The 144179-nt window shown below is 38.3% G+C and overlaps 1 protein-coding gene across 2 annotated transcripts; it reads right to left on the bottom strand.

The window, feature by feature from the left end:
• Positions 1-51969: 51969 nt before the first annotated feature.
• Positions 51970-118815, bottom strand: Amot (angiomotin). 2 transcript variants are annotated; one of them, XM_090327034.1, is made up of 14 exons: positions 118510-118815; positions 108881-108950; positions 101918-102066; positions 99093-100029; positions 92298-92757; positions 88395-88539; positions 87158-87250; positions 82559-82704; positions 68454-68603; positions 67385-67575; positions 59025-59147; positions 58078-58310; positions 55879-56583; positions 51970-55651 (listed from the first exon to the last, which is right to left on the bottom strand). In XM_090327034.1, the coding sequence occupies exons 4-14, from the start codon at positions 99965-99967 to the stop codon at positions 55554-55556; spliced, it is 3219 nt and encodes a 1072-aa protein (XP_090183160.1). In that variant the 5' UTR covers positions 99968-100029; positions 101918-102066; positions 108881-108950; positions 118510-118815; the 3' UTR covers positions 51970-55553. The 2 variants fall into 2 exon arrangements, with proteins under 2 accessions (XP_090183160.1, XP_090183159.1); XM_090327033.1 differs by lacking the exon at positions 118510-118815 and adding an exon at positions 117479-117754.
• Between the last annotated feature and the right edge of the window lie 25364 nt (positions 118816-144179).

Consider the following 144179-nt stretch of genomic DNA (forward strand, 5'->3'; position numbering starts at 1 on the left):
AGTTTGTGGCTGAAAGAAAGATCACATTTTAATGAATTTCTGATGGAGGAAACAGAGAAATCCACATACATGAAACATGGAGCACAGTGACATTTATTTCAATTATCTTCTTTCTTTTTTTCCCCTTTACATTTTTAGATTTTTTTTGCCCTTTGTTCTATTCCTATTTTTTCCTTTCTTTACACTTTCTATTTTCTGGGTTTACCAAAGGGAATAAAAACTATTCCTCCCCCCGATCATTTGCTAAAGACAAGATCAATACAGTAGCAATAGTAGCAGGAACGAGGTCTTGATGCAAGCAGATATTTATATGCATTAACATATGACCTAGCAAGAAAACGCAGGTAACAAGACCACTTGCGTGAAGCAATTAAGTTTTGCCTTGGATGTGAGCAAAACTGTGGCACAGTAAACAGCTGCAGTTTTATACTGGAAGGCAATGAGAAGTAAATTATTGGTAAATCGATGAGCTTCTTTTTCATTCGAATGCCGATATACTTGAAAAAATCAAAACAAGATGTAAGATACAAAGCATTCTATCCTGAACATCTGAAAAAGTGAAACTTCACATAGAGATTAAACTGATACCACTTGTCATTGGAGTAAAAAGTACAGCTCCAAATCAGTGCATGTCAGTGGCAATAGCCTACATTTCTCTACACATCTCCCCCCTGTTATTTTATCCTCCTTTGACACCTCTCTAGCTTCCTCCCTCCCTCCCTTCCTACCTTCTTCCCTTCCTTCTCTTGCACTCTCTCTCCCTCCTTCCTTTCTCTTCTCCCTCTTAGGTAATCCAACAAGAGTCTTTTCAGAGATTTATTACAATAAAATTGAGAGAAAGCAGAGTGGTTTTGTTCTACCCTCCAAAATCCTATGCACAGATCACAATTCAGCGCTCCCCAGAGAGTTCTCAAACTTCCCCTCTCCCTTAGGAGGGAGAGGATATAAGCAGGCCTGCCAGCTGAATGAAGGCCAAATGTAAGGGAAATGACTGAGTGCTACTCCTGGGCTGTCAAGTGGAGTTTGCCTTGAGAGCCAAACCCCCTGAAATGGGGTCTGGAAGCTATCAAAGAAGAAATCTGATGCACGTATGGTTTTACCCACAGTCGTCCATCACCAGGGATTTTTGCATTTGAGGAGTGTTGCAGAGACTCAGGCAAGCTGCTGTATATCAACTGTGATCAGTTTTTAACATGCTGGAATCATCTAAAGGGCAATCAGCCCCTGGAATGTAGCAGTATGTTTTGTTCTTTTTCTAATTTGCCTTTCATTGTGCCAAATTAAGAGGAAAACCTATAAGGAAAACAAATTGAGCAATTATTGTTTTAAGATTTAATTTACTTGTATATGTATCTAGAGCTACAGGCTGAGATGTGCATATCTAACCGAACATTTTATCAATACAATTTGTAGATGGTGACATATTCTGTGATAGTAATTTTAGAAAGTGGATTTACCTTCCATTTTGTCATCAAGCATGGTTCTGCTGCAAAGTGAGCAAGTGGCATTGAGTCATTGGACAAATAATAACTAATTTCAAATCAGTAAAATCAGCAAAAATATGTATATGTCGAGGCTAACAATGATTTTTCACATGCCACTTGAATTATTTTTGACTACTTTCTATGGTAGACAAAAACACACTCTTCCTCAAATACACTGAAAACTTTATAAGAAGGAATCGGATTTACATGAAGTCTGCTTGGCACAGGTCAAAACTTTCTTAATAAAGACCCAGAAACACAACAAATTAAAGAAAGTTTGGACAAATGGGACTGCATTAAATTGCAGACTTTCTGTATTTCAAAGGACATAGCTAGCAAGCTAAATAGAAAGTCTACAGAGTGGGAGAAGATCTTCACAAACCATACAACAGACAAAGGCCTCATATCTAAAATATATCAACAGCTCAAAAAATTGAATCACTCCAGATTGTTGTCCTTAATGTACTATGTTACCTCTCATCTCTTTTGCCATCCCTTGGTTATCTCATATTGTTACAGTATTTCACCCTGTTATCTGATATATTTTATATGTGCTTAATTGGTTATTTGAAATTGGATAGGGAAGGGGGAAATCAAGATGAGTGGGGGGAGGGTGGGAGGGAAATGGGGACCATGTCATGAGAAAGAGTATCAATATTTGTGAAGTTATGCACCTTCTATCTGGTGAATATAATGTAACCCTTCTACTAATCACAATAAAAATTAATTAATTAATTAAAAAAAATTGAATGACTCCAAAACCAAACTCCAAAGAAACAACCATCCCATTAAAAGATGGGCCATAGACTTAACATGAGACTTTTTGGAAGAAGAAATAATAATGGCCTATAGACATATGAAGAAATGCTCGGCATCTCTGTCCATAAAAGAAATGCAAATCAAAACAACTCTGAAATTCCATCTCACTCCATTATAATGGCCATGATGGGGACCAAGACATGTGAAAGGGTATCAATGTATGTGAACTAATGCACCTTCTATCTGGCAAATATCATGTAACCCTTCTTTTAATTACAATAAAAATATATGAAAAAAAAGAAATCTAATAACCACAGATGCTGCCAGGATGTGGCCAAGAGGGAGCACTACTACACTGTTGGTGGGAGTATAAACTTGTTCAACCACTATGGAAAGCAGAATGGCAGTTCCTCAAAAGACTAAACATAGAGCTCCATATGACCCAGCAATTCCACTACTTGGCATGTACCCAACCGTCCAGAAACAAGGACATACTAAATCCACTAGCACAACGATGTTCATTGCAGCACAATTTACCATAGCAAAGATATGGAACCAACCCAGATGTCCCTCAGTTAATGAGTGGATCAACAAGATATGGTATTTGTACACAATGCAATTCTATGCTGCCATCAGAAAGAACAGCATCGCCCCTTTGTAAAGAAATGGAAAGATGTGGAAAAATCATATTCAGTGAAGTAAGCCAGACCCAAAGTAACATAGGCTCAATGGTTTCCCTCATTTGTAATAATTAGTACCAACCTTGGACTCTCCTAGCAGATGATTATAATATCTCAAAACCTACATACAAAAGGCCATATAGGATGAGGCTAAATGAGAGGACCTCCAGGATATGGAAAGAAGAGCTGTATAATGTGTGATTGTTGTTGTTAATGTACTATGTTACTTCTCATCTCTTTTGTTGTCCCTTGGTTCTTATCATATTGTTAAAATATCTTACCTTGTTATCTGATATATTGTATATATGTTTATTTGTTTATTTGAAATAGGAAAGGAAAGGGGGAAAACAAGATGAGGGGATGGTGTAGGGGGAGAGAAATAGGGACAAAAACATGAAAAGGGGAATCAATATATGTGAAGTAATGAACCTTCTATCTGGTGAATATAACTCTAACCCTTCTATTAATTACAATAAAAAAGAAAAAATATGGGCCAGGAGTTGGCCTAGTGGTTAAATTGCTTGCCTAGAATGCATGAAGACCCGGGTTTGATACCTCGGTACCACATACACAGGGAAAAAAAAGCCGGAAGTGGTGCTGAGGCTCAAGTGGTAGAGCTCTAGCCTTGAGAAAGTCCAAGAACAGTGCTCAGGCCCTGAGCTCAAGCCCAGGATTGGCAAAAAAAAAGAAAAAATATATATTCTTTCTGAATGCTTTAGGCTAAAAGTTTATATGCTGAATGGGCAGGGAGTTTGGCCTAGTAATAGAGTGCTTGCCTAGCATGCACAAAGACCCGGGTTTGATTCCTCAGTACCACACACATAGAAAAAAAGCTGGAAGTTGTGCTGAGGCTGAAATGGTAGAGTTCTAGCCTTGAGAAAGTCCAAGGACAGTACTCAGGACCTGAGCTCAAGCCCAGAACTGGCAAAAAATATATGCTGAAGCCCTAATCCAAAATGGGTTGGCATTTGGAGGTGAGGAGGGCATCTTTTATAAATTTTATTTTATTTTACCAGTCCTGGGACTTGAACTCAGAGCCTGGGCACTGTCCTTGAGCTTTCTCAAGGCTACCAGTCTACCACTTGAACTACAATACCACTTCCAGCCTTCTCTACATATGTGGTACTAAGAATCGAACCCAGGGGTTCTTGCATGCTAGGCAAGCACTCTACCACTGGGCCATACTCCTGGCTCCAGGGATGACATCTTAAGGTGGGATTTTTCAGTAGCAATTAAGTTTAGATGAGGGTGAAATTCTCATGATGGCATTAGCATTCTTATATGGTGAGATACAAGGGAGATGATCTCCCCACCGTATGAAGTCATAGTGACAAGGCTCCACCCAGTTTTCCTTCAGAAATAGGGCCTTCATCAAGAACTGTTAGTCTGATACTTCTTAGTCTTCAAAACTGTTAGGAAAAGAATCTTTGTTGTGTAAGCCACTGAGTCTATGGTATTTACTATAGCAGCCTAAGCTAATTAAGACACTGAGACAAATGAGGTAAACATTTCAAAAGCATTTTAGTCTATAAAAGTAGATAGGTAGATAGATAGATAGATAGATAGATAGATAGATGATAGATAGATAGACAGACCTTCAGTTAAGGAATCCAATAAACATTATTATTAATGTTACCACAAAACAATTTTTATAAGTAGTCAGAATCACTCTATTAGAACTGAGAAAATATGCAGTCCTAAAATGTGTCAATAAACATTGAGTATATCTGATCTAAAATTCTCAAATTCAAAAGACTCCAAAATCTGAAAGTTTTTCAGTACTAACATGATTTCACAAGTAAATAAGTATGCACCTGACTTCCACAGGGATACAACAGTGAAAATGCAAGCAATGTATTTTCAGGCTACACAAATAAGACTTATGTGTAGTATAAATGAATTTAATGTTTAGAGTTGAATTGCACTCCCACTTCTCATTATATATATATATATATATGTATTCCAAAATACAAAAAGTGTCCCAAATCCATAGCACTTAAGCATTAGAGTTCTTACAGAAGTGATTCAAATGAGGGATATATAGATTATACCTTCAGTCATGTAAGGCAGAATAGTTTCACAATATTCCCAGAAGAAAAACAGTAGCTGCTATTTTGAGGTTTCTTGTTTAGACTTACTGTTCCTAAATGACACAATATATGACAAGTAGCAACCTTTCCTGGACCCTCACCTCTATTTTTCCATGAATGCTTATTGTCCAATAAATTTTTATGTTTGGTCCTCTTTTATTCTCATTAGGTGATGTCATCCTCTCATGATTTTAACTGTCATCTAAATGTTGATGCTTTACAAATCAAATTTTTCCTTGGCATCTCTCTGGAACTCGAGACTCATATTACCAAAAAAGGGGCCCATAGACATCGCTTGAACTCCCCAAGACCATGTTCAACTAAAGATATCCAAAACTTCATTCAGCATTTTCTCCCAGAATCTAATTTCCATCATATATCACAGTTGATGCAACCAAAAATCACTTATCTTTAAGACCCCAAACCTGGAAGCCCTCTTTAACTCCTTTTATTTCAACTATCATATCCAGTCAATTACCAAGTACAAAATTCGCCCACTTCTATTCTCCAACCACTCCCCTCCTCTCTCTCCCCTAACTTGCCTTACTATAGACACTCATTATCCCTAACAAAATGCTACAATGGTCTCTTACCAGGTTTCCTTGCTTCTAGCCTTGTCTCATCTCATCTCAGTCCTCATAATTCCAACACCCACATTGCCTCATCAATGTTAAATGCATCCACCTCCTACCATTCCACTACCCATTACTGTTGCTAGAGAACTTAATGCTCAGACAATACTGAAATACTTGTAGAATATCTCACATTTTATGATGCTGCTATACCTCTGTCTTTGTTTGGCAATTTCTTTTTTCCTTTTATTTTTTCCAGCCCTAGGGCTTAGACTCTGGGTCTCAGTGCTGTTCTTGAGCTTTTTCGTTCAAGGCTAGCATTCTACTGCTGGAACTACAGCTCCACTTCTGACTTTTTAGTGGTTAATTGGAGATAACAGTCTCTAATGGGATTTCTTTCCTTTGCTGGCTTTGAATCATGATTCTCAGATCTCACCCTCCTGAGTTGCTTGGATTACAGGTGTGAGCCACCAGGACCTGGCTTGTCTGGCAATTTCTGTTTCACCCTTCAATACTTAGATCTAGGAAATTATTTTGTGGATAGTCTTTCTTGATTTTCCATCCTTAGAACAATGTACTCTATATTTCTTTAGCCATGCCTCCATTTTGTGTGTGGGGGGGTGTATATATAGCATATTGTATTGTAACTGTTGATTTACCATTATTTTGAGGTCTGTAGTTTGATACATTGCGAGCTCCTTGGAGGAAACTAGCTTCTGTTGAGGCACATGCTCTTTACTGAATTGATAACTAATGAAGGAATAAAAATACTTTATTTCTGAACACTCTGAGTTAAATTATTATTTTTTAATTCATCCGTCTATTCCCACTGCCATGATGTTTGTATAGGCTTCCATTATCTTTCACTTCCACTGTGTCACTATGTATAGACCATTAGTACAGAGAATCTTTGATAATTCAAGGTGCAGAGTTCAAATTCCTTAATGTGGCATACACAAACTGGAAACACTTCAGGCCTAGCTTTTTCTAAAACTTACCTTGCTGATATGTTCAACCACCACATGCTCACCATTACATATTCTATGCCTCTCCTGTTGAACTGTTACTTAACCTTTACCTAAATGTGCCTCTCCTCCCTATTTTCATAGGCCTTGTTAAATACTTTGTACTCTGATGTCAACTGTTTTATTACTCTGTACAATCAATTCTGTTACCATATACTTCTCCTTGCCTCAGTTTTGTCACTTGTCAAACAATGACAGTTTCTACTTCAAAAGGTAGTTTATATAAATAAAGATACAAACTATGAAAGGAATATAACAATCTAGAACATAGCACTGAATAAATAGTAGCTATTATCTATTGATCTTTCATTATGTGCCAGGCATTTTGTGTGCATGAATATTTTTTATTGACTTCATAGAGTAGGTGCAACTATTGCCTCCATATTCTTATTAAGGAAATGATAACTATGAGGCTAAAGTGCCTTTCCCACACTAAGTGAGGAATTATTAGATCACATAGTTTGTTACTGGAAAATCTGCTTGAATTTCTGTGTCCCAGTAATCGAGCCATACCCTTAACCACCCTACATTTGTGTATACTTCTCTCATCCCTACAAAATGTGAGGCCCTCTAAAACATGGATTGTTTTCTGTTTGCCTCCAGAAGTTAAATTTATAGTATCTTTCTCTTGTTATTTCTAGCAAAAGATGAGGGTGCAGATTATCCAGCCCTCAACTTTACCAAGGCAGCTAGCAATTTACCTCTCCTTTCTCAATTACTTCCTGCCATCAATGACCTAGCACTAAAACAACGTGCTTTACATTTCTAAGCTTGTATTCAACTGTTGCTTTGCCCCTTCCCATTGCCTGGATGGACTTAATGTAATCCAGATCCATCTGGGAAATCTGAATGCATTTCAGATGAACAGAAAAGACTGCATAACAATTTCAGTCAATGTTCATTCATTGTTTTTAGTATAGTTTTATGATGATTGCAAACAGAACTGAAAATGTACCACACAGGTCACTATTCTGATGGATAAGCCCAGGATACAATGTGAAACATACTTATATCAAACCAAATTTTGCAAAGCCCCAGTCCATCCTAAAGTTGTTCAATGTTTGCAGTTCGTGGGGTTGGGGTAAAGTATAAAGTTGATGGTAGAAGGAACTCAAAAATTTCAGTACTGTAGTTATTTCTCAATATCTGCAGAGTATTTTGTTCCAGGATTCTCTACACATAATGAAGTGTAGAGATGCTGAAGTCACTAAAATAAAATGGCAAAGCCACACTCATTCTCCCTTCATAGACCCTTTGCTAGTTGTAGTTACAAACTTCATTTCTGTGGAAAACATATAGAACTGTTAAAGATTGAGGGATTTGTCATGAAGGTGTGTTTGTAGAGTAAGCATGCTTTTTGTAAGCTTTATTTGAGGTAATTTTATTAATTTGGCATCCCAAGCCAAATTGCAAAACCACTGAGAATGGCTCAAAGTTGATAGTGAGTCTTGGATAAAAGATAAATTATGAGCTGCTATTTCTTAGTTTCAATTATATAAATCTACTTTCCATTTGACTCTTACAAATTTGGGAAAAGATCAAAAGCCTTAGAAAGATAAGAAAATCAAGCTAGGAACAGAAGTAATGGGGGTGGGGGAAATGGAACAGAAACCAGAAGGAACTCACGCCCATCCTGGAGTCAAGGCAAGGTTTGTAGTTTCACTAGGAAACCAGAAAGCTCAAAGCAGGAAGAAAGAACTGAGGTGCAATCCAAAAAGCAATCAGCTCACTGACATTTTATTTATTTTTACCTGGGGGAAAGCGTTTTGAGAAAGGGGGTTCAGCTCCCAAGTTGACCCAGCAGCTGCTGCTGCCATAAAGGAAGTGGGTGTCTGGGGGAGGAAAAGAAGAGGCCAGGATGGAGAGGGTTCCTGGCCTGTTTCTTTTCCTCAGCAGAGACAGACATTCTGAAAGAAAGAACCTGAGACTGTGTGAAGCTCAAGAGAAATCTTTCCAAGGCCAGCAGAAAAATGAATCCACTTTCCAAGGACACAAACTCTATCCCAGATCCCACCTGAAAACCTAAAGGAGACCCCTCCGTTCACTGTCCCTATTGTCCTTCCACACATTTTTTTGTAGGTCATGGGGCTTCAACTAGGCTTGTCCCTGAGCTCTTTAGCTCAAGGCTACCACCCTACCCCTTGAGCCAAGCCCCACTTCCCTGTCCCTATTGTCTTGACCATTTTAAATGTATATAAAAACAACAGAATTACAAAATGATTGGAGGAAAAAGACATGAAAACAAACAGTGCCAAAATATTTTTAAAATAAACAGTACACATATTTTCCCTGGATACTTATGTTTGGTTTTATAACATCCAGTTTCATTTGTCCTAATGGAAGAAATAAAAGGAGAGAAGGAGGAAAGAAAGGAAGGGAGGAAAATAAAGGATGGAGGGAGGAAAAGAGGAAGGGATGGAGGGAGAGAAAAAGAAAGGAAAAGAAAGGGAAAAAAGAAAAGAGGACTTGGAAAACATAGTACATATGTTTTCAATGTAGTTCTATAAACATGCACAGGCAGCTGGGAGCTCAAGCGCTTGTCAATGACAGAGCCAACATTACCTTGTCAAACAGATATACTTGATACCTAGTGGTCCTGAAAAAAAAGTCTTTTCCATCTCAGCGGAAGCGTCTGTCTCACAGAATGGGTATATCACTGAACTGTTAACAATAATACCATTTCTGCAAGCTTTCCTGTGTTTAAGCTGTATTTTCTCATTTATCTTCCATAAAACTTGTGATTACTTGCTACTACTGTTCCAGTTTATAGATCAGACAACTAGGTTACAGACAGGTTGAATTATGAAGGTAAACAGGCAATAGAAAGACTCGAACCCAGCTCTGACTGGCTTTATATTAAGATTTTTGGTAGTATTATTGAATTAACTTCATGATTTATTTATAGTATTATTAAGTAAATGGTTTCCATAATTATCTGGAGCAAGTATTTGATTTGAATAGGGTTTGCTTGTCAGAATTCAAGAGATGAGAATTAGAGTACAAATGCTCCTTGACTTATGGCAGAGTTATATTTCAATAAACCCATTGGAAGGTAAAATTACCATTATATCAAAGATGCATCCAGAGACCAAGAGTTTGGCTTAGTGGTAGAGTGCTTGCTTAACATGCATGAAAACCCAGGTTTGATTACTCGATACTATATACATAGAAAAAGCTGGAAGTGGTGCTGTGGCTCAAGTGGTAGAGCTCTAGCCTTGAGAAAGCCCAAGGATAATGCTCAGGCCCTTAGTTCAAGCTCGAGAACTGGCAAAAAATGAAAAAAGAAGAAAAAGATTCATCTAATGTTAATTATATAGGTTTCTAGACATTCAAACAATGTGACCAAAGGTGGACATTCATAGGAGGAGATCATATAAAACATTTCTATTAATGAATTCCAAAAAATGGAAAAAAAGATTTTTTTGTTGTTATTGCTGATTTCATTATCTTGTTCTTTTGACTTCTTTGTGGGTATATTTGTCCTTGGGAAGGTAAGGAGAGCACAGAAAAGGTGTGACAAATGTTGAACAAATATACCAATGCTACTCACTAGACACTATGTGGAAAATGAACTATACAACTTGTGAGTGAGGACAGGAAGGAGAACCTGGGAGAGAGCAAGGGAAGGGATGACATGGTTTTAAAAGAAATGTGCTTATTACCTGACTTATATGACTGTAACCCCTCTGTACATAGCCTCTATAATAACTTTAATATTAAATGTATTCAATGAAACAAGGAAACTTGATGAGACTGGTTTGGGAAAGGGCAAAGAGAGAATGATAGAGGGAGTACTTGTGATCAAGATGAGATACATATATGTGCTAAAATGAAACCCGCTTGTACAAATGATGCTAATTTTTAAAATGAATTTAATATACCTAAATTTAAATCTTTAGCTTAGAAACATAACAACAGAGCTTAGCAACACAGTGTAGCAGAGTGCATTGCCTTATTTCTTCTCCTGATCTCAGGACTAACTCTGAGCTTTGACTGACTGGTATTGTATAGCACCTTATTGTATTCCTAATGGGTGCCCTAGGGAAAGAGCAGAAATTTTAATTTGAAGTGTAATCTCTAAGGAATATATATCATTTCCTTCCAATCATCAAATCCAAAAATCCCAAGTAGGAAGATTTTAAGGCAGGGACCCTCTGTACTTCTGACTGATAACAAGGAATTAATAGCTAGGGCAATTTAATTCCATGACCCATATTTTAAACTTATAGCTTATGTAAGCAACTCTTAGGGTTGTATGTTATAGCTTATATAAGCAACCTATGGCCATTTTAGAATTAATAATGTCAGATACGAGAATAGCCACCCTTCCCACATTTCTTTGATGTTTGATACTTCAAGCAACACTTCTGTGCAAAATTGACAATCAGCAATTTCAGCTTGTTTGCTTCCTGTCTTATCACTGATTTCCCAATTCCAAGTCTGCTTTCTATGAATATTTACTTGATATGCTTTAGTACTGCTTTCAAACACACTTTCTTAAAAAAGGAAAACATTAAGATGTATGAAGATCCTTCTAACTGTATAGAATGTTGAAAGTTTTAGAAAGGGTAAAATATCCTGAACACTAAAATGTCATGAGTTGATCAAGAATACTTTTGCTAGCTATCTTCACAATTGCCATCTACAAATAACCAAAGAATATGTGGTGTAAAGATTGTTATTTGTTTTTATTAAAGAATTTATTAACATTAATTTTACATCATATTTCAAATGACATGTTTAACAAACAAGTATTCAAGAAGGGAATCTCTATATACAATCACAGGCTCTTAATTTTTGAACATAATCAAAATTAGGCTAAGGGTTTGTGTATCATAGATACATATTAATCAATGTAATAAAACATTATGTCTATAGAGTCATAGATTTTTATGTCTATGTAGTTGTGTTTATATTTCCCGTACTAGGTCCATATCAGTGGATGTGCAAATATTGAGTCCTCACTCTTGTACTGTTTGAATCTAATAGCCACATATTAAGGATACCATGTGCCTTTTGTTCCTTTGGTCTTGACTTGTTTCACTCAACATGATTCGCTCTAGATTCACTCACTTCCCTGAAAATGCCATTATTTTTAAAGACAAAGGTATATAAGAAATCCAGGTACTGGTGGCTCACACCTATAATCCTAGCCACTCAGGATACTGAAATCTAGGAATTGCAAGTCGAAGCCAGTTCAGGCAGAAAAGTACTGGTGAGACACTTATCTCGAATTAACAACTCAAAAAAATCCACGGAACAGAAGTAGAGCTATGGCTCAAAGTGGTAGAGCACTAACCTTGAGAAAATGAACTCAGGAATGTCACCCAGACCCTGAGTTCACGCCCCACAACCAGCACACACACACACACACACACACACACACACACACACACACACACGTAGAAAGGAGCTATTTTCTAAAAGGAAGTTGACCAACTAGAGGTGAGAAGGGGAGAAACAAAGAGAATATGATCACAATAAATTATATGCATGTACAAAAATGTCAGACAGAAATGAGCAGTGCAAAAATATGAAAAAAAAGAAATAAGCAGTGCATATGGCCACAGTAAATTCTATGCATGTACAAAAGTGTCATAACAAAATCCATTATTTGGAACAATTAACATATACCAATAAAATGAAGAAATAAACAAATCATATTACATTAGAACATCTAATGGACATAACTCCTATTTTAAATTCATCACCCTAATGAATGTAAGAGTTTGGGGATGGGCTGAGTATATAGCCCAGTGGTAGAGTGCTTGCCTACCATGCACGAATACCCGGGTTCGATTCCTTGGTACCACATACATAGCAAAAAGCCAGAAGTGGTACTGAGGCTCAAGTGATAGAGTGCCTTGAGAAAGTCCAAGGACAGTGTTCATGAGCCCATGCCCAGGACTGGCAAAAAAAAGCCATATAATACTTGATTGTTGTCCTTAATGTACTATGTTATCTCTCATCTCTTTTGCTGTCCCTTGGCTATCTCATTTTGTTACAGTATTTCACCTTGTTATCTGATATATTGTATATATGCTTATTTGGTTATTTGGAATAGGATAGGGAAAGGGGGAAAACAAGATGAGGGGTGAGGGTGGGGGGAGAGAAATGAGGACCAAGTCATGACAAAGGGTATCAATGTTTATGCAGTAATGAACCTTCTATCTGGTGAATATAATGTAACCCTTCTATTAATTACAATAAAATATATGGAAAAAATATTGCATTTATCAGTGGCTGCAGAGAATTTACAATCAGTGGAAGTCATCCCTAGATGGAGAATGTGACCAATCAGGAAATCTCTCTGAAATAAAAATACTGCTGTTTTTTTAATAGCAATGATTGAGCAAGTAAATATGAAAATGGAGTGAAAGAAGTGAGAGACAATAGATAAAAGAAGAAAAAAAGGCAGGAGCTAGAGATGAGGAAGAAAGGAGCAAAGAAGGACAAAGACGTGAAGGAAATTTAGGTAATAATTTGGACTTTAATACATCCAGTGGATACTTAATACTAGAGGACATATGGAAAGGGCACATAGATTTTAATTTCCTTTGTGAAATAGTATACATTTTGTTCACAGCAAGATAACTTTAATCATCCTTTAGCCATCAGTGTGTAGATAAATACAGACAACAAAGGGTGTTTACCTGATATAAACTAATTATATCCAATGGTAGATATTTCCCATTTTGCAAGTTCTAGATTTCTCAAAAAAATATTGCAATTTGTAGGGGATAGGAGCAAAGAAGGAGAGGGAGATTCAGAACACCAGTGAGTTGGAGAAAAGGGCTTTCTAGTTTGTAGTGGATCACTGACTAACCAACACGCATGCAGATTTTACAGACAGAAGAATCACAAGCAAGCAACTCAGCTTGGCTGCATCTGCCCTTAAATCCCGATGCTGTCACTTTTAGATATGTGACATTGCTTCCCCTCTTTATTCCTCATTTCTCTCTCCAGAAATATAAACATAATAATACCCTCCATTCCTTAATGTCACTATATGGATTAAATCACGTGATAACAGAACTCAATAAATGTTCAACATGATATTAAAACTTTAGTACAAGAAAAAACTGGCCATGAAATGATACTTTTCAGAAATATCCTGTCATTAAAATAAATTGCTTGACACAGAATGACCTGTACCCTAGACACTTTTTCAAATGCCTCCTCCAAACACTGAAAAGATTATTCTTTTGTCAGTCTCACTCCTGCCTTAGTGCCACTTTAGCTCTCACGCTCTTTGATGCTCTCTGGCTGTCTCTTTACACCCCTCCTCCTTGAACATCACCAAAGAAGTCCCCCCCCACAATGCTCCAAATAGATAAAAAGATGTGGCAGTATACAGGCCCTGCTCCAATTTAAGCTGAGTAGGTTTATCCAATAGAAGATGACAATGTTTCTTTTGTTTCTCAGATACTAGGGTCTCCCACAAATCATTGAGTGAACATTCCAGTGCCTCTTCAGCCCACTCTTAGCTACTTTAGTCCAGCCTCTCAAGACTCCAACAGTGCCACCTTTAAGGGCTCTCTCACAATTCTAACACCTGCATCCTGTCTCCTATAGAAACTTTCCCTCTTCTCAATGTATGTGATGTTGAAAAAAACTGTAAGATGAATAGGAAAGGCATAATCATAATGTTAATAGGACGTTTAGACATGCAAATACATGCCCTGCATGGATACACCAAACAAAGTGAATGAGTGGAGCAGAAATGGATAAGTGCCCTCAGCGCCCCAGATGTGTGATGCCACAAAGAGAGGACCTAGAAATGATGAAAGGAAACACATGGGCTATTTAGAAAAAAAATGGGGCATTGATAAATTCAATGAGAGGTGTGTAAATGAAAAGACAGCATGAGAAAGTAGGCAACAGAAGTCTAAGCGCCTGCAAGGAGCATAGATAGAGAATTGTTAGACACTAGAAACCAGAAGAGAAGGAAGATTTGTGAGAAACTGCTGGGGTTTAGGAGACTAGAGGCTAGGGAATCAGGGATTTATGCTCAAAGAGCTCTGTAAGATGAAACTATAGGAGCTTTGACTGTGCCAGGTGAATTCAGAGCAGTTTTAACCTGAGACCAAAGAGCTCACCTAGGAATGCAGCCGAAAAGGTATTGCCTCCCACTGATGAATTAAGCTATACTGTGAACCTGGAGTTTTCCCATCTGTGTAGCCTTTGGACTTTGAATTTCTTTCCACTGTTATAATGTATTTCAATCAGCTAGCTCTATATTCCAGCAAAAAGGGCCAGGAGAGACTGAAAGAATACAGAAATAGTCCTGAACAGCATATAGCTGACGTTCATGCCTATGCTCTACTAGATTCATTTCCTTTCAACAATGGTTTTCAAGTGTTTCTCTCAGGAAATATTGTGTTCTGTGAAAAAGTGTTTGATCATTAAAGATGTAATGAAATTTAGTTAAGTCAGATGAAACCTCTCCCCTGAATTTTGAAGGGAAATTGTTAAGTAAAGGGGCACTAAGTGCTCCTATAAATTTTTCTAAAACCTTTGATTCCCATGTGTTTATAAGAGAATAAAAAGCTGAGAATATTATTTAGCAAAGGACTATGCTTATAGATAATTTTACTTAGTAGAATGAATACATCATGAGATTCTGCAAAGAGGTCTGTGATTTACTGTGCTATTTCATTGACATAAGTTTAGATGCTTTAAAATTAAGGGTTGGAATTACTATCATTTTATCATTTTTCTGCATGGAAATTTTCTCACTTTCATTTTTTTATTCCCTTAAAGCTCTTTTTGAACACAGAAGCACAAATGATCATTCAACTATGATAATTAGATAATATCATTTATCTGCTTTAACATCTTTAATGGCTTCCCATTAATCTTTTGTTTTGTTTGTTTTATTTTTTGCCAGTCCTGGGCTTGAGCTCAGGGCTTGAGCACTATCCTTGGACTTTCTCAAGGCTAGAGCTCTACCACTTGAGCCACAGCACCACTTCCTGCTTTTTTCTATGTATATGGTACCGAGGAATCGAACCCGGGTCTTTGTGGATGCTAGGCAAGCACTCTACCACTAGGCCAAACTACCGGCCTGGCTTCCCATTAGCCTTACACTCAATAGTGGATCACAAGTTTTGCATGAACTGACACCTGTCCATCTCTCGAACTTCATCTTGTCCCATTGTCTTCCTTGACCACAATGTCCCAGTGCCACTGGTTTCTCTGTTCTTAAAACATGCCTACTTGTAGCCCTATTGGTGCATGTGTGTATCATGCTATTCCCTCTACCTGCATAATCCTTTCTATGTATACTAGCAAGATCTTGTGACACTCTACCCCCACCCCTCAACTTCTGGTGTCACACCTGTGGTCATGCCTGCACAAATGTAATTAAAGTTACTAATAAATTGATATTCAGGTTTCCAGACATTTTTGCTGGCTGAACCTAAAAGGGGTCATGTGGAAAATGTAAAAAGGAAATGCACTTGCAAATAGATTCTTCTCCAGAGACTCGAGAAATGTATGTAATTTAGCCTGCATATTGGTTTTTGGCCCTGGTAGTCCCTAAACAATGAAGCTACCTCAGGTGCACTGGGCTTGGACTGCTGCCCCATGCAAAGTGTGAAATAATAAATCAGTATTTCTTTACACTAAGTGTTTAGTAATCTGTGATGGAAGCAATAGAAAATCAACACATTATTCATCCCTTTTCCTTTTTTCATATATTGTTATTGTAATTAATAGAAGGGTTACATTATATTCACCAGATAGAAGGTGCATTACTTCACATACATTGATACCCTTTCTCATGTCTTGGTCCTCATTTCCCTCCCCTACACCTGCCCCTCATCTTGTTTCCCCCTTCCCTATCCGATTTCAAATAACCAAATAAGCATATATCTAAAAATCAGATATCAAGGTAAAATACTGTAACAATATGAGATAACCAAGGGACAGCAAAAGAGATGAGAGATAACATAGTACATTAAGGACAACAATCACTCATATGGCTTTTGTTTCTATATCCTGGAGGACCTTTCATTTAGTGTCATACTATATGGCCTTTTCTATCTAGGTTTTGTTTTATTTTAAATCTCTGCTAGGAGAGCCCAAGGTTTCTACTGATTAGGACAAATGAGGGAAACCATTAAGCCTATGTTCCTTTGAGTCTGGCTTACTTCAATTAATATGATTTTTTCTAAGTCTTTCAATTTCCTAACAAATGGGGCGATGTGGTTCTTTCTGACAGCAGCATAGAATTCCATTGTGTATAAATACCACATCTTGTTGATCCACTCATCAACTGTGGGACATCTGGCTTGGTTCCATATGTTTGCTATGGCAAATAGTGGTGCAATGAACATCGTTGTGCTAAGTGGATTCAGTATGTCTTTGTTTCTGGACGATTGGGTAAATGCCAAGTAATAGAATTGCTGGGTCATAGGGGAGCTCATTCCTTTTCTTAATCATATCTTTTCACTCTTTTAGGTCTCAGCTTAAAAATGACCATGCTGGGCTAGAAGTTTGACCTAATGGTAGAGTGCTTGCCTAGCACACGCATTCCTCAGTACCACATACAAAGAATAAAGCCAGAAGTGGTGTTGTGGCTCAAGTGGTAGAGTTCTAGCCTTGAGAAAGCCCAAGGACAGTGCTCAGATCCTGAGCTCAAGCCAGGACTGGCAAAAAGAAAAAAATGGCCATGCTGAAGGGACTAGTATCACCTCCCACACTCCCTCTACTAGTATTAACATTCTCTCTCACACACCTACTATTCTACTTTTTAAGTCATCATTATTTGTGTTTTCCATGGCTCTTTATCAGTTTCATTTGTTTTATTTTTTTGATTTTTAAATTTCTTTTTAATCTGTCTTTGTCAGAAAAGTGACAAGAAAGAAATCAGAGGGCACCATCTGTTTTGTTTTCCATCTTAACATCTTTGCTTAAGAGAAAATTGTCGAATAAGTGGATGAGTGAATGAATAATGCCTGCTCAATAATATCCATGAAATAGCATAATGAGACATAGAAGAGTCAATAGTACAGAACAGATACTCAATAAATATTTGGTGAATTACTCAGTTTTTATTGAACACCAATTTTGTGCCCTGAACAATTTCCCAAATCTTACCTACTTTCATTCATTGAATCATCACCAACTCCAGTTTGGTACTATTATTTTTTCCATTTACCACAGTTTGCTCAACATGGATAAGCACACTGTCCAAACCCACCTAGTTCCTAAGTGGTTCAGCTAGAAGTCAGATCCAGGACTTTCCTCAAGCCCATGTCTTCTACCACTCCATTGTGCTTCCCAAGTTTTGACACAAAACAGTAAACTGTTGCTTGACAAGAACTTTGCAAAACTTAATGGTAAATGTGTACATTCACATAGAGATTTGTATTAAGTTTCAGGAAATTCACAGCACCTACCCCATAAACCTCAGGTCAGTATGAAATATACTGCCTACATTAAAGCTTCACTGATTTAGCTGAATGGATCAAAGAACTTCAGATGTCCTTTTTGTTCTGCTTATTAGATGGGCATTATTAAAGATGAAAGTGGGAGACTTCGAGATTCAGGAAGCTTTATCCAAAGTCCTTGTCCCAATTCAGTCTTGTTAAATGCTTCAGATTGGTGACAACGATTTTGTTCTGTTATTAATTTTGCTCTTACCCAGGCTAAATGTCCCCTGGTCTCACAAAATTCCTCAGCCATCAGAAATATTCAGTACCTCTGCCTAGAATACACCAGCATTGATCTCAACACAACTTGCCCATCTAGAGAAGTAGAAAAAAAAAGTATGGCAAGGAGCAGTGGCTCACACCTGCAATCCTAGCTACTCAGGAGGCTGAGATCTGAAGACAGCAGTTCAAATCCAGCCAAGGCACAAAAGGCCTTGAGATTCTTATCTCCAATTAATCACTAGAAAACAGGGTGTGGGGCTGTGGCTCCAGGGGTAGGGCAGTAGCCTTGAACTGAAGAGCTCAGGAACAGTGCCAGGCCCAGAGTTCAAGCCCCATGACCCACAAAAAAACCCAAAAAACAAACAAGTAAAAAAACACAAGTATGATTCAGGTATTATGTGCCAATGGTAAAATGACTGTGTGGGGGATACTGGAATTTCAGCCAAACAATTCTGACTACTATCCAAGGTGGTTTAAACTCATGTAAGGTTCTTGCTCACAGAACCAGCCCCAGTTGAAGCAATTTTTCCCATGTTTCTTTAGCTCTCAAATAATTTGTGAATTCACTGGAAATTTGAGAATAGTATGAAGCAAAACATCAATGAATACAAGCTCCCTACAGATATTGAACCTTAACGTAGGGCAGGCTTTGTAGGCCCAGCTCTTGTGGCTTCAGTTCTGAGAGCTGTAGCAACTCCACTTTGGCTGAAAGCCCCTCAATGGGCCTGGCTCTGGGACACTATTTCATTTAAAACAAGTATTTATGTTTCTTCCCAGTTTTGTGTAACACTTGAAATTCTTTCCAGATAAACAACATGAGTATGACCAAAAAGACAAAGAAGTTAGAGATAAGACTTTGAGCCTTAATTTATGAGGCTGCATTTCTGAAAAAGTTTATTTTTCTCAGTGTCCAGGGAACAGCTGGCCTACTTTTCTCTTTCACCTTCCTGCCACCATCCCAGGATTTTTGGAGGCTCTTCTGGTATCCCAACCTTGGAATACCATTCCTCCTTAACCTTATTTCTAGTCCCTTTCCTTCATTATACCAGGCACAGACTCAGACTAGGCTTCTTACATACAACTTAAAGTGCTCTCAGACAGATAGCAAGCAGAGCACACACATACACAATTCACATCAAGGTGTGCTTTTGCTCCACAAAGATGGACCACCCTAAAGTCTACTTTCCTTTTTGATGCTAGACACTTCCTAGTTAACTCTTTCTTTCTTTCTTTTCTTTTCTTTTCCTTCCTTCTTTCTTTCTTTCTTTCTTTCTTTCTTCTTTTTTCCTTCCTTCTTTCCTTCCTTTTTTTCTTCCTTTCTGCTTGTCCCTAAGCCTCTTTTTTTCTCAAGGTTAGCACTCTACCATTTGAGCCCCAGCATCACTTCTGGATTTTTCTGGGTGGCTTATTGGTGATGAGAGTCTCAAGGACTTTTCTGTTTTGTCTGGCTTTGAACCACAATCTTCAGATCTCACCCTGCTGAGTAGCTAGGATTACAGTTGTGAACCACCAGCACCCAACTTCCTATCCCTTTTCTAAATAGTTTCCTTGTTCCAAAAAGCCTTGCCAAGGGTTTTATCTTTCAGTTCGCAAGAGGGATAGCATAGTTGTTAAGAGACCAAGCTCTGGAGCCATACTGTCTAGTTCTGAAGTGACTCTGACACTACTTGCTAGCTAATCATATGGATTGTAGCCAGTTACCCATCTTCTCTGGCTCTCTTTTCCCATATGTTGAATGCAGAAAATAACATTAGCCCTGAACTTTTTGAGATATGAGAACTTAATAACTTAGTATCAAGTAAATTTCATAGAGCAATGCCTGGCTCATGGTTAAGATGCAATGAATATTGATTATTATTCTTTGCATACTCTGGGAGGCAGTGCATCATTTCATGTATCCAACACACAAACAGATGCTTTGCTTTTTGTTGCTTTTGAGACTAAGCAGAGTAATATATGCTGTTTCTAATTGGGGTTATGCAATGTCTCACCATGATGGTAATAATAGATATGACTTATTGAATATTTCATATGTTTTTAGGTCTTACCCAAACACTTTGCATGTGTTATTTCATTCTATTCTCTTCTCATTCTCCTCATCAAAGCACAGAGTGAATAAATAACCAGACAACATCAAGCGTAAGTGAGCTTTTGATAAAGGGCAATTTTTATAGTTTGAGACAAGGATATAAATGTGGATAAGGTAGAACTCTGATCTTGTGTCTGAATCATATATTAGAAGGCAGGATTCTAAACAGAGGAAGCCACAGAAAGAGGAGGTAAAAATGAATCTGTTGTGTGTAGAATGAAAAAAAGATGGGAATAACTGAACCAGAAGCCACATGATATAGGAAGAAACACCCATTATCTTTCCCACCTAGCAGAGTAAAAAATGATTCTTGGTACCAGAATCAGTTAACTACTCAGTTAACTGAGACTCATAAGTGATCATCTTTTGCTACTCTCAGACAGCTCAATGGCTAATGCCATATTCTATAATGCATTTCTATAAATGCTTGTAAATCTCTCAGCTACAGCAGATTATTATTGGTAATATTCTGTGGTACCATATAGAATCAGGAGAAAGTAATAAGGATAATTAGTTTTCTAAAGAAAAGATTTCTGTTACCAGAACAAATTTTTTCAGAACAGGAATACTTAATGGCAGCACAGTGTTTTATATTGCAAGCAAAGTCCAAGAAAATCGTCTTCCCTCCCCACTTTCCTTCTTTTCATGCCTTCTTTTCTGTCTTTCCTTCCCTTTATTCTTCTTCCATTCATAATTTCTTCTTTCAAAGTTGAAAGATATTGCAAACAGGAAGATGTGACTGGAAGAGCTTCCATTACCCCTGACCCACAGACCCACATTTGACACTTAGAAGCTCATTCTGTTGGTATAATATATCACATCTTGACTGGAATGAGAAGCCAGGCCAGGGTATGAGAATTCTATCTTCTCCCTCATCTCTGAAATATATGCTCAGATGTTGCCATTGTATGCAGGCTAGAATCTACGCAAGCCAGCACTGTTTCTCTAGTGACCCTCCTCCATTTCATATATTTTTATATTTTGCTTCACCTTTCCTGATGCCAAAAACACATTCAAGTTGTATCATACCATAGCTTCATAAATCCGTTGCAAGTTGAAAGTAACATAGCTTAGCAACACAGTGCTCTCTGGTGCATTTCCTGGTCATGTGACTGACAAGAATGGCAGCTCATTGCTGCTGCCTGCCACCTGACTACAGCATTGTAGCATTTCTCAGTAGCCAGGAAAGGCTTAACATTTATAATTTCAAATTTGAAGCTGATCTTCTATGCAATATGTGTTATTTTCAAACCATCATAGAGTAAAAAATGCATTAATTCAAGTGTCATAACAGTGTGATTATTTTTAAATGAGTTGGGGATGGATGAAAGACAAGTAGTAACTTCACATTACCCACTTTGGTGGTAACTGTATTCCATCAGAGAATAGTCAGGATCAAATGTAAGAAATAGAAGCACCTTTTGCATTCCTGTCCTTTATACCTTCTAAGAAGATGATTTTAGTCCCCTAAGTCTATCAGCTGAATTTCCAGATTAGAGTATCTCTTACTTCTTTACCTTTGTGAGTTAAATCCCAAATGCAAATTCAGTCCAGTTTCTTTCACCTACATGAAGGCTGTTTGTATCTCTTAGGCTACAGATATTCTGTTTTTCAGTACCTGCGGCTTCTCCAACTCATCATAGATTACTGTTCCATCTTAGCTACATTTATTTTTATTGTTTTAAATGTACTTTGCTTTGAAATTTTAATTAGGTTTCTATTGATCTTGAAGACAAAGGGATATGAAGAGGAAAACAAAATGAGGCATAATTTTTCCATTCTTAACTCTGTTGAATTTTTTAAATATAATAGTAATAAATCAAGAATGAGACAAACATGTCCACTCGCTCTACTTCTCTTTTATATAATATTAGAATTTCTATCTAGAGCAATAACGCAAAAAGCAAACATAAAGGGGATCCAAATAAAGAAAGGAGAAATAAAACTTTCCATCTTTGCAGATGATATGTATTTTTTTGTTTTTTTATATTTTTATTGTAATTAATAAAAGGGTTACATCATGTTTGCCACATAGAAGGTGCATTAATTCACATATATTGATACCCTTTCACATGTCTTGGTCCCCATTACCCTCCCCTCCACGACCCGTCTTGGTTTCCCCCCTTCCCTATCCAATTTCAAATAACCAAATACAAATAAATCCAATATATCAGATAACAAAGTGAGATACTGAAACAATATGAGATAACCAAGGGACAGCAAAAGAGATGAGAGATAGCATAGTACATTAAGGACAACAATCATTCATTATATGGCTTTTGTTTCAATATCTTGGAGGTCTTTTCAATTAGCTTCATACTATATGGCCTTATGTATCAAGGTTTTGCTCTATTGCAGATCTCTGCCAGTAGAGCCCAAGGTTTCTACTGATTATGACAAATGAGGGAAACCATTGAGCCTAAGTTCCTTTGAGTCTGGCTTACTTCACTTAATATGATTTTTTCGGCCGGGAGTTTGGCCTAGTGGTTAAAGTGCTTGCCTAGCATGCATGAAGACCCGGGTTCGATTCCTCGGTACCACATACATAGAAAAAAGCCTGAAGTGGTGCTGAGGCTCAAGTGGTAAAGCTCTAGCCTTGAGAAAAGTCAAAGGACAGTGCTCAGGCCCTGAGCTCAAGCCCAGGACTGGCAAAAAAAAAATATGATTTTTTCTAAGACTTTCCATTTCCTAACAAATGGGGCGATGTCGTTTTTTCTGACAGCAGCATAGAATTCCATTGTATACAAATACCACAACTTGTTGATCCACTCATCAACTGAGGGACATCTAGGTTGGTTCCATATATTTTTGCTATGGTGAATAATGCTGCAATGAATATTGTTGTGCTAGTGGATTTAGTATGCCTTAGTTTCTGGATGGTTGGGTAAATGCCAAGTAATGGAATTGCTGGGTCATAGGTGAACTCTATGTTTAGTCTTTTGAGACACTGCCATACTGCTTTCCATAGTGGTTGTACGAGTTTGCACTCCCACCAACAATGTAGTAGTGATCTCTCCTGGCCACATCCCCTCCAGCATCTGTTGTTATTCGTTTTCCTGATCCTGGCCATTCTAACTGGAGTGAGGTGGAATCTTAGCGTTGTTTTGATTTGCATTTCTTTTATGACCAGAGATGTTGAGCATTTCTTCATGTGTCTATAGGCCATTTTTGTTTCTTCTTCAGAGAAGACTCACTTTAAGTCTTTGGCCATTTTTTTAATGGGATGGTTGTTACTTTGCAGATTAGCTTTGGATTGATTCAATTTTTTGAGCTGTTGATATATTTTAGATATGAGGCCTTTGTCCATTGTTTGGTTGGTGAAAATCTTCTCCCACTCTGTAGGCTTCCTAATTAACTTACTAGCTATGTCCTTTGCCATACAGAAGCTCTGCAGTTTAATGCAGTCCCACTTATCCAGCCTTTCTCTTATTTGCTGTGATTCTTGGTCCTTACTAAGAAAGTTTCGACCTGTGCCAAGGAGGCCTAGTGTATCTCCTATTCCTTCTTGTAAAGTTTTCAATGTGTCAGCTTTTACCTCCAGGTCTTTGATCCATTTGGAGTTAATTCTAGTGCAGGGTGACAAAGAAGGATCCAACTTTAGTTTTCTGCTGGTGCTTAACCAGTTCTGCCAGCACAACTTGTTGAAGAGGTTGTCTTTCTTCCATTCTATTTTTTTGAACCAGACAAGGATGCCCACTCTCTCCACTCCTCTTTAACATAGTATTAGAATTCCTAGCCAGTGCAATAAGGCAAGAAGCAACCATAAAGGGGATCCAAGTAGGGAAAGAGGAAGTAAAACCATCCCTCTTTGCAGATGACATGATTCTGTATTTAAAGAATCCTATAGACTCTACTCCCAAGCTCCTTGAGCTGATTCAAAACTTTGGAAGGGTATCAGGCTATAAAATTAACCCTCAAAAATCAAATGCCTTCCTCTACGCCAACAGCGAGGGGAACGAGGCAATAATCAGGAAAGCAACTCCTTTTGCAATAGCCTCAAAGAAAATAAAGTACCTAGGACCTTTTTGATGAAAACTTTAAAACCCTAAAAAAGGAAATTAAAGCAGAACTAAGGAAATGGAAAAACTTCCCATGCTCCTGGATTGGAAGAATCAACATTGTGAAAGTGACAATCTTGCCAAGGGCTATCTACAAGTTCAACGCAATACCCATCAATATCCCAATGGCATTCTTTAAAGAAATAGAAGAGGCAATCCAAAATTTCATATGGAATAATAAAAGACCCCATATAGCAAAAACACTTCTTAGCAGAAAGAACAGCGCTGGAGGAATTGCAATTCCAAACTTTAGACTCTATTACAGAGCTATAATTATCAAAACAGCCTGGTACTGGCACAAGAACAGGCCTGAAGACCAATGGCATAGAACTGAGGACCCAGATATGTATTTAAAGAACACTGTACACTCCACTCCCAAGTTACACGAGTTGATTCAAAATTTTTGAAAATTAGCAGAGTACAAAACTAACCATCAAATCAATGGCTTTCCTGTATGCCAACAATGAGAAGAGGAAGGATGAAATCAGGAAAGTAACTCTTTTTGTAGTAGGTTCCAAAAATGAAATATTTAGGAATTAACCAAGGAACTAAAGGACCTCTATGATGAAAACTTTAAAATCCTGAAAAAGGAAATTAAAGCAGAACTAAGGAAGTGGGAAAATCTCCCATGTTCCTGGATTGGGAAGATTAACATCAAGAAAATAGTGATACTGACAAAGGCTATCTACAAATTCAATGTAATGCCCATCAATATCCCAACCATATTCTTTAATAAAATAGAGGAGGCAACCCAAAATTCATATGAAATAATAAAAGACCCAGTATAGCAAAAGCAATCCTTAGGAGAAAGAACAGCACTGGAGGAATATCAATACCAAACTTCAGATTCTGTTACAGAGCTATAGTAGTAAAAAATAGCTGGGTACTGGCACAAGAACAGGCCTGAGGACCAATGGAATAGAACTGACGACCCGGAAATCAACACACAGACCTATGGCTACCTAATATTTGATAAGGGAAACAAAATATAGGATGAAAGAAAGACGGCCTCTTCAACAAATGCTGCTGGCAAAATTGGTTAAGTAAGTGTGGAAAAATGAAGTTGGATCCTTATATGTCACCCTGCACCAGAACTAATTCCAAATGGATCAAAGGCCTTGAAGTAAAAGGAGATACCCATAAAACTTTAGAAGGAATAGGAAATATGGTAGGTGTCCTTGACACAGGTCAAAACTTTCTTAATAGATGTCCAGAAACACTACAAGTTAAAGTAAGTTTGTACAAATGGGACTTCATTAAAATGCAGAGCTTCTGTATGGCAAAGGATATAGCTAGCAAGTTAAATAGAAAGCCTACAGAGTAGAAGGTCTTATTTCTTTTTTTCTTTTTTGCCAGTTCTGGGGCATAAACTCAGGGCCTGAGCACTGTCCTTGGGCATTCTCAAGGATAGAGCTCTACCACACAAGCCACAGAACCTCTTTTGGCTTTTTCTGTGTATGTGGTACCAAGGAATCGAGCCTAGGTCTTCGTGTATGCTAGGCAAGCACTCTTACAACTAGGCCAAATTCCCGGCTCTGGGAGATCTTCCCTAGCCATACAACAGACAAGGGTCTCATAGCTAAAATATACCTACAGCTCAAAAAATTGAATCTCTCAAAAACAAATCCTCAAAGAAACAACCATCACGTGAAAAGGTGGGCTAACGACTTAGAGTCTTCTCTGAAGATGAAATAAGAATGGTCAATAGTCACATGTAGAAATGCTCCATATCTCTGGCCATGAAAGAAATGCAAGCCAAAACAACTTTGAGATCCCACCTCACTCCAGTTAGAATGGCCATGATCAAGAAATCTAATAACAGATGCTGGCAAGGATGTGGCCAGGAAGGATCACTACTACACTGTGGTGGGAGTGTCAACTCATTCAATAACTCTGGAAAGCAATTCCTCAAAAGACCAAACATTGAGCTCCCCTATGACCCAGCAATCCCACTCCAGGGAACTTACCCAAATGTCCAGAAACAAGGACATACTAAAGCTACTACCACAATCATGTTCATTGTAGCACTATTTACTCTAGTCAATATATGGAACCAACCCAGATGCCCCTCAGTAAATGAATGGATCAAGATGATGTGTTATTTATACACAATGCTGTCATCAGAAAGAATGACATTGCCCCATTTGTAAGGAAATGGAAGTACTTGGAAAACATCACGTTAAGTGAAATAAGCCAGACTCAAAGAAACATAGGCTCCATGATTTCCCTCATTTGTAATAATTCATATATGTCTAGAATTCCCTAGCAGAGGATCACAACATCTCAAAAGCTATGTACATATTGTGACTGTTGTTTTTAATGTAATATATGAAGTTATTTCTTTTCTCCTTTTTCCCATTATGGTTCATCTCATGTTGTTACTGTGTCTGACTTTGGTACCTGGTATATTGTATATATGTTCCTTTGTTTCTTTGAAATAGGGAATGAGGAAAACAAGGTAACTAGGAGAGGGAGGGGAAGAGAAGTAGGAGAAAAACATGGGAATGGGTATCAATGTTCAAGAAGCAATGTACCCACTACCTGACAAATGTAACTATAACCCCTCTATACAACATCCTGACAATAAAATAAAATTTAAAAAAAGTAATACAAGTTGTGGGGATTTGGGAAATGTTGGTGAAAGGGTGCACAAATTCAATTAGACTGGTGCAATACATTCAACAGATCCATCATGCAAAAGTGTGAGTATAATTAATAACACTATAGATTTGAAATTGGTAAGAGTATATCACAAATATTCTTATTACAAAAGACTGAGTTAATACATATTGATTCTCTCAATGTAGCCATTCAAAATGGATACATATTTGAAAATATCATTGTATATCATAAAATATTCTTTGTCAATTTGAAATACTCACTGAAAAAAATTGACTGTGTATGTCAAATTAGAAAATCAAACTACAGAAAAGTATGAAATAAACATCAAAATCCTCTCTGCTGTATTAAGGTGTCTCACACCTGTAATGCTAGCTACTGGGGAGGCTGAGGGCTGAGCCAGGGCAGCTCCAAATCCAGTCAGGGCAGGTAAATTCCACAAGACTCTAATCTCCAATTAAACACCAAAAAGAAAGAAGAAAATCCAGAAGTGGAGCTGTGGCTGAAGTGGTAGAGCACTAGTCTTGATCAAAAAAGCTCAGGGACAGCACTGAAGCCCTGAGTTTAATCCCCATGACAAGCACACACAAACAAGGCTATTTCTAGTATATCTGAACTGTTTTCGAGGAATCCGTATAAAATATTTCATGTGTAGTATGTAGATTAAAAAACACAGATCCACATGCACATACAAAATCTCTTCAAAATCCCTTGTACAAAAAACAAGGCTCACAGGCAAAATCCCTTCGTTCTAAACCTTAGAAGCCAGAAGTATGTTGGAATTCAGCATTTTTGGAATTTTAACATGGTGATATAGTGCCTGTGACTTTTAGAATGCTACTCCTCCACTGACATTTGGGAACAACAAAGACATAAATTATACGCACAGGCAGTATTAATCAAGCACATTAAAACTTATAGAGCAAAGTGTTTTATTACTCATACTATGAGATAAAGCTTGCAAATAGCTGCATGTCAGTTTAATGCAACCTTTCTCCTAAATTAGGAAAAATTCCATTTCACCTGCCTTTAAGATTAAGGAAATGTAGAGATGCAGGTATTACTTTATTTTTCTGTTCTCTCTCTTTGCCATGTCTTAGATATTCACATGCATAAAAGCACATATATATATATATATATAAAAAGAAGGCACTATACACATTGCCTTTATTTGCTTCTCTTTCACACAAATAATATATAAGAGACATTTCATATCACTTCATATACATCTTTTCAATAGGACTTCAAATATCCCAGTATATGAATCTACCAATATGGACTTTACAAAACCATTGCTTGTCATTTTAGTAATTTCTGGATTTTCTTACATTTTTATTTTCTGTCCGTATGTGTGTGTGTGCATGCGTGTTCCATTTTCCCCCTCTTCCTTTCCTTCCTTTCCTTTCATTCTTTTATGTTTCCTGTAATAAAATTGCAGTAAATGTATCCTTCACATCTCTTGGTGAGAATCTATCTATCTATCTATCTATCTATCTATCTATCTATCTATCTATCTATAGGTATTATATATAGGTATATGTGCAGATATATAGGTATATATATAGGTATTTATATATGTATATATAGATATCTTTGGACAAAACTTTCGCCAATAGAATTTGTTAAATTTTGTGTATTTGGATTTTACCTTTTTGAATTGATTGCAAGCACCACAGAAAAGACTGTACCTGTAAATTCTTTATATTCACTTTAAAGCTTTGATATGTGGTAGGTATTAGTATACGGTTGCTAAGTTGAGTAAATACAATTAAGATAATGAAGTAGTAAACTTAGTTGGGCACGCAGAGGTTCACTCCTGTAATCCTAGCTACTCAGGACTTCTGAGGATCACAGTTCAAAGCCAGCCTGGGCACAAAAGGACCTGAGACTCTTATCGCCAATTAACCTCTAGAAAATGGGAAGTGGGGCTTGGCTCCAGGGTAGGGCAGTAGCCTTGAGCTGAAGAGCTCAGGGACAACACCCAGGCCTAGGGATATGGCGGTAGCCTGGGGCTGAAGAGTTCGGGAACAGTGCCCAGGCTGAGTTCAAGCCCCATGACCTACAAAAAAGAAAAAGAAAAGAAATAGTAAAGGTAATTTCACAAATAAAAATAATGAAATCCTTCATGAAGACCTTCATTGAGATCTCAATAAGGAGACAAAAATACTAAGCAAGAGATTTAAGATATACCACTGTGTACTTCTACTTCTAGCTATATTTTCAAAAGAAATCAGTTGAAATATAGAGGAGAAACAATAAAAATATCAGTTGAAACAATCTATAATGTCAAATTTTCTAATATACTGAAATGTTCAAACTTCTGAAGTTGAGGTGTGGCATGCAGCAATGAGAGATGATTGATAGATAGATAGATAGATAGATAGATAGATAGATAGATAGATAGATAGATATTATGTGTTTATAACTTGCAAAACACATTTGCAAAAACTTCAGTAGAGAGAGAAATCTAGAAAATTTAGGACAAGTAGAAAATAAATTAAAAATCATATATGCAATTTTCAACTACACAGAGGTATTTTAAGGACACAGGAATAATAGCATCTGTAACATTAACATCAGTTGCCTTTGGAAAAATAATAAATATTTTTATCTTTTCTAGGCATTTGTCTACACTTTGTATGTTACATTTCTATAGAAACTTGTGTTATTTTCATAATCAGGATCACACTGTTTACTCTTTTAAAAAAAAGGAAGCTGGAAGCAAGAGATTCTGATTACCATCTCCACATAGAAGTATGAAGACATTTTTCAGTATCTGTTATTTCTACTGCTTTTTTCTTGATAACAAGTTTTGCTTTTTTTTTTCAGGATTGGGACTTGAACTCAGAGATTGGGCACTGTTCCTGAGCTTTTTTGATCAAGATTAACACTCTACTACTTTTACCCATATTGTCACTTCTGGTTTTATGGTGGTTAACTGGAAATAAGAGTCTCACAGACTTACTTACCTGGGCTGGCTTCGAACCATGATCCTTAAATCTCAAACTCCTGAATAGCTAGGCTTACAGTCATGAAGCCACCAGTGCCTAGCTTTTGACAAGTTTTTGATATAATTAATAATTCCATCTACTTTACTGATTTAAAGTGTGCAATACCAGACAGGGTGTGGTAGATTATATCTGCAATTTTCATACTTAGGAAGACTTCTTGCTCTTGTAGGGAGAGAAAATCTGAAAGACCTTTTCTGAACCAATAAAAAATATGATATTGGTCATGTGAGTCTTCAATCTAGATACATGGAAGGATCAATAGTAGAATGAGAGCCTATATGAAAAATAACTGGAGCAAAAACTGCTAGGAGCATGACTGAAGTGGGAGAATGCCTGCAATAGCAAGGCCCTAAGATCAAACTCAGTACTGAAAAAATAATTCAAATTTTAAAAATAGAGTGTATGATTCAATGGTATTTACTTGTGCTATATGAAAAGTTGTGGCATCATCATTCCAATCAATTTTAGAATGTTTTCATAATGCCATACCTTTTATGGTACATGACAGGGCAGTGATATAAGAAGACGAAGTAATGACTTAAAACAACAACATCAACAACAGAAAATAGAAAACAAAATAACACTATGTGAAGGTAGCAAACAGAATTTGCAATTACGAGTATTGGCTTTGCAGGGTGGAGGGAAGGAAAGTGAGAGAAAAACAACCAAGAGGTATCAATGGTCAAGAACTAATGTTCCCACTATCTAATGTATGTAATTGTAACCCCTCTATATATCACCCCAACAATAAATGCAATAAGAGTATTGGATTTTCGCATGGAACTTTTTATATCAAAGCTTTGCCACCAACTAGCTGTGTGACTCTCAGAAAATTGAATGAGTATCTTAGTTTCTTCTTTCTAAAATGGATATAGTTTCACACATGCAAACATCACTACTTAACAATGGCAACCAGAACTTTGAATTAAGAATTCTGGGATAATAGCAAAGATATTGAACCAACCCAGATGTCCCTCAGTCGATGAGTGGATCAACAAGATGTGGTATTTATACACAATGGAATTTTATGCTGCTATCAGAAAGAACGGCATCGCCCCATTTGTAAGGAAATGGAAAGACTTAGAAAAAATCATATTAAGTGAACTAAGTCAGACTTGAAGGAACTAAATGGTTTCCCTCATTTGTCATAATCAGTAGAAGCCTTGGGCTCTCCTAGCAGAGATTTGCAATAGAGCAAAACCTAGACACATGAGGCCATACAGTATGACCGTAAATGAAAGGACCTCCAGGATATAGAAACAAAACCCATATAATGAGTGATTGTTGTCCTTAATGTACTATGTTATCTCTTATCTCTTTTGCTGCCCCTTGGTTATCTCATATTGTTACAATATTTCACCTTGTTATCTGATATATTTTATTTATGCTTAATTGGTTATTTGAAATTGGATAGTGAAGGGGGGAATCAAAAAGAGCGGGGGGAGGGGAGTGGGAGGGAATTGGGGACCATGACATGAGAAAGGGTATCAATATTTGTGAAGTAATGCACCTTCTATCTGGTGAATATAATGTAACCCTTCTATTAATTACAATAAAAATAAATGGAAAAGAAGAATTCCGGGATAAAACAAATGGTATTAGAATTCAGAAAGGCTAATTTGCAATCTAACAAAATAAACACCAGTGAATGTGAAGGGGGTGGAGCCAAGGAAAGGGGCAGACTATGAAGATAAGACCAGGAGAGAATGCAGTCATAAAATTCAATGCGCATCCTCCAAGATTAAGGAAATTGAAGAAAGGGGTAAGGGTGGAATGGGATGACACTGATATACCTGCATGGTATTTATAAAATGTTCTGCTGAAAGGAACTCCTTTGTACAAATACTTAAAGACAGTAATAAGAAAGAGTATTGGCTGTTCAATCAGAATGTGTTCAAGTAAAAGCTTATTTTCTCCATGTCTTTATTTTTTATTTTAAATTATGTTTCCTTATGTTTTAAATATACAAAGAAGTTAACATTCAACAAATAAAAGCAAAGCTGTGTGACTTTCAGCAAATGAATCCCTCTAATTCTTAACTTCTTCTTCCTAAAATGTGGACATAGTTTCACATCTATTTACAAGGTTATGTGGAAGAACATCTCCATTTGGTTTTTTTTTTTTTGAAAATTGGAAGCAAGTTAAAGGTAATCAGTAGGAAAACTCATTTTGAAAAATGTTATAGCCCAGAAAGAGCATATACCAGGCCCTTGGTTTGGTTCCAACACAGAAAAAGAAATAATATTTTCATATCACAGTGGGATAATATGTCACAGTTAAATGAATGAACACAGATTAATCACTCAACCCATACCATTAAGGAGAAGAAAGAGTAGGGCTGGGAAAAATTGGAGACAATGATGAAAAGGGTGATGTTGATTAAGATGTATTACATTCATAGATGGGTATGTTGAATTAAAATCCCTTTGCACAACTACTTAACAATAATAAAAGTTTAATTCCAGGCACCGGTGGCTCACACCTGTAATCCTAGCTACTCGGGAGGCTGAGATTTGTGGATCAAGCTTCACAGACAACCTGGGCACAAAAGTCTTGGAGACTCTCATCTCCAATTAATCACCAGAAAACCAGAAGTGGCACTCTGGCTCAAAATGGTAGTGTTAGCCTTGATCTGAAGAGCTCAGGGAAAGCACCTGGGCCCAGAGTTTAAGCCACACAGCTGACAAAATAACAGCAGCAACAACAACAACAATACTAGTAGCAGAAGACCCCATGCAATATAATTCACACAAAGCTGAAATACATAAATCACTTTGCATCTTGTATCTTGCAGAGAAACCTTATTTAGTGAATTGTATATACGTAGTACAAGTTAAAGAATATATGTAAAAATGTTGAACACAAACTTCAAGAGAATCAGGGGAAAATGGATTCTGTAAGTCTCCTTACGAGACTTTACAATATTTTAAACAATTTATTTCTCATCCTGGGTGAGTGATACATGCCTAGTTGTTGCATTTTCTCTCTTTTTGTATGTTGAATTTAATTTTTATTAGAAAGACAACAAAATAAAAAAATAAATTTGGAAATACTTGTTGTAAGGATTGATAAAACCATTATATGTTAAGTGTACAGTATAGTAACTGGTTTACATTAAGCCTTTTATGAATACTACTATTGTTGGTTGCTACAGTAAGTAACAACAACTCTACAATGGTTGGGATTTGGGGTATTAAAAGAAAACGGATATGGAAGTCATTAAGAAAGTTCTTTGAGTCTTAATGGATGTGTGACTACATGGATGGATGCATTCATTAATTAATTGACCTGAGTTCAAACTTAAATGAATAAGTATAAAGAATTAAATGTTGAATAAAGTACTGTGGTTAGTGTAATCCTGGCCAATGGGGCCAATTTCTCTGACCAAAAAGTAAAATAAAGAATGCCCTTCGGACCCTTGTGAAGGCATATTAAATATTTAATAAATAACACATTGTCAATAGGCAAATGGCATATTTCATTTCATTTTGTTCAGTGTACTACCTCATAGCTCTTCATCTGAAAGCAAGCATAACAGGTCATTTTTTTTCCTTACATATCAAGTACCAACCTGAAACAGCTGTCTTTTCTTCAAACCTGGTAGTCTGGGTTTGAGGCTCATTTTGCAAAGAAAAGATAAGGTGCTCTGTTGTACAATGATGTCTGTCTCTCAATGATGAGAGTGCTCAAAAACAACCAGAGGTTTCAACCCTGATTGTACATCAGATAATGCAGGACACTTATTCAATGTGCAGAGACCTGGTTGCCTGCCTGGTAGACCCAATCATATTCTCTGGGAATATAAGCCAAGGAATCTATATATTTAGATATTTTTACATGATTCCAAAGCTGACCCTTAAAGATACACAAGGCTGACCAGTAGATGTCACTGACTCCTTCCTAACCTCCACAATCCACCTGTCCTCTTGTCCTAACCTTTCTACACTTTCTTGAAAATAGCAGCTATAGAAAGTAGTTCTGACTTTATCCTTGAGACATCCAGAGTTCACGTCGCACAGACCATGAGAAGGAATAAGAGTTTTGTCCCACAGAGCATCTGGAAACCAAATGTTTTCCTAGACAGCTTGGTGAATAGAGGATGGCAGGCAATTTGGCCAATGCAGGAAACAATCCCCAAGTCTGTGGTTTTTCATTCTATCCTCATGTATTGGCTTGTAAAGTGATATAGTCTGAAGGAGCCCCTGTTGCTTTGGTTGCCTAGAAATAAATCTGTTCAATGGAGCACAGAATCAGAAGCAGCAATAGTAAAACTTTAAAAACAAAGCAAATAAAGATATTTTCATTTTTAAATTAACTTCAGTTTTTGTTTTTAATTATATTTCTGGTTATGAAGTGGCAGGAGGAAAAAAGATTCCCAAATAATCCCATCTGCTACAGAAGGACTTCACAGAATTTGACCGCTAAAAAAAGAAACAAATTGTTCCTTGCTTAGCAGATCAGCTTCTCATGCTTCACTGTAGCTGCCTTACCACCAAAGGATTTAGCAATCTGCTCAGAAATGTGGCTGTAGTTTTAAATACAAACAACCCCCTGCTATTAAACAGTTGATGGTTGTTGATTCCACCTACCCAGCAACGAATGTAGGGAACTGTTGTTGTGTGATACAGACACCATTTGTTCACATACCACCCCACCATTCATTCTCATGTTTAGGAGCCTCAAGTCAGGACTGGGCTTCTGTTCCTCTTGATTTCTAGCTATTACCCTAGTAGTTCTTATGTGTGAAGTATGGTATGAAGTGTCTTCATTACTTCAGGCTGCCAAAACATTTACCTTACCATAGGTTTAGTCATATTTTCTCAGTATTAGGAGTTGGGAAATTCAAGGTCTAAGTCTGGCAGGCAGGGACAGCCTTATTTCAGTGTCCTCATTGAGTTTCCTCTTAATTACCATCTGAATGCTGTTTCTTCATACACAGTCCATTTGGAAGTGAGGGCATCAGCCTAAACTATAAGGAATATGCTTCAATCCATGCCAGGATATGTGAAGCAGGTTTGCTGTGAACTGGTCTTTGCCTGAGTTTGAGGTCTGAAAAAGAAATGACACACACATAAAAGTTTTATGAAGCAATGTTGGTATTTACAAATAACCAATAAGGGACAACAAAAGCCTAGAATGTAGAATAAGCCAAACATCAAAGACTCAGAAAGCTCCTTGGGACTGATGCAGTCTTGCTTGCCCTTTCTCTCACCACAGGTGAAGGATTCCAATAAGTCATTTACACTGGGTTTTATTATCTCATGTTTACATGATTCAATGGGCTAAAGTGTTGAAGGACATCTTATTTCTACTGGGAAGATGGAACGTGTTCCTGGATGTTCTAGCCAGCACCCTTCTTATCTGAGAATGAATTCTCAGTACATTCTGTAATTACTCTTGAGAAATGCAAATAAAGAAATGGAGAAAGCTGGACTGGTTCAATGCCTTTCATAGAAGGATCATACAGGAAAACAGCACAGAAAGACAGAGAGAAGCACACATCATGGGAGAGTCAACTGCTCCACGGTTAAAAAATAAAACCATACATTTAAATGAGTACAGGAATGTAAATCAAATCCTCTCTGGGTTTGTGAGTAATTGGGAGTGGAAAGGGGAATAGTAAGATAGAAAGAGGGTAAATATGATTAAAAAATACTTTATATACCTGTATTAAAAGGGAATGCTGAAGCTTGTTGAAGTGGGAAGGGATTTGAGGATGGGAGATGACGAAGTGTGTCCAGTCTAGGTATACTATGCTATACTCTATGTAAATATGGACATGTCAAAATGGAATCCACTCCACAACTAATCGATGGTAATAAAAATATGGAAAATAGCACACTTTTATCAGTATGATAAAAGTTCAGTTTTAATTATTCATCTTTAAATAATCTGGTTTATTCTGGCCTAGTTATTGATAGAAGTCTCAAGTGACAGGAAATGGGACTGTCATGCTTCACATTCTAATTGTAAATAAAGCTATACAAATTTATTTTATTTTTTCATATATTTTATTGTAATTAATAGAAGGGTTACATTACATTTGCCAAATAGAAGGTGCGTTAATTCACATACATTGATATCCTTTCTCATGTCTTGGTCCCCATTTCCCTCCCCCCCCACGCACACCCCTCATCTTGTTTTCCCCCCTTCCCTATCCAATTTCAATTAACCAAATACAAATAAATCCAATATATCAGATAATAAAGTGAGATACTGTAACAATATGAGATAACCAAGGGACAGCAAAAGAGATAGACAACAATCACTCATTATATGGGTTTTGTTTCTATATCCTAGAGGTCCTTTCATTTAGTGTCATACTGTATGGCCTTATGTATCTAGGTATTGCTCTATTGCAAATCTCTGCTAGGAGAGCCCAAGGTTTCTACTGATTACGACAAATGAGGGAAACAATTGAGCCTAAGTTCCTTTGAGTCTGGCTTACTTCACTTAATATGATTTTTTCTAAGTCTTTCCGGGCCGATGTCATTGTTTCTGAGAGCAGCATAGAATTCCATTGTGTACGAATACCACATCTTGTTGATCCACTCATCAACTGAGGGACATCTGGGTTGGTTCCATATCTTTGCTATGGTAAATAGTGCTGCAATGAACATCGTTGTGCTAGTGGATTTAGTATGTCCTTGTTTATGGACAATTATTTTATTTATTTTTTTTACATGTGGTGAAATAGGTGCTTTTATTTGGTGGATATTTACATAGCACACTGAATAGTGTACTTAGAAATAATTAACATAAAGTATTATTTAAAAAAAACAAAACAATTAAAAGTCGTTTAGTTTACTTGAGGTCCAAAAAAAAGAAGAAAAAAAAAGAAGAAGAGGAGGAGGAGGAGGAGGAGGAAGAAGAAGAAGAAGGAGGAGAAGAAGAAGAAGAAGAAGAAGAGGAAGAAGAAGAAGAAGAGGAGGAGGAGAAGGAAGAGGAGGAGGAGGAGGAAGAGGAGGAGGAGGAGGAGGAGGAGGAGGAGGAGGAGGAGGAGGAGGAGGAGGAAGAGAATCTGAACTCAACCTGTCTTCTTTTATATTCCAGAAGGTTTGTGCCAAATTGTTGTGGAAAGCAGTTTCCCCTCCCAAAGAGCAATTTTCCCTGTTATTTATCATCTTTTCATGCCAGGCAAAGACCTTTTCAAATGAAAAGAGTCTCAAAACTTCTATCTTGGCTGAGACCTTTCTAAATTTCAGTCATTTACAAATGCAGTCTCCTCTGATGAATATCTTGATGAGATTTTGTAACTTTACCTATTTGTGAAATTGAGGCATTAAGAATGTGATTCACGGGCCGGGAGTTTGGCCTAGTGGTTAAAGTGCTTGCCTAGCATGCAAGAAGACCCGGGTTCGATTCCTCGGTACCACATACATAGAAAAAAGCCAGAAGTGGTGCTGAGGCTCAAGTGGTAGAGCTCTAGCCTTGAGAAAGTCCAAGGACAGTGCTCAGGCCCTGAGCTCAAGCCCAGGACTGGCAAAAAAAAAAGAATGTGATTCAGCAAGGCGCCGGTGCTTCCTGTAAACCTAGCTACTCAGGAGGCTGAGTGATAGGATCAAGGTTCAAAGCTAGCCCAGGGAAGAAATCCTTATTTTTAATTAATCACCCCAAAAGCCAGAAATGGAGCTGTAGCTCAAATGGTAGCACACCAACCTTGGGCAAAAAAGTTAAGGGGCAATGCACAATCAAGTTCAAATCCCAGGATCAATACATTCACACACACAATGTGATTCATTTCTACCCCAAATAACTACATCTTTATGACCATATGTCAATAAATTATGATGCAGTGTGTTTTTTTGGCCAGTCCTTGGGCTTGAACTCAGGGATGAGTACTGTTCTTGGGCTTTCTCAAGAACCACTTGAGCCACAGCACCACTTCTTGCTTTTTCTGTGTCTGTGGTACTGAAAAATCGAACCCTGGGCTTCGTGCATGCTAGGCAAGCAAGCACTCTACCACTAGGCCAAACTCCTGGTCATGATGTAGCTTTTTGCAGTCTATTTAGTCTGATTCCTGGAAGATTTCTTATTGAAAGCTATTTAAAATCACTTTTAATTTGGATGCAAACATATTAAGAAAATGAATTAAAGTTTTAAGATAAACAGTTTGTTTTTTTCCCCTCTATGAAGCATTGGTATGTATTCATTTTTTAAAATATAGTTTGGCAAAACAAAATAGTTTGGCAATGGAAGGAGTGGCATAGATCAAGATGCATTGTTCTTATGATTTGTGGTATTGAAACCCCTTTGTACAACTACTTAAAACATAGATAAAATTTAAAAAAAAACACATGCTTTGGTAAAACTAAATGATCCCCTAACTTCCTCTTCCTTGGGACAATGTTTGTAGGTAGAATGTAAGCTTTTTTGTGTGTTTTTTTTTGTTTTAAGTTTTAGAAGTGTTTTGGTATTTTATTTTTATTTTTTAAGAATTTATTTATTTATTTATTTATTTATATATTTTTGCCAGTTCTGGGCTTGGGCTCAGGGTTTGAGCACTGTCCTTGGACTTTCTCAAGGCTAGCATTCTACCACTTGAGCCTCAGCACCACTTCCAGCTTTTTGTTATGTATGTGGGGTACCGAGGAATCAAACCTGGGTCTTCGTGCATGCTAGGCAAGCACGCTACCACTAGGCCAAACTCCCGGCCCCCAATTTTTTAAGAATTTATTAATGATGATTTTTACATCATATTTTAAATGACAAGTTTAACAAACAAGTGTTCAAGGAGGGAATCTCTATTTACAATCACTGGGACTTAGTATTTAGAACTTAATCAAAATTAGGCTAATGGTTTGTATGTCATAGAAACATTAATTTAAGAAATAAAACATTATGTCGATAGAGTAATAGGTTTTTATGTCTATATAGTTATGTTTATATTTCCATTACCATGTTCATAGCTTTAGGTATGCAGTTATGGAGTCCTCGCTCTTGTACTCTTTGGATTTAATAGCCACATATTAGGGATACCATGTGCCTTTTGTTCCTTAGGTCTTGACTTGTCTCACTCAACAAGATTCACTCTAGGTTCATCCATTTCCCTGTGAATGCCATTATTTTATCTTGTCTGTTGGCTATGTAGAATTCCATTGTGTATATATGCCACATTTTCTGTATCCATTCATCTGCAGTAGGGCATCTGAATTGTTTCCATTGCCTGGCTATTGTGAATAGTGCAGAGATTCAACATAACTGAGCAGGTGTCCTTGTAATATCCTGGGTCATGATGTTCAGGATAGATGCCCAGAAGTGGTATGGCAGGATCATAGGGAAGGTCTATTTTCAGTTCTTTAAGAAACCTCCACACTGCTTTCCAGAGTGGCTGAATGAGTCTACATTCCCACCAGCAGTGTAGTAGGGTTCCTTTTTCTCCACAACCCTGCCAGCAACTGTCATTGTCTGAGTTCAAAATCTTGGCCATTCTTGGGGTAAGGTGGTATCTTAGGGTTGTTTTTATTTGCATTTCCTTTATGACCATGGATGATGAACATTTTCTCATATGCTTTTCTGCCATTTTAATCTCTTCTTTTGATAAGTCTCTCTTTAGTTCCCTTGCCCATTTAGTGAATGGTTCATTAGGTTTTGGGGGGATTAGTTTCTTGAATTCCCTGTAGATACTGGATATTAAGCATTTGTCAGATGTATTGTTGGTAATTATTTTATTTTTTATAATAAATGATGTACAGAGGAGTCACAGTTACACAAGTCAAGTAATTAGTCCATTTCTTTTTTGCCTAAAAATTTTTAATTTAAAGAATGTAATAACATTGATTTTTACATCATATTTCAAATGACGTGGTTAACAAACAAGTATCCAAACAAGTATACAATCACTGGCACTAAGATTTTAGAACATAGTTAAAATTAGGCTGAGGGTTAGTATGTCATAGATACATATTAATCTATGTAATAAAACATTATGTCTATAGCATCATAAATATTTCCAATACCATGTCCATAGCATTGGGTATGCAAATATCGAGTCATGAATTCTAAGTCAATACTAAGCATTCAATCTATTAAAACTATAAGAAATTCTTTCCCTGTTTGTAACATGAAAATATTTCTCATTATTTAAAATAGAGACTACAGGCATTACTTAGTTGATTAACAGAGTTACTAAGCTTGCAAACTAGGTATTATAATCTGTCAAATTTTCTCAGAAATATTTGAGGTAATTTAGAATTCCGAACATGGATGCTTTTCCTACACTTAATTAAAAATACTGCTTTCATTTCTTTGTTTTGAGAAGAAGTTTAAATTTACCGAGTGCAAAGTAAAGGTCTCCAAAATATATAACATATCTATGTTAGTATTTTTTGCTATTATTTTTTGCTATTTTTCCTTTTATTTTTATTGTAATTAATAGAAGGGTTAGATTATATTCACCAGATAGAAAGTACATTACTTCACAAACATTGATACCCTTTCTCATGTTTTGATCTCCATTTCACTCACCCCCTCCCTCCCGCTCATCTTGATTTCCCCCCTTCCCTATCCAATTTCAAATAACCAATTAAGCATATATAAAATATATCAGGTAACAAGGTGAAATATTGTAACAATATGAAATAACCAAGGGACAGCAAAAGAGATGAGAGATATCATAGTACATTAAGGACAACAATCACTCATTATATGGCTTTTGTTTCTATATCCCAGAAGTCCTTACATTTAGCATCATACTATATGTCCTTATGTATCTAGAATTTGTTCTCTTGTAAATCTCTGCTAGGAGCGCCCAAGGTTTCTACTGATTATGAAAAATGAGGGAAACCATTGAGCCTATGTTCCTTTGAGTCTGGCTTACTTCACTTAATATGATCTTTTCTACGTTTTTCTATTTCCTTACAAATGGGGCGATGTCATACTTTCTGATGGCATCATAGAATTCCATTGTGTATAAATACCATATCTTGTTGATCCACTCATCAACTACGGGACATCAGGGTTGGTTCCATATCTTTGCTATGGTAAATAGTGCTGCAATGAAGATCGTTGTGCTAGTGGATTTAGTATGTCCTTGTTTCTGGATGATTGGGTAAATGCCAAGTAGTGAAATTGCTGGGTCATAGAGGAGTTTTATGTTTAGTCTTTTGAGGAACTGACATACTGTTTTCCATAGTGGTTGAATGAGTTTGCACTCCCACAAACAGTGTAGTAGTGATCCCTCCTGGCCACATCCTCTCCAGCATCTGTTGTTATTAGTTTTCTTGATCCTGGCCATTCTAACTGGAATGAGGTGGAATTTTAGCGTTGTTTTGATTTGCAATTCTTTTGTGGCCAGAGATGTTGAGCATTTCTTCATGTGTCTATAGGCCATTTTTATTTCTTCTTCAGAGAAGACCCTCTTTAAGTCTTTGGCCCATCTTTTAATGGGATGGTTGTTTCTTTGGAGATTAGTTCTGGAGTGATTCAATTTTTTGAGCTGTTGATATATTTTAGATATGAGGCCTTTGTCCATTGTATGGTTAGTGAAGATCTTCTCCCACTCTGTAGACTTTCTAGTTAATTTCCTAGCTATGTCCTTTGCCATACAGAAGCACTGCAGTTTAATGCAGTCCACTTATCAAGCCTTTCTCTGATTTGTTGTGTTTCTAGGTCCTTGTTAAGAAAGTTTCGACCTGTGCCAAGGAGACCTAGTGTATCTCCTATTCTTTCTTCTAAAGTTTTCAGTGTATCAGCTTTTACCTCGAGGTCTTTGATCCATTTGGAGTTAATCCTGGTGCAGAGTGACAAAGAAGGATCCAACCTTAGTTTTCTGCAGGTGCTTAACCAATTCTGCCAGGACCATTTGTTGAAGAGGCTGTCCTTTTTCCATCCCATTTTTTTTTGGCTCCCTTATCAAAGATTAGTTGGTCATAGGTCTGCGGGTGGATTTCTAGGTCTTCAGTTCTACTCCATTGATCCTCAGGCCTGTTCTTGTGCCAGTACCAAGCTGTTTTGGTCACTAGAGCTCTGTAGTAAAGTCTAAAGTTTGGTATTGAAATTCCTCCTGTGCTGTTCTTTCTGCTAAGAAGTGTTTTTGCTATACGAGGTCTTTATTATTCCTTATGAAATTTTGGATTGCCTCTTCTATTTCTTTACAGAATGACATTGGGATATTGATGGGTATTGCGTTGAATATGTAGATAGCCCTTGGCAAGATTGCCATTTTCACAATCCGTCCATTTCTTTTTGGAAAATATAATCCTTTTACTCACTCTCTTCCAGTTACAAAATTAATTTAACAGAATTTGAGTGAATAATAATATACCAATTAGACAACCATCAGAATCACAAGTAGTTCAGATAACTCCACTTGGTAACACAGATAGTGGGCACTTATAGATGAGAAAAGACTGATGAAAACAACAACAAAATACCAAAGTAGATTGAGTGGTTATTTTAAAAGTTACTTTCCTCATAAAGACTAAAACAAATGGCACTTAAAAAACATGCCAGCTGTATCTAGAGCGAATCATGTTAAGTGAGACAAGTCAAGACCCTAGGAACAAAAGGCGCATGGTATCCTCAATATGTGGCTATTAAATCCAAAGAGTACAAGAGTGAGGACTCAATATCTGCACACTCAATGCTATGGACATGGTAATGGAAATATAAACATAATTACATAGATATAAAAACCTATGACGCTATAGACAACGTTTTCTTTTCTAAAATTAATATGTTTCTATGACATACAAACCATTAGCCTAATTTTGATTAAGTTCTGAATACTAAGTCCCAGTGATTATAAATAGAGATTCCCTTCTTGAACACTCGTTTGTTAAATCTGTCATTTAAAATATGATGTAAAAATCAACCTTAAAGGAAAAAAATAGAAGCCAAAAAAAACATGCCAGCTGTAACTTAATTTTTTGGCGATTTACTTATTATCTCTCTCCTGATTTCTAGATGGTCAAATAAACAACTTACTTAGAGCTTATTGCTGTAGAACTTCACCATAAGTCTAGTGGTTTAGTCTAAGACACTCTAAGCTAAATATAATTCAGGAGAAAACTACTCCTACACTCAGAGTTCTTGGATCTGTTCTTGCATGTCATAGCTATCAGGACTGAGGTGCGCCAACCAGTTTCAGGTAGTGCATTTTTTGTACAAGTTTTCTGAGATCTTTAAGATTCTTCCTATACTCCCAGTGCATCACTAGGTCTCATCCTTCTTCCCAATCTCACCTAGGTACACTAGGCAACAGCAGATAGCTCTGAGTCTTTAATTCCATGTCTCAGTAATAAAGTGATGCTTTGGAATTTTTATTTCCATTCCTTTGCTCCTCATAAGCTCCAGAAAAGGAAAGGGTAGGAATGCTGAGTTAAGCAGCCATATTATAAAAACTGGGGTTTTTATTTTTGCTTATCATTATATTCTTAAAGTACAGAATGATTGGTGCCTGATATGAAATAAGTGTTCAATAAACATTAACTCAGTAAATTGCATTTTGTACTCCTATAGCTGAACTACCATAATTACTGGAAAAAGAGGTATATTTTGGTGCTCCCACACATTCATAAGTTCCAGTTTCACTTGGGATTTTTTTGTACTTGCCCTTGGCTAGTTTTCTGTTGCTTGTAGCAAGTATATAGTCATGAGCCACATATCAACAGTTTGGTCAACTATGGACCACATTTGTGACTGCAGTCTCACATGATTATATCATCTACTGACTTCATAGATGCTATAGTTATGTAAGTGCAATAAATAGAACAATAGTTTATGTTTGTACAATGATGAAATCATGTAAGTACACATTCGTCATAACACATCTTCTTCATGAAGTAATACACAAATATATGACACGGTTTCACCCATAATTCTCTTTTCATGCAATCTGTAAATACCTACCTCCTTCACACATTGATAGCATTCAAGTCTCACTTCCATTTGAAAAGAGTTTTCAGTCAGGAATCTCAGAAATTTGAAAAATATGTATCAAGAGGTAGAACATAGCCATTGACCAATGGGGAAGCATTTCTGCTGCTGGTCCCATGTTGCTGTTAACACACTCAAGGAGGCTTAGGAACAACCTTACCCTCTAGGACACTTGGCCTATCGAACCACTCAATTTCCCTTTCTTCTTGCAGCCTGTTAGGACAAGGTGTTCTTCTTCCAAATAAGTTCAACTAGTTTATTCCCACTTTCACCCTGGACCTCCATTCTTCGTTGCCTCAGGCACCTTGAAATACCCACAATGGTGTCTTCCTTTATCTGCAATCTCTCCTTGTTCTCTGCTTCCTGTTCCCGATATAATCAAAATATTCTGACTACAACTTCCTCCTCTGCCCTTCACACCCACATTCCACAAGGGAAGTTTGGAAGTTTGGACTATTAGGCCAGAAATTCAGTGTACTAGTAGAAATCCCCCCTCCCTTTTACACTAATACAATATGGACAATGCTCTAATACAAAGCCCAATAATGGGGAATTAAAAGAGTGGGTTGAGGGTGACCACTTGCATGCTTCCTGCTTCATTCTTCAGTTGCTCTAGAAACTAAGCAGAGCAGAGTTCTAAGGTAGAGCACTGAGACCAACTGTAAAGTCTTTGAGAGACAGAGGGTAAGACAGGGACTTGAAAAGGTAGCTGATGTTGAAAATTGGCTTCAAAAGATTTCAAGGATTGGCATAGAAAAGGAAGGTTTATACTAGTGCATATCCAGGTCTGGGCCTAGAAGCAAGGAGTAGAAACAAAGAGGGGAGATGTTTCTGTAAAGAGAAAATCTTCTATCAGAATTATCAGAAACAAGAATGAATTAACTGAGAATGCTATTTTATTCAGTTCACTAAAAAAGTACAATTCAGAGGCCAAATGATTACCTACTAGTCATTGTACATACTGTATCATCTATTATTCATTATTATCTGTATATCATTGTTCATCTATAATACTCTTTCTGTACTGGAAAATATGTGATTTCTTTTTGTCCCTTTAGAATCTGTCATAGTAGCTTATCTAATTCCTACTACATATTAAGCATTTAACCAACATTAGTTATTAATGGTAAAAACAATAGCAAGCTTTCTATAAATGTTTCATAGACTGAATACATTAAAAAAGAATTATGACAGGGATTATGAGAATGAGAAGATGATCTAATATTTCTTAATGTGCTACTCTGTGGTTGTCATAAAAATGAAATAAATGATGTGAAAGAACATTGTTAACTATATAGGGTTATTAGCAACATTAGATTTTTTTTCTACAAGTCCTGGGGCTTGAACTCAGGGCCTGGGCACTGTCCCTGAGCTTCTTTTGCTAAATTCTAGCTCTCTACCACTTGAGCAACAGTGCCATTTTCAGCTTTTTCTGAGTAGTTTATTGGAGATAAGCGTGTCATGGACCTTCCTGACTGGGCTGGCTTCAAGCCAAAATCCTGAGATGAGTCACAGGAATGAGCCACTGCCCTTCACTGCATTAGATATTTTTTAAGAAATTCATTCTTTTAGTTCAGCCCTATAGTAGGCCTTAAGGGCAATACAATAACATATAAACCCAGTAATACACAACTCAAGAAAACCAAATAAGTGTACATGAAGTAATTACCACAGAACCTAGTACTTTTTGATTGGTGCTGTCTACTTCAGAGTATTTCTGGTGTCAAGGGGGACATTGTGGACCTGTTATTTCATCAGAGACTGCTCACATGCTTTAGGACCTCAGTATTGATTTCATTGATGGACATAGATTGTGATCTGGGGCATTGTCATAGCTCATTTATATATATTTCTTCTTGTGTCAAATGAGAACAATAATTCTTAGATTACTTTCATGATTAATGAAGATCATGAACTAATATGTGCTTAGTCATAGTAAACCACACTACAAATTCAATTATAATAATTATACGAGTATTCTATGCCTCTTTCTAGAAGGTGGCTCATATTTTTTTATTTTTCATTCTTATTATGGCTAATGGCTGGTACCAAATTTCTTACAATTTCCCACTGTCCTCCAGGAAGGGAGGATAATTGAGCTCTAGAGAGCATAAGGCTCCTGATTGTGGTACCTGTTGAAACATGGGCTAAAGCTAGCACCTCTTGACAGCATTACACCACTAAAATTTGGGATGGCAACTGAATGGGTGGGGAGATGGAAGATAAAAGTTTGGGTAATGCAACCCCATTGGCACACTGGAGGTTGATTTTTTGAAAATTTTAAGCTTATTTTTTATTATATTTAAGAAGCAGTACAAAGAGATTTCAATTCAACAGTCATTTCTGGCACTGAAAGGTATTAATAGAGGCATTGATACCACTAGATTTCCCCCACATTTGTATTAACATCAATTACTTGAACAGAAGGTTTTCATTTAGACATGTCCACATATACACACAATTTATCTTGATTAGACTCACTTGCCACTGTTATTACTCTCCCTCATCACTTACCTCTACTTCCCAAACCAACATCATTGTTCCATTTTCACATGTGTTCCATCTATCTATCTATCTATCTATCTATCTATCTATCTATCTATCTATCATCTATCTGTCTGTCTGTCTGTCTGTTTATCTTGACAGTCTTGAGGCTTGAACTCAGGGCCTGATTGGGCTTTTTCCTCAACGCCAGCACTCTGCCACTTGAGCCATAGCACCATTTATGGCTTTTCTTTGTATGTGGTACCCAGGAATCGAATCGGGGTCTTCGTGCATTCTAGGCAAACACTGTACCACTAAGCCAAACTCCTGGCCCCACATTGCAAATATATATATATATATATGTATGTATGTATGTATAATCATATTCACCTCCTTCACTCTATTTTCTTTCTCCAGTACCTATATCCCAGATAGGACCTGTGTTAATTGTTAATTGTCTTATATTGGTATTTCACACATGTATGTACAGCCCTGTAATCAGATTGACTCACTTGCTGACTCTTACTTTTCCCATTAGCTGTTATTGCTTTCATCATCCATAGATGCAATATATTTCAGTATTATTCACCCCAAAACATTATTTGTTTCTACCTACTCTAAACATCTCAAATAGTCCCACAAATACATATTTTTGTGTGCCTGTGTGTATATGTACATCAGTGGCTGTTTTGCACTGTGTATGTGTGTGTGTGTGTGTGTGTGTGTGTGCTGGTACTAAAGCTTGAACAGAGGGTCTCTTGTTCTTGTTTGGCTTTTTCACTCATGACTGGCCCTATATCATTTCTAGCTTTGTGGTGGCTAATTGGACATAAGTGTCCCAGGTTTATTTACCCAGGCTTGCTTCAAATACTGATCTTCAGAACTCTATCACCTGAGTGGCTAGGATTGCAGTTGTGCATTATCAGTGCCTGACTCTGGGTGTATTTTGAAGGTGAGTTTGATGAAATTTACTGGTAGATTCTATGTGGGATATGAGTTGCATTTGGTGCATTCTTATACTCTGAATAGATCCGCAGGAATAGATGCACATAATTATCCCCCTAACATCTGTAAAAAAAAGTGAGTTTAACATATTTGGTTAAAATAGTTAGGATAGCTTTTATCATTAACTTTATTTACCAATTTAACTAAGACATAGTGCTTGGTTTTACAATCCTGGTGTTTTTATGAAATTATTATTACATGTGAATACTACTGAAATCACTAAGCTTTGTATAAAGATTACCCTTCACACTTTAGGTGAGATTCATGGGATCATTTAAAGAACTTAATAGTAATGACTGAGGTTTTCCAAAATTAAAATGGTTTGGGGTCAGTACTCTCATATGTACCCATCTCCAATATCCTCTCTAGACCCAGTCTACTATATGGAGGCACAAAACTTACTAGGCAATCAAAAACCAAAACAATCAGGTCTTTGAAATAAGTCAGTCTCTTTCTCTCTCTCCCTTCTTCTCAGTTATAGGTGCGCATGTGTGTGTGTGTGTGTGTGTGTGTGTGTGTGTGACATGTATAAGCAATATATAGAATTCTGACTGTTTCACTCTGATTTCTATTATATGTTCTCATGTTTGAGAACCAGCAAAGGGGAAGTTGACATGGACCTGTATTTAGTGTATGCCTAATGATATATATTTATATGAATTATGTAGCCTTCTCTCAGTCCTATATATAGTTGAATCATTATTGTATACCCTGCTAAAGAGACTGATTACAGAAATACACATACTGCACTGTCTGCTGACTTAGCTAGCCTGGTAATATAAGTGTGCATAACCACATCCCTCTTCTGTTAGGCATATCTTCAGTACTATAATATATACAGCTATTTCTTGTCCTTGTATTTATTGCGAATGGAGATTGCATCAAATAAAATTTACGCAAATATGTACGGTTTCTGAGCACATATCTAAATCAGTTCTACAAGCACGGAGAACATCTGTACGTGGAGGTGCATTAAAACATGTGTCTAAAGCATCAAAAGTCATAATACATGTTGATTACAAAATGTGGGTCTGCTTCGTAGGAGAAAGTAAAGAATAGTGAAAAATATTTCCTCTCCTTTTTTTAAACTTTCTTTTAACCTTAACTGCTTGTTGGGAAGAATGTATAAGTTATATATCTGCTACACATTAGCTTCTAACATCTGCAGGTCACATGAGTTGTTTCCTTTTCCTCTTTTCCTATCTATTGTTAGTCTCATGGATATCAGGGTGGCTCAGTAACTACCAGGCTTCTCTTGGACATGTATGGAAATTTACCACTTATTTTAAATACTTCTCTACTTGTTATCCCTAGTTTGTATCATTTGTCCCCTACAACTCTAGAAACACAGATTACCATAAACTCATGGTTTAAAAGATATGTTGACTACACCTTCCCTCTGATTGGAACTCTCAGATTTTTGTAACAAATTTATTCCTCTGAACCCAGCTTCTTTGAACATTGTCATCTTGAGTAGGATCGGGTCAATGTAACCAAAAAAAGAGTACAGTATCAGTGTGGACAGAGTAGGAAGGAATTGGCTCGATGAGTAGATCTGAAGGCCTGTAGAATATTCTCAGTATATTCAAATTTCAGAATGTTTCATCTGTGCCTCATAACCAAATTTGGATCCATGAAAAACAATATATGACCTCAGAAGCAGTATTTAGTCTCATGGAATCATGGAGTACAGGAGCCAGAAGGGATATTAGAGATCATAATCCAGTGACCTCATATTACAGAACTGTCACCGGAGCTAAATGAACTGGCCAAAATCACAAATGTGGTTGTGGTTGTTTCAAGGGCTCTAAACCATGTAAACCAATAACAAAATTAAAACAACAATATGTCCAGCTTTATCAACAACTTAGAGTCAGATCTGACTTAGAGTCAGAGACAAATAAGAAGCTACTTCAAGGGTGAATGAAAATAAAATAGCTGTTCATTGTGCCCAACAGCTAATACTCACACCAGATTTATTTGATCACATGTACTTTGGAAGTAGAGGCCAAGGAGCTGACAGGCCAGAATGCTGGTTGTATATTTTTAAAGTTGGCGAGATAACTATATACCAAAGGCCAAAATCATCTCTATACTTGGGGTAGTAAGCAAATCAGTACATGACAGTAAACAAAGGGTGGATGAAAAGAATGTTGAACCTGATTTTTTTTATGCATGCAGGAAGAAGAATTACCTGGACCCTACATTGGAGATCCTTTAAGGAAAGTATCTTACAGCTTTATAAATTAAGTCATAGAAGGAATCCCTGTGTTGAACACCAAAGGTTATGTTTTATGGGAGAAGCTGGGCAATCAAATGAAGGGTTCTAAGTGGCAGAAGTTCTCATTTTTGTTGGTTCAGAGTAGTTATCTATGTTGCTTCCAGACATAGAATATTAATATTACATTGTTCATTAGTAAAACCTTCCATCTTTATGTATATTGAAATACTTAGCTAAAAGGTTAGACCTGTGATAATACCATCCAAAATAATGTAAGGTAGGTAGATGGGCAATAAATGGAATAAACATTCTTTGAATTGATAATTATTGAGGCCAAGTAATGGGTCTATGGATGTTGCTAGCTATTCTGGTTTTGTATCTATTTGAGTTTTATTAGTAAAATGAGTTTAAAATCTGCACTTTAGTTCTCCTCTCTTTCCATGAAGCCTGCAAACATTTATTCCTGTTATAGTGATAGACTTCTCTGATTCTTTGAAGGAGTTTTTCCACAGGTAAACACATTTACTGACAGGCAACTAGCATTTTATGTTTCAATGACTTCTATGACATGCTATGCTTGGTTGAATTTGGAAGTTCCCATTAGGTTATTAACATTCAGAGCAGTTCACTGGGTTCTTAGGGTCTTCTTTGGGTGCAAGTTTGACAAAATGAGATCTTTTCATGTTCTACCCCGATACCTGGAATGTTCACCCCAGTCCACAATTCACTGGAACGCTTAAATTTTGTCACTCAAAACTTCATGATCCCCAAGTAGCCTTTCAATAATCATCCCCTACTTTGTACTAGCTCTATATCTTGTTCAAATTTGTCATAACATGAATTCACATTTCAAAAATAGTCTATATGTGCAGTTTTCCCCCAAAAAACTAGAATCATAAACTTATATTTTAAGGCTTTAGAATTGCATCTAGTAAATATATACCCAGTCACTAAAACATGCCTAAATTCACTGATAAACAGACAACAGAGTAGATGCCCTGGGTTTTATCGATTTTTAAAGAGTGAGCACTTTATGAATGGCAGTGGAAGTGTATAGCAGAAAAATTTTCTATCACCATGTAACTCATAGAGGATGTGTATAAAAGGATGGCAGCTGAAGTATTCCAAAGATTCCAAATCAAGTTAACATGCTTGATATGTTGAAATGCTCTACAATGTGATTTTATCACTCATTTTGAAGGAATCCTTGCTTCCTTGTCCTATGAGTGACAGCTTGTTGAAATGCTAACAGAAGACCATATAACACACTATTTATCAAAATGAAGTCCAGGAAACTGAAATAAGGTATTTTCTTTACTGCTGTTTTTGTTTTCTTGTTTGTTAGTTAATCTGGCTTTGGAAAGTAAGGGGAGCACAGAAGTGCAGGGACGAAGGGTGAACAAGTGTAGCAGTGGTACTCACTGGACACTATAGTGAAAATGAACTAGACAAATTCTGGTGGGGTCAGGAAGGAAAGATTGGGAGAGTGAGAGAAGGGGCAACATTGTCCAAAAACAAATGTACTCATTACCTGACTTATGTAAATACAAACCCTTTGTATATCATCTCAATGATAAAAAAAAAAACCCTGGCACAAGATATTCCTGACAAGAAAGGTTTACAAAGTTTTCTAATTATGTGTAGTTGTCTTAGTATCAACTTTTGGAGCAAAAAGAGGGTTGGGGTGAAAAATAACTAAAAAAATCATCACTGAATGGAGTCTATACCTCTGTTCCACCTCTTTTGCAAGGCTCATCAAGTGAATTTCACTGTGAAAGTGTCATTTGAAAGTCTTCAGGGATCCTTTCATTCCCAGTCAGGTTTGAAACTTACTGGTAAGCAAGAGATAGACAAAGGACAGTGTAAAGGGAGCCTTAATGTTTTCTGTGAAGAGCCAACTTGTTTGTGGTTTTGCCTTGCTTTTAATAACAAGCTCTTTCAAGTACAACTGATGAATTGGCATAGAAAGGGCTCAAAAGTAATAAAAGGCTGTTCAAAATGGTAAGCAAGGGATGACTGCTCTCCTTTGGGTCATCATCACTTTTATCTCGCTGAACCAAGAGAAGTAAGATGCATAACTCTTAATATATGCTGCCTGAGTGTACAAAGATATTAGATTATGTTCACTATGGTGTTGTCTTAATACTGTATAATCTATAGTCACACTGTATACTTCTAACAAATACAAGTGCACTTTCACTGCATACTCAATTGAAAGTAGTCACTGATAGAGCAAAAACAAAGCATATGCTGGTTAAACAGCAAAGAATTTTCCACAAAGTACTATATTTTAAAATAGCTAATTTTATTGTCAGTGAGAGGATAGGCACAAAGTAGATTTAAATCTGCTGAAACTTTATTGAAACTAGTTTTGTTGATTACAGAGTAAGATCATAATCATTATGGGACCACATACTTTTAAACCAAAGGCAATTTTCTAGCCATCTGCCAACCCCAGCTATCCATTTTACAAACACATGCCATTAATCACAAAAGAGGTCAGAAGGAGGTTTGCTAGCTCCACGCAACCTAGCGTTGTTACCAGAAGAAAATAAACAAACTCTGACACTTGTCCTACTGATGATGGATGGAACTTGGAAGATACGTTTCCAAGGAATATGGCAGGCTAAAATTGCTGGCAATAAGCCCATAGTTGATGTCTTTCTTTAAAACAAAACATTTCCAGTAAGAAGGCACACATTTTACATACACTCATATATGAATGAGCAAGAGATAACCAAAGATTTTATGACTAATAGATGAGACTATAATATACCAAAGTTAGTGCACACATATGCACCTAGAGCTGCCACATTACTTGGGCTCTTCATAAAAAGTAGTTTGCAAATCAGTTTGTTAAATTTGTAATCATTCTATAAATCACTTTGTGTATTTGGTAATCATTCTACCCAAAAATGTAACAACATAAACAAAGAGAACTTATAGATCTCTTGGTATGTTTCCCACAGCAGATGCTGGCAGATATTTCAGGTTCCTGTTGTTCCATAATCTTGAAGATCAAAAGCAGCATTGAGATTAAATCCTTCATTAATACAACAATCAAGATACACGATTTTAAAAGAAAGTTCAATCTACTTTTAATTTCCAAACACTGGTAATAGAAGTTTTATATCAAATAACAGTCATTCTAATGAAGTTTTCCTGTACATGGAACAGTGGGGTATAACTGAATCAGAAGGTCCCCATAGACCATCAGGCAGTACAAGTTAAGACAATAAGGTCATTCTCCTATCTTGAGGTGCCAGTGAAATGCATAGATGAGAAGTTCAGAAAGATTTCCCCAAATGATATATCTACAGAATTACAAAAGTGTGACTAACCTGACATTTTCCTCATAAACCTGAATCTTAAGAAACCTTTCTGAAAAGATGGAATCTATATTCCCCATAAACAAGATCTATTAACATGGTCTTTTTTCTATTTCTTGGATGTACAATGATATCTAAGCAAATCAATTGGGTCTGAAAACAAAACAGAGCTGGACTTCTTCTGGTACAAGTGGGAAAAGAAGTTCTGGTAAGTTAAAAATAGAACAGAACTTTCTCCTTTCTCCAAAGAACACATGAATCAAAGAGATGGCTGCCACACTGTGTGGAATGTATGACATTTGTCACCTTACAGAGTGCGATTATAATCACGACTCACAGAGCCAGCAAAACTCCTTGCAAAATGTTACCATCATGAAATGACATAGGTTCATTTTTATTTTTGTTTCTTTGATTGGACAGGAAGTAGCTCCTTTAGTGTTTGCAATTTGAGGGCTTTTTCCATCTTATGACTAAAGGGTAGTATGAATGAGTACTAACAACTGCACATTTAATTTCTACTTGGAATTTACAAGTGAAGAGTAGTGTGTGGGATGATCACTTTGTTACAGAAAATGTGAGAAGACTGGGTGAAAATTACATTGCCTTCCCTCTTATCTCTCTTCCCACCCACACAAAATAATTCCTTTGGAAATAATTAGGAACCAAAAAGGAATACAGATAAACATACCATTCCTACAGTCACAGAAGAACCCTGTAAAATGCCACCCATTCTCATAACAAGAAAAGTGGAGCCAATTTCTTATTTCATGTGACTCAGTATTGAAATGAGGATGAGAAAAGGCAAAATCTTATACAAGGCACTGCATGAGAGGCAAGATAAGATTTCAAAATCCTGGGTAATCTACTGTAGACATTTTACAAACTATCTATGACCTGGATTGATAATATGCCTTTTCTTAAAAATAGAGTCTTCAATTTTGTATATAAGTTTTTCTCAAATTAGGCATGGCATTTGGTAGAGTGGACAGATGTGCTGTGTGATATTATAGGTCACTGAATCTATCCAAATCTCAGATTCCTCAACACTAAAGTAAAAGAGCAGGGCTATATATCGCTAATTTTTTTTTACCACTATGGCTCATGATATAATATTATCTGGCTACTCCTCTAATAATCTGGTTTCTAACTATCATGATCTCAAACCTCTAAAACCCCTCCCTTATTAAACCCTCCCATTCCCCTCATCTTTCCTAAACCCTTGATCTTAATGATACTATCTTCAGAAGGTAACACAGGGCAGGGACTTGCAACAACTGGCATGCCTCTGAGTTCTTGGAGGCAACTCTATGAGAACACCTACTGCTGAAGCCTTCTTTTGGTTCCAGCCTGCATACACATTTCTCACCACTTGCCAAAGGAGTCTAAGTTAGAGTCACTAGCAGTGAGAAGAGGTAGTTGAGGGGAAGGCTGAAATCATCCTCTCCCCTGAATGCAGCCTGGTACTTAGGACTTTTGATGCTATTCCCTTGGAGGTAACAGATATACATGCCTTCCAAGACACATTAAGAGTTGGGAGAAACAAACCTATTTTAAAGTAGTCACCAGATACCCAAAGCATTCAAACTGTCACCCCCCCAAAATATTTCCTCATTCTGTAAATGACTGGCTATTAGAGATTGGTGATGACCTAGCCAATGAATCTGAGCTATGGGGGAAATGCATACTAAATCGATCTTCTAAAAAGCAAGCAAGCTATGTTCATGGCTACACCCAAACCACAAATGTCTGCATGCAACTTCTCACACAATGCTATATCAAGGTCTCTTGTGTCTAACTCCTTATGAAAGAAGAAGCTGTGCATCACTCAGTTCATTTTACTCTCCCTAGCATCTGAAAGCAATATATTAATTATCCAAGTGCATAAATTACTCCAGAGTATATATATATATATTTATATATGAATGTGTGAACCTCCAGGAAGGAAAAAAAATCCATTTCCAAAGCACCGTTGAAATGAAGATGAACTCTCTGCTAGGGCAAGGTGGCTGGCAACTGGGAGGAAATCTTAGCTCCAGCCCCCCTTTGTGCCCCAATAATCCCTAGCTTTTCTCCAGCTTACATGTCTCCTAAGACAATTCCCTTTCACGAGCTAGAGGTGAGAGCTTTCTGTGGCTGTTGTCTAGTCACCAGACAAAGCAGCAAAAACTCAAATTCTCTGGCTTCTCTCTGAACTGTATGTTTCATACTGTCTTCCACACATACTATGCTCTTCAATTAAAAACAAAACATACCAAGATCCCAAGTAGGGAAAACTTAAATAAGTTCAAGCACATCCCAAACATCCACGTGTATCATCTACCTGTTAAACAGTCCCAGTACTTGTATACATCCCAATAATAAACCTTAGAGATCACATTCTTATGGATTAAACTACCTTTTAGAAGTATTCCTTAAGTATACCAGAATATATTTGACTGGAATTCACATGGCATTAGTTAAATGGTTCCAATTCGAAGACTCTTTTAAAAAAAATTCCCTCCCCCAACCCTAGTCTCCACCCTCATAATAAGAACAACCAAAAGGGAAAACAATTAAAAGCATTTCTGCTGATAAACTGCAGCTCTTGATTTAGATGAGATACTCCACCATCTCTGCATCAGGCTCTTGTCCCAGGATCTGAATGGGAGCTTTTCTTTCCAGAGTACTGGAGTGGAAAACCAGACCATCTGAATGGAAATAAGGAATAAGAAAATATTTAGGGACAAAATGCAAACTCAACTGTCATGAATCACATAACAAAGTGTGATTTCCCTGCCACCCACCTCATTTACTTGACCAGGAGAAAAATGGGCTTCACTCCTGCCCATTCCCATCTGCACAAAGCAGAGTCATTTACGCACTCTCATCTCTCTTCTACTAAATCCCATTTGGAACATGAGATAAGGAGTATTACCTGTCTTGTCCGGACTGTAGTTCAGATTTGATGTAGACAGACGACGTGATCCAGAACTGTTGGCTGCATTTGCAGGAGCCTCAACCTGAGCCAAAGCTGGAGCTGGAGCTGGAGCTGGATTAGCAGCCATAGCCGGAGCTGAAGTTGGTGCCTGAGTCTGACCCGGAGCAGAAGCCTGAGCCACTGCTGGTGCTGGAACCGGAACTGGAGCTGGAACCGGAGCCGGAGCAGCTGGAGCAACCTGAACAGCAGCAAAAGCAGCAGAAGCAGAAGCAGGAGCAGGAGCAGTAGCAACAGCAGATACAGCAACTGGAATCTGAGCAGTAGCAGCTGGAGAAACAGCAGCAAGAACAGCAGCAGTTGCTGGAGATGGGGCAACAGCAGCAGCAGCAGCAGCTGGAGCAGAAGCAGCAACAGCAACTGGAGCAGCAGCTACCATGATGGTGGTGTTGGTGGCAGCAGTGGCAGTGTTGGTGGTAGCAGTGACAGCGATGGTGGCAGCAGTGGCAGCAGCGGCAACTGGAGCAGGAACAGAGATGGGAGCGACAGTTGCAGTTTTGTTCGGTTCCGTTCCACGTTCCGTTTGGGTGCTGCAGTCTCGGCTGCCTGTCTTGGAGTGCGCTGACAGCAAAGGCGTGGAAGGGGGCACCGGCGAGGGTGTGGAAGGGATGGACTCAGCACGGTAGTCTCCACCCAGGAGAATACCTACAAATGGAGCAGGGAAAGAAATTGGAGAACAGTTATTTCTATCCACATACTTGGTTAGCAGTTCTCCCTTATACCTGAAGAGAAATGTGAATGGGGATAAGTAAGTTCATTTATTTTTGCCTCCAATAAACAAGTATTTCCTACCATGGTGAGAAGTTGTTTTGTGGCTTGAGAGATCCCTTTAGGTCATTGATATTCCACCCCTAGCACAATGTTAAACTTTGAAGTGTCCTAGCTATTGGTGCTGATTTAGTATTTCCCCATTGGTAATTGAGTAATTCTACTGCATTCCAGTTATAACCGATACCACTTAATACCAGAAAGCTGAAATAGTCTTCGAGAAATCCACATAAAATTGCTAATAAACGTATGGCCTAAAGTTCTGAGCATAACCAGGGTTCCAAGAATGTTACCCTCACTAAAGAACACTGCAAGTGTCAGAGGACCAAGAAGGTATGAAAGACAACAAAAGAAAAAGGAACTAGTTATGCATACTAATATATGTGTGTAGTTGATGCAACCTCAAAAAATCTGCCTTGTGGTATTTCAATACTCTTGTTTTGGTTAGACAGGAAGGAATGGACAGGAGTGAACTGAAAGGTACATTCAATTCTCATCAAAACACTCTGGTAACCAAAACTTGCTACCCAGCTCCATTTAGCTTAAGAAGTCTAGGTCAGTCAGGCATGGTGGCTCACGCCTGTAATCCTAGCTACTCAGAAGGCTGAGATCTGAGGATCAAGGTTCAAAGCCAGCCCAGGCAAAAAAGGACCTGAGACTCATCTCCAATTAACCTTATGAAAACAGGAAGTCTGGCTTGGCTCAATGGTAGGGTGGTAGCCTTGAACTGAAGAGCTCAGGGACAGCGCCCAGACCCAGATTTCAAGCCCCATTACCCACACAAAAAGAAGTCTAGGTCTTCTTATTGTAATTGAGGAAAGAATATAAAAATGCTGAACTTTCATGATATGAAAAAATCACGTGGGATTTAGAAAAAAAACCAACATCTCACATGGCAAAGGCTATGTCTGAGAAAATTTTAGGTGAAATTATTTTCCATCTCATGCAAAAAGAACTCCGAATTCTCTTTTTTGCCAGTCCTGGGGACTGAATTCAGGGCCTGGGCACTGCCCTTGGGCTTTTTCAAGGTTACAGCTCTACCACTTCAGCCACAGCACCACTTCTGGCTTTTTCTAAGTATGTGGTAACCAAGGAATCGAACCCAGGCCTGCATGCACGCTAGGCAGGCACTCTACCAGTAGGCCAAACTCTCAGCCCCTCTGGATTCTCTTTTAAGACTTTGTCCCCAGATAACGTTCTCTCCATGAGACTGGAATGTGTAGAAGACATCTGGATATGTAGTAGTCTCATAGGAGGCTAGGCACACCTTCCTCCCTAGAATCTGGTCTGTTTCCTCTTTTCCTTGCTGTATAAGGCACTTGGTCAGAGCTCTCTTTAAACTTGTCACTTATATTCTTTTGATATAATTACCTAGGCTCCCCTTCCAACTCTTGTCATCTCGCTTCTCCTCCATTATGGGGGTTCCAGTCAAGGTGGATGAATGAGAAAGCAAGCCTGATCCAGCATTGGAAATGGACATCAGAGACTTCGCTGGCCTCATGGATGATAGCTGCTCTGTTTTACTCTGCTCCTTCCGGGAGCGCTGTTGGAGCACTTTGATCATAGCATCCTTCTCAATGATCTGGGCATGGAGGGTCTTAATCCTAGGAGTCAAAGACAAAGAACAGATACAAAATTGCATTGTTGCTACCTCTGATTACTAGTTTTGCTGCCTACATGGACTTGAACTCCCATTTTCTTTTTCACAAAATGTGAAGACTTAGTTAGTTCTGCATCGGAAGACAAAGATGGGTATGCTACTGTTTTAAAATAAAAGCACATGTTTCTATATGCCAAACGGAATATCAGAATGCATCTAGGAACTGTTTCTTACAACTTGGAAGATCAAGACATAGGTTGTATATGAGTGAAGCAACATAGTAGGTGCTGTCAGGAAGAAGCTGAGTCAGTAAAAACAGGTGAGAAGTCTTCTATGGATAACCTTCAGGTCATAACAAAATGATCCTGAGCACTGTCTTCCACTTTGAGTAGAAGTTATTTTTCCAAGAATTCTGCCATGTCATAGAATTGAGGTGTAGTTCTAGGAGGAATACCCTAAAGTAAAAATATAAATTCAGCTGTGGCAAAAGGAAGGAAAGCAATTAGAAAAGCTAGAGTACAATAATACTATTTGGAATTCTGCAATTAGTGAGAATGAACAAGGTAACAGTCATCTCATACCCTACTGGGCCAACAATGGATGGAAGTGGGGGGAGGGAGGCTACATGATTTTTTTCAGATGTTTTCCTTTCCCTGCTGACATAACTGGTCTTTATTCCAACTTCTTAGATCTATACAAGTCCAGATCAACATTTTACCTGCCCTCCATGTCCAGGCAACGTTTGTTGGCCATCAAGATTTCTTCTTCCTCCTTCTGGATACGAGCTTCTAGAGCTGTGTCATAGCTGGTGTTGGGAGAGTGGCTGATGACGGTTGCATCCCTGATAAGGAAATCAAGTGTGAGGATGAGGAGCCGAGAGTTTGGCCTAGTGGTAGAGTGCTTGCTTAGCATGCACAAAGACCCGGGTTCAATTCCTTGGTACCACATACATAGAAAAAAAACGGAAATGGTGCTGAGGCTCAAGTGGTAGAGCTCTAGCCTTGAGAAAATCCAAGGACAGTGCTAGGGCCCTGAGCTCAATCCCAGGACTGGCAAAAAAATGTGAGGATGAGGGGCATGCAGCAAAATTGATAAATGCTACCTCCATCCTAAGCCAAAGGAGGGAGTTCGTTGCAAAGTCTTAAGCAGAAATCTTTTTCATTAGAAATGGTTGGTTTCTTGGTGACTTATTGGTAAGAGCTTCAAATACTAGGAAGAACTTGGTGTCATTGACACTGAGAGATTATATGAAATGTCCCATAATTTTGGCACTTAAATCATAAGCAAGTCACAAAAATATAAATGTATTTGAATATACTTTGCTTTGTCTCCTTATAGTTCTAAAGGTGAACTAGATATTGAAGGAAATTAGAAAGGTATTTTAGAAAACACATAACAATTAGGCTCTGGTAGAGCACTGAAGCTGACAAAGAGGTGTTTTGCCTTAGTCCACTCACTTCTGTATTTAGTTTATATTTGAAACAGTCTAGTACCAAATCGTTGAATGTACCCTAAATCAGTGATTGCTTTCTTACCAGAGCTTCAAATGTATCAAGGATCATCGTGTTGCATTTGAAAGTGCATTCTGTCACTAGCTCAAGGCAAATGATCAAGACAGAGATGGAAACAGAGAAAGATAGAGATACTAGCATTAAAGAGACTAGTGATTGAAGCTGAGCGCAGTGGCTCACACCTGTAATCCTAGCTACTCAGGAGGCTGAGATCTGAGGATCAAAGTTCAAAGCCAGCCCAGGCACAAAAGGACCTGAGACTCTTATCTCCAATTAACCTCTAGAAAATGGGAAATGGGGCTTGGCTCAAAAATAGGGTGGTAGCCTGAGCTGAAAATCTTAGGGACAGCTGCCATGCCAGTTCAAGCCCCATGATGTATAAAAAAAGAGAGAATAGTGTTTGAATTATACTCATTATACAGGCAAGCCTGAAGAATGCTGAATTGGCTTTGTATCACTACCTTGTCTGCCAGATTGAGGAGCTGTAAAAGAACTCCAGGTATATATTCTACTGACAGCCAGCTATGGTCTCCTGGCCTTGTCATTGTGACCTGTAAGGATGGGTGTGAAGGGGCAAGGGAATGAATAGATGGAAAGTGTATATTAATGTTGGGGAAGTTGGGGGTGAGCCTCTGCAAAAACATTGCATATATATATATGTATATATATATATATATATATATATATATCTCCAATAAGCAGTGTTAATTGGGAACTTGGAGTGATGGAATAGCTAGAGCTTCCATCAGTTGCTAAATTAGAAACATTTTAATATCTCTGCTTCCTCTAGTGTCATTCACTTACTTGTGGTCCTAGTGGATACTTTGAGAATTCACAGCACTGCATAATGCTTAGGAGTATTGGATTTGACCATACTGAACACTTAGGACAATTGACATCCACATTCTCTAAGCACTCTGTCACTGTAACAAGCTTTCTGAATTAAAAAATTAGTTATTTGCTCAAAGCCTCAGTTACCTCACAAGTAAATGGAAACCATAGTTGTATCTTCATTTTACTGAAGATAAAGTAAAATGATGAATGTTAATATATATCATTATGTACAGTACAAGCACTCAACTGATCTATTTAAAAGTAAAGAACTACCTGGGCCCTGTTGGCACATGCCTGTAATCCTAGCTACTTAGGAGGCTGAGATTTGAGGATCACAGTTCAAAGACAGCCTGGGCAGGGAAGTGCATGAGACTCTTATCTCCAATTTATAAACCAGAAAACCAGAAGGAATGCTGTAGCTCAGAAAGTGGTACAGTACTACCCTTGAGTAAAAAAAGCTCAGAGATAGTACCCAGGCCCAAAGTTCAAGCCTCACAACCAAAAAAGAAAACAAAAATAAAAAATGAAACAAAACTGCCTGAACCATGGGTGCCCTGGGCTTGATTGAACAATGACAACAAATAACCAAAAAAGGCAATAATTTATTCTGTAAGTGCCAACTTCTTTGTAAACACAATGTAATCTTCATGTTAAAAAATGAAACAAAACTGTATCAGATGGAGGAACTGTGTCAGCTCAAAACATTCCAGCACTTAGTATAATCCCAACAGCCATCCCTATTCCACACCATGTTAATATGAACTAATATGAAGTGATAGATGGGGGTTTTGAATCAAGCCTCTTGAAAAGTGCCTGGTGTCTGTGGACACTGGAGATCTGAACATACGGTTTCTCACTGGGGGAACTATGTCTGGCCAATGGCCACTAACATTGCATAAAAGACCTCTCTGGGTACACTGAACCCTGCCAGCTAATTGATATGGACAATGTGAACTTCTAAGGAATGGAGCCTTAAAATGTGGGACACTTATTGAATTCCTACAAGGCCACCAGGGCTGCACAGAGCATCAATCTTCTAGAAACCTTGAGCTATGAAGCCAATAACTTAGGAAAAGAAGCAAGCATGAAATGTTAGAAGGAACAAATTCCAATACTCTGACACTGTCCTTGAGAACGTTAAGACAGAAATGCTGGCCACATTCTGACAACACAGCTTACAAACCTGGAATTACATGTTTCAGAATTTGATTCCCTAACTTAAATTCATAAGTAAACAATTCTTGTCAAGATCTTCCCTTTTCTTTCTTTCTTTGACATTATCTCAGTCATAGTGCTCAAATTCCTCTCAAAAATGCTACTCGTGATTTCATAGTACAAATACCTGGTGGCCACTTTGGATTATCCTCTCTGTAGGAGCAGCATCCTTTCATGAACGTAATATGATCAGTTTTACTATAAGTGGAGCAGTGTGTTTAGAATAATTAGGAAATGGGAAATGGGAAAAAGACAAGTGATTAAGTCCTGGGTTCAGAAAATTTACTAGGGACACAAGAATAATTAAGCACTACTACAAGAAAGAGTTTGGACTTTGTTCCAACAGACAGTGAAAATTACTAAAGCTTTACAAAGGGAATGAAATAACTTGCCCTAAACTTTAGGAAGATAGCCTTATCTCTCACTAGAATGTGATGGAGGGATTATAGGGGACACTGGAATAAAGCAGAGTAGTTGAAGAGATTGCTATAATTTCAATAAGAGATAATGAAAACATGCAGGACAGGGTATGGCAGGGCAGGGCCAAGAGGGACGTATTCACCTCCTCTTTTCAACTTTTTTTTTTTAACCAAGGCCAACCACCTCTCTCTTTCTCTCCCTCTCTCCCTCTCTCTCGCTCTCTCTCTTGCTCTCTCTCCATATCTATCTATCTATCTATCTATACACACATATATGTATGTATGTATGTATGTATGTATGTATGTATGTATGTATGTATGTGTAAGTAGTTAAGTGACACAGGAAATGAAAATAGGCTGTAGGAGATAGAAGACATAGAAGTCAAAGGCTATTTCAATGTGGGTGTTAGGAAGAAAGAAAGAATGAACTTTGTTATTTCTGATTCAAATGATGACATATCATTTTCTGCCATTGCAAAAAAAGGAACATAATCATCATCTTTTAGGGACACAGGAGTGAAAGTGTCATGAGAGCAGCCATATAACAATAATTTCAAGTAGTGGCTGAATATTCTTACTTTAATCGTAGAGATAATAGAGTTACTCTTATTTACAGAGAAGCTACAGTAGAGAAAAAGGTAAGACATTGTAGAATGAGAAGAAAACAGAAACATGATGTCATGCAAGGAACAGGTAGCCTTCTTGATATGTGTGAAGAAATTCTGTCATCTCTCCTTTATTGTCTCTTTAGTTTTTATTGCCGGGTAATGTATAGAGGGGTTACAGTTACATTTGCCAGGTAGTAGGCACATTACTTCTCACACATTGATAGCCCTTCTCATTTCTTGGATTTTCTTTGCACAAAATTACAAATTAAAACCTTGCAAGTTTAGGGACTGAAAACAAAAAGGTTCAGTAAATACAAATAATTACTTGATTGACTCTTATCTTTCACTGTTCTTTAAAAATTAAATTCACCATTTGTGAGTTGAAACTTAAGATCCGCATGACCAAACTGCATCTTGACGTCACTACTGCGACCTGTCTTAGTAGTAATTTTCTTTCATTTGTATTAAACATATAGAAAGGGCTCTGGGCCTAGGAGTTTGGTCTCGTGGTAGAGTGCTTGCCTAGCATGCACAAAGACCTGGGTTCGATTCCTTGGTACTACGCGCATAGAAAAAAGCTGGAAGTGGTGCTGTGGTTCAAGTTGTAGAGCACTAGCTTTGAGGAAAGCCCAAGGACAGTGCTCAGGCCTTGAGTTCAAGGCCCAGGACTGGCACAAAAAATAAAAAAGGACTCTCTAGAGACATTAATAGTCTTAATGTAGGCAATATTGTTGTGACTATATATACTACTTCCACATGCCTAAATAATATCCTAATAGCCCAATAACAGCCAATGATTTCCATTTTGCCACTTTTGAGGTATAGTATATCTAGCAATCAGCAGAATCTAGGAGATAGTAGATCTTATGGTCTTAGGAATGAATTATTATTTACCTATGCCTCAGTTCCATTTTGGTAGAATAACTGGTAGTACTTACATTTGAGTGCTATGACAGTATTTAGAGAAGCTAGTATACTGGTGACTACTATGCGTTTTTATGAATAAAAATTTCAGTATTTGTTTGGGTAACACAAGTATTTTAAGTATCAAATACCTTTTTTTGCTGATACTGGGGTTTAAACTTGGGACCTCTGTGTTTGCTTGTCTTGCTTGTTTGCTCAACTGATATTATACCACTTAAGCCATAAGTGCAGCCCAACTTTTTCTTTCTTTTTTTTCTCCTGGTTATTTTGAAAGTGGAATCTTACAGACTTTTCTGCCTGAACTGGCTTCAAACTTCAATCCTTAGGATCTCAATCTCATAAGCAATTGGCATCTAAATTCAAATATTGGTTTTATTGCATTTATCTTCTGTTTTGAGAGAGGATTCTGCCATGTAGCTCCAATTAGCCCTCAACTCATGATTCTCCTGTCTCTTCCACCTGAGTGCAGGGTTCATAGGTAAGCACCACCATGTCTGTCTCAAATACTAAAGTTCCATTCCCTCCCTCTTGTTAGCTTTTAGAAGGCAAAAATCCTATGCAAACAACTGACCTATATGATAGTGTATCTAATACTTCGGTGCATCTCAGAACAAAAGGCAATGATGGCAAACTAAATATCTATTTCTTCACCCTTTAAAGGTATACCTAATTTTTCTTCCTCAGTCCCTGTGTGAAATTATTCCATAAACAAGATATAGTTCAGAAAATCAAACTACTGAAAGGGATATAAAGATCATCATGTCGAGTTACATGTCTTCTCTTATGTAAAGTTTGTATTGCTATTCACAATGGTCCCAATCTAAAAACAATCCACATATGCATCATCAAGTGAAAAGATAAAAAATGTGAGCCATCCATTCCATGGTATACCACTCAGTCTCAAAGCAGTATGAACTATTAATACATGCATGAAGTTGGACAGATCTCAAATCAATTATGCTAAGCACAAGGAATCAAACAAAAAAAGCAAACACAACATGCCTTTTATATACTGACACTCTAGAAAAATAAGATTAAAAAGTTTTGTGACACAAGTCATTGCCTGGAAAAGGAACCGAGTTTGAGGGTTACAAGGAATCTGGGCTCTAGACTCTGGTTGTAACTATACTGTTGTGTTTAATTCATTCACAGAACTGTACATTAACAGTAGGAATTTTCTAATGTAGAATTAACACTTTAATTAAAGAAATCTACAAACTCCATTGTTCTCTCTAAAGTAAGAGTTCCTAACCCTGAAACCCGTTACCTATCTATTGCATACCGCTTGTATTGTATACACATTGAGATACTAATACAATACATATAAACCTAGTGGAACATTGAGATACTAATACAACACACATAAACCTAGTGGAACATTAAAGTCTGACCCTAAGTTTAGGAATTTAAGTTATCTGTTCAGAAATTATCATCTATTTCTTTCACTTTTTTTCTTTATCCCTTATTTTTGACCTTCCTTTCCCAAATACATTATTTCCTTTCGTAGTCAATAATTCTAGGGACCTCAAAATTATTTTTAAAGTAATAAAAAAATATAAAGCTTTGACCAAAATCAACAGAACTGGTTAATACTTGTACTTAAGGTTAAGATGATAAGAAATGGATAAGGCAGAAGATCTTATATGTTCTAAAGTTAGTTTTTGAATGTTACCTAGCACATTTGTAATATTGTGAAGAAAATAGGAAAAGAAAATCTTCATGGCAAGTATGCAGGATATGATCATTGGAAATACAGTAGTATCCTACAGAGAAGTGCCTAGAGAAATCACTTGGTCTAACTCATTTTATACGAATTTTATGGCATGTGAAAAAGGCACAGTCTAGGTCTAAAATATTTCTTAGTGGTAGATGTTCCTATGAGTGCGAACAGGCTTTGTTTTAAATGTGTTAAATCAAAAGAATACATAATTTACTCAAAACAGGAATTTAAAGGAACTCAATTTAAGTCTTCTGATAGCTATTGCCTTAAACAGAAGTGCAGTTGCTAATGTCTTTACACAAAGTCCCTCCCTTGCTTTTCTGAATTTTGCCTCGGAATCTATTCTGAAGTCTACACCAAGAATCTCTGTTTTCTAACATTTTCAGCCTTAGGAATTCTATCATTCTAACCATTTCCAAAGAAAACAAATTCCCTGTGTCTCTCTAGTTCTCAATAAAAACTGTTTTCACTATTCAGAATAACTTCTGAACAAATGCTGGGCACAGATGTTTCCATGGGAACTTGTGGGCAACATGACACTTCAAATCTGCCTGTGAATCTTATGACCACACTGGTATGTACTTAGCAGGCCTTTCTCAGGAAATAAATTCAGGGAATCTTTAGACAAGGAATATGACAAAATCAAGCCATAGGCAACTACAGCTTGTATAAAAGATGTAAAGGGGCCAGGAGTTTGGCCTAGTGGTAGAGTGCTTGCCTAACATGCACGAAGACCCGGGTTCAATTCCTTGGTACCACATACTTAGAAAAAGCCAGAAGTGGTGCTGAGGCTCAAGTGGTAGAGCTCTAGCCTAGAGAAAAATGCAAGGACAGTGCTTAGGCCCTGAGCTTGAGCCCAGGACTGGCAAAAAAAGATGTAAAGTATATCAGGAATCAGGCTGATCACACTAGAGGTAAAAGAACCTTTCTCGAACAATCAGGGGCAAGTTTAGAAAGCATCAGGTCTGTTCTTAAGCAGTTATATCCTGCTATTTAATTTAGTACAAGGACCCCAAAAGAAACATATCATCATCCTGTCCACATACCCATACCCCAGCCCACAAAGTCTAGAAAGTCATTCTAGGTTCTACTCATTTGGTGTATGTGGGAGAATGTTACAAACAACATAGTCGTTTTAGTAACTTTCTTGAGATAAATATGTCTGGGTGAAATATTCCATAGTCTGCCTTCATACTCAATGCCTGATCAAGTCAACATAATCAGCTGACTTGAGTTTCTTTCCCTTCCCTTCATTTCCTCCTTCTTCCTCTCTTCTATTCTCCTTTCTTTTTTCTCTCAGCTGACAGTTATGAGGAGCAGTAAGACAAACTACACACAAGCAATTGTTTCCTCCAAAGACTAACCATTAATTTTTATAATATGAAAAGGGGGAAAATAAGAAACCCCAAACAAAACTGCTCTTGTCACTCTCTCCCCCACACCAGATGGGATGGCACTGCTTACACAGAGAACGCACCCTGCAAATATAGACCTTCTCAAAGGGCAACAGTGGATTCATGTTCAGCACAGCTTTTGACATGCCCAGAATGAGCCAGAGCTATCAAATGGCAGCAGGCACTTGGGTGACATTTGATTCCAGAGTGGCATTTTTTCAGGGGAGGGTTTTCACTCCAGTTTTGGGGTTAGACAATATGGCTGAAAGGACATATGGCTCCTGAGAAGATATGGAAAATTATAGAAAATGAAATTCAAGAAGAAAAATAGAATATTAAAGAAAACCAAGTTCCTAGGAAACACAGGAATTGGTTACCTATCTGGAATCCTCAATCTCACTATTCCAAGAAGTGGTCCTTATTCAAGTAGTAGTCCTTCTGCAAACTGCTTACCTCTGAGCAGCCACAGTTGCAGCAGCATCCAGAGCAAAATGTCTCATCACGTTCTCCTCCAAATACTTCTGCTCCCACTTAGTCATATCAGCTTCCAGGGCCAGAATTCTCTCCTCCTTCTCCCGAAGGAGCTCCATAAGTGCAGCAGCATTGTATTCTGAAACATTGGTGGGCGGAGAGCTGCCTTGGCGCTATTGTAGGATATACAAAGGCACCTTCATTAATGAGAATACAATTACAGAAGTCCCATTTGATGAGAGTACTATACAAGTTACTTTACATTGGGTTTTTTGGGGGGGCAGGTCAGTTTTGTTTATCAGTTTTTGGAATGCTAAGGGTAGGGGCCAGTGTTTCAAGCATGCTGGCAAGTACTCTGCCACTGAACTACATCCTTAGACCTTAGTTTTGGGTATTAGTTCACAAAGAAGTAAGGGGAATTCAGACATTCTCCTCCAGATACAAGATCAGGGCTTGAAAAATGACTTCTTGATCAGAAAAAAGCCCTACCATAACAAACTGTCATACTGCTTGTTTGGAAAGTGACTTCACGGGGTAAAATTTACCAACTTTGCCTGCAAGCATAGGCTGGATATAAGAGAAAAGGAACTTTAGAAAGCTAGGATTTAGTTCCTGGCTTTCCCTTTACTTCTGTATTCTTTAGTAACTTGTGCAGCCTTCTTTGGGTCTTGATTTTACTTCCTCTAAACCCAAGGCCATAGGGTTTCTAAATATCATTCCTAATACCAAGATATCTAAGAGTCCACTTCTTATAGAGTCTCCTGTTTTGGTTCATGTGAAAATAAAATGGTTGAAGATCTTAAATATTAAGGTCCTTTCTATGATAGGAAGCTAAACAAGGAAGTGGACTTCACACTTACCATGGACAAGTACTTTAGAGTCAGATCAGAGAGGACAAAAATTTTAAGGAGAAGTAAACATTTGCTTTTTTGTGTTCATGCTAAATGCCAAATTAAAAAATAAGCAACCGGACTGAAAATTTTACCTCCATTCTTTCCTAACATCCTTCCCCCTCCCCCTGATCCCCCCTTTCTCCTAAAGTTTTCCATACCTGCTGAATTCGGAGGGCTTCCAGTTCCCTCTCCAGTCTTGTTCGGAGTCTGTGTTCCAGCTGTTCCCGTTTCTCGCATGCTGCCTGGAGCTGCACAAGGGCCTGCTGCATCTTTTCCACCTTATCTACGTACACTTGCTTCTTTTTCAGCTAGATGTATAGGTTGAGAGAGTTTCAAGATGGAAAGACAAAAACAGTCATCCATTTGTCCCCCAAATCCAGCCTCAGTTTTAGACCTCTTCTTGTCCCTGAGTCCAACTCCAAAAAGAATGAACACTGAGCTGTGATGAGATACAGACTGCCTTGTATTTCTTATAAACACTATGAAGTGGAATAGAAATGGAGGACCTTTTTAATTTCTTCCGTCTACCTCATTTCTATGCAGTGTTCTTCCCCAAGTGTACATTGCACAATACAGTGTCTTAAAGGGTAATTTTTTTCTTTTTCGCATACAGATGCTCTCATCTCTGTTCTTCTTCAATCTGAATCAAAATATTCTGGACAGAAGTATGTCAGATTTTATTTCTTACATTAGAAAAGAGAAAAAAGGAGGAAGAAGAGGTTCTCTAGAGAGAAAGGTTTAACTTGGTGTATCTCCTTTTACATATTCTTTTTTTTTGCCAGTCCTAGGCTAGACCTCTGGGCCTGAGCACTGTCCTTGAGTGTTCTCAAGGCTAGTGCTCTACCAATTGAGCCATAACATCTTATTCCAGCATTTTCTGTATATGTGGTAACAAGGAATCGAACCCAGGGCATCATGCATGCTAGGCAAACACTCAACTACTAGGCCATGCTCCCGGCCTATATACTCTCTTATTTATATGTATGTGTGAGGGAAGAGTAGGTCACTGAAAGAATAAGGAGGATAGAATTGTCTTTTTGAAGACTGTTCCTGGTAATTACCCAATGTAACCCATCACTTCTCTCCTAAAAAGTTTCTTTTTCAGTGCATCTGACATGCATCAAAATGTTTTCAGTTTTCTTTCTTTTAGTTTTGTGTCAGTATTTAAACTATCTAGAACTCAAGGTCTTGCACTGCATGCTTGGCTTGTTTGCTTAAGGCTGGTGCTCTACCACTTGAGCTACACGTACACTTTTGGCTTAATGGTTAATTGAAGATAAGAGTCTCTGGCTTTGGGCTGGTTTCAAGACATGATCCTCAGATCTCCACCTTCTGAGTTATCAGGATTATAAGCCATTAGCACACAGTTTCCTTTTCTTATTAGTTAGCACTGTTCTACTTATCCCTTAGGAAAAATGCTATACGTAACTGGTGACTTCTCTCTCACAAACCCAAGATGATTCTGGACTGTACAGTTTCTCAAGGACTAAGATCAATCAATCACATCTAAAACCATGCAAGTAAAAACTAATTCATCCTCTTTGCAGATTTGTAAGACATATCTCAAAATAAAAGCACAGGCAATGGGGACTATTACTTCTATTGGTATACCCTTGTAATTGAAGCAGAAGATAAATGACACCCTAAGAATGACTCTTCAAGAATATATTGTAGGCAGCCAAGAAGATAGGGGAAAGGGCAGCCTTCCCACTTTTCTAGCAAAGGGGAAGGTTCTGTCTGTTATAGTATTTTTAGAGTACTTTTGATACGATAAATCAACCAGTGGTCTTTTTCTAAAGCAAAAATTCTTCCAAAATGGGCATGCTATCATCATTGCTGTTTTTATTGAAATCTAAAGTTATAGATCTGATCCAGAATTTTTCAACAAATCACTTAAGTCCTTGAGCTGCCTGTGTAGAGGCCAGTGCAATTTCATTATGCCAGAATTGCTGACAGCAATTTGATTGAGGCTAAGCTAACAAGACCAATCTAACTCTCCCAGTGCAGAAACCAGGGAATTCCTTCACATAGTCCAAATCACTACTCTAGAATTTCTAGTCCAATAGCACCGGCATTCACTGCTAGGGAGAAAATCTTTGTCAAAAAAGTAAAATGCTCTATTTCCCCCTCAATTTGAATTGCTGAACTTTCTTCCATGGAAGAAAATCTATTTTATATTTCCCCACCAGACCATTGGTATGCTTTAACCAATGTGACTGAGAAACACACACATTATAAATGATTTTGGATATGTTTCTTAAGGTTTCCTTTAATTCTATGCTTTATTCAATATTACCTTGTAAACCAGGCAATGAAACATACAAAAATATCACTATAACTCTTTCAAGCTCAAACCTTTCTTTTTGAGGATATTTGTATTTGTAATACAGTGACTAGGGTAACTAAAACTTTTAGGTTGTATATGTCTGTTCCTATTCAGGTAACGGGTGCCTGTTCCTATGTAACAAGTTTTGCATAACTGAAGAGCAGGGGAAACATTCTCTACCCTTCAACTTTGGGGTTCCATAATCCTCATGAGCCATTTAAAGTCAAATGTACTTATTTGTGAATCACTCTGAAAACCCTAAGGGAACAGTGCATTGTTAACACAGTGAATGTTAACTATAATTATGAAGGCTTACACCAGTAATACTTAAAGGCAATTAAATTAAACTTAGCATGCAGTTTCTGCCTTGATGGTGAAGTACTGCAATGTAAGCTCAGAAAAATAATGAGTCCATGATCCTATATATTCATATACCCTTGATGTTCTTGAGAAAGGAACTCTAAATACCCTAGCAAAAACACTCTGAGCAAAAGAAGTCATTGACTCCACCGGCTCCAAGGGAAAAGCAATAAAAGCCCAAGGAGGTCTGAGTTGGCTGAGGATAGGGGTGCAGAGAGGACAAATTCCACACCTTCAGCAAAAATGCTCAGGAACCAAATCCCAGGCTCTCCCTGACTTCAAGATTCAGGACATACACACATAAAGAAAATACATCACATTTTGAAAAATGACCTCCTTGTAAATGATTAATTCCTGGATATGTCAGAATAGAAAACAACAATTCTTGGATGTAAAAGTTTTAAGCTTATAGATGTCATCAAAAATGTCAGCGATAGGGGCCAGGAGTTTGGCCTAGTGGTTAAAGTGCTTGCCTAGCATGCATGAAGACCCGGGTTTGATTCCTCGGTACCACATATAGAAAAAAAGCCGGAAGTGGTGCTGAGGCTCAAGTGGTAGAGCTCTAGCCTTGAGAAAGTCAGAGGACAGTGCTCAGGCCCTGAGCTCAAGCCCAGGACTGACAAAAATAATGTCAGCCATCTTCTAAATTCCGTATTCATCTACATATAGAAAAGAACAAAGATCAATGCGGTTTAACTCCACTATTACCCTGCATTTTATAATCTTCACATCTAACATTATTGTGATAAATACCCTTTTCTTCTCTGCTTTTTCTACAACTCTATCTATAGTGCTCATTTCCTTAATGATATCAGTATTTACAACATCCAAGTCCCCAAATTACTCACCCCAAGCACTTAAGAGTCAATACTTAGAGCACCCAAGCCCCCAATTTTCCATTGTTATTAGAAATGTTGGTGATTCCTTCTTGTGTGAAAAAAGAGACCATAGAGTAAATTGGTTAAGGTCCTGAATTACAGCCTTCAAATACACAAGTCCAAATCCTTTCTTCCTCACTATGTAACTTGAAAGAAGTTACTTAAATCTCTGAGCTTATTTCTCTCCCCAAAACTTACTCATTCATCAGTAGCAAGGACAGGAGAATAATGGATTTCTGGTAAGGATCAAATAACACATGATATGCTTATTAGTGTGTGTGGTACAAAAATACTCAGAGGTTTTTTTCCCCCTTGGAGGAAAAAGTGAACACAAAGTCAGACATTATTTTAATACTCTCAACTGTGAACATCCAGTCTAAATGGCATTAAGGCAGCTCTCATTATCTTACTAGCCCTGTATGATCACACCACTGTTTAATTATATCCTTAAACTATAGCCACTCTTCTTCAGAAAATACTAGGCCTCAAACTGTTTGTGCAATGAAGCTGAAGATAGCCTTATAGAACAAAGACATTCACTAGCCATACAATAAAGGCCACCAGAAAATTAGAAGCAACAGTTGAACAGCTATAAAGACAGCATACATAGTCTCTCAAAAATGATATGAGTTGGGTGATACTCTACCTGTGGTAAAAGTTTCTAAAGGCTCGTAGAGAAACATTCTCCTTCCCTCTTTTCCTCCCTTCTTTCCTGTGTCAATATTTCTCTCTAAATCTCTCCTTTTCCCTTTCCTCTCTCTCACATACATGCATATCAAACATTCAATGAAAGGTAAAGCAAGAAGGTATCAACAAAGAAAGCTGGATTCTAATTCAACATATGCTATTAGTGGTCACTTGTTTCCCTGTTTTCAGTCTCTATCTGTAAAAAAAAAAAAAAGGTTTTCAGGGATCAGGAAACAAATATGGCCTGGAGCAGGCCAGATGTAGGCAAGCTCATTGATTTTCATCATGTTAATGGCTGATTTCCAGACAAAATGACAGAGTGGAGACAGCAGTTGCAACAGAAACTACATGACCCAAGAAATTTTTTAAAAAATCAGAACTATCTCCTATCTGATCCCTTACAGAAAAAAAATTCCAACCCCTGGAGGCCTTGAAACCTGTTTTAGTATAGTGTTTCATAGAGAAAGTTAAGGGGCCATTATGATGGGTAGGTTGAATAAAAATAACTCTACTAGTATGTAGTAGACTTCTGTATAAAACTGCAAAAATGATTGCTGTGTACATTATTCATCCTTGTGTTGCTTTCCTAAAGAATGGACCTCCTCTCCCCACATTTGGATCACCACTTTACCTTACTTCATCATCTCTTTATTGTTGTTTTGAGACTAAATCTTAAGCATATAATCTAGGCTCACCCCAGTTTTCAATCCTCTTGCCTCAGACTCTCCAGTGCTAGGGTTACAGGCATACCTAGCTATCTATTTTTCATTATGTATACATTATTGTGATTAATATAACTTAAAGTTTCTAAGTAACCTTTGATATTTTATCCCTCATTGCCTTTGGACATAATATTCTGGCTCTCAGGAATGGCTTGTATTAGTAGGTTTTAAGAAGTAAATAAATAATGCTCTCAGATAAATAGAGTCTTAGACGACCTCTAAAGGTTTGGGACTTTTTTAGTTTGTGTGTACATGCACATATATGTGCACACATAAATACCTATGTGCAGTTAGGAACTTAGATGAGCTAAATGAGCTAAAACACATATATATGCTCTCCATAGGGTCAAAAAATATTTATTTTCCCATGTCTTTAGTATTAAAAGAAAGGAAGGTTCACTTGAAAAGTTTCCAAAGCCACAGTAGTGGCTCAAGTCTTCATGTGGAAAATGAGTTTTCAGAACCATCAATTTGTCACTCTGGGTTTCTAATCAAGACCTATACCCATGAGCGTTTAGAAGAAGCCAAGTAAATCAATCATTTCAACCAAATTCCCCCTAGAAATTCAGTGAATGGAGGAAATAATTCTACTTAACTCTTCTTACAAAATGCCAACTTTCAAAAGCTTGCCTAATATTCCCTGTCCTTGCTTTCCTCATGTTTATGTTCTTGCTGGGAGTGTAGCTTAGTGGTAGAGTGCCTGCCTAACAAGCACAAAGCCCTGGGTTCAATTCCTCAATATCACATACACAGAAAAAGTTGATAATGGTGCTGTGATTTACATGTTCTTCCCTACCACAACCCTATTGTACCCTAAAAGTCCAGTCTATAATAAGTTGCTTTGTGCCTTATACTAATGGTTCTCAAGTGAAGGTCCCTTCCCACAGGGGTATTTAGCATTGTGTACAGACATGTTTAGTTATGACAGCTGAGGGTGGGTTGCAGCTACTAGTGTATAGAAGCGAGGAATGTTACTAGACATCCTATAGTATACAGGACTGCCCTTACCTATCAAAGATTTATCCAGTCCAAAATATCGATTCTATTATACATGATAAACCATATTCAACATTTAAACAAATACTGGATAACTCCCTCATGCCACAATTTTAACAATTATATGCATTCGTATTTTCTTGCATTTACAGTGTCTTTAGACACAAACTTCTAAAGTACTACAAGATTTTTTTCATTCTGAAGTTTGATAAGTTTTTATCTTTCTGTCACGTCATTATTTTGATAGTGTAGTCAGAAGCATCACTTACTTCCAGTTCTTTAGACTCCAGATCATGCAATTATTGTGCTTCCCTCTTTCTTTGGTCCACCATATTCAACATATTTCTATGTCTAAATTCTAACTATGATCTCTACTGGTGTCTCATTCTCTTACCTTTTCATAGCCAGCATAATTGAAAAGCCCTTATTTACCACTAAATTGCTATAACAACCTAAATGTGCACACAATTTTCAATCTATGGACAGCTGCTCCACACTTTTCATCATATCACATCTTGGCACTATATTGTTTAAGAATAAAACATACATGCTAACCATCCATTCCATTCGAGTATCAACTAGATGTAAGGCTCATTTATACCTCCTCTATACTTCTATAGAGACCACTGATACTCTCTTTCCTATCTCAAACCAATGAATGTGTTAATTCACCACTCGACCTATTGTCATTGCCCCTTGTTCAGATTAGGTAAGAGGCTCTTTATTTTTTTTTTAAGAGGCTCTTTAAAATGCCTTTTCCAATGCCCTATGTTCCTACTGCCTCAAAACTCCATCATGTATACTACAAGTTTTATTAGTTTGATACTTTATACTTTCTCAAACAAAGCATTCAATTCTCCAGTACCTTGTCCTTGAATGTTCTTACCTCTTTCTAATTGCTGATTGTTCCGCAACTTCTCATCATGTTTATACTACAATCATTTTGTGATACTTATTTGTGAAAGAATTCATGAATTTATTCACCATATATTTTCAGAATATTTATTATTATAACAAGTCCTATTCTACATCTAAAAGCAGGAGTAATATAGTGTGAACAAGCCAAAGACCAATGTCTGTTTGAGGCCAGAATCTCTTAAGCCATTTAAAGGACAGACTCCATTTTCCTTAGCAATGCTCATATTCTAGTCCTAGTTCAGTGAATGCTATGTCCTTGAAGATCATTTAATGCTAACTAACAACTGTTACATGCAATAATAAAAATGAAAATGCTGGGGTCGGGGTTTGGCCTAGTGGTAGACTGCTTGCCTGGCATGCACGAAGACCCGGGTTTGATTCCTCGGTACCATATATATAGAAAAAAGCCGGAAGTGGTGCTGAGGCTCAGGCAGTAGAGCTCTAGCCTTGAGAAAGTCCAAGGACAGTGCTCATGCCCTGAGCTCAAGCCCAGGACTGGCAAAAAAAATGAAAATGCTGTGTTAGTGCTATAGCCAAGACACTACAAATATAAACACCTTCATGAATGTATTTATTTTACTTGATAAAGTCAAGATAAGATTTCCAGTCATTCAAATTCTAGGTGAATTTTCAAAAAAAAAAGTTTCGAATCATTCATATTTTAAGTGAATTTTCAAAACGGGATCAAAATTGAAAGAAAGAACTATAGAGGATGGGAGCCAATTGAAGAACAGGACAAATTCTCTTGAGCCCAATCAATCATACTTTTCCATTGCCCTTCTGCAATAATTTGAACCCATTCCCAAGCAATTGGAAGATCCCTTATTCCCTTTCTGACTCAGGAAAATCTGATCCCTGAAAATGAATACCACGTGATGGCATCTTTTCCTTCAATCCAACAACTGTGGGTGTCTTTCAAACTTACTTTTAAAAAAGATGGCTATTCCATATAACGAATGATTGTTGTCCTTTATGTACTATGTTATCTCTCATCTCCTTTGCTGTCCCTTGGGTATCTCACATTGTTACAGTATCTCACTTTGTTATCTGATATATTGAATTTATTTGTATTTGGTCATTTGAAATTTGATAGGGAAGGGGGGAAAACTAAGACGGGTGGGGGGGTGGGGGGATAATGGGTACCAAGACATGTGAAAGGGTATCAATGTATGTGAATTAATGCACTTTCTATCTGGCAAATATCATGTAACCCTTTTATTAATTACAATAAAAATATTTAAAAAAAATAAAAAAGATGGCTATATACAAAATTACTTCTAGTACCTATTTGTCTCTAATTTGTCTCAACTATTTGCAAAGAAGTGACATTAACTTTCCCATTTATTTGCTGGTAGAAAAAGAATAGGGTTATATATCTTGTGTTTTCTTAGATTTATCACTGACTGTATTACCTAATTCCTCTTCATTTAAATGCCCTAATTTGTGGAAAGATAAAACTTGCAGGATTCCTATGAGGGATTCCTATGAGATACACAATATATCTGTAAATAGTTTAAAAGGTTAAAAAAGTTTTAAAAAAGTTTAAAAAATACTGAAAAATTCATAGGGGGAAAAGCAAGCACACTAGCCACCTAAATACCAAATATAAAGATGCTTTGCTCAAAAAAATGTTAATATTATGGAATTAAGTTCACTGTCCTCATTATGTCTGAATTGCCTGTTCCCTTTTACTATTCACAATTGACAGTGCTATTTAATAAATATCACAAATAAAGTATACTTCCTTTGCTTTTCTCCCTCATGGCGATTTTAGTTTGAGTTGATTTAGTCTTACCCAAGTGACCCTGGATCCAAATAAGGGTTCATGCTGAAGCAAGTTGGTAACATTACCCTGGTATTAGCAGGCTATCTCTGTCCATTGCCAAGAGGCTATGGTCCACTGGTGGATATTATAAGAACAGAACAGTAAAAAGCCATCTCTTAAAAAGTTGCTACCTACCTCAGGACTGGAGGTCAGGTTATGAAGATGATAAAAGAGAAATGAGAGTTTCTATCTTGGGAATTTAAAAAAACTAGAAACAGAAATAACTGAGCTTGGACAAGTCACTCCTGTTTTTTAACACATTGGATAAAGCAATAACTACTATAAAGAAAATACATAGTTACAAATATGGGAAAAGTCATCTTCTGATGAAATACCCTTGAACAACCTGGAATTATATATTCACCCAGTCACCCAGGAGAAAGGGAAGGTTAGTTAAGGGAAGGGGAGGGACGGGAAAGGAAGGGAAGGGAAGAGATGAAAAAGAAGGAAAGGGAAGAGATGGAAAAAGAAGGAAAGGAAAGAGATGGAAAAAGAAGGAAAGGGAAGGTAAGAGAAGGGAAGGCAGGAAAAGAAGGAAGGACCACACCAATGTCCAATGGAAATAGAAAAACAAAAAGACTTTTATTTTTTTGGTTGGTCATGGGGCTTGAACTCTGAGCTTGGACATTGTCCCTGAGCTCTTCAGCTCAAGGCTACTGACTGACACCTTGAGCCACAGCCCTACTTTCCATTTTTCTAGTGGTTAATTGGAGATAGGCATATCACAGACTTTAGTGCCCGGACTGGCTTTGAACCATGATCCTCTGATCTTAGCCTCCTGAGTAGCTATGATTACAGGCATGAGCCACTGCGCCTGGCTCAAAAACATTAGTCTTAAAAACTGTGGAAATGGGCTAGGAGTTTGGCCTAGTGGTAGTGTGCTTGCCTAGCATGTACAAAGACCCAGGTTCGATTCCTCGGTACCACATACATAGAAAAGCCAGAAGTGGTCAGAAGTGGTGCTGTGGCTCAAGTGGTCAAGTGCGAAGCCTTGAGGAAAGCCCAAGGATGTGCTCAGTCCCTGAGCTTAAGCTCTAAGACTGGCCAAAAAAAGAGAAAGCTCAGAGAAAAAATAAAGACAACAAATAGAAGCAGTAACAAATAAGCTACATATTAACTGAACTATATTAAGAATTATTTTAAAAGTCAATTATCTACATATATATATATATATATAAAAGCCTGAGAATATCTGAGTGGGTATAAAAACAAGACCCAGCTAGAATTTTCTCTTGATAGGGATGGAAGATTGAATTCAGGATACACTCCCCTTGCAACTCAAGTCTCTTATGTAAAGTTCACTGAATTTGCATATGGCCTGCTAGCCTTGACAAAGCCCAAGGACAGTGCTGAGGCACCGGGTTCAAGCCTCAGGACTTGCACAAAATTGTGGAAATGATGTAAAATAGAACAAAATTACCTACATAATGTCTAAATCACCACCCTCACCACCACAGCCACTGCAATTCAGTAATGAACACTTATGCTCCTTCTTCGTGAATCTATATAGCTTCCATTCTAGCCTAAAATCAAAGAACAAGGCTCACCAGCCCTTTCTGCTGGCCCTCTCTCATTCTGCTCTATTGCTTCCAGTGCACTCAACTCACTAGCAGGCCACCCGCAGCATCTTCCCTCTTTGATCTTGCCAAGCCCATTTTCCCACCATTCTTGAAACAATTACCCAAGCGATGGCTTCAATGCTGGATTCTCATAAGACTGCAGCCAGCCAGAAGCCTGTGCTGCCCTCAGCCTTGTGAGAGAATATGCCAGGCATCAGTGGAAATTCTCCAGTGAGGTTAAATTGGTAGGGGGTCAGGAAGTTCTGAATGAGAGACTACCATGGTTGCTGTAGGGCATAATTCTTTTGACTTGGAGCTTAATGAGCCTCCACTTCAATAGGACCTACGTGTCCTGAAAGATAAGAACCAGGAGGACAGAAAGGCCCCATTTACCTCATCTGGCTGCCTTGCTGCACAGGCTGCTGATGGGTGTCCAGGCATGGATCACAGGGACTCACCAAGAAAATAGGTCTAGTTATCAACCATCCTCCCCCAACAAGATATGTTCATCGATATCAACAACATGTGCACTAGGAAAGACTCTGCAAAAAACCTGAAAGAGTTGATTTAAGGAGAAAAGTTTTCTGTGCACCTGATGAAACATTTCTGCCTAGAGCTTAGGGCACAGTGATTACAGAGAACCTCAGGCAATATATTTAATGGGATTAGAAAGATGCCTTGAGTTTCAGGGTATGCATCTCAATGAATGCCCAAGCTCTTGTAACATTAAAGTAGTATAATCCTTCCTTGATCAAAGAGACTATTACCTGAGTGATCCTGAACTTAGAAAGCTGAAAAAACACTCTTCAACAAAAGGCTTATTTGGAGAAACTTCCCCTAATTAGGATTTACTAAGTATACTCATGTTTACCCAGGAAGAATACTACTCCTGAAGTAAAAGAAACGTTCATGAACATATTTTTGTGCCATAACCACTGTACATTTACACATGACAAAAGGAAATCAGGTAAAATATATCTCTGTCTTCAAGCACTGGACTTCCTTCAGCCATCTCTACCTTGAGCAATTTTACTTATGAATACCTTTCATGGATTAAAGGTGTTCAAATTTTGTAAGAAACCACACCAAACAATGTTTACCAGATCTGTTCAGAGTTACAAATACCTCATGTTCCATACTTAGAAATTTTTACCCCCATAGGACTGAGATGAAATGGATATGAATCAAAGCACAGAAAAGAAAGTTTTCCTTTGAACAAGATAGGAGAGATAGGACAAATACTATGTATAAACAAGTCAATCCAGATTTGATAGGAGGAAAAAATAAGAATCCCATTTTCTAAGCAAAAGAAAAATAAGAATTGATTTTTTCTGAGATATATTACCACAAGCTTAAACTGGTTTTGTTGTCAAAATGGAAGACATTATGGGGCCTGTGATGCTGCTGGATAAAGAAGACATTATCTTGTTCTATCAAGTAATGTTTCTACCTTGTTTAGCAATAGCAACTTAGAAATTCCTGATCCCATGTGAATGTGTTGGATGTACACTGGAAACAATAATTGAAAGGCCAATGGACACCATTTACTCAATTCTATCCAATATTTAGGACTTGTTAAAATAGTAAAGCTAAATGTTTTGGGGGAAAATCCCTGAGAAACTACTGAAAATCTCTTCAATGAATGCTCAGAAAAGACTCAGAGGACTGAAGCAAGTGATATTCACTAAGAACTACAAATGAATCGCTTCTTACATACATATTATTTCCATGCTTAACAACCAATTATCTCTTACAGAGTATATATCCTCAGAAACTCAAGTCAAGAAGGTTGCAGACTCTGGTCCCAGTTTCCTTCCACTGAAGGATACACCAATAGTAGAGGTAGAAACTCAAACTGCCAGAGGCCAGGGTGGGGAGTGTAGGGATAGTAAGGGGGAGTGTAGTTAACACTATATTACATAATTCAAAATAGAAGAGTTGATGGTGAATGTTTTCATCACAAGGAAATGCTAAATCTTTCAGATGATGGATTACCTAAGTTCACTAAATTGATCAATACATAATATGTGAAATATTTCAGAATGTCACAGTGTATCCCACAATGATGTACAACTATTATCTGCCAATAAAACACTAGCATAAAAAAGATATAGAGGTTTCTAAATCTGAACTGGCGCCCACGTTTGCTTTTTGGGAATTTAACCAAAGGATGATTCAGACCTGGATACAGGCAGCAGGGACCAAGGAAAGAAGAGTTATGAGATACCAGTTTTATTCCTGGATCTACCCAAGAGTGGCCACGTGATTATGTACAGATACATCTCAACAGCTCTCTTAGTGTCCTTAGCTCTAAAAACACATACAGTTTTTAATGTAGTTGTAATTTTTCCTGGAGTTCTTTTGCAAACAATAAGAGTTTAATGTATGAGGTATAAAGACATCACACAAATACAAAGGCTTCTTCATTTTCAATGAAGCAACCTACTTATTTCTGAGACAGTGATGTGAAGATCTGGGCTCTTGCCTGATATTTTTAACACATCAGGTTAAACAAGCTGAAGTGAACATTTATGCAAATCAGGCTAAAGGATATCATAGGATATATGTCACTCCTCTTGGTAAGTTATGATCTCATCATCCAACTCCAATAAGCTTTTCAGCACTTAGAAGGAAAGCAGAGGGAATTTGTAAGTCAGGAGATCTAGAACTGGGAATATTCTTATGTGGAACAGAAATCAGAAAACTAATAAAAGCAGGAAAGACACCTTACATACAATAGCTATTTGGTATTAACACTTGTCAGGTTCATAAAGCTTTCAAGTTAGAATGTAGACTCTTCTTTCCCTTAAAAGAATTCAAATTGTAAAGTAGAATTTAGTATGATATGACTGTTTCAACCAAGTTACACTTTAGCATCAACATTTGCTAGGGTATACCCATTCCCAGATGTTCAAAAGTTCTAAGAGTTGGTTGTACTTCACTATGATGACAACCGACATGCAAGATTAATTAATCACAACCCAGCAATAAAGTTCTCTCTATTTCACATGAATACACTTTAGTGTTGCAATTGAGTAACATCTACATGGAGACTAATCAGATACATATTTAATTATAAGCTTACTATTTTGAAGGCTCTTGTATTTGTAAAGAGAAGGCTCCATTCTGATACATTACTACTTGTCAAATTCTCCCCCACTACATAATTACATTCTAAAAACTAGTCTTTAAGCCACAATAATGATCTTGGCCAGTGTATTGTTTTCTTGTAACTGTGAATTGGGTCATATCTTGTCCCAGACTTCCCAAGACTGCTTTTATTTCCAAATAAATCTGCCAAATCCAAATGCTAAAGGGTGGCAGTCAAGATGGATATTTGTTCTATTATGGGACGAACTTCCCACTGAGTATAGGAGCAAAGGGCTATTCTAATTGCAAGGTACTTGCAGCACTATCAACTATGTGGATTCATTTTCTAATTCTTCTAAAATAAAGCTTTTAAAGATTGGTAATGAAGACATTCTGTTTATCCATCTATTTATGTAACTACCCAACTACATGCCTGCTGATGTGCCTACCTATATCCCTACCTACCTGTCACAGGCTTAAAGCAGGGCTAGGTACCAGTAAGGTTAGCTTATACAAATGAGCAAATGGAAACTGTCCCAACTGTGGAGATTTCCTATTCTGGAGCAAAATAAAAGAAACTATCATCCTCGGTACCACATACATAGAAAAAAGCCAGAAGTGGTGCTGAGGTTCAAGTGGTAGAGCTCTAGCCTTGAGAAAGACCAAGGACAGTGCTCAGGCCCTGAGTTCAAGCCCAGGACTGGCAAAAAAAAGAAACTATCAGAGAGGACAAATGAAATCAGAATTCATTCACATCAGCAAAACTGTAACTTACAGTAAATACAATGCCACAAACCTTCCTACTTGCAAGAGCATACAAGCTGCCAATTTCCCAGCATGAGAAGCACAGTACCCTTCATTACTCAGCTCATTGACCCTTAGGCTATCTGAAGAAACCATACCTCTTCTTCCAGCTTTACCACCTTGGCCTGGGCATTACTCAGTGCCTGGTCTCGGATTTCAATGTGTCGTCTTTGGTCCTCGTTGGTAGAACGGGCAGTGGCCAGCTCCACTTCCAGCTTCTCCTTCTCCCGCAAGCTTTCTTTATCTGTCAGAACATGACATGTCAATACTGCCATCTTGGAGCTGGCTCAAAGCCTTCACTGAGGAAAAGTGATGAAATGGACATATTTTATACATATACATATGTATACATATAAATGTACATATGTATATATGCCTATATCCATGTGTGTACATAGCCTACTCTTCTGCATACATATATACATACATACATATATGCATGCAAACCAATCAAAAGAGAACATAAGCTCCTTTTCTCAACTTTTCTTTATTCAAAATATTCTTGCCCTGGAAAAAGAGCAATCAAAGGCAATAAAAATTTCCCCCATCTTTTTCCCTCATTTTATAAATAAATTGGAGAAAGAGAAAGGAACAGATACAAATCAAACACCTGACTGAAGTGGTATTTCTTTTATGAGAATATTCAATGTCAATGTTCGTATGAATTGACCTACCAAAATGGTTAAATAAATATTATAGCCCAAATCTGTTCTACAAAGTTTAAAGAGTACTGTGGCTTTAATTCCTGCCTTGCTTTGACTTTGTTGACTTGAACATGGAAGTTATTTCAAGTGCCACCTTTGTCTTAAAGCTGAATAATAGAACATCTGGTTTCCAATTTGGCAGAAAGACTTTAGAGTTCTTAAATGTCTATCCTAACAATGTCCAAAAAACTTAACTGAAAAAAGAAATCAACAACCCTACTTAGATTCATCAGCAAAGTGATTTCAGAAGGCAAACCTGTCCTCAAAATTGGAGAGATAGACAGATATATAGGAAGAATTACAATTTATGTCATTAGGGTAAATAGGGAGAATCACAGTTTAGGTGATTAGAATCCCAGGAACAGAAACCAGGGAAAACAGCAACAGGCTTGAACCAAAAATGTAATTAATGAATTGGTGCAGCCTCAGTATGGACAAGCCTGAGAGATCGGTGATTAGTCCACCAAGATCCAGTGATGGTAGAACTTCGTGCTTTGCTGAGTTTAGCCTCCAGGAGCTCACAGTAATGATCAGAGAAAAATACCTCTGTGTTATCAACAGGCAGGCCGGAGAAAGGATAAGGATACCATTTTAAAAAAAGATACCACTACCTTCAGTTCTTAGCAAGACATGCCCCAAGAAAACTATTTAACCAGAACCTAATCTATTGAATTTTTTTCAGACCTTAAGTAGCCTGGGGGAAGGGTAACACCCAGCTACAGCCTTTTCAAGCCTGCATGTGGGAAAAAGAAAACTCAAAGCTGACTATTGTCTGAGCACCCCATACTACCCAAGGGGAAGAAAAACTGAGAAAGTACTGGTAAAGCTCACAGTCAAGATGCAGAAGGCCTCTGAAAGATTGAGATCTCATCATAGTACTAGAGAACACACTACCTTTTCTCTCCCTATCCCATATCATACCACACTGTAGAGAAGAACTATTTTCCAAACCATACAAGGCAGATATTATTCAAATACCTACATACACAATTCCTCTTACCATATACACCATGCCTATAACTCATTAATGACAAAATAAGGCAATACAAAGTACACAATCTGAAGATAGAGCAAGTATCAGAACCTTAGAAGATAAATTCAAAACAACCACAATTAACATGTTAAGCGTTTTTTCCATGGGAAAACTAAGGACAGATGAGTGAATAGGATAGAGATCTGAAAATTTTAAGAAATTTCTAAAATAGAATTTTATAGTCAAAATTAAAACTAGCCTGTAATCCTAAGTACTCAGGAGGCTGAGATCTGAGGAGCTGGTTCAAAGCCAGCTCAGGCACTAAATACTCCATGAGATTCTTATTCTCAATTAATCTCTAGAAAATGGGAAGTGGTGCTGTGGCTCAAGGGATAGGGTGGTAGCCTTGAGCAGAAGACCTCAAGGACAACACCCATGCCCAGAGTTCAAATCCCACGACCAACCTCCCCAAAAATAAACTAAGCCTTTTATTTAATATGCAATATTTCAAAAAAAATTAAACAAGAACAAATTTCCTTAAATAAAAGAAACTTTAGAAAATATGATGAAACTAAAGGAACTTAGATTAATAACAATGTACAGCTTCATAAGATGCCTTCCATTGAAATGAGACAGGTTCTTATATTGATTTTTAGAATGAGATGGTAGTCGCCAAACCATTAAGGGAAACAATTCTGTATTTTTAAATCTACAGCCACAGTGGACCACTGTATATGTGTATCCCTTACCATTTTAGGTTTTTCCCTCTTACTAGGTAAAACCTCACACTAAAAGCTCAAATGGGGCCAAGAGTTTGGCCTAGTAGTAGAGGGCTTGCCTAGCATGTGCGAAGACACTGGTTCGATTCCTCCGTACCACATACATAGAAAAAAAAAAGGCAGAAGTGGTGCTATTGCTCAAGTGGTAGAGCTCTAGCCTTGAGAAATCAGTGCTCAGGCCCTGATCTCAAGACTGGGACTGGCAAAAAAAAAAAAAAAAAACACCTCAAATGGGAAACGGTTGTGGTAGAACCTTCTATGGGCTAGTTTTGTTTTACTATCCACTTTGACTTTATGTACATCTGAATAAATATACCTTAAAAAGAAATGAACATTTGTTGAATACTAACCATATACCAGGTATTGTACTAAGTTAATCCTCAGAACAAGCAAAAGGCAATTATAATTTTCTTCTTCAATTACTGTATGAGGAAAGACACTTGAAGAATATGACTAAGTTGCACAAGGTCCCACCCATTCCATTATACTCAACTGCATTCTAGGTTGATTTGATTAAGATTCTCTGGAATTGTAGGAGCTTGCTTTCCGAGATAGCTTAATAACAAAGTCTTTGTTTCTTCCTGCCACAGTTGAGACCTTGAGGGTCTTATCAATGTCCAAAGTCAAAAGAAAGAAAGGGGCAGAGTCATATTCTCTTCCCTACTTAGTTCTAACTACTCACAGACTTTCCTCATGAAGTTTGATGTAGTAAATCACCATATTTTATTAAACACCCATGACAGAGCACCTAGGACACCCCAAATACCCTATGTACAAAGAAATGAGTTTAAGCTAGCAGATTCAAGGCAAGAATCCCTATGCTTTTGCTTCATGATAGGAAAGTGCTACCCTCATTCTGGTCCTGGGGCAACTGCCACATCACAAATGCAACTTTACAACAATTCACCCTAGGCAATGATGACATCAGAACAACATTTTTGGTTCTAATCTAAGACTACTGAAAAGGGAGCAGACTTATTAAAAAGAGGAAGAAAAATATCAGTTCCAGATGAAAGATCAATACAGAAACCCAGGTAGAGAGGCAAATACTGTAACAGAAAAGAAATCAAACCTGTGAAAGCTACCTGAAATCTGTATGGAATGACTTGAAAGGGTCATTGGGCATCCCAGCAAAAATGGAAGACAAGTCCTTGCCAAGTAAGACTTAGCAAGAGGCACAGTGAGGAAGGCTGGGGGCAGGGGAAATCAACTTCAGACATTTGCAGAAATGAGAGCAGTTCATCTGTTTCCCCTAACTCATTCTCCCTGTGGACTCAAACCAGTATGAAGTTTTTATTGATGCTTTTATTACAGTAATTGGAAAGAATTGGGTATTGTCTGTCTGGGTGGAGTCCATTAGTGACTCGATAAAGAAGAGGATTAATTCATTGTTACAGTCCTAGATGTATTTTCAGACAAAGGAAACACTATAATGAGGAAGACACAGCTCTTCCCTGCTGCATACCAACTAACTCTACCATCAGAATCACTAATTCAGGCCATAGAAGTGCATCACCCCCAACCCTTGCAGTCTGCCAATGTATAATGATGTCATACAATACTAAGGGCTTAACTAAGGCAGCCCTGGCTACAGGTTGGAGATTCCAAACACATCAACAGGCTTGTATATTTATCCCATGCCTACCAGAGCTAACTTATGTAACCATCTAAGGAAATTCCTTCATTGCGAGAGAACCCACATAGACTAATACCTTTTCTTCAGCTAGCCATAATAATAGCAAGAACTCCAAGGGGTTTCTCTGACTTATGCAGAGAGAGCTCTGTGATATGGCTAGATGTTGACACAAGCTGCCATCTTGACTTAAGAGGAAAGGAACAGAAGCTTCCAACTTCATGCATGAATAATGGGAAAAAATCGAGATGACATTCTGTTCTCTCTGTCCTTAAAAGCTAAAGAGAACTGTGTAATCTTTTATCTGACCTCACTGCCAGGTATCAAGATATTCATCCCAGCTGGGTGGGTGCAGTAGCTCACGCCTGTAATTCTAGCTACTCAGGAGGCTGAGACTTAAGGATCAAGGTTCAAAGCCAGCCAGGGCACAAAAGGGCCTGAGACTCTTATCTCCAATAAAACATTAGAAAATGGGAAGTGGGGCTGGACTTAAGAGTAGGGCAGTAGCCTTGAGCTAAAGAGCTCAGGGACAGCTCCCAGGCCTATTTCAAGCCCCATGACCCCCCCCCCACACACACACACAAGATATTCATCCCAGGTAGACTTACTTTTTGCAAAAAGTTGAGAAATGGTTTTCCTTGTGTCTTCTGATCCTTCATACTCCTTCTCTGCAAGCTGCTTGTTGGCAGTCTCTAAACGCTCTGTGGAATTTGGAGACAATCAATAGGGCCTTAAATGAAAACTTCCAAGCACATGGTGTTTGCCATAAATACTGACCTTTTGCAAAACAAACCAGTATCTTCTTGTCAAATTAAGGTGAATGACACAAAGTTCGATCTACAAATGTGAATCTCAAAACAAGACAAGAATATTGCAGGAATGAAATAAGTAGTATTAATACTGTTAGTCCTAAGTACAGAACTTGAACTTTCAACAAAAGAATCCACCCCTCACATTAATTAAAGAAAAAAGAGTAACTATTATTAAGAAATTCTTAAAGGCTAGGAGGGTGGCCTAGTGGTAGAGTGCCTGCCTAGCATACATGAAGTCCTAGGTTTGATTCCTCATTACCAAAAATACAGAAAAGCCCAGAAGTGGTGCTGTGGCTCAAGTGGTAGAGCTCTAGCCTTGAGAAAGCCCAAGGACAGTGCCCAGGCCCTGAGTTTAAGCCCCAGGACTGGGGGAAAAAGTTCTTAAAATGTCATTTTACTATGTTAGGGATCATGGCAGCATCTACTCTAGGACCTTTGATTTTATAGATAAAATAATTAAAATTTAAGATAGTAAATAGGCCGCATCACTATTTTAAAGCTTTCACAAGCAAAAAGCATACCTGACAGATCTATAAAGGAAGAAAGGCTGTAAAAAAATGGGAAGTGGGCAAGTGGGTCCAAGCTTCCCCAAGTAGGGATGCTAATTACCTGACTAGAAAGCCAGTCATGTCTAACCTCCACTTAGATTAAAATCTTGAAACTGTTATCTCAGTGACACCCACACACACACACACACACACACACAAACACACACACACACACACACACACACACACACAGGCGTGTGCATGTATGCATTTACCTACTGTCCCACAGCCCCCCTGGCCCATCATTCTGGTATAGGTCCTATAATTTTCTGACTATACCAATGGGTTTAAACAAACCCAAAGAGACTGACTCCTTTCTCAGCCTATTACTACTTTGCAACTATCTCAAAAATACAAAGTCAAAAGTTTGTTATGGTGTTCTATGTAATTTCAGATCTCAAGGTTTGGAGCAAGAGGACCCTGAGTTTGAGGCCAGCTTAGTCTATACAAAAGAACTACATAGTAAAGCCCTTTTGTTCTCTCACCTCTCAGATCCCTATTAAAGTCATGCATTCTCCGAATCTCGCCCTCCAGCTTATTCCTCATGGCTTTCTCCAGAGCTTCTCTTTTGGAGGAAGACTTCACAAGGTTCTCATATGCCTCCGAGACACGCTGGATTTCTGTCTCCACCTTAACATAAAAAAGAAAGACGGTGATGATGGTAGAAGGTTGATGGAGAAGATAGTCTGGAAACATGCACAATCTCAGCAACACTTTCTCCCACAGCTTACAGATGGCCAGGCCTCAAGCATAACACAGCAGAAAAGAGTTTCAAAGACTTCCCAAGTTCAATCACTAGCTCAGCAAATTAACTCACTATTTCATGAGGTTTCTTCAGGATAGGCTATTGTTCTACCGGTCTTGCACTACCTATTTATATAGGTACCACTTTCAAAAAAAAAGTGATAAGATAGCATAAACTTCATAAGTAGAATTATAAATTATTTCTGAAATCAAAGTTATTAACTTTGAAAATTTTAACACCATTGTACATTGCAAGCAGAAACATTTCAGAGCATTCAAAGAGCTTTCACATGCTCATTTCAATTTTCCCTGGACAAGAAAGTGAAAGTAAAATTGCCTTTTCCTAGAGTAAGTCAGAAGAAGAGATAATCTGTAAAAATTTTGAAACTTTAGTGTCATGAAATATAATTTGATTCAACATTTTAACAACATTTAAGCAAGGACCAAGTATTATTAAGAACTGGTTAAAGCATTGTGGAGTATGGAAATATGATGCATAGTTATATTATTCTTACCCTCAAGGAGCTTTGAATATATTCAAGTCAAAGAATAGAAGTCACTATATACCAAAAAATTATTTATTTGGCATAAGGGATTATAATAGAGGGAGGTGACTTCGATCTGGATACAGTGTATGAATGTACAAAATGACACCGTTCTTTTCCTTTACAACTAATGTATGTTTATACAAATCATAAAAAAAGAACTAATAGTACTATAAATCACAGAGAAGAAATACATGTTATTCATGGTTGGAGAAGGAAAGGAAAATGATTTCAGGGAGAGTTGGCATTTAGAATCACATCCTCAATGTTGGATCAGATATCAATGGACAGAGGTGAGAGGAAGGGTGTTCTATTCTATTCTGAGTGAGCAAATACATTCCCAGAATGATTAGTAGTCTCATTTTGTAGGCAGAGAGAAGCTAGAGAAATATGGCTATGAAGATAGATGGAGTCGGACCAATGAAAGGTTTTCATGTGAGGCATTTGAACTTCATACCATAGTCACTGGGAAAACAGTACAGAATTTTTAGCTCAAATGATTAGAGTTGTGTTTTATGACATCCCTGTAGATTTTGTAAAATATGCTATAAAAGGTCTTTGCCTAAAATCAGCTAGAAAACAAGAAAATAGACTCCAGAGTCTTTCTCTAAGCAGTAGAGCTCTACTGTACACATAAAATCCAAAGATTATTTGCATATTATTTCTAGGAGACAAACCCATGGCCTATTAAGCAATTTTCAAATTAAGCTTGACTCTTGCAAACATTCTGAATTTTTTCCAAGTTTTCTACTATTGTCTTTGTGGTACTTTGTGGAGAGAAATACCAGGCACTCAGTGAAAAATTGGGAGAAAGGTAAGGTTACCAAACAACTCAGATTCTACTGGCCCCCATCTTTAAAATCCTACCAGAGTCAGGACTGCCTACAAAGAAATGAGGTTTATATCACTGAAAAGGGCAGACTTAAAAGTGTTTTGCCCCTTGCAGATGGCACTGTGATAGCAGCGCAAAAGGTGACAAGATCTACTATGCCTGATGAAGCTTTTGCATGAAATTCAAATGCTACATGGAGAAAATACATTCCATTTCAAAAAGTAAGCTTTGATGTCCATTGCTCTACATAGTCTTGAGAGAATCAGGAAGGTTTTCCACCTCCCTGTTTACAACTTTCTCACAAATGCCACATCTGGAAGGCAGGTCCATTGCCAAGGTTTTCAGACTATTGTTGCAAGACCTGGTATTAATCCCTCTTCATTTTTGTGCAAATATTAACCCCCTCAAAAGGGAAGAACAAGCCACACATGTATTAATATTGTCTTCCAGACAAGAACTGGTGAGGTGACAGAACCACTAGCTTGGTCTGGGCAAAGGCAGGGCAGGTGTGGCAGGTGGGAAAACAGTGACTTCCAGATTTAGCTCCTTATTACCATCATGGACCTCATCTTCTGTAATATATTTCCAGAATCATCTGGTATCTACTTTACTCACCTACCTTCTCTTTCTTTTAAATACCACCTGTTTTTGCCTTCCACTTCAGTATTAGCCCAGCCTCCCATTTCTCCTGACAGCTATACAGTGCCAATGGTACTTATTTTTGCTATCTTTCCACATCCAGTAAAACAAAACACAATGAAAATTTATTCTGATCCTCTTCCTTGTCTCCTACTCAAACCACCAACTTGGTGGTTTTTATAAAAATTGGTAAAGATCCTTCATTAACTGCATCAAAGATGGAGCTAGGGTCACCCTGAACTGAGAGTATAGAGAAGATGTTAACTATATAAATCTAATCGCTCATAGGATTTTTTGTATGTACGGATAGAATTTATTGTGCCGATATAATATGGGACAATGGAAGAGTTAAATTGAGAAACTACTTTTTTTTCCTACACCCTAGTAGCTCCCATTTAGATATGGAAATGTTGGAGAAGATGCAGAGTTTTGCCACATAGAAATACTTTGCTGACTACAAGCCTTTCTCTACTTTAGGGTCAAGATCTAGTACTGGCAAATTCAAAGCACTATTTAGGCCATTGAGATGTCCACTTCTGGTGTCTTTTAAAGACTGTGCTGTTGACTAATACAAAGACAACTGGCTCTCCTCCACCTTCAGAGTTTTACCTCCTTCACCAATACACATTGCAGGGAGACCATGCCACATGAACTTCATAACGACAAAAGCTGTAAAGATTATTCTAAAGCCACAGCTCTATCCACCAATTAGAGGCAAAGACCTAAAGTTCATAGCTTGGGGGCACTTAAGAGTTAAATTACCAGCTGCAGAAGACAAGAGGAGGCCAGAGAAGAATGTGAACTGGGGACACACACTCTTTTTCCTATTTCCTCAGCCTAGGGCTGTCACCTGTCACCCAGCTGTGGTGCTAAGTCCTTCTTGACCCCCCACACACACACCAGAAAAAAAGAGAGCAGATGTTAAATTGAAGCTATGGAGAGGAACCAAATTAAAAGATGGGAGGAGGGCCTGTGTGAAAAAAGCATACCAAGAACTCCCACTAGGAAGTGTTCTCTGAACCTTTTCGTAAACAAGGCAGGCCAAACACCAACTTCAACTAGTGAGATTTTTTAGGAATTATGAACTATGTTTCTTTATGATTAAAAATCAAATGGGGAAAATAAAATCAAGACAAAAAGGCTTCAAATGCTGCCAAGTTCTCCCACAACACAGACTCAACAGTATTCCCGATGAAGAAGCATCATTTTTGCCTTTGGAAGTACCATAAATGTTTTTCGAAGTGGCTATGTAATTTTTCCTTCTAATATAAAATGTAATTTTCCTATAGATGAAGGTTTTTTCCAAAGCTGGATGCCATCACATTATCCCAAACTTCTCTATGAGTAATGTAGGAATACTAAGTTCTACTAATATATAAGATTTGAAGGAGGGACCGAGAGTTTAACCTAGTGGTGGAAGGCTTGCCTAGCATGCATGAAGACCCGGATTTGATTCCTCGGTATCACATACATAGAAAAAAGCTGGAAGTGGTGCTGAGTCTCATATGGTAGAGCGCTAGCCTTGAGAAAGTCCAAGGACAATGCCCAGGCTCTGAGCTCAATCCCAGGACTGGAAGAAAAAAAAACATTTGAAGGAAGCCTCTACTGTCCCACAAAGGGAGCCTCACCTTCTGTAATCTTGCCACCTTCTCATAGCATCCTTCCAACTCCTGCCTCAAGTTCCGGTTTTCATCTGATAAAATCTCAACCATCTGCTGGGCTCTTGAGACAATGGCAAAAGGGTCAGCTGGCATTGGCTGATAGGAAGCAGACTGCTGAGCCCGAGGCATGGCTGTGTAGGCTTCTCCTGGCTGCTGTTGCTGCTGCTGTGACGAAGTCAGGCCAGGTTGGGAGAGACGATAATGATCCCCCTGATGAGCCTGACTAGAAAGAAAATGCTGTTGTGACCTAGGCAGGTGAGCTGAGTGGTCGCCTTGGTTTGGAACCAAAGGGTGTTGTGCAGGAGACAGTCTAGTGGATGGTGGAGACTGCAGCAAGGGCAAGGAACTCCCAGATGTCAGAGAAGAAGTAGGGCTGTGAGGCTGAGAGTTCCTGGCTGACAATGACAATGAGATGTCCTGTGTTGGCCTGCAAAACACAAAGGGCAAACTTTCATTAAGTTCTATCCTAAGGCACAAGAATGTGACAGGAGGAAGCACCACCACGAGGCCACCTGAAAAATGAGGAATAGACAGAGTTAGACACTCCCAGTCCAACCTTCTGTGACTGACAAACAGACATGATTCCATAGAGCATTGAAACACATGACCCCTGAGATCACTTGGTAAAAATCTGAAAGATGTATGTATGCCTCTATACTCACTGCTTAGGTATTCTCAAAGATTCCTTTACACAATGATTTTCCTGTCATTATTTCAAACTAAATCTTACATTAGAAATAACATTAGGGCTGGGCACAGTGGCTCACGCCTGTAATCCTAGCTGCTCATAAGGCTAACATTTGAGGATCATGGTTCAAAGCCAGCCCGAGCACTGAAGTCCGTAAGATTCTTAACTCCAATTAACCCCTAGAAAACTGGTAGTGGTGCTGTGGCTCAGGGGTAGGGCAGTAGCTTTGAGCTGAAGAGCTCAGGGACAATGCCCCAGGCTCAGGGGTAGGGTGGTAGCCTTGAGCTGAAGAGCTCCATACTCACAGTTCAAGCCCCATGACCAACAAAATAGAAAAACAGCACACATAAATACTCAAATTCAAATTTTGAAACTGTTTGCTTAAGGAAACAAACCATCAAAAACTACCATTCATCTTCCTATCTGCAACTCCCTGTGAGAATTCATACATTCATACAAATTACTCAAAAGTATAGACACTTCTTATATCTGACCTCAAATACTTATTACTTGTAATAACAATTTATACTTAGTATTTTTTATAAAGCCCATAAGCAGTAACAACACTACAATTTGGAAGAGCATACTGTTTAGCTTATAATAATTCATAAAAATATAAGGAGTTAAAAAGCCTTTTTAATTATTTAGCCCAGTACTATCATTGGATAGGAGAAAACTAAAACTTAGACTAGGTAACCAATCATCTAACTATAAAATAAATTAGCAGTAGTGCCAACAAGGCAGAAATCTTCTTTCTCAGTTGCCATTTTCTGGCCTTTTCAGACATAATGTAGAGATTTCAATGTGCTGAATCTCAGATGTTCAACCTATATTGACTAAGTTCCACCATCACCACTACCAAGAATAACTATCTGTGAACACTGAAGACAAAAAGCTTTTTCACCCTCTCCAGCCAATGCCCAGCTAACCTCATTTGCTCCCACATCATGTGGACGCTTGTCCTGCAGTTGACATTTCTCAATCCAAGGAGGACAGATGGCTAAGAGCATGGATTTGGATCCTGACAGGGAGAGTTTTTAAAAGACTTTCTCTACTGTTCACTAACTGTTCAACCTTGTTTAAATTACTTAATCTGCATGAGCCTGTTTATTTCCTGAAGATACATAAAAACTGCAGAAACACTAAGTTCTTCACTTTTTTTTTAGTTCAATAAAAAGTTAGGCTCTTACCAGTGAGATAGTTTGACCTTGTTAGCATTTTACTTATGGGCTAATCTTTATGCTAATTTGCTTAAAATTTATCGTAGAACTAGGACAAATTACCAGGGCCAATTAACTTTTTAAATGGTATTCCAGATGCTAAGACACATCCCTCCCCCATACACTCCAGGTACTATTGTAATTCATTTATTCCCCACAAGAGCTTCTATTAATGGCTTTTTACAACTACAAAATCATTCCAAACAATTGCAATGGACCCTCCATCACCTAGACGGTCATAAAAGTATCAATCCTGCTCATACCGTCTGTTTTATCCCTCAGCCCCTATATGCTTCCATAGTACCCAAGCACTTCCAAATACACACACACACACACACACACACACACACACACACACACACACACACACAAATAATTGCTGAATTTTGGAGAATACATGAAGACTACTTGAGTATAGAAGAAATTGACATGATTATAACTGGAAAGTTTCTGCAATTACTTTCTTTCAAAGAAACACTCAGTCCCCTATAAAGAGTAGGAACTGGGCCAGGATGGGGCCTAGTGGTAGAGTGCTTGCATAGAATGCATGAAGTCTTGGGTTGGATTCCTTGGTACCTCATACACAGAAAATTCTAGAAGTGATGCTGTGGCTCAAGTGGCTGAGTGCTAACCTTGAAAAAGCTCAAGGACAGTGCACAGGCCCTGAGTTCAAGCTTCAGGACTGGCAAAAATGCCTGGGAACTATTTATAATTGTAGTTGAAGACAAGGTCCCATTTTCCATTCAGTGGGTATCCCTGGAGTTCAAACATAACATGCTGGGATTTGCTAGGGGGTTTGCATCTCCTTAGCAAGGGGCTTAAAAATTATGTCACTTGAAAATTTAAGAATATTCTATTAGCTTTCATCCTTATTCTCAGAATTTGAAAACCACAGTACTTGGGAAGTATTCTGTTTTAAAGATTAAACACCAGTTCTGAACTGGGCTTCTTCTGAATTTCCCTGGGTCCCATAGAGCAAACCATATCTTTCTCTCACCCTCAGCCACTGGCCTTCCTCACGCCTGGAGGCTGAAATGCCTTTCCAGGTCCTGGACAGTACACAGCCTCACAGGGGACTAGGAAAAGAGGAGACCCCAAGGTTTCCGGATTGAGTAGTTCTGGATTAGATAAGCTTAGGATAAAGATAAGCAGAGCTGAGCAGCAACAACCCCCTAGTTCTCTAAACTGGAAAAGGAAGTATATCTGAATGAACTGTATGTTGGAAAATGCAAGGAAGTTCATCACTGGCAGGTTTGCAAAGAAGCAAAATCTTGGGCAGTCACAGAAGAAGGAAAAGCCCTCCAGCAAAGAATTCCATCTGGGCTTCAGCAATTCCCACTTCCAATTGGAAAGCTGAACAGTCTTAACAGTAGAATGAATTTCCCTTTGACAAGAGGGGGATGAAGAAATAGGGAGAGTTCTAGGGGATGTCAGAGGACGTAAAAATATATTCAGTATTAAAGAATAATAACCGAAGGAGAACTGATAGTAAAAATAAAAGTAACAGCCACATGAACAGCACACTTTTCAGGTCCTTCTGGTAACACAGCAACTGGAAATGCTTCCCACTGACACATTAACTAAGAACAAACTACCTAGCAGACAATAGAATCACATGATCTCAGGGAAGATCTCACCTGCCTCCTCATATACTTCTCCACCCTGCAACCTACCCCTTCCTAAGACTACCTGGGTCACAGCACTGGTATTCTGCACAAAAGGAGACAATGGCCACTGATACAAGACAAGACACTGCTAGGCAAAAATCAGTGTTCTTAAAGTCAGGGGAGGTAGGTAGTATGGGGGTGGGGTAGGGGAAACACTCTTTCAGAGACAGCTGGTAAAGACAAAGAGAAAGTCAAAGCCATTCAATCCAGCTGACACAGCACCTTCTACCCTACTACCACCTCATGGCCTGGGAGTCCTCACACCCCCACCCTGACACATAGACAGGAAAATACACACACATAGATGTCCACATGTGCAACCCCCCAAACACACACACACATTCACTGTAACTAAAACAAGTGCCATTAACATCCCAAATCCAACTTCTCACCACTACAAAAATACGGTGTCTGTTCCAGGCTCTGAGATGGTGAATCTGTGTATCGTGGAGAGGACTGCAAATTCCGGATGGTTCCTCTTGCACAACCAGCTCTGCTCTGAACCACAGACTTAGGTCACCCTGAGAATCCACTCAACAAGGATTTCAAGAAACCTCAGATCTGGGCAGAATTTCAACAATTGAAAGGAGGTGGCTGCTTTTTAAACAGAAATGACTTAATTTTTTTAAAAAGCAGTTGATTTATAAACCACTATTCACAAAAACCTTACCACTCAGAAAGACAAAGAATCAGAAAGTTAAAAATTCTTCAGATGACTTGGCCTTGTTTTCCATCTGGAGCTCTGGGTATTCAGACATTTTTTTAAGCAGGAAGGAGGGCATAGGGAAGATGAAGTAATCAAAGGATTGTTTATAACATTTTGTTCATTTTAACAGCAAACCTCCAGCATTTCATTGCATGTCTAAAAGCAAACAAGGTGTTGTTGTTTTTTTTTTTCTTTGCCAGTCCCAGGGGTTGAACTCGGGCCATGGGCAAGGTCCTTAGGCTTCCTCAAGGCTAGAGCCACAGCACCATTTCTGGCTTTTTCTATGTATGTGGTACTGAGGAATTAAACCCTGGACTTTGTGCATGCTAGGCAAGCATTCTACCACTAGGCCAAACTCCTGGCCCCCAGGCATTTTTTTATTATTAGTTTTAAAAGTTTGTTTTGTATCCTGATTAAGAACTTAGTCCTTGAATTGTTTTCTGCTAGCAGTAGTTACTTGCAAAGGTATTCACAAAACAAACTGCATAATAGCGAGAATGTTAAAGAAAAAACAAGGAAAAGTATCACCACCTAAAAGCAGTACATTTCTGAAAAAATGCTCAACAACCTCTGCAGGCCAGGAATCTGTCAATAGGTACCACTCCCTCCTAGAGTATATGCAGAGAGCTTACGGCCACAATTTGATTGATTTAGACCAAAACTTCAAGCCAACTATCCTTCCATTTGGGCTGTTTTATTATTCATTAAGCATACCAATCACACAGCTACTGTCCATAGAAAAACAATGCATAGAGCATACTTGTGTATTAAAAATACTGAAAAAGAGCTGGGGATATAGCACACTTGCTTAGCATGCTTGAGGCCCTGGATTCGATTCTCAGTACTTAAACAAAAAAGGCAGGTCAACATGGTCTGTTACTTCAAGGGAGAAAACGAGAGCAAAATGCACAGATAATCTAAAAAAGAAAAATTATAATATCTTCCTAGAAAAAGAAATATATATAAAAGCTAAATTTCTCTGGTGGTTTAATCAGTATGGAAAGAAAAAGAAAAGCTCTTTGTCTCATTATTTATTTAGGCAGATCAAAGGGCTTTTCCATCTAGCTTCAAACACTGTGGGAGTCATTTCAGATCTCAAACAATACTGGTGAATGAGTTCTGAAAATAGCTTTCCTGGGAAGGCGGGCCATATGCTGATCCAGGCTTTGGCTTCTGCTCCACATCTCAGCCAACACACGCCCCTCCCACAAGGCAACAGACCATAAGCCCATCCCAGTCTAAGGGAGTCCCACAGACTCTTCCATACTGATCCGAAAAGCAAAACAACCCCCCACCCCAGCTTCATTGACATTTTGCTGGCTTGAATGAGTTTCCTCTAAAGTTTTTTTCAATCCAACAGAGCACTCCCTCACTGTGTCTTTGGACAGATGGGAATGGAGTTCTTCTTGCTCTGGTTTAAAGCCGAATGGCTTCTGTGCTTATGTCATTTCCTGCTCTGAGACACTTATCACAACTTAGACTTGGACCCTTTGAAAGCTACAGAGGAAGTTTTAAAGAATTAGAAGATCAACCAGGGAGAAAAAAATCCTAGAAGTTAGGGGTAGAACTCAAAGTCAAATGCCTCCGGTTAAAAAAAAAACAAAAACAAAAACAGGACCTGTATCAGGAAGAATGAATTATCAGGAAATGTCAGACGCCTTCTCTGACTTCCTCCCTACTCCATACCAAGAGATGTCAAACCAAGACCTTCTATCCCAAAAGTAAGGAGGGGAAAGGAGATAGATATCAAAGAGATCATTGGCCTAATCTGTGGATCACCTAGGCCTTCAAATATTATGACCATCAATCATTGTCCTGAGCCCATAGCACAAACAACACCCATAACTGCCATCACTTCCCATGGTTTAAACCTTTTGCCCAACAATGTGAAATATACCAGCCAAACTCCCTACAGAAGAAAGACAAAGCACTCTAGACTACAAGAACCTCAAGAAACAAATGGAGCAGGTTCTGAACCTGCTCATGTATATAATACCCCTATAGTATGTGTTTATTTAATAACCATAAGAATGACAATAATTCTCTGGAAAAGCACAACTTCATAATGGAAAACAGAATGGATGTGTTTGTAAAAATGTGATAAGGTATGTATGGAGGGGAATGATTGGAAGTAATGGGAAGCTTGTTTCTGCTTCAAAAAATGTTTGATAACTCATAAGAGACGCATTGACCCTTCCTTTACTATCCTAGGAAACAAGACTGTTTGTTTTTCATCTTACAGGTAGTCGAAGCCATGCCCAACCTATAAAGTCAATGGAAGGTTTACTGCAGTGTTAACCAAGACTGACGCGACTAGAAATTAAGATAGACAAGCACTTTACTCGGATGAGGGAGAACCATACAATCCAGAGTTTCTTAGACTAAACACCTGCCCATTCGGTCCCTAAAGATTCCCAACACGCAGCGTCAGAAGCTGGTTGGGGCTGAGGTCAGGAAATGACAGAAAGAGAACTATCTTACCTGGCTGCCCCATATTCAGGGGGGTGCTGATACCTCATCAATTGCCCCTCTGTTCTCCCTGGCTGGTTCAGGCGGTGCTCACTATAGAAGTGCCCTGGCTCTTGGGGCTTGCCCACTACAGACTGGGATGGCATGCCCTTGAAGGGATACTCTGGTGGGGGCCCACGGTGTTCCATGCCCTTCAGGCTATGCTGGTTGGGAGGCAGCCCTTGGGACTTGTAGAATTCACTGGCACTTGTAGTAGGATTCTTGTAGAGGTCATTAGGTTGTGGTGGAGAGAGGGGAGTACTGGTAACAGGAGGATGGGCTTTAACTCCACTGGTGGCTAGTGACAACTGCATTAAGCGTTCACTCAGGGAACGGACATGCCCTTGCTTAAGGTCTCTTAGTCCTTCATCCTGGTGCATCTTTCCAGGATTGAGCCGTTGAACTGATGGGCGTCCTTCGGTCCTCATCTTCTGGTTAGTGACTCCGGTGACATAGAAGGCAGCTCCAACACTGGCATGCTGTTGGCCTCGAAAGTACTGAGACTGTACCTTGGCTTCTTCATAAGTCGGGAGTTCTTCATTATTCTGCATTCGAGAGGACATCTGTTTCTCCATAATAAGGTTTTCTGATTGAATTTCCTGGCCCTGGGGTTCCTGTCGAGCAGGGTGTGCCACAAGCTGTTGGTGGTGGTCTTGGGGACTCAGTACATCATTCTGAGGGCCTGGGTTCCCATTGCCAGTAGAGAAATGAGGGGCATTCCCTGTAGCTTGCTGGTGTATAGCAAGCAGATTGCGATTCTCACTAGGATTGCCATAACGAAGTTGTTCTTGTAGCAAACGTTGCAATACTGTGGTTCCTCCACTTGGCTGTTCATCAGAATTTCTCATCTCTATCGCAGGTGGTGCCTTGTGAAGAGAGAGAGAAACTGGGCACTTGGGCTGCCCTTGACCTGAGAAGGGGAAACAGGAAGCTTAACACCCTCGTTGATGAATAAATCACTCCACTACAAGGGGTAAGTGTAACTATTTGGGCAGGAGAATTCCATTGAAGAAACTAAGCAGAGTATTGAACTTTGACAACTAATCAATTACTTAGATTACTGGCTCTACTACTAATACAAATGAGGAATTTGGGGGTAATAGAGCTGTTTCCTCTCACTTTTAGTAGGAGTTAAATATCCAGTCACGACTTATTTCCTCCTTAGGACTGAGGACACATGGAATGGTCAAATAAGGTCATCAGAATAGGTAATTTTCCAAGGTCCTTATATACAAGGTTTGCTCCTAAGCACAATTTTGAACTAAAATATCCTAGTCTTGTGGCTGTGAGGGCGGGAAGAAACAACCAGGGAAAGTTACCCCATAAACAATATTTACAAAGGAGTTTACCATGTGATGGGGGGGGACATAAAATGCTAAATAAGAACTAAAACAAAAGGTGAGGAGAGCTTAACTTGCACTAGACAGAAATGATTCCTGCCTCAATGCAAATGTTATAAGATTGTGAAATGTACCATTTTTATTAAAAAAATTTTTTCATTGTCTTATTTTGGATGTTCCAGGCTTAATATAGTATTAGCTTGGGTCAGAGAGTAGTGACAAATTTTCTTTTAGCCCAAGTCATTAAGGTATTTTATTGTCATTGTAAGGTAGGAGGAACATAAAGAAACACAACTTTCCATTTAAGTGTGCCTCTGAGAACGTTTAAAAATATAAAAGTCATCGTTTTCAAAGTTTAATCACACTAAGGTTACACACTATGGTATGTAACCTAAACAAGTAACTCCTCTTTCCTTGATTACTATTTCCTTATCTAAAAAAAGGAATGGTAAGTGATAATCTACTTCCTTTCCTCCAAATTTACTGGTGACAAAATTCTTTGTAAGCTACCTTGGAAAGCACTGAAATTCAATACTAATATTAAATTCTGAGATGCTGAAGTAATTTTGTAAGAATGGATATTATGTCATAGAAAAAGTCAATGAAGGTCAGTCAATCTAACAAGTCTCAGGTTTCTACATGAAAAGCCTGGAATCCTGCTTCCCACAAACCAGTTTCCTTAGTGATACAGGGTATCACTCATAATATCTGGGTGGTACATGGAGGTGGCCATCTTCCTCGTGATTCTTCTTACTAAGTTTCCAATTGTTTTATGAGGGCAATTTGGTCCCTCAACCTCCAAATACGGTTTTTTTTTACTTTATTTATATTTACTTATTTACTGATTATTTAGCAGTACTTAGGAAGGAACCAGGGCTTCACACATGGTAGGCATGCCAAAAATACCCTCTTAAAATCCAATTACTGGCCAGGAGAGTGGCCTAATGTTAGAATGCTTGCCTAGTATACATGATGCCCCTGGGTTCAATTCTTTAGTACCACATACACAGAAAAGGCTGGAAGTGGTACTGTGTCAAGCAGTAGAGTGCTAACCTTGAGATAAACCCAAGGACAGTGCGCAGGCCCGAAGTTCAAGCCCCAGGACTAGCAAAAGGAAATCCAATTCATCATATTCCAGCCAAGCAGTAGTAGACTGAGCAACTTGCTCTGTAGTCCATTTCACCTTCCCTTCCTTCATTTGTACTTTGTGAAAGGCTGGCAAGCATAACACAAAAAACTCTACTAGACTATTTTATCCAAAACCCCCTTCTAACCCTCTTCTGCAAGTCAGAGAAATGTAGAGAATAAGTTACCCTAGACCCAGAATAGGATGCCACCCCCTCCCATGCCACACCCACCCCCTCCAGCACACACGCATAGGGAACTGAGGTAGGCAAACACATAGGTTTGTACACACGCACATGCACATGCACACACACAAACACTGATGATCCATACCTATTTCTGCTTTCTTTTAGGCTTAAAGCCTTGATCAGGATAGGGAATTCTTGCTTATGAACAGCTCCAGAAACCGCAGCAGCAGATTCCCTCTCCCCTAAAACTCAGGTTCAGGGTAAGCACCGCCAAGAGTCCAATCACTGGTCACTCTGAAATGTTCAGGAGGGGGGGAGGGAGAAATAAAAATGTGGTTTCTATGTTGCCACCAACAGCCAGCAGTTAACTAAACCGCTCCTTCCAAAGGAATGACTTGTCCCATGATGCTTGGCTTTTAAGTGAGTGGCAGAGTCCATCTCCATCAGGGTCAGAAAGAAACCTTACTGTTCCACAGCTGTGTTCAGGAGGTCATGTCAGCTTCCAGGTAATGGAAAAGCTGACGTCTACCACTGGAAAGGATTTTTCTGTCCTAGCCGCAGGACCCAGGAAGATACATTCCTCTAAGAATGTCGGGTGATGACAAAAACTACCTACTGTTACCTTAGGGTACAACCTCAAATTGCTGTGAGTTCTGGGTTAAGTTTATGAGACTTACTAACCCACATTCCATAAAGGATGGCAGTCATCCTAAGGTAGGTTTTCAGTCAAAGGAAAAGCACTATCAAACTCTCAATTTGACTGCCTTGGCCCCAAATGGGCAGAAGAAAAACAAAACTTCAGCCAAGTCATCTAGTATTTATTGCATATTGACTATTCCACACATTTGTCAGCCTCATTCTAGATACAATGAGGAACACAAAAACACACACAATATAGTCCCTGCCCTCATGGAGCTTACAATCTCATAACCTGGTTGATGGCCCATTCATTCTTGCTAGAGTAGGAAAGTTGACTGCCCTTCTCAATAGAAAACAGTAACCTATCTCCAAACAGAAGATTCTCAGCTCTTTTTCAGCCCCAGTGTTTGAGAAAAAGGAATCTATAAGACTTCTGTTTATAAAGATGAGGTGTAAATCCCCCCACAGAATACAGAATTGAGATAATCCTCATTTACAATTTCTACTTTGAACCTCTGTAGAGCTCTCCAGGTCCAACCAATATTGTTATAAAATGTGAAAGTCTGTGTGCTAGGTAGATATAAATGAACCATGTCCTTTAATACCACATTCACATCAGAGTTTCCAGTGCTGGATCACAGCAATGCAAAGGAAGCACAAGAGCATTTTTATATTTGGGGAGCATGCCCACATTTTTCAAATTAAAATAAACGCACAAAACCACGCAATGATCAATTCAACATTATTTCCTTGCAATCTTCTCAAAAATAAAGTGAGAAGATACAAGCTAACAAACTCAGAAATCGTGTCTTTTCATCTTATTTTAATTCATTGATAAGTATGTTCAAGAGCAAAATTGCCTCCGATCTGCAAGGTGATTATTTTAAGGTTCTCTTCCCCAGTTTCAAAGTAGAGGAACAACTTTGTAATCAAAGCTGGATTGTAAGTAAAGCTATGGTCAATAAACATTGTCCTTCTATTGTCTATTTTTGAATAAAACATTTGTCTGTTTTTTAACTGCAACACCAAAAAATGTCCAAGACTTATAAATCTGAGCCCTGGAGAGAAACTAATGCACAATACTTTTCCAGTACTTTTTAGATTCTCCATGATGATTGTGACTGGCTTTTTTTCTGACAACCAGATTGAGAAAAATCAATTTGTCCCAATTCTCCTCCACATCATTTTCAAAAACTCAATTCATGTTATATCATCTAAACACAGGCCATTCTCCCACACCCATTTCAGGACTTCTTTGGTTTCTGTTTCACAAGAGAAAAGAAATCAGCCCAAAATGAAAAACTTTGCAAAGTACTGTCCATTTTGCTGCTATTTTTCTTAAGATTTTATGTTAATCTACATAAGAAGGCATCACATAAGAAGGAAAGCATTACTCCATTTATTTACGCAAACAGGTTCCTTGTGTCTTGCACGAGAATTAAGATAGTATGAATTCTGTAACCTGTAATCTGCTCACCGCTTTATATCCTGCTACTCCCAGAGATCTGAACAGTCTCCAATCAATAAAATAACCCTGTTGCTCCTGGCCACACACTTTCCTTGAGGCTGTTTAATAAGAACAGAAAGGACATCTGCAGTTGTCTTTAAATGTAAAAATGTGAATCTATATATTCATTTCTTTTATGACAAGATGACAGCAATGCTAAGCTAAATTCTTACTCCGTTTGCACTCAGTGGCCAATCCCAGTTGTATCTAAGACATTCCGCCAAAACATATTAGCAGGTTCATAAGCCAAGTCCACCCACAAATCAACATTACAAGATGGCCAGTAAATAAAATGAATACATTTTGTAATATGCTCATTAGATCTTCTTTATGTACATTCCTCTTATTTTGCTTCAATATTTAGAAAATCTTAAGTTCAGTCTATTACATCTTAAGTCAACTTGAATACAATTTTACTCCCAGCAAATGGGATGTAGCTTCTTCAACATTTTTTGTTGTAGCTGGATGCCAATGGCTCATGCCTGTAATCCTGGCTACACAGGGGGCTAAGATCTTAGGATTGTGGTTTAAAGTCAGCCTGGGCTTTCTGAGATGCTTATTTCCAATTAACTACCAAAAAGCCAGAAGTGGAGCTGTAGATTAAGTGGTAGAGTGCTGGCATAAAAAGCTCAGGCCCCAAGCTGAAGCCTCTTGTTACAATCATTCTTGGTCTCTCTCAAACATTCTTTCTTTCACACACACCAAAAACATGAAGAGAGCTCAGTGAATTCTCATACTCAGGTTTGTCCATAGTGGTTTAATGTATCCTAGACAGTACCATTCCCAGCAAACTTGCAACCCAGGATACACATTCACTTCCTTTGGGTGACAAAATACATTCATATACATATTTTGCTAAATTTTCAATGAATGATAGGGATGCAGTAAAAGTATCATGGCTAAAATGGCCACTTTCCAGAAGTTCAAGCCCTGCGGCTATGGTGTATTAACTGGCCTTGTCCGTATCTCATACCTTCTAGATTTTTGTTGTGTGGGTCATGGACCTTGAACTCTGGGCCTGGGCGATGTCCTGGAGCTCTGCAGCTCAAGACTACTGCCCTACCCCTGTGCCTGGGCATTGTTCTTGAGCTCTTCAGCTCAAGACTACTGCCCTACCCCTTGAACCACAGCCCCTACTTCCCATTTTCTAGTGATTAATTGGAGAGTCTTACGTTCTTTAGTGCTCAGACTGGCTTTGAACCATGATCCTCAGATCTCAGCCTCCCCAGTGGCTAGAATTACAGGCACGAGCCACCACAAACAGCTCTCCAAGGATTTTTAAAGAGATTAAGAAACACATTCTATGTAAAATGGTAAGTATATAGCCTAGTACATTGTAAGGGCTCAATAAAACTTAGCTATTCCTATAAGTATTATAAAAATTATTTTCTCTAAGATACAGAGGGAATTTTATGAAATAAGATTGTTTTTATTTATAAAAACAATCTTATTTGTAACACAATCTTTAGACTATCAATAGAACTGAGAGTGTGGGGGGGAACGATTTAGATAATAACCCTTGATCTACATATACAAATAAAGATGTGAAAGCTGAAAGGGGTCAAAGAAAGGACCAGAATTCAAGTATTATGCCTTGTACACTATTAAGCTTCACATTGAAGAGAATCACTTATTAAATTCAATTGGCCTTGGGTTTGGGGGCTTGGGGTTTTTTGGGGGGGTGTTTTTTTGTTTTGTTTTTTTTACTAGTTCTGGTTCTTGAACTCTGGTCCTGGGTGTTGTCCCTGAGCAAATTTTGCTCAAGACTAGTACTCTAGCACTTGAGCAACAGCACCATTTCTGATTTTTTCTGTGATTAACTAGAGATAAGAGTCTCATAGACTTCCCTACCTGGGCTGCCTTCGATCCATGATCCTCAGATCTCAGTCCCCGTGACCAAGTAGGATGATAGGCTTGAACCACTCGCGCTGATAGACCCTAGTTTTTTAAGAAACTATAAACCTGTCTTAATGCTACACTAACTTCCAAGTCATGCTGGAAATGGACAGTTAATGGTAAGAGGGAATGTTTAAGAGATAAATCTTTGAACTAGGTAGAAGTATAAGTTCCTTGCAAAATACCTTCTTTAGACCATGATATACAAATCAGTCTGTAATAAATATAAAAGCCCTACTGGTCAGTGTTTTCATGCCCATATTTTAAGTTTCTGACCATCACACAATCTTAGCAATTGCTTTTACTGAAGTCTGTCTTCACCAGCTTAAGGACAAAATTTTAAAAAAATTGCCACTCTTTGCTCCTATCTCTTACCTTTGCTTACATTAGGCTGTAAATCTATTTTGAGAGCCACAGTAAGGCCTTGGCGTTTCTGAGTATTTGACAGCATTGTTGTGAGAGATCAAAGATAGTAACTCCAAGGCTTTGTTGTCTTTTGCTGTCAGTTTTACCTTTACTATGTACTGAAGCAACTAACTTGATCATATTAATAGGCAACAAAATTAATTCACTTGGAAGTGGATGTGAATAGTACAACATGAGTAGTAGGAAACATCTCCCTCCCCACCCCAGTACACCACACATTTCTAAAGAGGACTAGACCATGCTATAACATTCTATTACTTATTGCATCAGAAAAATTATAAAGGATTTATAAAATCATACTGAGCATAAAAAGATGTATAAAATTAAACAGCATAAAAAAAGAAAGCTTTAGAGTTATATAAATGTCTACCTAACCTTCAGATTCCTGTGGCATACTGCTCATTTTTATACCTTTCTCTTATAATCCCAGCACCTCAACTCAAGCATTGTCAATCAATATCATAGAATATTCCCCTTAATTATTTCTACATGATTTTTACAAAGCAATGAAATACTAATGCACACAATTTAGGATAAAGCATGTTTTGGCATTGCAATGGTTGTAATAGTCCATTAAAATATATGTATTAACATTTACTTTTCTTATTAAAGCATTAAAGTGGCTTCCAATCTGTGCTAGTCTAAACAGCCTTGAAAAATATTTTTGAAATATCTTTGTAATATGGTGATTTATCCTTTTAACTATTTTGGATTGTTTCTTAAGGATATAATCCAACAACTAGAATTAATTGTTCAAGGAATACGAATATTTTTAAAGCAATCAACAATAAAGCTAACATCAAAGCCCCAAGAAATCTATCTCTTGTGTAGTTAAAAGTTCCCATGCTCCCATTTTTCCACCAGGATTGAGCAGGGCTCAGAGGATGGAGAGAAGCCAGAGAAGCAGTCAGTGGAGTATCCTAGTGACTTGCGAAATGGCAGAGTGGAATGTAGGCTCCCCTGTGAATCTAGCTTGCATGCACTTGCCCCAAATTGCTACATGGCCAAGAAGCTAATTAGTAAAGGCATCAGGTGGGTGAGAACAGGTTCATGGCCTGTAATAGCTTATATCATCTTTCATTTTTGCCCTTGGAAAGATCTGACAGTCAGCTTGAAGACATTCAGTTCTAGTGACCCAAGCTGCTACATTCTGAAAACCAAATTTGTTAAGTTTTCAGATCTCAAACTTCAATTTGTCCTAAACGGCATTTTTTGGCTGGGTAGAACTAAATATACATGAGTAATAAGCTTTTGTGCATTTGAAGTCTCATTTAAGGTGACACTTTAAGGTTAGCCCTGTTTAATAGTATAAATAAGTGGTACCTATCTTAAAATGTATTAAAGAGATTTATTTGCAGACTAGGCCATTAAAGTCCATCTACTTCTGAGGCAGGGAAAGCAGCAGTGCCAGAGATACTCTTGGCTTACCAAGAGCAAACATGATGGGCATTTCTTTTCCAGAACTCTCAGAAAAGGACAATTCTGCTTCCACTTACTTATCGATGCTTTTTCTCTAATGCTTCTGCATTACCCACTCTACTCAATAGGAAAAATTAATTCTGTCCTGTGCTCCTACTAGGCTTGGTGCATGTCTTGATTAATATATGATCACAGCATACTTTCTACAGGCATTTGGTGAACACCAACACTGTGCTAGGTAGGACCTAGGGGAGGAAAAAAAAACAACAAGAAACCAGAAGCCAGCCTTTCGAGTAGTTTCACACCAAGCCACCTTTGGTGCAATTTAGTGATAAAATGCACAAGATGAGCAGATATCTGATAACAATGAGGGTTGTTCATCCTTCCTCCCCCCCCAAAAAAAAACCTCTGAGCTTAGTCGACCTGGAATTTAATGACCAATTTGAAGTCACAGACAGAATGAGTCATTAGCATAAGTGTAGCAGCTGAGATCAAAAGACACAGCTGGACCATACGAGTATGAAAATAAGGATGAACCACTAAAAACAGTGATGATATTCATTTACCAGGCACTTTGGAAATGTGCAGGTGAAAGAAATTTCATTTATTACTTTTGCTTATCCCCCACATAACTTCAATTTAGACCTTCCTCCAAGAGATGGATACCCACCCATCTGCAATGCAGACAATAAAAGAAGCTTAATTTTATTACAATAAATTCTTGTTTCTCTCAGCCGTGGGCCCTATCCCTGAGTTCTGCTCAAGGCTAGTGCTCTACCACTTGAGCCACAGTGCCACTTCTGGTTTTCTTCTGGTTAAGTGGAGATGAGTCTCATGGTCTTTTCATGCCCAGTCTGGCTTTGAACCTCGATCCTCAGATCTCATCCTCCTGAGTAGCTAGGATTACAGGCATGAGCCACTAGTGCCGTTTCATTTAAAATTCTAGGAGCCAGGCAGAAACTGATTTAAATTTGAAATGGAGATGATTTAAACTTGAAATGAAGATGAAAATTGCTGGATTGTGGTCTTAGGAGGGTTTGGGCTGGGTGTGTGACTTTTTTCACTATGTGTATTCCAACACTTAAAATGCTAACTGGTACGTACATGTACTTAACAGTTGAATAATGAGAGAATCACTTCTCAGAGACATTACTAGAGGCAAAAACATAAAGAAAAAGAATGAAGGACATAAAATAGTAGCAATAATAACAATACAATTACCTTTAGTTTCTCAGTCTTCCAAGGAGTCAAAGGCTTGTTCACTTCCGTTATCCCTCTTAGCACCTGTGTGCTGAAATAAAGATATGATTAATTCCATTTTACAACTAGAGAAGTTCAAGTCCAGAACAGATAACTAATGTAAACTAATGTGTTCAGTTTCACTTATTGCTCACTGGTAGGACCAGTATCAAAATTCAGGTCTTGGCCTCCACAGGTAGCTCACAAGAGCTCTTCACTTAAAAAACCAAATCCTCTCTTAGCACTACAATAGTACCTTGAGCACGTGGGTGAAGTAAAACCTTAAAAAAAATATCTAAGTCATTTACCCAAGCCAACATGGCTCAGAAAGCTACAGATGATTCCCAGGGAAGTTCCATTAACAATTTGTAGCTCCTTGTTTTGCTGTACCCCTTCTGAAGGAAGCCACATCTTCCTCTACTCTGGTTTTGGGTTTGAGTGTAGCTCAGGTGCTGACTAAAGGTGTGGCACCCAGCAGGTGCATGGACAGAAGCCAGCATTTTATAACTTCATGCCAAAGAGTCTGAGTCATTCTTCCAAGGCACACACAGCCCCTCCTGCTGCTGCTGCTGTTCTGTCTGCAAGTATGGTAGCCTGATTTGACTGAGTTATCATTATAAAACTGAATCTAGACGTTAACCTTTCCACAACAGACTAGGGGAAAGTTGGTTAAGCCACACTTCCTACCATCCAGTCAACTTTCCCTCTTGCAGAAACTTACATGTATGTGCCATGGGACAGACTGACCCTCCCATAAGAATTACAGGGAAAAGGAGGATTGCAGCAGGGCCATATCTATATGCTGTGACAGAACATCCACTCTACTTACTACGTGTAGCTCTGAAACTACATGTAGCTTTATCTGAATCATCAAGGTTCAGTCTTCATTCTCCTAAAATGAAGGAGTACAATATAAAAAATATTGCTTAGAATCTTGTGCTCCTACTCCCAGCATATCTCCTCTGTCATACTAACTAGGCTGAATTGTTTTAGCCGAGTCACAATATAGGGACCAGGTCAGGAAACCTATGACAGTTCTCTAACCTTAGTCTAACTGGAAGCCTATGGCAGGAAAAAAATGCTCTTGGAGGTAAAGGAGGTTAAAGGGTCACCAATATTTTCTTAACTCCCAAAATTGTTTACTTTTAAGAAACAATAGACCTTCTTAATCCATCCATCCATAGCCACACCTCACAAAGCAATGGGGAAAATAAGTATGAAAAGAAAATCAAATATTATCTTAAATAAAATGACATAATGATTCACTATATTTCTCCAATTCACAACAAAACACAAATCAGTATACTATGGTTTATAATGCATGATGTAGAAAGGAAAACTGGGTATTAAATGAAAATACAATTATTGTATATGAAAGGAATGACCTGAACATAAAATTTAAATGTCATTAAATAGGAAATTAGATTTCTTCAAAATAATTTCCCCATCTGTAATTTCTGTCATAATGGCTATCACATTGAAAAATGTCACGATTTTTTTTTGCAAAGCCATGCACCTTAAAAACAACCAAAATGAATAAGGGATACATTAATTAGCTTCTTAATGGGGAAGGTTTTAATTGAACTCTTCTAATTTAATAATTTTCAAAGTTTCCAGAGCAACTTTATACAAGGATGTCAAACCTGGCCCATATTTTTATTCTTTAAAAATAATTCATAGTAAAGAGAACCCCAGAAAGCTTATTTCTCTTCAAAATTGTAACACTCAGACCACTATATTTTCTGATGTCAGCAATCCCCTTCCCACAAATATTCCAAGTATGCACCACCGTCATTCTCCTTTCAATTATGTGGTTTTTCTGCTCCTTTACTGATTGAGCCCAGGCCTCTTGGATAATGAGAAGCATGTGCAAGGAAAATATGCTCTAAAAAACACATCAGTTTCATCTGCATTATAAAGGAGGATCTCATCATTTGTCCCTATCAAAAGGATCAACATGTAAAGTTTGTCATGGGATATTATGAGGGAAAAACAGATCAGCATCAATAAAAGGGGCGGCAAATATTTGATATGAAGAAATGTCAATAAAAACAAGGGGATCCCCCCCGCTTCCCCCAGTTCACCCTTTCTAGCAAAGCCACATTTATATTTAATGTTATCTTAATGTTGCCTTGGGGGGTATTTAAGTTCTGACATACGCATGGAAATGAGCCACGCATTGTACAGCAAGCATAAATATCCCATCATTAATAAAAACCAGCTGTGCAAAAGAGCATTTACAATAGCCAAGTTTCAGTTACTATCATCAGTATTTGTCACAAGCAAATATTACTTCAAATTTCTCCCTTAAAATGTAGACATAGAAATTTGCTTGATTCAGTAACATTTTGGAGATGCTCTGAAAACTATCGATTACAATGGTGAAATACAGCTAAGGAAGTTATATTTTAATCAGACTGGAAGTCACTAGAATTCTATTAACTGTACCTCAGCTCATCACAAAATATGAAAAAGAAAGTTTAATTTTTTTCAAAAAGCTGAAAAGGTCAATAATACAAATGTAGGGTCAATCTTAATTATAGTCAGTAAGGCAATGGGGCACCAAAGGGCATTGTATGTTATAAGAGAGCAAAGCTCATTAAAAGTGAACACCTGCTCAAGACCCTATAATAAGCCTGCTCTGCCATCATGCGAACACCTTTCATCCAATGACCTCAAAGCATGTGTCCAATATGAAACATGCCGAAACACCTCTGCAAAGTATTAATATCCTTGCTTCCCAGAAGGGTAACTGAAGCTTAGAGCAGCTAATTCATCTACACTTGGTCACATGGCAAGTCAGAGAGGGGCTGGGCAAAGAAACCCAGATCCTGGCTTCAAGTCACACAGGCTAATGCCATCTAATGGAGCTGGGTCAAGAGTGAAAGTGACTCTACAAATGTCAAAGCAAGCTTGTAAAAGTTTTTAAAATGGGAAGGATTTTTTTTGCACCAATTGCCTTTGGGAAAGCCCAGTAGTATGACCTCCTGTATTTTCTTAGAGTTATTTAAAAAATACTTGCTGTTCTCCTTCTTGTGACTGTTATATAATGTATATGATATATGTTTTTAAAAAAACTTTCCTGTCCATGTTTCTTCAGATTATCTTACTAAGTATTGCTTTGTAGGAAGTTTTTCTAGAAATTGAAGTATTTTATCTGGAATATATTTTTCAAAATACCTTTCAAAGTGAAGTTTTCATTTTGATACATCAAAATTATCAATTTCTTAACCTAAGTGACTTTGGTTCTCTTATTAAAAATGAATCTTGCTTAACCATAAATAGACATGGTAGACATATACCATTCTCGTGGAAAAACAGCCTCTGTTACTAATAGCAAATAAATTCACCTGCATGTTTCTCATGAGCACATATTATAAGAAACATTATAACCAGGCACCTGGCTCACATATTTAATCCTAGCTTCTCAGCACGCTGAGATCAGATGGTTGGGGTTCGAAGCCAGTCTGGTGGCCTGGGCAAGTCTGTAAGACTCTTATATCCAATTGACCACTAAAAAAAAAACTAGAGGCAGAGCACTAGTGTTGAGCCAAAAGGCTCAGGGACAGGGCCCAAGCCCTAAGTTCAAATCTCATGACAGACAAAAACAAAACAACACAAAACAGACCTACAAAGATCCCACTGCTTTTGAGAAATGAATCCATCAAAATTGAGACTGCATGTCTTCTATACCTTTATCATCGATCAGTATATTCATTATCTCAAAAAAAAGAACCCACTAGTACATCTACATGTCTTTTATTTAACTGACTACAAATCTTGGTCTCCTTGCTGTTTTTGCAGTCAAATTTGTATATATTTTTTCTGAAACTATGTAAAAATCTATCTATACCTTCCTGCCTCTCTTCTCATTATAGAAATTTCACAATCTACACAAATTATTTGTATTTTCTTGATGGGATATCATGATAGTTATTTAAAAATCATTGACAAGGATTTATACAAAATAAACAGGAAACCTAGATTTTGGATTTTCCTTTTCACATGTAAAGAATGAAGGATAAAGGCCACTTAAAAGAATGGGATTAACAGTCCAACTAGAAACATAATTAATAGAGTTGAGGGACTGATTATGTAACCTCTTTAAATCTATTACTCTCTGTGGCATTTAATAAAGTAAATACATGGGATTCTTTATACATTCTTGTTTAAGTTCTGCCTTATTCCTCCATACATACCATTTTATGAAGTTTTGTCTTAGGTGAGTTGCTATTTAAAATATAGCATATGTATTTAAGTTCTTACACTAATATTTATATATGTTATATGTACTATGTAAAATTTGCATTGGTACAGGAACCAGCACTCATGCTTGTAAATTCTAGCTACTCAAGAGGCTGAGGTTCGATAGTCCCAATTTCAAGCAAGCCAGAAGCAGAAGGGGGCAGTAAAGTCTGGGCCAGAAAATTCTGTGAAACTTTTATCCCTAATTAACTATCAAAAATCCAAACTTCCATCCCTAATTAACCATCAAAATCTAAAATTGTCACTCCAATCAAGATATTCTGTGCATAAACAAATATGTTAAAAGACATTTTTTTTGCTAGTCCTGGGGCATGAACTCAGGGCCTGAGCACGGTCCTTGGGCTTTCTCAAGGCTAGAGCTCTACCACTTGAGACACAGCACCAGTTCCAGCTTTTTCTGTGTATGTGGTATGGATCCCAGGTCTTCGTGTATGCTAGGCAAGCACTCTATTACTAGGCTAAGTTTTGTAAAAAGTTAAAAGTGGCGGTGTGGCTCAAGTAGTGGGGCCTTAGCCTTGATTTTAAAATCCAAGCCCTGAGTTCAGGCCCCAATACTGGTGCATATACACATTTTCATTAATGAAAGGAACTGGAAAATATGAATGAAATTCTTGATGGGATTATTGGCAGTTTTCACTTTTCAAATTTGATGTTAACGCATAAAATGTAACACATTTCTATTCATACACCCTTATAGGCTCTGTACAGGATGACTACATGTTTATATTTCTAACCACCAGAAGTGATCATTCATATTTATACCAGATATCAAAGCTAAGAAAGAGAAACATAAATTTTAAGAACAGGCTCTTAAAAATTACCCTGCTCAACCTTTACAATTTACATTGGAAGGAACTTTGCCAAGTGTGGTAAACCAAGTTAGAGCTGGGCCTACAGCCCAGGTTCCTTTTCCGAACAGGCCCACTCAGAAAACTTATCATAGGTTCTTAGATTTAAAATGACATCAGTTGTCATGATGCGCTAAACAAAATTTTCTGGATCCGTGGGTTAGTCAAATATAATAACCAGAAATTAAACACTTTACCTATATGAGGTGGATATTCCCATCCTTAGGCCTATTCAAAATCCAAGAAATCTCATTTACTTCTAAAAACTAATACCAGCTCTCTTCTCCAAGCACTTGTGAGGCAAGATCAACTATATAGCCAGTATTATTATAAGCCAGAATGATTTAGACAATTAACTCCATCCCATGTAACAAACAATTTTCAAAAACCAAATAATGGCCTCATTTAATTCAAGCAATAATCATGCAAATTCTATTGTTGCAATAAATGTGTTCGTGACAAATCCCAGTTAGAATTTTTTAATCTATCAACTCAGATTAAAGATTCTAACTAGGAAAGCTAGTGCTTTTAAAGAAATGTGTTGGGGATTCTTTTATAAAGCAAATTGCCTATTTTCTCTATCTTCTCTTTTTTCCTACTTTTTTTTTGGTTCAGATTGTGTGTGCTGTATGTGGAAGGGGAAACTTTCCTCCTTTCTCTGGGTTAAGTGTTAGAAGCCCACCATGGAGGAGAGTCGTTCAGTATGATCAGCCTCTTTAATGTCCTCTTAGTTGCTGGAACCAAACTCTAACCTTTGACTTGGGGGTGGGATCCCAGATTTTGGACCAAAGTCCACAAAAGGCAGCAATGAATGAAAAGTAAGTAAGACTAAAGACAACACATCATAGTAAAACAGCAACAAAAATTCCTGGGGACAGGAAATCAATGGATCACAATTCTAAACAAATTGGTTTAGTCCTCAGCTAATTAACTTGTCAAGCCAATCTTTAAATGCACTGAATCTATAGGAGAAAGAGATGATGCAATAGATTTGGAAACATTTACCCATTTACTATCCTAAAAGGCTCAGTCACAACCACACACACCTCTCTCCACCCCTTTCAGGGGGTTTAAGCTGTGCTTAATGGGTGCAAAGGACAATTTCTACCAAGGCAGGCTCAAAGAATAAACCGTTCTCATGCATTCCAAATGCTTAGTCTCCATGGAAGAGGCTACCTGGCCACAGGCATTTCCTAAGTGGAAATGTATCTTCTCCTCTACATGGTAGCTCTCCCCCACACTCTGATGCCCCAAATAAAACAAAATTCCTCATCATCCTGAGGACTTTGGGGAACTTTTCTGGGGTAAAGAAAATACAATGTTAAGAGGGAAGCAGGAGAGTGTGAAAAGGTCCTCTTGTTTCCAAATGGAAAACAAGGCCTTAAAAGCTGCATCAAAGGAGCAAAGGGGGATGGGGGAGACTGGCTGCTTAATTACAAAGACACCCTTTTAAAGGAGACACAGGCCCTGGGAGAAGGCTCTTAAGAGAGCCCAGAAGCAGATGTACCACTTAGAATTCTGGTGCTAGATGAGATGGGACCTCAAAGTCAGAGCATCCATCCTTCTACCTTCCCTTCCCATTAGAAGACTTAAAACATTCTGGAAAGAGCGTACTTCATTCTTTAGAAATCTCCAGGAAGAACAATTCTCCAAAATCCTGTATGCCTTAGGCTAATAAAATCTACTTCATAAATTAAAAAATTAGACTTTAAAGTCCAAATTCTAAATGGTATTGAATATGAATTTTTAAAATTACGTTTCTCAAATTGTTTTCATAAACAGATTTACAATGGCCACACAAAAGCTAGCCTATATACAAGAATGGTAACGGGTTTACTTCACATTTAAAGTATAAAGTGAGAAGAAAAGTACTTTCTCTGAATTGTAGAGATATAAAATTTTCCAAAGAAAGAAGTAACTCTTAAGTGAAGTATGATGTAGGGCCACAAAGTGTGTCTAAATGATACCCGGGTAAAGCCATACAGAATAGCTGGAACCTGAGTTATCATCTGTAAATAGATGCAGCTACTCTACAAACCACCTGGCTTATGAAAATGTCCCAGGCCAGTTTTAAAATGTAGTTTGGTCAAGCCAGCCTTTCCCTACCAGCTGATCTGAAACCTGATAGCATTTAAAATTCTCACCTCATACTGTTCATCTACCTTCCTGCTTTCTCTTTCTCAAAACATAAACTAAAAAAAATATTTGAAAATATTAGTAAATATTTTTTCCTTAAGCAATTTACAGGGTGGGGGCTGGGAGAAATCTCAGCAATAGATCTTTGGACATCATCGTTCTTATAAACTTGAGGCATTTATCCAATTGAAGATATGTAGGAGATGAGTGAAAATGTATCCCATGGCCAAATGGCATTTCAGACTATTCTTAGTTACTAAATGAGGATACTGAAAGGTCTAACTTAGGAGGCCTCACAAAAGCTGGCCTGAGAAGGAACTTCTCACAAAGCCTAGCTCAAGGAGACTTAAATACCCTTAGCCTTCATCACTGACGACTATGGTGACCAATTACCTTCTGTGAATGGGAGGTTATAGTCATAAAAGTTTTAAACTGTCTCCCAATGTCCACTCTTCCTGGGAAGGAAGGAAGGTCAAGGACTGAACTAAATCCCTCAAGTCAGAATATTCTTGTGAAAACACATGTGGGAAATTGAAAATGGTTTCTCATAAATTTCCTTTGCATACTCACGCGCCGCTCTCCTCCCCACCCCGTTGATTTGTATTGATAATATTCCTGCAAATTAGTATATTATTAATGGCAATTCACCAAACACTGCTCAGTCTGTAAAGATTATCATTTTCTATCCCACTTCTTTTTTTCGTTCGTTTTCATAGATTCATGAAATCTGTCTTACTGTTAAAAAGCATCAACAAGTGCTTGAATTCTCAAGACACCTGCCTGATGATCTTCCAAAAGTACTGCCATGTTTGCATTTTATAAAGCAAATGAGGCAGTCCTATCACCACTCAAGCATACAGCAGAGTACTAATGCAGTAGACTCTTTCCAGAGTTTAAAACGTCAAGAATTCATGGCCTCGGGGTGAAAGAGTGAGCTCCCATGTAAGCGCATTCAAGAGAAAGCTATGTTAGATAAGTACCAATACCTAGAGGCTAGATAGACCTTGGCTTCCTTCTGGTCTTTAGTTCCAAGTCACACATAGAGAACTATAAGGACTCCTGGAGGTAAGAAAATACCACCGTAGTGGTTGGGTCTAGCGTCTCCCTGAAGTAGGAGTGAAAAGGAGCTCATACTCTTTTAACAGATTTAATTGTCTGCATATCCCAGAAAACTCACGGTCAGCTGCAAAGAAAGTAGAACACACGGGCATCTCAACTCACATGCATCTAGACCAGTTAAGTCCCGCCAAGGGCACAACCAAATTCGCACCACCACCCCGAACGGATTCCTGCCCCAGTTACCCGTGAAAAGTAACCACGCGTCTCCTACCCCTGAAGGCAACGTAGACAAGGTGCCGACTCTGCTCGCTTAAGTGGCTGTGGTCCTGGGCCAGCGGCCAGGGATGGGCAGTGGGGAGAGCCCCAGCTCCCGGGTGCTACCTCCTCGCTGCTCCGTCCGAGTTCTCCTTGGTGGCAGTGGACCGGCAGACTACAGGGCGAGAGGGTGGAGCAGCGAGCGGATGGGGAGAGGAGAGACAGACAGGAGGTGGTGGTAGTGGGGCGGGGGACGAGAACTAGGAGAAGAGGAGGCAAAAGAGAGTGAACGGAGAAGGAGGAAGAGTAATTCAGGAGTCTACCAGTCTAAGCAGCCAGAAAGCTCCTAGGAAGGAAGGGGCGTGACTGCAATGAAGGCAGCTCCCGAGCAAAGGATGAGAGGTAGGGGAGGGGGAGGAATGGGTGGCTTTTCTTCTTGCGGTGAGCAGCTAGGACCGCCCAGAAGGAGGGGTGGACTAGGGAGGGGGCGGAGCAAGGAGAGGGCGGAGTAAGAAGGGCGGGAGCCTGCCAGGACCCTGGAAGGGAGGGGGGCGGGCGCGGAAGAAAGGCGGGGCTTGGGGGCGGGGAAGTTTCAAACAATTGAATGGCGGGGTTCAGGAGCTGGGGGTAAAGCTGGGAGCCCTTAGCTCCTACCCACTAGCAGGACACAACCTGATTATGTTAGTCCAGAGTGTTACACCGGGACGTGCCTCGAAAAAGGAAGAGGGTTTGCAAAGACTACAATAATAATCTAACAGCAACAGCACAGCCAATTCGCGTGGGAGAGCCTGTAAAGCCACCCGCCCCGCCACGAGAGGAAGAAAAACAAATAATAGATATGCTGAAAAGCAGCTTCTACCAAATCCTGCTTAAAATAATTCAGGAAGGAGCAGCGCTCCTTTTTCCTTCCCCTCTTGCTTCCTTTTACCAGCAGGCCCCCACCCAGGTCACAGCTCTGCGTGACACCCTCCTTTCTTCCTTTGCAACCCCCCTCCCTTTCTTACCCCTTCTTAGCCCTCCTCCCGTCAACCCGAGGCTCTAGCTCACCTCCTGGTGGCAGGCCTCGCGGGCGGGGGGGTGGAAAGAGGGCGGGGCTTCATGCAAGATGCTCCTCCTGCTGGGAAGGCTGGAAGTCCTTGGCTGGGCGGAGCTACCTCTGCAGTATAAGGCCCACCCACATTTTCTTTTCTTTTCTTTTTCTTTCTTTCTTTCTTTCTTTCTTTCTTTCTTTCTTTCTTTCTTTCTTTCTTTCTTTCTCTCTCTCTCTCTCTCTCTCTCTCTCTCTCTCTCTCTCTCTTTCTCTCTCTCTCTCTGTGTGTGTGTGTGTGTGTGTGTGTGTGTGTGTGTGTGTGTGTGTGTTTTATTGCTTCTGCGAATTGGCGGGTGCTACCCTGGAGTTTGCCTGCGATTGGTCGCTTGAGTCGCCAATACGATCCTTTTGTCCCACCCGCCTTGAAAATTAATAAAACTAAACAAGAGACTATTGTCTAGCTCTGTGTTCTCCTCAAGCTGCTACTGGGAATAGAAAGATGAGACGCCTGATTTCTTAGCCTGGTAAAAGACTGAGACAGTGTGTCGGAGTCTCTAGTACACCTTTATTTTTGAAGCACCGTCCAGCCCTTAGCGAATAGGTAACTTTTCCATCCTAATTTGAAAAACCAACAGGGTAAAAAGAGCACGAAGTGTTACGTTTCCTGCCTGTTGGGAAAAAAAAAATGGATGTTTAAAAACACGGAAGGTTGATTACAACAGCATCCTGGGGCACTGAGTCATCTACCCCTTTACATTTGTGAAAATGAAAGCACAAACAAACAACCAGTGTAGAGGTAACAAAATAACATGGAATATGGAACCACTGGAAAAATTCATCGTGGGCCTCGGCACTTATTAGCTAACTGTAAGACTTTTAAGTGGCTTGACCTCTCAGCCCTAATTTTCCTATCTGAAAAATAAATGCTATAAGACATGTCCCATTGACTTAATGACACTGGTATGAAAATAAAAGGAAATATATGTGAAAACTCTGTAAACCACAAAGCACTCCATACATCTATATGTTTTTACTTGTGTGTGACACAGTGCACAATCTCACATGTTTGAGTCAAAATATTCCACTCGTCTGTTCTAATCATTTACATCCAAGATTATATATGTTTTGTGGCTTTGTTTTTTAATGTCACTTCTTTGCCTCCAGTTTGGGGGTGAAGAGATATGAAATTGGCTCCCTGCTTTTAAAATAATAAATTACTCCCCTTCTAACCACAGTGAGTGAGATTTTTTTCAAATGGCTCTGTAATTTTACCCCAACCTAAATCTATTGTGGTGCTGGTAGTGAAAGAGGAAATCATGCAGTGTACCTCCACAGTGAACTTGACAAAACAAATATGAGGGAACATTTGCCATGGAAACCACCATTCTCTACAGATTTGTATTTCCTAGAAAACAGTTTGAGTAGGAAGCAAGGCAGAATGTAAAGGCCTTGTCACTTTATACGTGAAATGGGGCGATCTGGGTGAGTTTTCATAAAGAAGATATGTTTCTCACAAGTTTTTCAGTATTTCAGACATTTATACATGGAATTTATGAAGCAAGATTATTCCAGGCTTGTTATTTGGAGACATGGGAATGAGATAGCTGGGCACTGTTGGCTCATGTCTGTAATCCTACTTATGCAGTTGAGAACTCAGGGATGTAGTTCAAAGACAGCCTTTGGAACCAGAGCCCAATTAAAAACAGAAAAAAAGCCAGAAATAGAGTTGTGCTTCAAGTGGTGGAGCAAAAAGCTTTCGGGTAGCACCCAATTCCTAAGTCCAAACCCCAGGACAGGCAGATGCACATGCAAACACACACACACACACACACACACACACACACACACACACACGAGACCTACAGAGAGTAGTGATACTTTGAAGGATTACTAGATTGGAATTGTAAGGGGATACTTGATAAAAATCAATAATATGGTTAAAATGAAAAGACAAAAAATGCACATGGTAAAGCCACATGAGAATTGTACTAAAAGTACAGAATCAAATTTCTTTCAACCATTCTACTTGCATTTTGGTGCCTTGAGTCGTCACAGAACATGTGATTGTTTTACTCTAAAGTGTATCTTAATGTTCTTTAGCTTAGGATAGCTACCTCTTTTTCATGTTAACTCAGGATTTCATTGCAAGATGCACAAAAATTATTCTATTCATTTTCTCCTCAAAAGCATGTTTAGGCTATTTCCCATCACATGTCACTACCAAAAGATGACAGCAAAAATTCCGATAGCAAAGGGATTTTGATTGTGTTTGTGATATGCCTGTCCTCCAGCCTTAAAGTTTCTCTCAAAACAGATTTTTTCTGCTTGCCTTTCTTATAGAAGTCTATTGTGAAAACCTTTAAAATTCAACTTTTTCAACACCCCTATCTCAAACATTGCCTAGAGGCATGACACTTTAGCACATGCAAATTTTGATAGAGAACTAGGCTATGTTAATCAGTCTTAGTCTGTAGCAAACAATAGGTTTATGGGGGCCTTGGTTTTTCCCAGTCTTCCAAGTGTCTTAGACATTCCTTCTCTCCTGCCATGCTAGACTTCTTCTGTGTTTTTACCTTGAAAACCTCTCCGTTTGTTTAAACTGAGTTTCGATTTAAAGCTATGCATTGCCTTCACTAGTTAAAAGGGCAAGGGTGGAGAGGGGAGGCTAACATCAACAAACATCACTGAACTGCTATTATGGACAGGACTGAAAAAACAAAGAGGTATGAGACTTGGCTCTTGCCTTCCAGGATATATACATAAAAAGACAACTAACAAGCATATGCTAAGTGCTAAATGAATGGTATTGACAGGAAAAGCTGTGGAAGTTAAGAGCAGGGAGTGAAAACTAGTTCCAGAGCCTGAGTTTATACAACAAACTATGCCACACACATTTAACTAATCCCCACAGCATCCCTATGTCTTCATGTTCTGACTATGAAATATAGAAAGCCCTCTGGGGGATACCAGGAGAATTAACCAGTAGCTGCAAAACACCTGTGTAAAGACAGTGGGTTTCCTAAATACTGCATGTTAATATTCCCTACATTAGCCATATGAAAAAAAGGATCATTTTAAGTTCAGAACTCAAGATTCTCTATCATAGACTACCTGTTTTGTTTTACCTTGTATCATAAAACAAAATCAAGTCTACTTTTTAAAAATAAACGTCTGCCTTTTACTTTATGTACAAATAAACTCAATTTCAAAGGACAAATCTAAGATTTTACTGGTGAGGGACATTCATAGACAGAGAAACTAGAGTTCCTAAGATCAAAGGCGGGAGAATGGGGATGGTTGGAAGACAGTTGTTTTGATTTTTGTTTTGTTTTGTTTTGTTCTTTTGTCAGTCTTGGGGGTTGGACTCTGGGCCTGGGCGCTGTCCCTGAGCTCTTCATCTCAAGGCTACTACCCTACCATGGAGCTACATTACCACTTCCGGTTTTCTAGTGGTTAATTGGAGATAAGAGTCTTAAGGTCTTTAGTGCCCCCTGGCTTTGAACCGTGATTCTCAGATCTCAGATTACAGGCATGAGCCACTGCATCCAGCTTGGAAGACAGTTTTTGACTGGGTTAGTATCTTTTATTTTTTTCTTTTGCGACAGTATAGGACTTGAACTCTTTTTATACTTTTGCAACAGTATAGGACTTGGGCACGGTCTCTTAGTTTTTCTGCTGAAGGCTTATGCTCTACCTCTTGAACCATAGCTCTATTCCAGCCTTTTGGTGGTTAATTGGCGATAAGAGTCTTGTGGAGTTTCCTGCCTGGGCTTACTTCAAACTGTGATCCTCAGAGTGCAGCGTCTTGAGTAGCTAGGATTGTAGGGGAGAACCACTGGGTCCTGCTAAGGACAATTTCTTTTGGGGATGGTGAACAAATTTGGGAACAGATAGTAATGATGGCCGCACACTATTGTAAAATGTATTTAGAGTCAATACCACTGATGACAATTACCAATAAATAAAGGATTACTCCCCTGGGAAGAGGAGCAACCTGGTTATCCCCTCAGGATAACACAGGCCCACGTAACCAAAAAGTCTATTTTTCAAAAAGTAACTACAAGTGAAATACATTTAATGTAAAAATCTCCTAGTTTTAAATTTTGATAACTACTAAATGTTTTAGAGGAAAAAAAATCTGCCTATGAACAGGTAGGAGAGTGAAACTTAGTCTATTTTTCAAATCCCTCATAGACTCCTGTTGAAGAAAAGACTATGAAACTGCATTGCTTTGCACTGACTGACATTCCCCCACCCACCCACTGAATAGTCAACTGAGAGTGTGAAATGAGCACTTCTTCCTCAAATTGCCTTGTGAACAACTAAATCATTTAAATGTATTTAGGAAGAAAAGCAAGCACATACACTGGGGAAAAAATAAATCTTAAGGATTTATGTCTCTGCATATAGTTTATCCCTCTTCTCTTCCATCTCAAACACCCTGCAGATAGGTCAGAAAAACACTGACGATCTACTGTCTCTGGGACACTTTCTGAAGACAGAGTCCTATTTATTCCTGAGTGCACTAGCCCTGTGCATGGGAAGCCAGCACATGAGAAAAGAACAGCTATATCTGAATAAGAAAGAAATAAAGGAAGACAAATGCAATCCAAGCACTAAGTTATATGCTCTTCCTTTTGAATCTCCTCCCTCTCCTCTCCTACTCTTCCCAGTATTTAAATATATACTGAGAGAAACAAAAAGAAACACACACACACACACATACACACACACACACACACACACACACAGAGAACATAGTCTAGACACAGGAAGTTCGAAGCCTGACCTATGTGTGGAAAACAGCAATGTGGGAATTCAGGAAACTGTACCAGAAACTCTGCTCTGAGGCCAAGACCTGCTCCAGCATTTAAGAGCCAAGTTACTCCTGAAGTATTTGTGGGCCCCAGCATTTTGGAAAGTAAATTGGCTGTAGAAAAATAAAACTGCCTGCAAGTCTATTCCCCAAACACTTCCTAGGGTTCTGTTTGAGTAACCTAGGTTTGGCTCTTTTATGATTTATGCAGGGTTTCTTTTCAGCTTAACTAAATACCATATCTCCTTCTGCTGCTTGAGTTTCTGGAAAGACCTGGGCTGGCCATTCTTCTCAGTGGGGTTTGTTTGCAAAGTCCTAAGTTAGTTGGACTAGGAGGAGGTAGGGAGGCTGGGGAACACACATCAAAGTGTTCTGAAAGGTGTTGTGCTAAGAAGGAGAATATAATGCAGGCAATGATAAAAATTAATCTCTCAAATCAACTCAGTGGGATGGGGTGGGGAGAGGGAAATGGGGACAAGAACATGAGAAGGGGTATCAATGTGTGAGAAGTAACACACCTACTACTTGACGAATGTAACTGTAACCCCTCTATACAATACCCCGACAATAAAAATAAAATAAAATGAATTAAAATAAAAGCAACTCAGAGGCAAGTCAAATCCCTGCACCAGTGAGCATGTTAAATGTACAGCATTAGCAAGATTTAAAGGAAGTTCATCCTCTGACATTGACCTTTGCAAATAAACTTTTGATTGATTCGGTGCTCTCTTTGTTTCTGTAGTTGCCAGATTGTCTGAGAGTTGTTATCCCAGTTGGAGGAGTCAAATGCTGTGACTGAAGTTGAGATTTATCTTCCCTGGCTCACTGCCCCACTTTCAGAACTCTAGGGAGAATGCAAATCAGTGCCATTGCAGTGTGATTTAAGGCACGCTCACCTTGTAGGCCCTAATCAACCTTCATTTCAGGTCTGCCACTGTCCTGTGAAATTTGCACAGGAAAAGACCCTTAATAAAGTGCAAATACCTAACCTGGGAAGGGTTAAATAGTAAGCCATCATTATTAGCTCTGGAGGATAGGGTCTAGACTTTCAGAGTCACTAGTGCCTGGATTCCAACTTATCAATTATGTAATTATCATCTATAAAATGCATAAAAGTTTTTCCACCATAAGGAGCTGTTGTGGCAAACAAATGAAATGCCATAGTTAGAAGGGCCTATCATAATGCCTGCTATCTAGATATTCTGAGCAATGTATTTCTTTTTCTTTCCCATCCAGTCTTCTATTGAATTTCACAAGGTAGGAGGAGGGTTTGATTACTAGTACACAGAAATTAAAAACATGTAGTGGGTTGTACTCTCTTGGTCAGACTTCTATAATGCCGATTTTTAGCACAATGTGGAGCCAAGCATTTGGACTTCAATATCTAAAGGTTCTAGTTCCCTAGGCTTTGCTTATTGCTCACTGTCCATGTGACTTTGAGTATAATTTGAGCCTCAGTTTTCTTATTTGCAAAATAAGAACTGAGTAACAGCACCTATTCCAGATAGGCAGTATCCAGGATAAAATGACAGGCATTTCAGGTATCAGCTGGGACAACTACTGTGTACAACTTACAGCTAAAGGTGACTTTTCCTTTTTCTTTTTCTCTTCCCTCCCTCCCCTTCCTTCTTCCCTTCCTTCCTTTCTTTCTTCTGTTTTTATTTCTTGATGGACCTGGTGCTTAAACTTGGGGCCTGAGGGCCAGGAGTGTGGCCCACAGGTAGATTGCTTGCCTAGCATGCATAAAGCCCTGGGTTTGATTCCTCAGTACCACATACAAAGAAAAAGCCTGACGTGGTGCTGTGGTTCAAGTGGTAGAAAGCCAAAGAACAGTACCCAGACCCTGAGTTTAAGACCTAGGACTGGCAAACAACAACAACAGAAAAAAAAACCTCTTTGGGGCCTTGATGTTGTCCTGAGCTTCTTTTGTTCAAAGCTTGCACTCTCCCACTTGAGCTCCACTTCTGCCTCTTTTGGTGGTTAACTGGAGATTAGTCTCATAAACTTCCTGCCCAGGCTGCTTCTATGACTGTCAGATCTCAGTCTCCTGACTGACTAGGATTACAGATGTGAGTTCTTGGCCTCCGTCTGCTAAAGGTGACTTTTTCTACTGAACAGTTTCTAATCTAAGACAGTAAGTGGGTTCCGTAAGCGTGTTGCAAATCCCTAAACAAATGCCAGTTAAGTCAATTTTTTTCTTTCTTTTTTTTTTGTCAGTCATGGGGCTTGAACTTTAGGCCTGGGTTATGTCCCTGAGCTCTTCAGCTCAAGGCTAGTGCTCTACCACTTGAGCCACAGCTCCACTTCTGCTTTTCTGGTGGTTAATTGGAGATAAGAGTCTCATGGACTTCTGTGCCTCGGCTGGCTTTGAACATTGATCCTCAGATCTCAACTTCCTGAGTAGCTAGGATTACAGGAGTGAACCACTGGCACTGGGTACCACTTAAGTTTTCTGACCTCCATATTAGGGCTATGAAATGTGAGGTGTCACTGGGATAGGTGTAGAAACCTCAGTTCAAATGTTGGACTTTAGAAATCTCCGTTCTCAAGTGTTGGAAGGCTTTCCTCCCTTAGATTCTCAGGGTATTTTGACAGAACTCAAGTGCAAAAAATGCCTCCTTAGATGTGCTGAAGTAGACCTATTAGTGTGTGCCTGTCACACCCAGGCCTCAGCCTTTTTATACTCCATACTCTTTTGACTCAAGAAACTTGTGCGCAATATATCCTTCCACCTGTACCTGTATCTGTTCCTCTTTGCTCCCTCCCTTCCCACTGGTCATGCCACAAACCTAGTCTCTTTTCTTAGGTCACCACTTCAATGTCATTCCTTGAGGGAACTTTTCCTAGTAACTCCCCCATGTCTTGTTTCTCTTTACACATTCATTTGAACTGTGTATTCCAATGGGGCATATTGGAAGTGGTTGTACTATACAATATGATTTAAAATATTTAATAGTCAATTGATTTGTCTCCCAATCTAGAAAATATTGCTCCAGGGAGAAACTTCATGCGTATCTGTCAGCTTTGTATACCCCTTGCACTCTCATTCCCATCCCTTTAAAGATGCCCACAGGCCATGGCAAGTTAGGGATTGATTGTTTCTCTGAATGCTGGAGTAGGATGCTACCTCAGAGGTGTCATCCACATCCTAGTTCTTTGATCTTGGTGTATAATGGGGAGCTTGGAAGTATAAATAGACAATGTGGGTATGAGCTGTTTTAATCAGACATGGAATGTTTATTTGGTACCTGGCAATGAGAAAAGTCAGTACAAGCATGAGAATTAGGGAGTCCATTAGAAAATGATTATATTGCTAATGCCTTTGATAGCAGGAAGAAAGCTCCAGATGAGTTACTAGATCTTGTCATTTTCTGCACTGCGGTCAGAACTGTAAGTTAGAAATAGTTTTCTAAGAAGTGACTAATTTAGTAGAATCAACAAAGAACTTTTGAACTGAATACTCACATTCAACTTATTGTGAGACTTGAAGTAAATAACATCTCAAATCTCAATTTGTTACACCTACTGGTTGAACAAATGTGTATTGAATATCCACTATGTTTGAATCATTATTATGTGCACTTGGAATGGATTGGCAAACACAATGGGAAAAATGTTTGTTTTATTTTAGGGAACTTACATTTGGGAGGGATGTTGGAATGGCAAGTATATAGTTACCAATTTGTGACAATTTACAATCTTATCCTTCCTTACAGTCCCATAACACAGTAGCTGTTCAATAAACTAGCTTTTTATTAATAGTAGTAGTATGTTTTAATAGAGAACTACTACCTTGTTAAAAAGTCAAGTAAAGCCAGGTAATTTTTAAACAAGGGACAATAAGTGGCTTAAATAAAGTACTCCAGATTCTTGAAATATAGTAAATAGCAGATGGCTTGTGTGGATTTTTCCATCCAGAGTGCCTTGTTTTCCTCTCCTACAGTTTCCTCAGTAGCAGTTTCTTTTGCAGGAAAATTTAGCCCAGGGTGTCCCTGAGCAGTAGATTTATGCTCCATTTGAATAAACTTTCATCTTTCATTATCTCCAGGGGATCAAAGAAAATGAATGTGCAATTATGACATTATCTTACAACCACTCCTGCCCACTCATGTTCTTATCCAGGTGATACTATCCAACAGACATTTATCTCCAGTTTAATGTCTCATCCTTCTAGTTCTATTAGATCCCTTTCTATGTTCAGATTGGAAGAGACAATTCCTAGTTTTGTTTTTTTTTGCCAGTCGTGGGACTTGAACTCAGGGCCTGAGCACTGTCCTTGGACTTTTCTCAAGGCTAGGGCTCTACCATCTGAGCCACTGCACCACTTCCAGCTTTATTCTATCTATGTGCTACCGAGGAATCGAACCCTGGCCTTCGTACCTGCTAGGCAGGCACTCTACCACTAGGCCAAACTCCCCGCCCCTCCTAGGTTTTATGATTCCCAATTTCTACCACATTTTAATTCCCATTTTTACTCTATTGAAGAACCATAAGACCTTTGCCTATATTGCACAAATTATATGATTAATTTCACCAAGTGTTACATTTCATATGCTATCACATTTCCAGCATTTCAATTACCATCTCCCACCTCACCCAAGGATGAGGTTGGCTGTTCATTCAGAGCATGAAGTAGTACACATAATTCCTAGATTCTTCTCTTTTCCCAGCCTTCAGTTCTCAGCCTAGGTCCTATCTCTATCAGATTTCTTATCACATTGTTTCACAACAGTTTATTCCCTATGTGACTAGCTAGATGTAGGTTCTCCTGAGTTCATGAAAAGTGTCTGATTTGCCATTGTCTTTTCCCAACCTAACACATGCTAGCAATATCAGGCACATAGCAAATTCTCAGATGTTGGTTGGATGAAGGAAATTTATTTCATGATGCAGGGTTTTATGGAAATGTATTGTTGATAATACATTTTGATCTCCCATCCCATTCTCCATTTAAAACTAAAATCAAATTAGTTTTTCTCAGCAGAGATAGTAAACTGAACATACAAAGACATTACTTTGAAGCATTCTTTTGTTTTAGATGAAAACTTGAGAAGCCATCCTAATTCCATCACAGTGGTTTTCCCTGGTTACCCTCAACATTTTTGTCAACGCAGCTCTCCGTTTCCTTGGAACACAGGCTTTGGATTCAGAACTGTTTAATTTAAAAGGCTTTTTCACTGACATTCTTCTGAAAGCCTTCAGCTTTTCCTGATTCTATCATGCTCTTCCAATTCTTCATTTGTATTTTATCTTCTTTAGCTGCTGCTGATGTCTTCCCCCCAAGAATGTGTTTTGTCAGTACAGTCCCATCTTCAAATAGCAATAGCTAGTAGCATTATAGTCTCAGGAAAGGTTGTTAAACAGTCACATAGTTAAAACTAGATATAAATAGTAGAATTCGAGGGGCTAGAAGTTTGGCATAGTGGTAACAGTGTTTGCCTAGCATGCACAAAGACTGGGGTTTGATTCCTCGGCACCACATATATAGAAAAAGCTGGAAGTGGTGCTGTGGCTCAAGTGGTAGAGCTCTAGCCTTGTGAAAGCCCAAGGACAGTGCTCAGGCCCTGAGTTCAAGCCCCAGGACTGGCAAAAAATAGTAGAATTTGGTTTCCTATAGGATAACTATATTGACAACAGTGTATTATATATTTCAAAATGTCTAAAAAAACATTTTGAATGCTTTCCTCTCAAAGAAATGATAAATGTATGAGGTGGTAGATATTTTAATTACTCAGATTTGTTTATAACACAATATGTGCATTATGAATACCCCCTATACATATATATACATATATGTATATATATATGTTTATGCACAATCCTGCTGTGTCCATTTAAAACAAGATTAAACCAAGCAGTGGTGCTACACAACTGTAATTCTGGCACTTGGAGTTTGAAAGATTGAGGTAGGAGGCATTCAAGTTTCAGGTGAGCATGGGCTACATAGCAAAAAAAAAAGAAATTTAAAAAATAAACGGAAATAAAAATGAGATCAAGACTTTGGTGATGTAACTTACAAACTATTCAAACTCAAGTAAGTAGTTGGATCCTCCTGAGCCTCCATTTCATCATCTATAAAATTGAGAGAAAAAATATCACTGTCTTGTCTGGATATCACAATGGCTTGTTGTGAGCCTCAGATCAAGCAATGATTAGAAAAACAACTTGGAAAATAAACTAAATGGATGTTTTCAAGACATCTGTGGTTAGCAAGGTTACCATCTACACAAAAAGCTTGGGTTAGAGACCAAGCACAGACCCAGTCTGAAATCCCCTAGCCCAAGGCAGGGGGCAAGCAGCATTGTTTTTCCTATCTTGACAAGTTGATCTTTGCTTATAACTTGTTGCCCTCAGGTCTTTTCAGTCTGCATTTAAGGGGAGCCCCTCCCAGGTTTTTCAAAAGCCTTTTATCAAGAGCCCTTCTGATAGTACCTTCTAGTTTGCTTTTTTTTCCCTGGTGAAAAGTGGATCTTATGAGGGTCAAGAAAGATTTTCAACCTCTTCCTGTGCCAGAACTCCCAAGGTCCCCTGATTCAATTTTTTTCAGCTATAATTTTCTTGATATCTATCAAGGTCTACCGTATGAGATATTTTGATAGATCCCAGGCAGGTATGTTACATTTTGCAGAGATTTTTACTTATTCCCAAGGTGCAATCTCAGCTGCTTGCTAATTACAAAAGCCCTCCCTTTGTGGTTAAACACACACACACACACACACACACACACACACACACACACACACACACGCAGAGAGCGTTGCCTCCCATTGACCTCAGCTTGCAGCCTGCCTTTGGGTCTGCTCACAGCCCTCCCAAGGGGGGCTCCTCAGCCTTCATTCCAGCCAGATGCTCAATTTTCTGTTCAAATCCCACTTGCCATTTATTTCTTTCATATTGAACAGCTTTTGTACAGTCTCTTTAAATTCTTTCATATCAGCTCCCTCTCCAACTAGTCCCTGCCTTTTGGCAGGCTGTGGAATCCTGGCTACTTAGTGCCAGAAGTAGTCTTTTCTTGTCCCCACCCCCATTCTGAATCTTTTATACTTTACCCTCTCTTCCTCCCCTCAACACACAGTTTCATTGTTAATTGTACATAGATGTTTTCACCATAGTTTGGAGTTCAATACATATTTTTCATGTTGAAATTGAGCTGAAATTTTCACTGAGCAAGGAGGAGCAATTATCAAAGAATAAGGGAAGTGGTTACTTTTTTGTGATACTTCTGCCCAGACTTCTTTTTACATTTTGTTTGTTTGTTTGTTTTGCCAGTCTGGGGCTTGAACTCTAAACCTAGGAACTATCTTTGAGCTTTTGTGCTCAAGGCTAGTGCTCTACCACTTCTGGCCTTTTCTGAGTAGTTAATTGGAGATAAGAATCTCATGGATTTTTCTGTCCTGGGTGGTTTCAAATCTTGATCCTCAGATCTCAGATTCCAGAGTAGCTAAAATTACAGGTGAACCACTGGCGCCTGGCTTCTTTTTACTGGGTTATTAGAAACAAAGAACATGTGATAGAAATGATAGAAATGTAGTTCACAGAGCCTGAAATATTGACTAGCCCTTTACAGAGAGACTTTGATAACAGAATTCCCCTTAATATCTTAAAAACAGAATTCTGAAACAAGTTTGACCCTATCGCCTTCATTTGCAATGTTACAGGAAATTTTTGCCTTATTTATTATCCTGTTTTACCATTTCATTTATACGTCCACTCACTTTTCAATGTAGCCATGAAGAGTTTAAAAGGCTTCTTTTGTACCATTCTGAACTCACATTAGATTTCTTTCCCAGGGAATAAGCTAACTTCCTTTGGGAAGAGCAACTCCCTGCTCCCTCCCCTCCTGTCTCTAATTAATGTCCCTGTGGCTTCAGTGGACACTTAGCAAAGGGACAGCTCCTTGCTCATTTTCACAGAGTTTCAGAAAAATGCTAAAGGTAATTTGAAGACAGAGCAGATGTTAAATAGGGGCAGATTTTTGTGGAAGGCTAAACCATGGAGACACTAAAATCCCCCTGCATATGGAGACTAGCTCTGTTTCTCCCACAAGGTGATTTATTTCCTTAGCTCTTTGGAAGAAGGCAGGATCAGTTTACTAGGGCTCAGCTTACTCAGCAGAAGGGCTAATCTCCTCTGTTAAAATGTATTTTCTGCTGAATTTAATCTAACTCTCATTAGTTTTCCTTGTGCACTACCTTCATAGTTACTAAGGGTGGGCCACACCTAAAGAATGTTGCCCAACTCAAACAAAGAACATTAGCCCTTAGTCCAAACACAAATACTGCAGGATTTTTGAATACCAAACTTGTGGTTGGTGCCACGAAATCTCAACTGGGACCTAGCTTTCAAAAACTCCCCTGTCACATAAGGGACAAAATATTTCAGTAATTATATAAGGGATTCTAGGATACAATTCAAATACCTTTTCTTATTGTTATTTGGCACATATGTGATTTCAAACTGTTATTTGATTTTGAATATATGGTCACTGTAAACATTCTTGATGTAGTAGGGAAGAAGAGGGAGGTAGCTTCCTGAATTACTCAACAAATACACGCAGGTGTTCAATGGAGATTTCTTGAGCCCAGGTAGAGTGGTTAGAGGAAGCTACTTGAAGCACATGGATGATGCTGACGCTCAGAATACACTACCTATACTGTGGCAATCTGACTTCTTGATTACACTGAACTAAAGGAGGTTGAAAGTTCTTAGAGGCAGACTCAGAAGCCAAGTGTTTCTGTCTGATATCTTAGACTTTTGTCTTTACCTTCTGTTTTTCTCTCTCCAAAGTGAGTTATGAAAACAAGAATTCTTCTTCCTGGGTTGTTAAAACTACAGTCCTTCTCCCCCAAAGGAATCCATAAAATCCAGAAGAGTCACATTCTCCCTTGAAGACTAATTCCATTGGGATCTTGACCCATACCCAGAAGGAAGGAATGCTATACAAGGAGGCCAGGAAGAATCTGAACAGACGGGCCTTGGAGCAATTCCCCCTTATTTCCTAAAACCAAAAGACCATTCCTTTTTGTGTAGTCACATTTCTATAGGGCTATTTTTCATCTAAGCAGAAAGCCAGAGAAGTTTTCTCGGGTCTTTCAATTTTTATTTCCAAATTTTCTCATGTCTGGTAAAACATGGATTCAATAAACTTGCTAAGCCTTCCTCTCATTAACCTGTCTTGTTATATGATTTATGATGAGTGAACAAAGGTATCACAATGTTGTCCATGTAAACAGTAGAATTAGGAAAGTTTTATAATCAAAAATGTCTGACTTAGTTGTAGTGTAAGGCTAGTGTGTTCCAGTGTCATGACTGGAGTAGTTTGCATCAAGGTTTAGAAAAATTGAGTCTAGCATATAAGATAGGAACAAATTTTCTAGGTATACAAAAGTTTTCTAGGGCAATTGAATCTTGTACTTCTTTTTGTCAGTTGTGGGACTTGAACTCTAGACCTGGGCACTGTTCCTGAGTTCTTCAGCTCAAGACTGTTGCCTCAGCTTCCTGAATCTAGGTTTACAGGCAAGAGCCACGGGTACCCAGCTTTGGAACTTGTTCTTTTGAGACAATTTGGGTCTTCTTAATTCACGTGTGCTTCTTATTTACAGAGAAAAACCACTACTAAGTTTCACTTTCTGGGATCTTCTATAACAAATGAAGAATACCCAAACCTGTGCATCTATCATATTTTGCAACACAATTCACATAACTATGATAGGTCAAGAGTACCTAGACTCACACGGAAGGGCAAATTTAGGCACTGGTCAAGACCGTGAATGTGTTTCAAGGACACAGGAAAGTTATTTTCCCTTAAAAATACCTTTTCCAGTTGTCTTGGTTATTTGGGAGCCATGGATTTTTTTTATTACCTCAAAGAAAGACAAGGGAACACATTGTGTACTGATTCTAAAATCAATACCATCTGCCAGATCTCTTATAAGATCCATATATCAAAGTGCTTGTTAGAACACCCACTGGGTCATGAGAATGAATAAAAACAAATCTATCATCTGCTTCCCCAAGTACCCATAATTCTCATCTTCCTTGACCATATATCTCATCTTCATGAATGATACCACTATCGACCTCATTGTCTGATGATTCAAGCATAGAATCACAGGAGATTTACGAAAGTCTTTCGTCTCCCTTAAACATTCATAATCAATCAGTTGATGAGATTAAATTGCTGCTCCATTCTTATAATTTTTGGCCCTTATCACTCCTGCCTTTCCTTCTCTGACATTCTGTCATGTTGTCCTGTATTTCTTCATTTGCATCAGTGAATAAAATATCTTATTAAAACACAAATCTGTTGCATTGTACTCATAAGCTATCATGCTGAATTGTAACCCCTCTGTACAACTACTTAACGATAATAAAAAGTTAATTTAAGGCCCACAAAAGTGGAACCTTTCTTCATTCACCATAAATATCACAGTGGACACACCTATTACATGACAGGTGAGAATTAAAATAATCAGTAATAAAGGAACAAAGTATTTTAATCAATTTTTATCACAACCTAAACAACCCCCTGCCCCAGAAAAATAGGTCTATTTTAATGTGGAAATGAGACTGGACAAAAGATATGATCTAATGGCTATAGACTAAGCTAGAAGCCTAGCAAGGCCTGTCTGTTCAGATGCTTCTTGACCAATCTGTGTAACATTTTTTCCTCCTGGGTGTGTAGGTCAGAACCACTCTGCAATGAGTCTTCCAGGGAGAATGGAGAACAAAGGGATAAGATGACCTTTGTAGGTTTTTTTGTGGCTTGCTTTGGGAGAGAGGGGTTCTAGTCTTCATGACTCATCTGCAGGAAGAATTATGGTCTCCATGAGTCACTTTGGAGAAGAAAAGGAGAGAAAACAGGAGGGCAGGAAGAAGTAAAAGAGTTTCTGAGAACCTTTCAATCTCCTTTAAATGAAAGTACCCAGTGTGCAAAAATGCCATCATTTTCAGAACTCCAATATCACTATTCTATTTCTAAGTTTTTAGTCCTGCCCCATGATTTAAGATAAAGCCTAATCTAAGCTTCACTCAAGTCTAGCTTACCTATTTTTTTCTCCAGCTCATCCAATGCATGCTTTGTGTTTACTTCACACAGAATGATTAATCTTTCCTTAAATGCCTAATTACACTCCAGTTTCTTTAGACACATTACATATCTTTCTCTTTCCTCTCCTGGAAATCCTTACTTTTGTCTTTCCTTCTCTGTCTGCCTTCCTGCCTCCCTCTCCCCCATGCCCTGCTCTTCTGACAGTGTATATGCCTATACTGAGGCTTGAATCAGGAACTAGATTATGTTCCTGAGCTTTTTCACTCAAGGTTGGCAGTGTACCACTTGAGTCACATTTGTAGTTCTGGCTTTTTGGTGGTTATTGAAGATAAAAATCTCACAGATGTTCCTGCTTGGGCTGGCTTTGAAACCTGAACTTCAGATCACAGTAATAGTTAGGATTACACTCATGGTATCCAGCTGTTTCGCTTCTATCTGTACTATGTATAATTCAAGTTTTCTCTAGCTTCCCAGTGTAGGTTAGCTATGGTTCAGTGTCACCTATGGAAAGCTGGTCATACTCTGAATATGAGACTAAATTTTACCCAGGAACCGGTGGCTCATTCCTGTAATCATAGCTACTCAAGAAGCTGAGATCTGAGGATCACAGCTCAAAGCCAGCTTGGGTAGAAAAGGCCATGAGACTCTTATCTCAAATAAATGACTCAGAAAAAGCTGGAACCGGAGCTAGGGCTGAAGTAGTGGAGCACTAGCCTTCAACATAAAGAGGGCAAGGAAAAGCACTCAGGCCCTGAGTTTAATGCTCAGGTCTGGCAAAAAGAAAAGAAACTAAATTTTATATTGTGCCTGTCTATCTATATTTCTCAAAAAGGAGTTGCTTGAGGGAACATAACTATGTCCTACAAATAGTACATCTTTTCAATGTGTGGGGTAACTGGAATGAAACAATAAATAATTAGCGTATATGCACAGTGGTATACAAAGGACTCTATTGCCATGACAATGCAGGAATGTCTAGCCCATCAGGGAAACAGTCCAGTATAATGAAGACAAACAGCCATCTTCCTGAGAAACTGGAGATGACTACTGGTTACCTAGGGAAAATAGACCTTGCTAATCGAAGGAAAAATAATTTCGGTCTTTCAGTTCCATAAAAGTTGCAGCAACCAACTCCTCTTTCCATTCAATCCTAAGTGAAATCTCTGAATGATAGTTCCTTACACCTCATTAAAACAATCTATGAGATAGTCTAGGGATACAGTCTGCCTTGAGGCACTGACTAATTGGTATGATTGGATGGGAATAGATGTTAAGTTCTTGGAGAACATAGGCATGCTACATAGCACTTTTGCCTCTTATTCATGGTTTTGCTTTCCATGGTTTTAGTTAGCAATGGCAAATTGATGTTCAAAATAATGGAAATGTCAACATACAAAAAATTCATAAGGGTGGACACCATTGGCTCATCCCTGTAATCCTAACTACTCAGGAGGCTGAGATCTGAGGATTGTGTTTTGAAGCCAGCCTGAGAAGAAAAATCCCATGAGACTTATTTCCAGCTAATCAATCAAAATTGGATGTGGAGCTGTGGCTCAAAGTGGTAGAGTGATAACCTTGAGCAATAACTCAGAGAAATAGCTCTGGTCCTGAGTTGAAGCCCTAGAACCAACAAAAAATTGTATGTTTTAAATAGAATAATGAAATATCATCACACTATCTTGTTCCATAGTCCCCAAGATGCAAATCATCTCTATGTTTAATGTATCTGTGCTCTCTATACACCCACACATTAATAACTTTGTTATTTCAGCTATTGGACCAACTTTAATGGTATCAGAGTACTCATGGTTAGGTCACTTTTATTTATTTATTTATTTATTTATTTATTTTTATTTTTATTTTTTGCCAGTCCTGGGCTTGAGCTCAGGGCCTGAGCACTGTCCTTGGACTTTCTCAAGGCTAGAGCTCTACCACTTGAGCCTCAGCACCACTTCTGGCTTTTTTCTATGTATGTGGTACCAAGGAATCGAACCTGGGTCTTCATGCATGCTAGGCAAGCACTCTGCCACTAGGCTAAACTCCCAGTCCAGGTCACTTTTATTTTATTAAATATTTTACCTTGACCTCAAAGTATATCACTAGTTATCCTAATAGTTTTATTACAGTATATTGTCATAAGTCTATTTTCTATTATTTATTATTGGTGATATCTTTTTATACTTAAAATAGAAATTACAGGCTGGGAACCAGATGTTTATGCCTGTAATCTCAGCAGACTGAGACCTGAGGATCATGGTTTGAAACCAGACTGGGCAGAAAAGTCCCCCGGTGAGATTGTTATCCCCAATTAACCACTCAGCTAGAAGTGATGCTGTGGCTCAAGGGGTAGAGCACTAGCCTTGAGCACAAAGAGGCTCATGGACAGTGTCCAGAACCTGAGTTTAAACCCCACAACTGACAAAAAAACCCTTTACCATTGCAAAGCATACACAGAAGAAAACAGAGTATATGTATAATCTATGGGTTCAAGAAAGCACTGGATGTCTTTAAATGAATTTCTAAGGATAAGAGGGAACTACTTGTTTTATCTTTGCATCATTCCACAAGTCTCAGGGCAGAATAGTGCATGTACAGTGCACTTTTCCCCATCTAGAATGCATCAAATGAGGTGGTGTGATATAGAAGAAAGAGTACTGAGGGGCCAGGAGTTTGGCCTAGTGATGGAGTGCTTGCCTAGCATGCACAAAGACCCGGGTTCGATTCCTCAGTACCACATACATATAAAAAAAAGCTGGAAGTGGTGCTGAGGCTCAAGTGGTAGAGCTCTAGCCTTGAGAAAGTCCAAGGACAGTGCTCAGGCCCTGAGCTCAAGCCAGGACTGGCAAAAAAAAAAGAGTACTGAACTGAGAATCAGAAAAAATATGGGAAATTAGTTCTGGTTTTGACACATTCATGCTGTCAGCCATGAGCAAGTTATTTCCATTCAATGGCCTTCCAATTCCTTTTCTTTGAAACTAAGATATCAATGTCTACTTTACAAGTTGTTGTAAAGAATATTGTATACTGTGTCAAAAATGTGAGGCAAAATCTGTCAGAGTACAGTCAGTTAGATCTGAAATAAATGAACATAGGATCGCTTAGAACTTCTACCCCAAAGATTCATGCCAGTCTATCCTGAGATATAGATTCTTTACAGGTTTGAGGGTTTTTGGGTCTTTATCCCATGCTTTTCTCCTACTTCCCCTTTAAAAATTCCACTTTAAAAATAGACTGCTACTCTGAGATGGTCATACCTCAGGCTAATACCCTACTGTTAGTACCTTGGCAAGCTAACTTGCTACAGCTAGCCAAAGCAAGCATGTAACAAACTCAGAGGAAGTATAACTTACTGGTGGTGGAAGACTGGAAAAGACAGAGTATAACAGAAAATGGTATGTTGGGTTGGGAATGTTATAAGCTCAGTGGTGGAGTATAAAAATATAAAAAAATAAGGCCTATAATTGTGTCTACATCTCATATAGGAGTGAAATAAAGGCAAACACTGCCTAGTTTATGAATTTGCCAAGGTTTTACGCTAGTGGTAGCAAAGGCCTACTTTCTTTTTTTCATATATTTTTATTGTAATTAATAGAAGGGTTACATTATATTCGCCAAATAGAAGGTGCATTAATTCACATACATTGTTACCCTTTCCCATGTCTTGGTCCCCATTTCCTCACCCCCACCACTGCCCCTCATCTTGTTTTCCTCCCTTCCCTATCCAACTTCAAATAACCAAATACACATATATACAATTTATCAGATAACAAGGTGAAATACTGAAACAATATGAGATAACCAAGGGACAACAAAAGAGGTGAGAGATAACATAGTACATTAAGGACAACAATCACTCATTATATGGCTTTTGTTTCTATATCCTGGAGGTCCTTTCATTTAGTGTCATACTATATGGCCTTATGCATCTAGGTTTTGTTCTATTGTAAATCTCTGTTTTATTGTAAACCTTGGGAGAGCCCAAGATTTCTACAGATTGTGACAAATGAGGGAAAGCATTGAGCCTATGTTCCTTTGAGTCTGGCTTACTTCACTTAATATGATTTTTTCTAAGTCTTTCCATTTCCTTACAAATGGGGTGATGTCATTCTTTCTGACAGCAGCATAGAATTCTATTGTGCATAAATACCACATCTTGTTGATCCACTCATCAGCAGAGGGGCATCTGGGTTGGTTCCATGTCTTTGCTATGGTAAATAGTGCTGCAATGAAGATCGTTGTGCTAGTGGATTTAGTATGTCCTTGTTTCTGGACGATTGGGTAAATGCCAAGTAGTGGAATTGCTGGGTCACAGGGTCATAGGGAGTTCTATGTTTAGTCTTTTGAGGAACTGCCATACTGCTTTCCATAGTGGTTGAATGAATTTGCACTCCCACCAACAGTGTATTAGTGATCCCTCCTGAAGGCCTAGTTTCTTTTACTGAGGTTGACAAGGTTTGTCTGTGGTTCTAGAGAACAAATCTAGGCCTTATATATGATACGCAAGAGATCTACCTTCGAGTCACATTACTCATCCTGAAGATGACATTGAATACTCCCTAAGTATGCCACACACACAAACACGCACACATACACACACACACACACACACCATATAATATGAAACAAAGGTCTCATAATATGACATAAAATTAGCTATGAATTTTATTAAATTCTTGAGAATGAAATACTAACACAGAGTAGCTCTTGCATCAGTTCCTAAGTATGTCAGAATTCATTTTACGGCAAAGAAATATCATTGAAATATATTTACCAGGAAAAATGAAGGAATCCTTTCTCCTTTTCCTTTCCCTACTGTCCTTCCTTTGCCCATCAGAAAAGGAGAGGGTGTGATCATGTGAATGGCTGTGTTCATAGCTAAGAGAGATAGAAACATTAGGAGACATTTGATCTTTATAGTGCCTACATACTGAACACACATGAACATAAGTGAGGCTGCTAAGTCCCTGTACAGGAAAAATACTTCAATAGGCCTCTAGAAATAGCCTAACACATCATAGAAAACTGTATGATTTAAAGTAAGAAAAAAACCTTTGCAGTTCCCCAGGGTTTAGCACAGAGTAGTTATTTGGTAAATGGTTCATGGTTATCTACATTAAGGCTTTGTGTTTATTTCCTAGGGCTTCCTAATACAATAACTCAAGGTAAATGATTTTAAAGTGCTATCTATTCTGTCTCAGTTCAGAATATCAGAATACAAAAATCAAGGTGCTAGCACAGTCAGATCCCCCTCTGAAGTGTCAAGGGGAAGTTCTTTCTTGACATCATCTAGCTTCTGATAGCCGCAGGTGGTCATTCACTGTGGCACCATAACTTCAATGTCTTCCTTTCTCTTCATATGATTATCTTCCTTTTATGACTCTCCATTTCCCCACATGATGTTCTCTGCCTCTGTCTTTGCCTCTTCCTCTTCTTGTCTTTTTAGAAGAAGCTTTGCCCTGCTGGGATTAGGCACCATTCTGATGACCTAGTAGTGATTTGAATCCATTTGGAAAGATCTTATAAGTTTCCTTAATAGGATCTTGGGATTCAGAATTCAAAATATGTTTTTAGGAACACAATGAAACTCACAAAAGGGTCCAAATGAGCCTAGATTCTAATACTATTTACTATTTTTTAAGAATAGGAAATACAAATTTTATCCAGATGGAGTTTCAAGCTTAATCTCTATTGTGATGGTGCTAGTTTTTCTCTATTACTTTCTTTTGAGGCAGGATAGCCTAGGGAAAAGGACTTACAGCCAGCTTGCAGCATATACAGGAAATATTCCTTTATGTACTTCCCTTAAAATAAGGGAACAAAGGGGAAATGAAACAGGATAACTGAGGCCCAGCAAAGGCAACTCAAAACTATGGTATTTAGGAAACCCAGAAATGCTATCTTTGCTTCCAAGAGAGACAAAAGAATAAATTTCTTCCTAAGTGATTCATTTCTTATCCAAATTAACAGCTAACTGACATACCTTCCTGAGAAAACTTAAGCTACCTGCTCAATATGCAGGTAACAGGGTGCCTCCTTCTCAAGGATAAGCTTCTGTATTATGGCAGGACACATTCTTACCTAGGCTCTAAGTAACACTAGGTGAAATGAGAGCAAAGACAAAGCATCTATCTGCATAACATTGCAGCCAGATCCCCTGCTTTACATCAAAATACCCAGCAACCCAAGGAGTTGGGTGCCTCTCTGCCTTTCAGTGTCTCTCTGTGTGTCTGAGTGTCACCTACTCCTCCACTCTCTCTGTTTGCCTCCTTTTCTGTCTCTCTCTGTGTCTCCTCTCTCTGTCTCTATCTCTCTGCCTGTCTCTCTCTCCCTCCCCCCTCTCTCTCTTAGAGCACCCACACTCTATTTGAGTGTGGCCCTGCCTTTGTTTGTCTGCTTTTTGTCTATTTATCTGATTGCCTGTTTGTTTACTTATTCAATAAAGCCCTGCCATGTTTACTTACCATTGTGACTTGTCCAGAAATTCTTATTCTGCAATCAAAGTCAAGGACCCTAAGTGAAGAGTTCCTATATTTAAAGGGAAGCTTCAGGAAACCTCACCTCTGTCCAGTGACTCTTTAGGAAAACAAAGTCTATATCGTCATTCTTTTTAAATGGTGATGAATTCAGGATTTGAATTTACTAGAACACATAGTAAAGTTCCCTTCACTTACTCTTATAAAAAATGTTCTTTGTTCACATTCTTTCCACATAACTATGTTTATTTTCTCTTGTTTGCAAACACTGGTTTGGGTAAAGGGAATTGTCTTGGGGTGGCATACTGGGAGAAAATTCCAGCCCTACTCCTTGATTTGCTAAGCATGGCTACTGTGTCTGTTCTCTCTGATGTTGAGCCATATTTGATCCTATATTAGAGCTTTTGAGTTGCAAACATCAGCCTTATCCTTAGCTACAGGTCTACCTGAGCCTCTGGTCTCTAATTAGTAAATGATTGAGTTCAATGAGAATATGGTGTCTGTTCCCTATGGTGGTACACACCTGTAATCCCATTATTTGGGTGACAGAGGCAGAAGGATCTTGAGTCAAAACTAATAACAATTTTGTTTGCATGTGTCAAAAGGTGTCGTATGGCTATTTTTGATCCTAACATAAAACATGCCAATTTATTCTTACTTTAAAAATCTAAAAAAATATTGTAAAGGCAATGTATAGAGGTGTTACAACTACATAAGTAAGGTAATGAGTGCATTTCTTTGCAAACAGTGTTACCCCATCTCTCATTTTCTCTCACTTTCCCTTCTGTACTATGCAGAGATTCTATCTCATAATGCCCAAACTATCTAAATAAAATATAAAACGCCAACTTTCTGGACCTGAGATCTATAGAATAACTGAAATCTACACTATTGTATATAAATATGTCTGTTTGTATCAGTTTACTGTGACTTTTTACAGCAATTTGCCATGATGTTGGTGACTGGCAACAACAGAAATTTAATCTGTCACAGGACTGGATGACAGACATCCAAAGCATCAAGCTCTTTCCAGAGGCTCCAGGGGAAAATCTATTAACTTCTCCCTTCACACTCATTCTTCTCATTGGTTCCTCCCTTAAACAGACCTAATTTTACATCATGCTATTTTTGCTTTAAATTTCAGGTCCAGAATCTGTATTGAGGGAAGATATGTGATAACTGTCTTTTGTTTTCTGGTTTATTTCACGAAAAATAATGACCTACAGGTTCCATTGTTTCTTGACCTGTGGTCTCATCAGTCTTCTACCATCTCAATTGCTTCTTCTTTATCTCTCTCCTCTGAGTTCAAAAATGCAGGGCCCTTGTTATTCAATATGGGACGTACCTGGATAATCCAATATTATTTCCTTATTTCAAGTTTCCTGAGTTAATTATATCTGTAAATTACTTCCTCAAATTAAAATCATGTTCCCAGATTCTGAGGATTAGGAAGTGAATATATTTTTCTGAAAGCCACTATAGTGGATGTTTTTTTTTAGTGGAGAGGAGCCCATCAAATTTTACTGGGTTCACAATGGTCTGTATCCAAACTAAAATTAAGAACTGATCATCATTAATCTCCTTTTAAGTCCCCAATTTTAGACTCTGAAATAGGTTAAGTTATACATGTCTGGGTCTTAGTCATTCACATACCTTATGTTCAAGAGTTAGCCCATAAATTTTGCCACTTCGTAGTTTGTGTTACAATTATAATGATATTAATAGTTAATATTATACATCATATTTTAGAATCCTTACTATGCGCCAAACACTGTTACAAATTTTTGTTGTGTACCAAGTCACTTAATCATAACAATAACCTTATAATATAGCATTATCCATTGTCTTTTTCTTGAGGAAACTGAGACACAAAGACACTAAGTTGCCTAAGTTCCTATACCTACTTGGCTGCAGAACTAGGATTCTAATTCAATCCATCTGGATTTGGAGTCTTTGCTCTTTGCTGTTATACTTTGTGAAAGAACTTAATTTTGATCTAAAAAATTATAGAACATTTATTATTATAAATCATACAGAATTGCTGTAAGAATATTTCATATTAAATAAAGCTAAAAAGACATGATAAAGAAATGAACTATCCCATCTTACATTGGTTTCCATGGAGGTTATTACTGAAATTGTTACTTATGGTATATGTAAGGTGCTGTCCTTACAGTTAGGAAATACACAATATTGCGCTTAGTAGAAGATGAGATGGATAGATAGATAGATATCAGGGACACACACACACACACACACACACACATATATATATATATATATACATACACACATATGTCTCATATGCCTGTATATCACATTATGATTTCTGCTTTCAAGGACATACATGATAATTTGGAAAGTGAGACAGCAAATGGTACTATACACAAGGTGATTATTAGAAAATGATACTAATACTATATGATAAAAATTTGTTGCCAGTGTCCAAATGGGAGAAAATCACTGTAATCTGGGTCCTTTAAGGAAATCTTCCTCTTGGATGAAAAGGATTTGAATACGTAGGAGAAAGCCATTCTGCAGGTGTTCCTAGAGGTTAAGAGGTTCAGGTTTCATGAGCAAATATTTAATCAGAGTGTAAATTTAAAGCTGGTCAATGAAAGAATATTAAAGGATTTTGAAACAGAAAGCTACGTAATATTAGCAGTATCTATAGATGTCCTACTACAAATGAATAGAATGGAATAAATAGGTTCCTAGATTTGACTGTACATTAAAAACATCTGAGTAACATTAAAAAATATTGGTGCATGCTTCATAATGCCAGAAAATATGGTTTAATGGTATAGTATATAGCCTAAGTTTGTTTTCATATATTTTTATTGTAATTAATAGAAGGGTTACATTATATTCACCAAATAGAAGGTGCATTACTTCACATACATTGATACCCTTTCTCATGTTTTGGTCCCCATTTCCTTCCCCCCACCTCCACCCCTCATCTTGTTTTCCCCCCTTCCCTATCCAACTTCAAATAACCAAATACAAATGTATCCAATATTTCAGATAACAAAGTGAGATACTGTAACAATATGAGATAACCAAGGGATAGCAAAAGAGATGAGAGATAACATAGTACATTAAGGACAACAATCACTCATTATATGGCTTTTGTTTCTATATCCTAGAGGTCCTTTCATTTAGCGTCATACTGTATGGCCTTATGCATCTAGGTTTTGCTCTATTGCAAATCTCTGCTAGGAGAGCCCAAGGTTTCTACTGATTATGACAAATGAGGGAAACCATTGAGCCTATGTTCCTTTGAGTCTGGCTTTCTTCTCTTATGATTTTTTCTAAGTCTTTCCATTTCCTTACAAATGGGGCAATGTC

This window comes from Megascapheus bottae, chromosome X (assembly GCF_031878675.1).
Source record: "Megascapheus bottae isolate mThoBot1 chromosome X, mThoBot2.hap1, whole genome shotgun sequence".
In the NCBI taxonomy this organism is placed as follows: Eukaryota; Metazoa; Chordata; class Mammalia; order Rodentia; family Geomyidae; genus Megascapheus; species Megascapheus bottae.

What these genes read in the sequence shown, in the direction of transcription:
- Amot (XM_090327034.1), bottom strand. Translation starts at nt 99,967, where the DNA reads ATGAGAAATTCTGATGAACAGCCAAGTGGAGGAACCACAGTATTGCAA. An exon ending in AGGTGGCAAGATTACAGAAG is followed by an intron (nt 88,540 to 92,297) that starts GTGAGGCTCCCT and finishes TTTTATGTTAAG; the next exon opens with GTGGAGACAGAAATCCAGCG. An exon ending in TGGTAAAGCTGGAAGAAGAG is followed by an intron (nt 68,604 to 82,558) that starts GTATGGTTTCTT and finishes CTATACATCTAG; the next exon opens with CTGAAAAAGAAGCAAGTGTA.